At 50.1% G+C, this 116,140-nt stretch overlaps 5 protein-coding genes across 13 annotated transcripts; 2 read left to right on the top strand and 3 right to left on the bottom strand.

The window, feature by feature from the left end:
• Positions 1-1,271: 1,271 nt before the first annotated feature.
• On the bottom strand, positions 1,272-18,920 carry CIAPIN1 (cytokine induced apoptosis inhibitor 1). Of its 2 annotated transcripts, none has more exons than XM_007993437.3 (9): positions 18,798-18,920; positions 12,280-12,491; positions 11,754-11,906; positions 9,221-9,297; positions 6,626-6,794; positions 5,076-5,149; positions 3,724-3,839; positions 2,831-2,912; positions 1,272-2,002 (listed from the first exon to the last, which is right to left on the bottom strand). In XM_007993437.3, the coding sequence occupies exons 2-9, from the start codon at positions 12,434-12,436 to the stop codon at positions 1,892-1,894; spliced, it is 939 nt and encodes a 312-aa protein (XP_007991628.1). In that variant the 5' UTR covers positions 12,437-12,491; positions 18,798-18,920; the 3' UTR covers positions 1,272-1,891. The 2 variants fall into 2 exon arrangements, with proteins under 2 accessions (XP_007991628.1, XP_037864380.1); XM_038008452.2 differs by having other exon boundaries at positions 12,280-12,467; positions 18,798-18,859.
• On the top strand, positions 18,904-33,452 carry COQ9 (coenzyme Q9). The gene is made up of 9 exons (XM_007993436.3): positions 18,904-19,033; positions 22,491-22,659; positions 24,620-24,755; positions 28,667-28,809; positions 29,094-29,178; positions 30,413-30,517; positions 31,737-31,892; positions 32,229-32,282; positions 32,767-33,452. Exons 1-9 carry the CDS (start codon positions 18,961-18,963, stop codon positions 32,800-32,802), a joined length of 957 nt encoding a protein of 318 aa, XP_007991627.1. The 5' UTR covers positions 18,904-18,960; the 3' UTR covers positions 32,803-33,452.
• Positions 33,453-34,786: 1,334 nt separating this feature from the next.
• Positions 34,787-44,401, top strand: POLR2C (RNA polymerase II subunit C). Its single transcript, XM_007993442.3, has 9 exons — positions 34,787-35,001; positions 35,211-35,260; positions 38,125-38,193; positions 38,340-38,392; positions 41,566-41,694; positions 42,119-42,170; positions 42,371-42,539; positions 42,690-42,764; positions 43,386-44,401. Exons 1-9 carry the CDS (start codon positions 34,916-34,918, stop codon positions 43,528-43,530), a joined length of 828 nt encoding a protein of 275 aa, XP_007991633.1. The 5' UTR covers positions 34,787-34,915; the 3' UTR covers positions 43,531-44,401.
• DOK4 (docking protein 4) lies at positions 43,944-58,483 on the bottom strand. 7 transcript variants are annotated; one of them, XM_073015406.1, is made up of 9 exons: positions 58,303-58,483; positions 51,764-52,007; positions 48,211-48,318; positions 47,902-48,016; positions 47,494-47,613; positions 47,184-47,373; positions 46,293-46,431; positions 46,002-46,125; positions 43,944-45,884 (listed from the first exon to the last, which is right to left on the bottom strand). In XM_073015406.1, exons 2-9 carry the CDS (start codon positions 51,827-51,829, stop codon positions 45,766-45,768), a joined length of 981 nt encoding a protein of 326 aa, XP_072871507.1. In that variant the 5' UTR covers positions 51,830-52,007; positions 58,303-58,483; the 3' UTR covers positions 43,944-45,765. The 7 variants fall into 7 exon arrangements, 6 of the variants coding, with proteins under 6 accessions (XP_072871507.1, XP_007991631.1, XP_072871506.1 ...); XM_007993440.3 differs by having other exon boundaries at positions 51,764-52,010; XM_073015405.1 differs by lacking the exon at positions 58,303-58,483 and adding an exon at positions 52,647-52,707 and having other exon boundaries at positions 51,764-52,010.
• A 29,233-nt stretch (positions 58,484-87,716) lies between these two features.
• On the bottom strand, positions 87,717-111,192 carry CCDC102A (coiled-coil domain containing 102A). Of its 2 annotated transcripts, none has more exons than XM_038008446.2 (9): positions 111,004-111,192; positions 102,538-103,269; positions 100,536-100,762; positions 96,390-96,498; positions 94,064-94,180; positions 93,506-93,715; positions 91,744-91,914; positions 90,799-90,902; positions 87,717-88,266 (listed from the first exon to the last, which is right to left on the bottom strand). In XM_038008446.2, exons 2-9 carry the CDS (start codon positions 103,120-103,122, stop codon positions 88,137-88,139), a joined length of 1,653 nt encoding a protein of 550 aa, XP_037864374.1. In that variant the 5' UTR covers positions 103,123-103,269; positions 111,004-111,192; the 3' UTR covers positions 87,717-88,136. The 2 variants fall into 2 exon arrangements, with proteins under 2 accessions (XP_037864374.1, XP_007991634.1); XM_007993443.3 differs by lacking the exon at positions 111,004-111,192 and adding an exon at positions 110,567-110,949.
• Positions 111,193-116,140: the final 4,948 nt, after the last annotated feature.

Consider the following 116,140-nt stretch of genomic DNA (forward strand, 5'->3'; position numbering starts at 1 on the left):
GGAACTTGGGGTCCTCTCCAAGCTAACGTGGTTGTTGGCAGAATGCAGTTCTTTGCAGCTGTGGACTAAGGTCCCCTTTTTCTCAACTGTCTGCCAACGTGTGAGGAGCCTGCACTCACAGTTCCGTGGCCCTCTCACTGCTTGATATGGTGAGGCTTCGTGTCCCCACCCAAATCTCATCTTGAATTGAAATCCCCATAATCCCATGTGTCAAGGGAGAGGGGTGGAGGTCACTGAATCATGAGGGCGGTTTCCCCCATGCTGTTTTCATGATAGTGAGTTCTCACAAGATCTGATGGTTTTATAAGGGACTCTTCCCCCTTTGCTCGGCATATCTCCTTCCTGCCGCCTTGTGAAGAAGGTGTCTTGCTTCCCCTTCGCCTTCCGCCATGATTGTAAGTTCCCTGAGGCCTCTCCAGACATGCAGAACTGTTGAGTCAATTAAACCTCTTCCCTTTATAAATTACCCAGTCAAGGACAGTTCTTTATAGTAGTATGAGAGTAGACTAATACAGCAACTTATTTCTTCATGGCTAGCAAAAGAAACTCTTCTCTAGTTCTTCTAAAGGATCAACTGATTGGGTCAGGCCCCCTCAGGATAATCTCCCTTTTAATTAACTTAAAGTCCATTAGGGACTTTAATTACATCTGCAAAATCCCTTCACTTTTGCCACAGAATGTAACCTAATCGCAGTACGGATTATCCCATCACATTCACAGGTCCTGCTGAAACTCAAGGGGAGGTTATTATACAAGGGCATGAGTCACTAGGGGTCATCTTAGACCTGCGTATAAAAGGGTCTTTGGAGCCAAACTTCAATTAGCCACACCAACAACTAAAATCCACCAGCAGGGACTAGCATAAGCAAAAGCAAACTTGGAGAATCCAATCAAGTTTCAAGGACAGATACCAATGAACACTTTTATTTACCGATAAAATATAAAAATCCAGGTCTCTTAAATCCACACAATCTCTCCAAATATTTGGCAAGATTGATCCCAAGTCCGTATGGGTGGGTAACAAGAACAAAGGGGTCTCTGCTCAGAGAGACTTATTGTTGTTCAGAGTTCTGCCCTGCTTCCCTCTAAATGCTCACCAACCTGGGCTCTTCTAGAGTGGGCAGACAGGCCTTATTCTAAGCATAGGACTAGCCCCATTTGTATGACACTAAGTTCCTCCAATGGTCCAAACTAAGCATGGATGACTATCCAACATCACACACAAATGCACATCCCTTCTCTTTACAAGACATGCAGAATCTCAAGATATCTCAAGATATGCAGCAAGTTTAATACCTGAAGGTTAACAGAAATGACAACAGGACACAGATGCAATGCTACAGTAAAATGTGGTTGGAGGTGGAAGGGGGCAGAGGGACACTGGATATCATCACAGCAACCAGTGAGTGAGTCCTCTGGTGCCCTGAGGAGGTTGTGAGACACTTAACTCATGTCACAAAGAATGGAGTAAACTAACAACTCTGAAAGACAAGCAGGTGGCAGCATTGCTGAGATGAGACTCGGGGCAGGGGTCTGGAGCTCTGTCACAGAGTGTTAATGCTCCAGGATGCCTGGGCTCAAGAGTGTTCTGGTCAGCATTTTAACATCAGAAGAAGGGCTTCTTCAGGATACACTCCCTTCTCTTAACATGAGGTGAAGAAACCCATCCCATTCTGAGTAACCGGGCCCCATAATACCTTGGTCTTTTGATACACAGCAGCACTACACACCACTGCGCCCCCCAGCCAGCTTCACTCTGTCTGCTAAGCACCCACTCTGCAAATGGATCTCAGAGTGAACAAATCCAGAGGAGGTGGGAGGAGCCACCGTGGTGGGATGTGAGGGACAGGAGTTGGCTGGAGGAGCAGATGGGTCCCATGTCAGGTCCCTCCTAGGCATCATGAAGATTGCTATCACTCAGAAGCACCTTTTCCCCAGGTTTGAAGGCTGGCATCCCAAGGTAGGGGCAGCTGGCACAGCGGAAGGCATCACCCAGGTAGCACTGGAGAGAGAAAATGGGGAAGCCAAGGGTCAGCTTATCCCAGGCATACCAGCCAGAAGAAAGAAATTCCTAATTTCATGTGGTCACAGTGGCCTGAAGGAAGTACACCCTGAGTATGTTTGCAGGTCCAATTGAGTCCCAAATATTAAGAGTTTTCAAGATTTCTGGTTTCGTGAAAAACTACAGTCAAGAAAAGTTCCCTAGGAGGCCATAGTTCTTTTGTTTTTTTGAGACAGAGTCTCACTCCATAGCCCAGGCTGGAGTGCAGTGGCGCGATCTTGGCTTACTGCAAGCTCCACTTCCTGGGTTTCTGCCATTCTCCTGCCTCAGCCTCCTGAGTAGCTGGGACTACAGTCACCTGCCACCATGCCCGGCTAATTTTTTTGGATTTTTAGTAGAGACGGGGTTTCACTGTGTTAGCCAGGATGGTCTCGATCTCCTGACCTTGTGATCCGTCCGCCTCGGCCTCCCAAAGTGCTGGGATTACAGGCGTGAGCCACCGCACCCAGCCATAGTTCTATATTCTATGCAGTTCAAAATACAACCAACTTCAGCTAAATGTCTAACCATTAGGTCCCACTCTGAAGTACAAAGAAATGGGTCAAAAATAAAAAAAAAACAACAAGACCCTCCCCGACCAGCACAAGCATGCTAACCCACTCTCACTCTCAGGAGAAAGCCTCTCTCCCCATTACTACCTATGTTCGTGTGCTCATGCATTCGTCTGTTACTAAAATATTTGAGGTGGAGCTTGTATGTGCTTGGTTTAGAAGGAGGCCTAATCCCCCTGGGGGTGTGTGAATGCCAAGGAATGATCCTGATATTTACATTTCCACAAGCCGACTTAGGTTGGGAGCTCATCTGTTCCCTCGACTTCTCTTTTTCCAGTTCTTCAGCAAGGCCACAGGTGCTGTGGGAAAATCAGTAATTAATGAACGAGAATTGTCACCACCCAGAAATCCCAAATCCTAACAGTGCCAAAATGTGCTTTAAGCCTTTTCTCTTCACACCAGTGTCATAACTCAGAAGCCTATGAGCCAGGCAGACAGCAGCAATGTGAGAGGCTGCTGAGGGAGACAGGAGTGGGAGGAGGATGAGGGAAGTAGAGTGTGTGTACTCTGTTTACAGAGGGCAGCCACTATTCAGCTTCAGCTGGTAATCATGCTGGGGAAAGTGGACCCAGTTTGCCATATTTTCCAAATTCAAGAACAGAAGGGGAAAAAAATCTGTTTTCACTTGTAATTTCCTGATTTGTAAATGCTGGCAGCTTTTACATTTAAAAAACACTGATGATTAAACAAACCTGAATACCACTGATTAACTTTCTACAATCCTTCCCATCCATTTATAAAAACAAATGTGAAGACACCAAGGTCTCACTCTGATGCCCAGGCTGGAGTGCAGTGGCACAATCGTGGCTCACTGGTAGAGTTTTGAGGGAGAGTGAAATTAGATGCATGGCACAATTACGGCTCACTGCAGCCTCGACATCCCAGGCTCAAGTGATCCTCCTGCCTTTGCCTCCCAAGTAGCTGGGACCACAGGCACATACCACCATGCCTGGCTAATTTTTTTTTTTTTTTTTAATTATTTGCAGAGATGGTCTCCCTGTATTGCCCAGGCTGGAAAATGTATGTTTTAAAAATAGTACAGCACTGTGATGACTTGAGCACAAAGCCACTGCATGCAGCATGGCAGGCTCCAGTCACCGCAGCACTCACCAGTTCTTACAGGCCTTCCTCTTTTTCCCTTCTCCACAAGAAGCAGCCCGCAGGGAAGCCGGATCTGGCTTCTTCAAGTCTTCTGGATCCAGCAGCTCATCTGAGTCAATGAGATCCTGGAGAGTGTTCAAAGCAATGAGTGACACAGTCGTGGTCTCTGCTAATGAAAAGCTAAGGTGACCACAGGCTTTAAGAGGAAACTTGGAGTCCAGGCTAAAGAAGGTGTCCACCCCATCCTACTTTTGGTTGATCATCATGTTCAACCTGACCACATGCTCAAGAGGCCAACGGTGAGTTAAACTACATCCACAGAAGATGCACTAGGATGCGAAGGAATTAGAAACAAATTTACATGAGAAAAAGCTGTAAGACTGGCCAGCATTATGTAGAGAATATACACATGTTGGGGGTTAGGGGCAGGAATGAGGAGAAGGGAGGGAACAGGCAGAACAGAGAGGGACAGAAGTGTTTATGAAGTGTCATGTGAAAAAGGGAGTAAAATATCTTCTACATAATCCCAGAGAAACATCAAATAGTTATATATACCTTTATGTAATTCTTTGTAAATATGTAGACACTTAGTCTGTAAACCCTATGGGAGCATGAACCTGACTTATTTTGCTCACTACTCTAACTCCAATAGTAGAGGTGTAGAAATGAAGAATTTTATTACAGGCAGGGCCAATCAAAGATGGAAAACAGGGCTTTTTAAAGCATGGAACGTTCAGCAACTTGCCCAAACAAAGGTGCCAATAAAACTATTTAAGCTGACAAAATCTTTTCAGGTTTACACATGCCCACAAGAGTTTTCAACATATCATATGAAGTGAGAACAAGAAATTATGTGGGGAAAAAGAAATGCTAAAAAATTTAAAATGCCACCAACACAGCTGAGTGCAGTGGCTCACGCCTGTAATCCCAACACTTTGGGAGGCCAAGGTGGGCAGATCGCTTGAGGTCAGGAGTTTTGAGACCAGTCTGGCCAACATGGTGAAACCCCGTCTCTACTAAAAATACAAAAATTAGCCAGGTATGGTGGCACGTGCCTGTAATCATAGCTACTTGGGAGGCTGAAGCACAAGAATCACTTGAACCCAGGAGTAGAGACTGCAGTAAGCCGAGATCGTGCCATTGCACTCCAGCCTGGGCAAGAGAGCGAGACTCTGCCTCCAAAAAAAAAGAGCCACCAACATGGAGTTTCCTTCTAAATCAAAGATATAAGTGACAGGCATAGTCATAAATCTGGGCTTTAAATACATTCACACCTACAAGTCCAGAAAGGTCACTATAGCTGTTCACACCCAAACCGGGGCCTAAAAGAAAGCCATCAAGTGACCGTGTTGCCAGCTCACCATGCTGTCGTCCTCCATATCGTTGGCTGAGAGGGTCCACAGCTTGGCAGCAGCAGGGTCCACAGCAGGCTTCACTGAGTCCAAGCAATAAAAGAAAAAAACTCCATAAAAACAGTCAGAAACTATTAATTACAAACATACCTAAATGCTTTCTGCTGTGTAGAAAAGAACACACTGGCCTGGGAAGCAGAAGATGTGGGTTCAAAGTCCAGCCCTACTCCTCTAAGAGGTCTGACCTTGGGCCGACCACTTTCTGGTAGTTACAGCAGTCACCATTTGCTAAGCACTTGCTTTGTACCAGGCACCATATTAAGCACTTTATATACATTATCTAACTTAATTCTGCTGACAACCTTATGAGGTAACTGTCATCCTAGTTTTACTGCTAAGGAAACAGGTTTAGACACTTAGGCTGGTTCCACAGGCTGCAAAGTCTGTCTGATGCTTTTAACCTCCATTCCATATTGCTTCCTCCTTGATACCTTAGTTTCCATCCTATAACATGAAGCTAAATCGTACTACCTATGTTACTGCAGGTGTTTTGAGGATTAAACGAGAAATGTGTCAAAACCTTTAAAAATAGCAGAGCTTTATAGCCTCATGTAAACCTGCTACATACAAGAAAATAGGCTCTAGAGCTGCTGGTGGCAAGGTAACACCATCAGTGGCAGACAAACCTCACACCTCCCAGTTCTCTGTCTAGTCAGGAGAATGCAAGGAACAGCCCAAGAGCTGAGGCTCAGATGCAGTGTGCGCAAATCCTCACAGGCCCTTGGGGTAAGAGTATCCTCCAGTGATCGTTGTCACAACTGGATGCTCACACCTACCACAGGGCCAACTGTTCTTCTAAGCTATTCCTACTCATTCTGGAACCATGAGTCGAAAGGTTAGATTCCAAAGGATTTGTCGAAGATTTAGGTTAGATGGTCAAAACCGTACAAGTGGGGATGTACCAGTAAATATCTGTAAATGTGTGCATACCTCACAGCTGGGTCAATTCAGGCATTTAAAAATAGTGATAGGAAGGATGAGCATGGGGCAGTGTGTGTGTGCACGTGTGTGCGCGTGTGTGCTTGTACACAATTTTCTAGGCAGAAGAAATACAGTTTTGTAAGTGTCTTAGCATCCTCAAAGTAAGAACAGCTGGTTTTTCTGGCATAGGGGAAAAAAGCACATGAGAACAGGAACAGGGCACTCTCATCTGCCATTACCACTACACTGTGAGGTCTTCTGAGGATAAACGTTAATTCTGGGACCTGGAAGGACTTCATTAATTAAACTGTGTGACTCAGTCCTGTAGAATTAGGAGGCCTCAGTATCTTCTGGTGCAGAAGAAGGAGCTGAACTAGATAATACCTATGCATTATTTCAGCTTGGGATCCTAATATGCCCATGATAATAGTACATTAAGTATTCTTCTATAGTGGAAATGGCAGAAATCAAAGGACTAATCCTCTAAAAATATCACCATTTCATTTATTGCTGGCTCAATTTCTAACATGTCCCTCTAAGCCCATTCAAACAGAAGAATGTCCCTAGGCCAGCCTTACCTGAAGGAGAAGACTTCTTGGTGATGGAAAGCTTAAGCTGACTAGAAGAACCCACTTCAAAGTTTGGTTTTTTGCCTGTGATCTGAACAAACAGCAGATGATCACTTTCATGACCAAGGTATTCTCGAACAGACTGTACTTCCTCAGGGGTTAGGGGCTCCCGCTGCAGCTAGAATTCAAGACATCAAAAGGATTAGTCCACCTTCCTCTATAAAATGGTTTACTATGTCTACCTACACAGGAGTTAAAGACTCATTTCTGTGCATTAAATATATAACAGGAGATGGTAACAGGTATCGCTTTATGCCTCACATTCAGTTTCTCACTGATAGGAACCCTAGAGTATAACCCTTGTCTGCATGTTTACTTGGAGCCTACCCCTTGGAAAACGTAAAAGTAGTTATAAAATATTAGGTATGAGGCATATGCTAATTATTGTAGGGGATGTAATATAATTATGAAAATGAAGCAGATGTGGTCTTACTAACAGGAAAGAATGCCCACAATGAACACAGCAGAAATTTATATCGCAAAACACAAAGGGGGAGCAAAATCCTTTCTATGTTCCTTGGGATAAACTAGCAGAGAGTAAAGGTAGAAAAAAAGGGTTAGGGTGCCACCTCTATGTCCAATAATTATAGACTGGTTACATAAATCATAGTCCATCTATTGCATGGAATACTATTACATCATTAATATGAATGAAGGGAAATACACTGAAGTGGGTAAGTGTCTATGATATCTAAGGGTGAGAAAAAAGCTGGTGATTGAACAATGTATGCATATGATCTTATTTAAATTTAAAAAAAAGTATGTGCATGTAGATGCTTGTAAATAATACAGGAAAGGTCTGAATGGACATACAAAAAGGCATTGGTGGCTTCCTCTGGGAAAAGAAGTGTGAGCAAGGAGTAGGATGTCACTTTATATTCTGTATGCTTCAGTATAAAGTGAATTTTTATGAGGAGTCTGATATAGTTTGGATATGTGTCCCCTCTAAATCTCATGTTGAATTGTAATCCCCAGTGTTGGAGGTGGGGCCTGGTGAGAGGTGACTGGATCATGGGGGCAGACTGCTCATGCATGGTTTAGCACCATCCGAATTCTCATGAGACGTGGTTGTTGTAAAGTGTGGCACCTTCCCCACCCCAACTCTTCCTCTCTTTCTTGATCCTGCCTTTGCCATGTGATGTGCCTGCTCCTGCTTCACCTTCTGCCATGAGTAAAAGTTCCTTGAGGCCTCCCTAGAAACCCAGCAGTTGCACGCCCATGCTTCCTGTACAGTCTGCAGAACAGTGAGCCAATTAAACCTCTTGTCTTTACAAATTATTCAGTCTTAGGTACTCCTTTATAGGAACAGAAGAATGGTCTAATACACATTCCTCATTTTAAAATCAAGCACAGAAAACCTTAAGCTAAAAGGAAAAATAAGAAAGCGTTAGCATAAAGAAACTAAGGCCTGGCAGGATGCAGTGGCTCACTCCTGCAATACCAGCAACTTGGAAGGCCAAGGCGGGTAGATCAACTGAGGTCAGGAGTTCGAGAACAGCCTGGCCAACATAGCGAACCCCCATCTGTACTAAAAATACAAAAAATTAGCTGGGTATGGCGGTGCATGCCTGTAATCCCAGCTACTTGGGAGGCTGAGGCAGGAGAATTGCTTGAACCCAGGAGGCAAATGTTGCAGTGAGCAGAGATTGTGCCACTGCACTCCAGCCTGGGCAACAGAGCAAGACTGTCTCCAAAAAGAAGCAAAAAAATTTAAAAAAAAAATAAAGAATTTAAGGCCCTACGTTATGTAAGACATAACAGGCACAAGAGCTATCATGCTATAACATTTACCTCTCCCACATCCAAGAAAATTTTAACATCAGAGTGTAGAAATATAAACACTTCTGCTTAATTTAAATATTTCCACTGAATTGTCAGAAAAGGAACTTTGCCCCCTAACCTATTCCAGCCTCCCACCAAAAATGTGAGGCTGAACTAGGTGACAGTGTTCACCCAGGCCTAGAATTCGGGTCTACTGAGAGGTGGGTATTGGAAGCAACAGAGCTGCTGCTCATGCCCCTCAGCTGTCACTACCACTAAACTAGTACCAAGGAGACAAGAACAAGCCCCAGCCCACATGGGCCAAGTTGAGTCTCTTCGAAGTTGATTATTCTCACAAGTTTTTTTTTTTTTTTGAGACAGAGTCTCACTCTGTGGCCCAGGCTGGAGTGCAGTGGCGTGATCTCGGCTTACTGCAAGCTCCACCTCTTAGGTTCACACCATTCTCCTGCCTCAGCCTCCCAAGTAGCTGGGACTACAGGCGCCTGCCACCAGGCCCAGCTAATTTTTTTTGTATTTTTAGTAGAGATGGGGTTTCACCGTGTTAGCCAGAATGGTCTCAATCTCCTGACCTTGTGATCCACCTGCCTCGGCCTCCTAAAGTGCTGAGATTACAGACGTGAGCCACAGCACCCGGCCTATTCTCACATTTTGTCCTTTGAAGCATCATGTATCTTACATGCAAAGCATTTCTTGTTTCCTAGTTCTAAGCAATACTGATTACCTCACCTGCAGGGCATCAAAGAAAGTTGTCTACAAACATACCTCTTTCACTTCCACAAGACCAGAAAGAGTCAGGGCTGAACACAGCTTAGATGCTGTCTTCACTTTGCTATTGTTATCTGCCAAAAGGAAAATCTCAATTAATAGCTTTATAGGTCAAAGTAGGAAAAATAATAAAGGCTCAATCCTATGTGGGTTAGCAAGCATTCAAACAATAATAACCAGGCGGGCGTGGTGGCTCATGTCTGTAATACCAGCACTTTGGGAGACTGAGGTGGACAGATCACTTGAGGCCAGGAGTTCAAGACCAATCTGCCCAACACAGCAAAATCCCGTCTCTACTAAAAATACACACAAAAAAAATAGGCAGGCGTGGTGGCACATGCCTGTAATCCCACCTACTTGGGAAGCTGAGGCATGAGAATCACTTGAACCCAGGAGGTGGGGGTTGCAGTGAGCCGAGACTGCACCACTGCACTCTGGCCTGCACAACAGAGTGAGACTTGATCTCAAAGAAAAAACAAAAAACAAAACAAAATAAAATAACCTATTCTGTTTAATGTACAGATGGTCCCTGACTTAATGATGGTTCTACTTATAATTTTTCAACTTTTATGATGGTGTAAAAGTGATACCCATTCAAGTAGAAACTGTATACTTCAGTTTTCACTAAACTACATGAGATACTCAGCACTTTATTATAAACAGGCTTTGTGTTAGATGATTCTGCCCAACTGTAGGCTAATGCAAGTGTCCTAAGCGTGTTTAAGGTAGGCTAGGCTAAGCTAAGCAATTATGTTTAGTAGGTTAGATGAATTACATGCATTTTCGTCTTAATAGCATTTATCAGGACGTAACTCCATTGTAAGATGAGGACAACTGTATATACATTTTAGTGATACTATTTTATTATTCTTATTATTATTATTTTTGAGACAGGGTCTCACTTTGTCATGAAGTGCAGTGGCATGATCTCGGCTCATTGCAGCCTCGACCTCCCAGGTTCAAGCAATCCTCCTGCCTCAGCCCCTACCAAGTAGCTGGGACTATAGGTGGGCACCACCATGCCTGGCTAATTTTTGTATTTTTTGTAGAGATGGGGTTTCGCCATGTTGCCCAGGCTAGTCTCGAACTCCTGGACTCAAGCAATGCACCTGCCCTGGCCTCTCAAACTGCTGGGATTACGGGTATGAGCCATTGTGCCTGGTCATAGTGATACTATTTTAACTTGACAAACACTTTTTTTTTGTTCAAAGTGTTTTTACCTAAGCTCTTAAATGTTATAATTCCATTATTATTGTTTTTTTTTTTATCACTCTCTGCTTCTTGAAACCCCTTCCAGAGGTTGTGAGATAATGACTATGAAAAGAGGCTTATGAACTGCAAAGTGCACAGAAATACAAGTATTCTTTCTGTATAGTTCTTCTTCTCTCTCTGTATAGTTCTGACTGAGACACTGCATTTAGTCATGTAAGGTTTAAACTCCCAGCAAAGAATGCTGATGTATACTACACATAACACAAAGTTCTATTTCCCCATAAACAATGAACACCTTTATACATTTCAAAATACTTTCATTTCTATTATTCTATTTGATGAAATTGTTACATTTTGACTGAAGTCTAGTGAAAAATTTTGAAATCCAGAATTGAATCACTGACAGCTACACTGATCAAAAAATTTTTTACTTCATGAACATTGTCATTAGTTTCACATGAATCAATAATTACCACATCACTCCCAGAGTTCCAGTCATTATTTTTAAACTTTTTATTTTGAAATAACTATAGATTCACAGGAAGTTGGAAAAAACAAAAAAGTTCTGTATATTAAGGAGGTCTTCACTTCGTCTCTCCCCACAGTAACATCTTACCCAATTATAGCCTGATATGAAGACCAGGAAATTGATACTGATGGTCCACATAGCTTTTTCAGATTTCATTACTTTCATATGTACTCGTTTGGCAGAGGGGGCTTTATAGTTCCAAGTAATTTTATTACATGCGTAGATATGTGTAACCACCACCAATTCAGAACACAGAATTGTTGTATCTATAAAGGAGAACCATTATACTTCCCCTTTATAGCTCCACACACCCCTTTCTTCCCACTTCTAACCTCTGGCAAACTCTAATCTGATCTCCACCACTATAATTTTGTTATTTCAAGAATATGAATGGAATTGTACAGCACAGAGCCTTTTGAGATTGGCTTTTTTCACTCAGCTACTTCCCTTGATATCCATCCAAGCTGATGTACATATAGTTAGCGTGTTCCTTTTTATTGCTGCATCACTTTCCATATTATGAACATATCAAAGTTTAACTATTCACCTGCAAAAGGACCCACTTTTAGATGGCAGTTTCCTTCTATTTTGTTACATAATGAGTCAGCCAAAGATTACAATTTCTCCAGATATGTTGCTTCAGATTTTAACAATAACTTATCCCCAAGGAAAAGGTTTTGCTATAGGAATACTGATCTCCCAATGATATCTCCTGCTCAGGGAGATGCAGCACACATGCTCAAAGACTCAACTCTGTCAAATGTGTTTTTCAAGAGAAGATCTCCTTACCTACAGCTGTCTCTACCGGCTCTTTCAGAAAAAGACATCCACCAGGCCGAAGGATCCGGGCAATTTCCGCCAAAATCTCAGCACTGTGCAGAGTGGTGCTTCCCGGGACTAAACCCGACAAAATAATGTCAAAGCTGGATTCTTTGTGGGCAGCTGAAAAGAAGAGGACTCTAATTAGCAATCAATCTGGCCTGGGACAATCTTCTGTCCCTTTCAACCCCCAACAAAGGCTACAGACCTCACCCTGAGAGAATGGACACCACTCGGTATCCATCCAAGAAGCTGGATGAATAGTAAGTGTTTTAAAAAAACATGGAATAGCTACTCAGAAAGAACATCATACTTATGGAAATCATCAACTACACTCCTAAGCTCAGTGTATCTCAACTGAAAAACAACAGGGTGACGAGCCACCACTATCATATGCCACCCTAAACGAAAACTCAGATATCAAGGAACCAGAGAAAGGCAACACTCCCACAGAAACCCCTCCAGCTTCATACAGACAACATGGGTGGGTACTTACACTGCAACAGCTGGTTGATGTTTTCCACAGACACGTGGCCTTCATTGCCAGTTAACACTTGAAGCTTATCCACCAGACCTTTCAGAGCCTCCACTGGAGATGACTTATCCCAGACCACTGCCACAAACTGGCCAGCAGAGATCCCAAAATCTGCCATTCTTGCAGTGCAGTACTGATGGACCTAAAAACTGCTGGCCAAAAGAGAATCAAGACTGGGCAGAGACAAAGTGCAATTTAATCCATGAGGTATCATAAAATATGATTAGAATCCCAACCTAACTTGTAACTGCCCACTAGGGAATGCTGACAACATTAGAAACCCTACTGTATATGCTAAAGAGTCTGAATACATGAACCCCATTATCTCAAGTCTTCATAATCCCAACATTCCCAAAGAAGGCCGATAGCTTCCTTGGTGAGAATCCTGACTTGGAAGAGTCAACAAAGGGGATTAGAGGCAAGTAAGAAGGTTGGAGGCAGAGAGATGATTTCCTCTTTAAGATAATTCAGCATGAACGGAATGCAAAACACATAGGACATCAATTAGGCAAAGTGTGACTCAGCAAGAAAGGCAAATACATTGACAGAAATAATCCAACCACAGGTTTAATGTTTTTAAAATGAAACAACACATTTAAAATTTGCAAACTGAATACTGGTATTTTCCCTTTCATCAAAATATGAAAATTTAATTTCACTGACTCTGCAGTGATCAAGAATACTTACTACGTCTATACCATTTAATATTAGCCAGACTGTTCAAAGCATCTTCTAAACATTATCTCAACTGAATCTCAGAACAGCCTTAAACTAGATATTATTACCATTTTACAGTCTGGAAACTCAGGCAATTTACTTTGTCCAAGTGACACAACTAGTGGGTGTTAACATGGATAAAGTGAGAGCTAGGATTTGAATCCAAATTCATCTGACCGTAAAGCCCATGCTTTTAACCTTTGGAAATTTCCCTCCATAGATCAACTTTCTCTTCTACTTGATACTCAGGTGAGCATATAATATGCCCACAAAGAAAGTAGTTCAAGAGATAGTACTCTATTCGGTTCCTTTCTTTCTTAAACATTAATGACACCAGTTTCCAATTTAACATAGCTCAAATAAATGAAACAAACAATCTCTGGTAGAGGGGTCAAACTTGGATTAGTTTATGTTGAACATTTCAGACTTCTGCAGAGGTGGCCAACTCAGTGGCAATCATGCCACCACAGATACAGACTGAATTTAAGCCAAGTCACTACACTCTCATTTCTTTTAAAATGTTGACTTCAGCTGGGCGCAGTGGCTCACACCTGTAATTTCAGCACTTTGGGAAGCCAAGCCAGGCGAATTGCCTGAGCCCAGGAGTTTGAGACCAGCCTGGCCAACAGAGTGAAACCCCATCTCTACTAAAAATACAAAAATGAGCTGGGCATGGTGGTGCACGCCTGTAATCCCAGCTACTCAGGAGGCTGAGGCAGGAGAATCACTTGAACCTGGGAGGTGGAGGTTGTAGTGAGTCAAGATCGTGCTGCTGCACTCCAGCCTGTTGACAGAGTGAGACTGTCTCAAAAAGTAAAAATAAAAATAAAAAAATAAAAAATTATAGCTCATGCCTATTATCCCAGCACTTTGGGAAACAGAGGCAGGTGGATCCCTTGAGTCCAGGAGTTCAAGACCAACCTGGGCGACATGGTGAAACCCCATCTCTACTAAAAATACAAAAATTAGCTGGGTGTGGTGGCAGAATCTGTGGTACTCTTATGTGGTAATCTTATGTAGTCCCAGCTACTGGGGTGGAGGAGAGGGCCTGAGGTGGCAGGACTGCTTGAGCCCAGGAGCTTGAGGCTGCGGTAAGCCAAGATTCCAGCCTGGGTGACAGAGCAAGACCCTGTCTCAAAAAAACCAAAGTTTACTTCAAGTAACTCTCCTCTTTGCCTACAAAACATACCCAGGATGTCAAATATTTAACACTCAAGCATTAAATACTATAGCACTTTGATCTGTCACTCTTTTTCTAAAGGAGTTACTAAACGTTTTATTTGCTAGAGTGAAGTCAATTAGCCTTCTGGATCCACGGCCTCCATAATCTGGCTCTACCTGTATCTCCCACCACTCCAAAGTGATCCCACCTTATTCTATGAAAACCCTTTGCATTTTCCCTTAATCGTGCCTTTTATCTAGCTCCTTCCGTATGATCCAACTGCTAGCGCCCCTAAAAGGATGCTAAGTGTTATCAGACAAGTAGGATTCTTTAGTCATTTAACTCTGTTTTTTTAATGGCAGAGGGCAAGTAAAAATGGAAAAAGAAAAGAAAAAAAATAATACAAAAGAGAATAATTCTGGTTTTTTTTTTTGGTGGGGGGGTGGGAAGGATGGAGTTTCACTCTTGTTGTCCAGGCTGGAGTGCAATCGTGGCTCTCCGCAACCTCTGCCTCCCGGGTTCAAGCGATTCTCACACTTCAGCCTCCTGAGTAGCTAGGATTACAGACGTGCACCACCACACTCGGCTAATTTTGTATTTTTTTAGTAGAGGGGGTTTCTCCATGTTGGTCAGGCTGGTCTTGAACTCCCGGCCTCAGGTGATCCACCTGCCTCGGCCTCCCACAGTGATGGGATTACAGGCATGAGCCATGTGCTCAGTTAATTCTGCGGTTTTTTCGCTTGTTAGTTCTGTTTTTTGAGACAGAGTCTCACTCCATCATCCAGGCTGGAATGCAGTGACACAATCTCGACTCAGTGCAACCTCTGCCTTCAGAATTCAAGCAATTCTCATGCCTCAGCCTCTCAAGTAGCTGGAATTACAGGTGGACACCACCACACCTGGCTAATTTTTGTATTTTTAGTAGTGACAGGGTTGTTGGCCAGGCTATTCTCAAACTCCTGACCTCAAGTGATCTGCCTGCCTCAGCCTCCCAAAGTGCTGGGATTAAAGGCATGAGCCTCCGTGCCCGGCCAATTCTGGTTTTTAAATCCCTAAACAGCACACAATCAAGGACTGAAACTTTTAACTGGCACATGATGTCGAGGAAGAACCCCTGCAAACTTTAAGGTGTGCAATATGGGATCAATCTCACATTTAAGAACCAGCCAGGCAAGATGGGAGTATAGATTGCTGGACATTAAGTTATAAGAATAAAAATGACCTATTTCCAGAATGATGTTGGAATAGGTTCTTCCCTGGGATAACAGAAAAGGATGATAAAGACCCCACCTACTAGACTACTGCAACTTTGTACTGTATTTACACAAAAACCCTCATGAAGGAAACAAGGGGCAAAAGCTTACTTATCAACTAGAGAAAAACAAAAAGCCAAATGTCTAGACCTTTTCAGCAACAGTTATGGAGGCAGTTTTATAGGGCACAGGTTTTGAGTGCAGATGACCTAGGGTCCTATCTACCACTGGATCTTATGGGCAGATGACCATAGATAAGTTACTAGACTCTTTGAATTTGTTTTTTCATCAGTAAAGTAGGGATAATAACCTCATATTTTACGAGGCTGCTGTAAGAAGCAAATGAGAAGATAATAATATGTAAGGCACTCGGCAGGCTCTGGCACACAGAGCTCTGTAAAGTAATGTTCTAGAACTCTGGGCTTCCACTTTTCTGTGGCTAGTTTACCTGCCTTTGCTTCAAACAGTCCTATAAAATCCTGTTTCTCCTCAGCCATGCCTGATAGGAGGACACCCCAGGGAGTGATAGGAAGCTGCTTTTTCATTGTTAGAATTAGTGTAAGAGCTGTGCTTTATGATCTTTGGACAGTACTCCAGTGGGACTGTGTCAGTAAATTAGAAGAATGTAAAATGCTTTGCGTTCTGTATCTCCCAAAACTAATCTTATGGTAAGAGGAGCTTATGAACTACATTAATTAAACATCAACCCTCAAAAAACAGGCATAACCACGACTTTCAGTCAGCATTTTTCAAATAAAATAGGAGATAATGTTCTTTCAAATATCTAAAACCAAAGTGTGATACTTTTCATCATCAGAGTTTTATGTTGCTGTTGTGAATTTGTCTTTTAAAACAAAAAAACCCATAACGAAAAAGTGTCCCGTATCTAAGACAACATGCTCAGAAGCTGTGATTCAGGACCCAGCTTCATAATAAGAGTGGCATCATTGTCACGTCACTGAGCTCATTAGGTGCCTCTCCAACCCTGACTGAGGCATACACATGTCCATGGCCCTTCTAAAATGTTACTGGCAGGCAGTAAAAGCAGATGTCTGAGAACACCCGGTTTTTCAGGTGCCCAGTAAGCATCAAATCTTGAGGCATTTGGTCTCTCTTCTGGTGAAAGGGGACAAAAGAAAATAGTAAGACTGAAGTTTGGGCTTCAGATCAAAAAATCCTTTAACTTGGGTGCATAAAAGAATTCCAAGAATACTGACAGTTATCAGAAAGGAAAATCCTAATTAAAATTAACTAATTGGGCTGGGTGCGGTGACTCACGCCTGTAATCCCACACTTCAGGAGGCCTAGGCAGGTGGATCACCTGAGGTCAGGAGTTCAAGACCAGCCTGGCCAACATGGAGAAACCCTCTCTCTACTAAAAATACAAAGATTAGGTGAATATGGTGGCCTGCACCTGTAATCCCAGCTACTTGGGAGGCTGAGGTAGGGAGAATTGCTTGAACTCAGGAGGTGGAAGTTGTAGTGGGCCAAGATCTTGCCACTGCACTCCAGCCTGGGCAACAGAGTGAGATTCTATCTCAAAAGGAAAAAAAAAATTAAAAAAATAAAATTAACTGAAGCTCTTGTGTACCTACGTGTCACTGCCTGGCCTCTGGGTGACTAGTGCCAAGTGGGCCTAACCAGCCTGCTGTGCAATCTAAGTCAGCCATTGCCCCTCTCTGGGCCTCAGTTTCCCTGCCAGCTTTAGCAGAATGGTAGGAAGGCACAATTACAATCTGCAAATGAGACCTAAGAAACCTACTACGTGCCTGTCCCTACACAGGAGACAGACAAGAAGACACTTGTTCCCTGCCCTCAAGAGAATTCTCTGTCTAGACACTTAGACTAGGACCTTAGAGATTTTTTTTTTTTTTTTTGGCAGAGTCTTGCTCTGTTGCCCAGGCTGGAGTGCAGTGGCATGATCTTCGCTGACTACAACCTCCGACTCTGGGGTTCAAGCGATTCTCCTGCCTCAGTCTCCCAAGTAGCTGGGATTACAGGCACCCACGACCACGCCCAGTTAATTTTTGTATTTTTAGTACAGATGCAGTTTCGCCATGTTGCCCACGCTGGTCTCGAACTCCTGGGCTCAAGTGATCCACCCACTTCAGTCTCTCAAAGGGCTGGGATTACAGGCATGAGCCTGGCCCAGAATTTTTTATAAAAAAGTGAGATCAACAATGAAACAAGAATGTCTCCAGGCATTTGGCATGTGTCAGGAATTAGAGTTTCAGAAAGGATACCCAAATGTTAGTTTCCACAGGAAAGGCTCATTTAAAGCTGGGTGGACAGAACTCAGAAACAAATCCTCATGGAGAGGAGTGTTTTACCTAAAACAGAAATATAGATCTACAATTTTAACCTTTGGGGTAAGTTTTGGCTTAGGAGGTCTTCCCCACACCCGTGCAGGGGAAGCGGATATTCTGAAAAGACTACAGTTGAAAAGGGGTGTGCAAAGCACAACTTTCACAGATACAAAGATGGGGTCTGAGTGCAAACACAAAATCGACAGAATCACATGCTCTTGTCCTTAGTTACTCTTAGTCCAAAAACCATTTACTTCTTCCTATTAAGCCTTCTCTGATGACACCCCCGTGAAGGGCTCTGTTAGTGACTGGACCGTGACCTCCTTGAGCCATCCAGAGCTCGGCACTCAGTAATGTCAGAATGAAGCACACCAGCCTTTCCCGAACTTGCAGATCCTACAAATCACCCGAGGGAGTGGTTAAAATGAGATTCCTGGACGACACCCAGAACCACTCAATCAATCCTCCAGGACAAAGGCCTGGCTGGCTGTCCTAGTAACAAGCATCCTTCCGATCTGGATATTTAACTATACCAACTCAACACGCTGGGGATTCGGACAAGTCGCAGGTTCGAAATTATAACCGTGAGCTCAGGTACCCTGCCAAGCTATCGTGCTTTGCTGCCAAGCATCCCTAGGGACCGAAACTTCACGGGGACTGAGGCCCAAGGTCACAACGATTGGCTACTGGTAGGACCGGGTCTCAGAACCAGGTCTCCCGGACCCCAGAGCTTGGAGCCCTTTCTCCTCAGCGAGGTGTCCCCGGAGCCTCAGAGTAGGGCCGGCTGCGCAAGGGACGAGGCAGCCTGGGAACGGCAGAAATTCCCGGTCAGGACCCCGGGGCGGTTAGGGCCGGCCCTGGCCCCGCACACCAACTTCTCAGGAATAAACCCGCCGGGACTCTCAGCAGGGCGTCCGTGGCTGCGTTCGCATCGAGGGACAGGGGTAAGGAAGAGGAAATGAGAGGATATAGGGACGAGGGTGGGCCGGGAGGGGACAGTTGAAGGAGCTCTGGCGCTCAGCCGGCCCCCACCACTCTCACCTGCCGCCTGGGCTCCCTCCCGGCTTCTCCTCAGCCGTCGACACCACGCCTCGCGCCTCTCGCGAGAGGAGGAGGCTCCACGGCGGGACTACTTCCGCTCTCCTAGTGCAGTGGTCCCGATGCTGCCCGTCGCGTCGCCGTGGGCGACGTGCCCGCTTCCAAAATGGCGACGGCGGCCGTGTCTGGTGCGCTTGGCCGGGTGGGCTGGAAGCTCCTGCAGTTGCGGTGCCTGCCCGGTGAGGGGGCTTCCAAGCCGGGGAGAAGCGGGGAGCGCGGAGGGGGCGCGAGGCCGGCTTGAGCTGGGTTCGGCGGTGGGGGGAAGAGGCCATTGGGGCGGTCCGCGAGCAAGGTGAGGTGAAGGGCATCGGCGCGGGCTCAGGCGAGCTGCCTGGTTAGCTTCAGCCCTGCCCCGCTGCGGGGCAGGTGCAGGGGGGCAGGGCCTGTCACCCCCATTTCATGGAGTTAGCGGAGCCTCAGAGAGGGCTGGGGGTACGAAGGTCACGCAGCCTGAGCCTGTTGGTTACAGAACTGGCAGTCGCAGACCCATTCTCAACTCCATTGCCAAGTCCACTAGAAGGACAGGTGGACACGGCCACAGAGAGCCTAGTCCATTGTTTCCCGAAAGCTAGTCGTATCCTCACCACTTCATGAACTCTGTGATACTCTCTTACCACCTTTGCCACTATGTACTCAGTATTTTTATTTTTAAATAGGAGTTCTGAAAGAGGAAACTTCATATCACTGTCGTAAATGGAAAACTAATATCGCCTTCCTTAATTAGAATGTATGCATTAACACTTTAGCATACATACATAACTGATGAAACGTTCACCTGTATTTCACCTAAAATCTTCTCATGACCCTCAGTGGTACTACAGTCACACTTTGCATCCGCTCCTTTCTTTTCAAAGTTTTATGGATATTTGTGCCATATCTTTCAGTACGTGTATTAAAATATTGATATTTTTACACATACTATTCTGTTTCTTTTTTTTCTTTTTTCTTTTTTTTTTTTTTGAGACAGGGTCTGGCTCCTCATCCTCCCAAGGAGCTGGGACTACAGGTGCGTGCCACCCTACTTGGTTAATTTTGTTGTTAACAGGGAGTCTCACTCTGTCACCCAGGCTGGAGTGCAGTGGCACAGTCTCGGCTCACTGCAACTTCCGCCTCCCTAGTTCAAGTGGTTCTCCTGCCTCAGCCTCTCGAGTAGCTGGGGTTACAGGCTTGAGCCACCATGCCCCGCTAATTTTTTGTTTTTAGTAGACGGGATTTCACCATGTTGGCCAGGCGGGTCCCAAACTCCTGACCTCAAGTTATCTGCCTGCCTCAGCTTCCCAAAGTGTTGGGATTACAGGCATGAGCCACCGCCTAGCCCCCTTTTGTTGTATAAAATTCCAAACTAAAGATGTGTAGTTAAAGTAATGCCTATGACCCCGCAGATCTACCAAGAGAAGTGAAGGTATGTATCTACAAAAAAGTTAGTACAAGTATGTTCACAGCAACTGTATTCATAGTAGCCAAACACAGAAACAGTCCAGTTGTCTAGCAACAGAATAATATTTTTTATGGAACACTATTCTGCGATAAATACTAAAAATCAGTCAAAGAGAAAGCTGGACACTAAAGTGATAAGGACCGTTTTTAATCAGTAATAACTGTTGCAGTAGGGAAAAGGGTCTAGCATGAACTGAGCGCAACCTTGAGTTTAGTGCATGCATAAGTAACTGGGTGTTTCAAAAAAAAAAAGTGAGGGAGGAGGTAGGAAGGCAGGTGGGGACTCAGTAGAGTCAAGAAAGTGAATAATTATAAATGAGATTGGGCTGCTAGCTGGCAGTTAACAAAGTTAGGATTCTGTTTTCCCAAAGGGAGACGTAAGCCCTATCCTTCTTAAGTGTTATCCAGAACAAACAGTAAATTTTTTCTTGACAGCCTGAGTTTTCTCAGGCAGGCACTTTAAAGGTGGGTAGGGTTATCGTAAGGGATGTGGCCCTGAGTGATGGTTATGTTAGTGTGTGTTCAAGTCTTTATAGGCCAAGGTTGAGGCCTAGATAAGAAGAGGGCTCAGAGGAGCCTGGTTAGAGCCTGATGAAGGAGACAATCTTTGCCAGATCTACTGATATGCATAAAAATATGGATCAATCTCAAAAATGTACTAAGTGGGCCAGGTGTGGTGGGTCACACCTGTAATCCCAACACTTTGGGAGGCCAAGGTGGGAGGGTTGCTTGAGCCAAGGAGTTCAAGACCATCTTGGGCAACATAGCGAGACTCTGTCCCTATTTAAACTTAAAATAAATATATATATATATATACACACACACATATATAGTCCTAAGTGAAAGAAGCTTTATTGAAATATGTACATGTAGATGAAATCTTAGGACAGGCAAAACTAAGACAAGCAAAAACTAACCTAGAGGGAAAAATTCAGAACAGTGTGAATGGGGAATGACTGAAAAAGCATAAGAGAACTTTCTGGGGTGACAGTAATGTTCTCTGTTTAGATTGGGTTCAGGCTGTGCAAGTGTATACATCTGTCAAAACTCATAGAATGGTACACTTAAGATTTATGCATTTCATTGTGTGTAAATGGCATCTCAAAAAAACAGTGAACATAGAACTCTTCCATGCTAAAATGTTTAGAGATGAATAATACTGATATCTGCAACAAATGCACCAAAAATCAAGATGGATGAAGAAATGACAGATGTGTAGAACCTAGTGGCAGATAGGCAGGTGTTCATTCCATAATTCTTTCAATTTGCGTGTTTGAAAATTTTTATAATAGGCCGGGGACGATGGTTCACTCCAGTAATCCTAGCGCTCTGGGAGGCCAAGACAGGCGATCACTTGAGGTCAGGAGTTTGAGACCAGCCTGACTAACGTGGCGAAACCCTGTCTCTACTAAAAATACAAAAATGAGCCCGAGAGTAGTGGCGGGTGCCTGTAATCCCAGCTACTCAGGAGGCTGAGGCACGAGAATCACTTGAGCCTGGGAGGCAGAGGTTGCAGTGAGCCAAGATAGTGCCACTGCACTCCAGCTTGGGAGACAGAGTGAGACTCTGACTAAAAAAAAAAACAAACAATTTTTAGAATAAAAAATGTTGGGAAATAAAAAAGTAGTATGAATTTATGCTTAGGAAACATACTTCTCATCTTTCTTAAAATAAGTGGGGATGTTGCAGATATTGCAGATGAGAAAGCAGAGATTAGTGACTTGTCCAAAGATACCACATAGACACTGGGGGAGTAGGACTGAGACATTAAATTACTACTCCAGAGCTCTTGCCATAATATATATAAATATGTAACATTTACAAGCCACTTTTACATTTTGTTTGGGCCACACAGTGGTCCCATTGAGCAAGTAGAAATTATTACTCTAAATTTGCAGATTTAAAAATCTGCACATTGGGGTAAAATTGTTTGCCAGTTATCACACAAGTAACAAGTGGTAGAAACAGGTCGAGATGCTAGGTAGATCTTTTCTCCTGGCTTACCACTTTTCCTACCACTTCATGTCCCAAAGTTCCCAGTTTGCCCAATATTTTTGTGTGGGACCCAACACTTGGATAAGTGGTACTGGAGGAGTCTCTGGCCTGCTTTTCCTCCTCCTTGTCTGTGTTACCACTCTGGGTCTGAAAGTGTCTTCTCTGTTGAATGTCCCTGACTGACCAGCCCATTTTCTGTTTCAGTGACCCGTTGCCGACCAGCCCTGGTGCCACGTGCCTTCCATGCTTCAGCTGTGGGGCTAAGGTCTTCAGATGAGCAGAAGCAGCAGCCTCCCCCTTCATTTTCTCAGCAGCATTCTGAGACACAGGGGGCAGAAAAACCTGATCCAGAGTCTTCTCATCCACCCCCCAGGTAGGCACTAATCCCCCTATTTCTGGCCACTTCACATGCTTCAGTATGTCTGTTCCTCCTTCACTTCCTCTCTCCTCTCCATCCCCTTTTATACCTACCTTCATTTCTAAGGCCATCTTTGTTTTTTAGAATTTTTTATGTTTTGTAGTGATGACTTCTTGCTACATTGCCCAGACTGGTCTCAAACTCCTAGGTTTCAAACTGTCCTCCCCCTAGACCTCCCAAAGTGTTGGGATTACAGGTGTGAGCCACTGCACCCGACCCCAAGGCTGTCTTTGGAAATAACCTATTGTTTTTATAAAATTGGTGCCTGTTTGTTCTAAAACATCTAAACAGTATAGAGAAGTTCACAGAAATAAAGCAGTTTTATCCAAAATTACAGAGATAACCCTGCTAACATTTTTGTGAATATCCTTTTAGATGTTTCTCTAAGCTTATTTCATATATACATTTTTGTATACAATAGATACAATGTGTATAAACTCTACATGCTGTTCTAGAACCTGTTTTTTCACTCAACAGTACATTTGTAATGTCTTTTCATAGTTTAATAGTTGTATAACATTCCAGCAAATAGCTGTGCCGAAATTTGTTTGACACTTTTTTATTGATGGATATTTAGATTTTTTTATTGATGGATATTTAGATTTTTTTGATGGATATTTAGATTTCCTGTTTTTTATTGATGGATATTTAGATTTCCTTCACTAGTATAAGAAATAATGTGATAAAGTGTGTGAATCTCTCCTTAGAAGTGGGAGCACTGAGTCAAAGGATATGTATACTTAAAGATTTGTTACAGGCCAGGCGCGGTGGCTCATGCCTGTAATCACAGCACTCTGGGAGGCCGAGGTGGGTGGATCACGAGGTCAGGAGATCAAGACCATCCTGACTAACACGGTGAAACCTGTCTCTATTAAAAATACAAAAATTAGCCAGGTGCAATGGCAGGTGGCTGTAGTCCCAGCTACTCGGGAGGCTGAGGCAGGAGAATCGCTTGAACGCAAGTGGCAGAGGTTGCAGTGAACCGAGATTGTGCCACTGCACTCCAGCCTGGGTGACAGAGCGAGACTCTGTCTCAAAAAAAAAAAAAAAAGATTTGTTACATATATGGGACCAGTTGCCCTCCAGAAAGGTAATACTAATTTACATTTCCATTAGAGGTTTTTTTCCCCCTAATCCTGCCATTGAAAAGTTTCTCTAGATCTGAAATTAGAGTGTTCCTTTTCATTTTTCTGGTTTCCTAACTAAAGTACTTTTCATTTCAATTCAAGAAATATTTTTTGAAGCCCTACTATCATGCCAGGCCCTGTGAGTAACATAGCATTGCTCCTGCCCTCATGGAGGTAGTCTGGTGTGAGTTTAGATGAAGAAACCCTCTGAGCACAGTGTGCTAAGGGCTGAAGACGGGAACTCCAGGGTGCAGCATTGCCTTCATACCACATGACCTCATTTGCTGGATTCCTCTCGGTGCCTATGGGGAGGGGAAGGATGATCTAGTTTTTACTCTGTTGGCATTAAAACATTGATACTGGCTAGGCGCGGTGGCTCACACCTGTAATCCCAGAGCTTTGGGAGGCCGAGGCAGGCGGATCACTTGAGGTCAGGAGTTCGAGACCAGCCTGGCCAACATGGTGAAACCCTGTCTCTACTAAGAAATACAAAAATTAGCCGGGCATGGTGGCGCATGCCTGTAGTCCCATCTACTCGGGAGGCTGAGGCAGGAGAATCGCTTGAACCCAGGAGGTGGAGGTTGTAGTGAGCTCCATCGTGGGTGACAGAGGGAGACTATCTCAAAAACAAAAAACAAACACACACAAAAACCCCACATTGATACTGACACAAGAATAAATGTCTTCCCAGCATGTGCTTAGAGGAGATCCAGAGCCCCTAGTTTCTGGTCAGGCCCATTGTACATGCCAGGAGATGAAGTATGCTGGACTGTGTCCTCTTGTCTCAGGTATACAGACCAGGGCGGCGAGGAGGAGGAGGGCTATGAAAGTGAGGAGCAGCTGCAGGACCGCATCCTGACGGCAGCCCTGGAGTTCGTGCCCACCCACGGGTGGACAGCAGAGGCGATTGCAGAAGGAGCCCAGGTGTGTATAGGTGAGGGTGGAGCCACCTGACCAAGATGAGCCAGGATAGAGTCACACCAGGCAGAGCGGAAGGCCTCATGCTTTCTTCCAGTCCAGCTCAGAGCCCCTCACAGCTTCAAGATTGACTGGGTTTTTTCCCCCAATAGGGTGGAACTGGCTTTATTTTGTAGTTATAAAGAACGTACCATGGAGTTGGTTGTGGGGAGTTGTGTTCTAAAGGCAACCTATTAGGCAAGAATTGTCTGTGATCAAAACTACCATGTTTCATTGACTCTAAGATGCCATTGGTTGTAAGAAGCACCATTTTTAAATGCATCAGTAAAACAGAAAACATACTGCCTTTTGAACTATGACAGAGCACTTCTATGATTGACACTGATTTTTTTAAATGAAAAATCTATATGCATTTTTGAATTAATGACATACGGTGTTTGAAAACCCCCAAGAAGGCACCACTTTGGAGACCAACACATCTTATTTTCCCAGAAACTCTAACAGCATTTCCTGCATTAGTAGAGACTGCTGCTTTAGATTAGGCAGTAGGCTCATGTTCAGGCCATGTTGTAGAAGAGTCCTCCAGCATAGCAAGATACCATCATCCAAGAGACTGAGGGGATGACAGAGTTGCATCTCCCATCCCAGGCTTGCTGCAGGGCATCTACCCATGGACAATGGGCAAGGTTGCTGCCTTACTGAAATTTAACTGTTATTTCCTTGTCTTCTGTCACTCCCAAGTGCACATTTGGTAATAGAAGTCTCATTAGTGAAATGCAGATGCTCTGACTCCACTCTAGTCTCATTGTGAAAACTGAACAATACAAACAAATATAAAAAAGAATGTAGAAAACACCTATAATCACACCAAAGATCATACTACTAACATTTATGCCTAGTTCTTCCAAATTAAAACCCTTTAAATGATTCATTCTTTAAATGTTTGTTGAGCAAATAATGTGCCCTAGGCACTGTGCTAGTCCAAGGGTCATGACAGGGGTCAAGATGGACCTGCTTCCTGCCCTTGTTGAGCTTCCAGTCTAGCAACATTAATAAAATGTATACAAATATTTACTTAGACGATGTGGTAAGTGCTATCAAGGAAAGGTGCTGTTGGCTGTATCATGGAGGGACTTGATCATTAGATCAGGTCACAGCTGCAAGATTGTTTGTTTTTTCCCTCAATAGGGTGGAATGGCTTTATTTTGTAGATATAAAAGTAATGAACCATGGAATTGGTTGTTGGCAGTTGTGTTCTAAAGGCAACCCATTGGCAAGAATTGTCTGTGATCAAAACTACCATATTTCATTGACTCTAAGATGCCATTGGTTGTAAGAAGCACCATTTTTAAGTGCATCAGTAAAAAAAGAAAACATGTTGCCTATTAAACTATGGCAAATAGTTTAATTTGTCATACCAAGGGGATGGAGGGCTGGGCACAGTCGTGCATGCCTATAATCCCAGCACTTTGGGAGGCCAAGGCAGAAGGATTGCTTGAGCCCAGGAGTTTGGGACCAGCCTGGGCAACCTAGGGAGGGACCCCATCTCTACAAAAAAAAACAAAAATTAACCAGGCATGGTGGTGCTTGCCTGTGGTCCCAGCTAGTTGGGAGGCTGGGATGGGAGGATCTCTTGAGCCTGGTATGTCGAGGCTGCAGTGAGCCATAATGATGCCACTGCACTACAGCCGGGGCAGCAAAGTGAGACCTTGTCTCAAAAAAAAAAAAAAAAAATATATATATATATATATATATATGGGGTGGGTAACAGGGCAGTCAGGAAAGGCTTTTGAGCTGAGAATTGAGGAATGAATAGGCTTTACGTGACTTCGTGGGTAGGGGATGGACAGGTCCAAATGGAGAAACTGCAAAGGCAAGGTGGAAAGAAAAAGAAGGATGGTGCATTAGAGGACCCACAGAGAACCACCATGCAGAGAGTGCAGGAAGAGAGACTTGAGATGAGCAAGGCTGGAAAGGTCAGTCAAGGTCAAATCAGGCAACGCCCTAAAGGTCATGATAAGGAGTCAGGCTTTTCTTCTAAGAACAATTGAAGATACTGGATTAAATTTGGCATTTCAAAATGCTCATTTTGGCTGCTGGATGAAAAGTGGATTGGAGGCAGAGAGAGACTCATTGGGGGCTGCTGCCAGACATCCAGGAGAGATAAGGTGGTCTGGCTTAGAGTCATGGCAGTGGGTAAGTTTGGGAATAGCTTGGACATGGGAGGGAGTGACAGGATGGCACCAGAGTTGCCAGTTTGCATGTGTGGGTACACAGTGGTAGTGTTTTCTAAGGTTAAGGCCATTGGAAGAGGACCAGCTTTGGGGAAGGGTACAGCCTTGATCTTTATTGATTATGAGGAGTTTTTCAGTCAACCAGTGGAGGCATCAGGCATATAGTTCGGGAACTGGAGGAGATAGCTGGACTAGAGATACACATTTGGGCATTATTAGCGCGTATATATATACTATGTATGTATGTATATATATATATGTAGTAATTATGGAAGTCTGTGAGATTGTCCAGGGCAAGAATATAATGTCATATGAGAGGGGAGTCCAGACCGTCAAGGAACTTGGACATTTAAGGGGAGGGTAGAATAGGATGGGCTGTCAAAGTCTAAGTCAGAGCATCCTGATGTTGGAGGCACAGCAGGAGAGTATGGATTAAGCAGCTAGACATTGGTTACTGGAGCAACAACTGTTTGAGTGGAGAACTGGGTCAGAAATCAACTGGAGTGGATCGAGGTGTACATAGAAGGCGAGGAAGTGGCGAGGCGTTTGGCTGCGAGGGGTAGATGAGAACTAGGGTGCACCAAGCAGGGGAAACAGATGGAAGTTTGCACATGATTGAACACAGACGGGAAGAGTACAGAAACAAGAGTGGACCAGGCTCACATGTGTAATCCCAGCACTTGGGGAGGCTGAGGCGGGAAGATTGCTTGATACTAGGAGTTTGAGGCCAACCTGGGCAATATGGCGAGACCTCATCTCTACAAAGACATTTAAAAATTAGCCAGATGTGGCTGGGTGCGGTGGCTCAGGCCTGTAATCCCAGCACTTTGGGAGGCCGAGACGGGTGGATCACGAGGTCAGGAGATCGAGACCATCCTGGCTAACACAGTGAAACCCCATCTCTACTAAAAAATACAAAAAAAATAGCCGGGCGAGGTGGCGGGTGCCCGTAGTCCCAGCTATAGGGAGGCTGAGGCAGGAGAATGGCGTAAACCCGGGAGGCGGAGCTTGCAGTGAGCTGAGATCCGGCCACTGTATTCCAGCCTGGGCGATAGCGCGAGACTCCCTCTCAAAAAAAAAAAAAAAATTAGCCAGATGTGGTGGCACATGCCTATGGTCCCCGGCTGAGATGGGACGATTGCTTGAGCCCGAGAGGTCAAGGCTGCAGTCATACCACTGCTTGAGTGACAGAGCGAGACACTGTCTCAAAAAAAAAGAAAAGAAAAGAAAAAGGAAAGAAACAAGAGTGAGGGTGAATTTACAAGAGAAAATAGGCAAAATCAAGAGAGTGAAATTCCTTGAAGGCAAGAATTGTGGGATCTGGACAACAGATGGAAGGACTGGCCTTAGATGTGTTAGGTGCAGAGTTGGAGAAAGCAGCTGAAGGCTTAATTTCTAAAAAAGAAAGAAGACCTGTTGATGTGTTCATCCCTGAGCTAGTCTCTGTGAACTTGTTATTCAAGCCTGGATTCCACTCTTGCACACACACCAAGGGGCTTTGCGGGGTGGAGGGACCGGTGGTGGTCAGTTTCACCAAAATCACATGGACCCAGAGTGAAGAGTAGGGGTGTCCCACTGAAAATCAAGCTGCTGTCACTAGGAAGAGGCTCTAGTGATGAACAGGCAACAAATGTGCCCTACACTTGGGCACCGCTTTTCTGTTTTCTATCTCCCCTTTTATAGTCTCTAGGTCTCTCCAGTGCAGCAGCCAGCATGTTTGGGAAGGATGGCAGTGAACTAATACTGCATTTTGTGACCGAGTGCAATGCCCGGCTCACACGCGTGCTGGAAGAGGAGCAGAAGCTGGTACAGTTGGGCCAGGCAGAGTAAGTCCCATGGCATTATTACACAGGGTGGCAGCTAAGGATCGGGGAACTTGGGCCCTATTAGCTATCCCCAGGAGGCCAATCCAAGCAGAACCCAAAGAAAGTAGCATTGGGCAGCCCTGCTGCTGTGATGGGACTGACACCCGGCAGCCTGTCTCTGACAGCTTTAGTCAGGCCAGCATCAGGAGCTGGTGGGACCCTTTTCCCTAGGGCTGAGTAAACCGTGGAGCAGTAAGCCTCTGCCTTTCGCTCAGAGACACACTGTTTTCTTTTCCCTCTTCCAGGAAGAAGAAGACAGACCAGTTCCTGAGGGATGCAGTGGAAACCAGACTGAGAATGCTGATCCCATACATTGAGCACTGGCCCCGGGTACCGAGTCCATATCCAGGCCCCAGAGCAACAATAATCCTAATATTTATTATTTTCAGAACCTTTCACACAGATGACTTTGTACACTGTTGAACTTAGCTCATTAATCTCCATAAACCTGAGAATACTTAGTACACTTGGTAGAGCTGGTTTCAAACTTGGGCATACCAAAGAGAGTGACCCTGAGCCATCTGTGTCTCAGTTCTTGGAAATGTGAGTGGTCCGGGTACTGGATCCCATCCTGGGTGGGGTTCTCCTAGTGGCCTGAGTATGCCACCAGGTCTGCAGGGAGCAGGAATCCATGCGGGAAGTTAGAATGAGTCAGAAGATTTTATTGGCTGTCTTCACTTGAATAACAGCCCTGTGGATTTTAGATCTCGAGGACTGGGATTTGTCAAATTGTCAATGTGATGCTTGGGAATTGGCATATTCTTTGCAAGGGTTTTTTTCACCTTTTCTGAAGCTTCCTTTTTCCTCTGTTTTAAAGCATGTCACAGTATGGGCCATTCTCTGAGTGAAGAAAGTACAGAGTGAAAGTACACCCGAAGTGAGAGGGACTCAGACATCTTGTGTCCTTTGCTCAGCTGGAAGACTACTGAGCATGTAGTTTCAGTCATTCAGTTGATAGACATTTGAACACTTACAGTGGTGCCTAACCCCAGGCCAAGTGTGACTCATTCCACCTTGCAGTTAAATCAGTGGAAGTGCATGTATGAGGCTCTCAGCTGCCTTCCTGATTCAGCATAGTGTTTTCTTCCGGGCTACCTCACTAAGAGAAAACCTTACAGCCGATCCAGGACCTCTCTGACTACCTCTCCAGTGGATGTAGCATTGGTAAAGTGGCAGGACCTTGTTTTGTTTGACAGTAGGAGCTGATGTATGTGAACGGACTCCTATCTCTGCTGTTTCTTCTGTGTGACAGACTGGGGTATCTTCGCCCATCCTTGCTTAGACCAGTCTAGACCCTCTGTCCCTCTGCATTCCCAGTTCCAAATGCTAGGGATGGAGAATGTGCTTGGGCTTGCATAAGACAGGGCTATGCCCCTGGCTTTCCTCAGCTGTAGTCAGCATTGCTAGCTGCCCAGAACTCACACTGGTGGGTGAAGATGCTGGTCTCAGAGAACCAGAGCTGGGCAGGCCCCCTCATACTACCTCTCATTGGAGAGGTAGGTGCTAGTCAGCTATGCACCATTATCTGCGAGCAGAGCTTACTCCTCTGCCATTCTCTCCCCAGGCCCTCAGCGTCCTCATGCTCCCTCACAACATCCCGTCCAGCCTGAGCCTGCTCACCAGCATGGTGGATGACATGTGGCATTACGCTGGGGACCAGTCCACTGATGTGAGTGCTTTCTGCAAGCCCACAGGAGTCTGGGAAAGGCTTGTGTTAAGCATTGCCTCAAGAAGCTTGTGAAATTTCTTTGATCACAAGCCCCTGTAGGGGGGCTGCAGTGTCATTCCCATTTAAGGTATGAGGAAGGTCCCTCACAAGGCCAAAGTAGGATCTAGGTCATCTTCATTCAGGGACCAGCATTCTAGCCACAAACCGGTTATTATTTCTTCCAGCTTGTGGTGGTGACACCAGGCGTCAGAGAGCCTTTAGCATTGGCAAAGCTAATTGGGCTGCCATTTCATTATCATTTCCCTCTCTCCTAAGATGTAGATTCTGCAGCAAAATTCCTCTTTTGAAAAAAAGAAATGCCATGGAAACACCCATTGCTTTAAAAAGAAATTCCCTTCCCCAGCCCATCTTGACCTGCTTTGCTAAGAGATCAATAAGGCTCTTTAAACAGCACCAGGAAAGAATCTGACTTGTTAATGTTATCATATTTCTGGTAGGAAATTTTAAAAAATATACCTTCATAAAGGAAATTAAAATGTGATGATACTTTGTGGAATCCTGGATAAGGAGGCACAGAAATACTCCCACCATAGTTATAACGAAGTGTTTTAATAAACTTCTCCCATGTGGGAATATAATGCTGACAGAGATGGTAGGAAAATGAAATTAGAAAGCAAAGAAATTAAAGGAATAAAACACCAAGCAGCTGAGCTGGTCCTCTGAAGAGCAATTTGCCAGAACAATCAGAAGTTGCTGAGGGACTTGAACTCTCAGCTTTGCCCAGGTATTGTAATCTGTCCATGAGCCTGTCTCAGCCCTCACTTTGTTGATGAACATACCAAGGTTTGGTCATAACTGGCTGATTACAGCATCTTCTGGGACTCAGATGTCCTAAGATGTAGGCTTTCTACTAGCAGTTCCAAAATGGATTGGATGTAGCGAAATCATCTGGGATACTTATTAAGTATCCTGATTCCTGGCACTTAATTTAGATCCATTGACTCTGCTCTTAAGAGGTTGGGCCCAGGAGCTTCCATTTTTGATCAACCAGGTAATTCTGATGCTCAGTCAAGTTTGAGATGGTGGTGGTGTCCAGAGGGCCAGATGTATCTGTGAGAGAAAGAAGTAGTCAAGAGGGAACCAGGAGTTCCCATGGCCTTGGGTAGGAACTGCCTCAGACTTGCACTAGCCCACAGCAGTAGCATGGGTTTCTTTGCAGTTTAACTGGTACACCCGGCGAGCCATGCTGGCTGGCATCTACAACACGACAGAGCTGGTGATGATGCAGGACTCCTCTCCAGACTTTGAGGACACTTGGCGCTTCCTGGAAAACCGGATTAATGATGCAATGAACATGGGCCACACTGCCAAGCAGGTAGCTGGGGACTAGCCATTGGGGAACCCTCTTTAGAAGGCATACTTGTTCTCAGGCCACAGCTGGTCACTTGACTGTGCTCTTGCTCCCTTTTGGCCTCAGCTGACAGTCCTGAGGGCCTTCCCAGGGAGCCTGGCTGGTTATTCCTCAGGCCAGCCCTTCCCTAAGAGCCATACTTTGCCCATTTGTGATTGTGTTGTCCAAAGCTGTCCTTCCAGTAATGTGGCCTCCATGTCTCCACCTTTTGGGGCTTATAGGCCTCCTGATTTATCCTGCCTGTCTCAACTTTAAGTTTGTGTTGGTGGTCTAAGGGAACCTGACACTGACTCCTTCTAGGTAAAGTCCACAGGAGAGGCACTGGTGCAAGGACTCATGGGTGCAGCAGTGACGGTGAGTACTGCCCAGCACATCCCTGTCCCTCCTGTCTCCCACTCCAGCCCTGTGATATATGTGTTACTGACTTCACATCATTTTGTAGCCCTAACCTGGAAACCTAATAATCTAATAATAAGGCTGACAGTGGTTCAGCCCTAGTGTCTTGATTCCAAAAACCCCACTTCTTTATTTTTTCCTCTTATAAGGAGATATCACTGACTCCTGGGACCCTGGTATATCAAGTCTCTGTATCATAGCTGCACCTGCCACCTTGCAAACCTGGATCTTGGCCAGGTGTGGTGGCTCATGCATATCATCTCAGTACTTTGGGAAGATTGCTTGAGCCCAGGAGTTTGAGGCCAGTCTGGGCATCATGGCAAAACCCTGCCTCTATGCAAAAAAAAAAAAAAAAAAAAGAAAAAGAAAAGCTACATCTTTTCTATTATAGTTTATAGGCAGGGTAAGCCCTCACTGCTTTTTGTTTCCATTCCCGTGTCAGCTCAAGAACTTGACAGGTCTAAACCAGCGTCGGTGAGAGGAAAGGGTGTAAGCTACAATGCCTAGAAGAGAATGAGTGGACAGACTGAAAGAGCTTTGAAAAGTATGAGGTGCCATCTGTGTAACCTGGTGTTCATGAGAATACACTAAAGGACTCCTGAGACACTACCACAGCCACCTGGAAACCACAAGGCATTTGATGCTACCGTTCTGGTCAGGGATTGGGCTGCTTCTTCAGTTCCTAATACCAGACCAAGCCTCCTGATGCCTTTCTGCACTGCAATTGTGTGATTGAAAAATGAGATGTTCATCCAAGCAGTCAAGCCACAGAAACCCAGCATGTCCCTGTCACGATCTCATGGGCACCTTGATCATGTCTTAACCTTCCATTAACCTTGGGGCTCCCAAGCCAGAGTCAAGGTGATGCATGCCTCATGCCACCTCAAGGTGACAGCTCATCCCCAGCACAGCACAAGCGTGTGCACACAGAGGTGTTCCTTGCACCCCCCTCCCTCTCAGGTGTCCTGAGATGCTACTCCTGGGAAACCCCTCAGAAAACTGCCTCACCTGAGACAAGTGCCTGCTGGACAGAGGTGTGATCCCAGGCCTGGTGTCATATGACACCAGCATGCATCGCAGGATTATTAGTGTATTTTGAGTCTAAAAATAATAAATATGTTTGAAGTAGTTTCCTATTGTGTAGTTAGTTTGCTTATCAACCATGATAGGTATCCAAGACCCCAGAGGGAGACAGAGGTGTTACGGAAGAGGCTTGAGGCTGGCAGCCAGGAGACCTGTGTTCTGGCACTGCCACTGCCTAGTACGTAGTAGTAATTATGGTACCTCTGCGTTTCTGGGCTCAAGTCTTCCCATCAGTAAAATAGGGGTAACAGAAGCCTTCCCACAGACCATTAGCTCTCTTGGCTGCCCTTGTCTGACGATTTCAGTGGTACATTCTTTAGCCCCAGTAATTTTCTCAGCCTGTACACTGGCTGGGTTCCCTTTGCATGTCTGGTTAGCTCTGTTTTCTGTTTTGCTCTCTTCTGCCTAAGTCAGCTAAATATTATTGGGGGAAGTCAGCAACTCATTGAATTTCAGATCTCTTGTGGGTCTTCCACTGGATCTTTTTTGTACCTCTCTTCATTCCTTGTATCTTTTGACATCCTGTGAAGTTTTTGCAGTAGCTGTTCCAGTTTTCATTGCATTCTCCTTTTTCCTTCATAGCATCCATCTCACACTCAGCAGACAACCATAATTCTTAATTTACAGAGATGACACAGGCTATGGAGCAGGGTTCCATCAGTGCCCACCCTCTGTCTCAGGAAGAGGTGTCAGTCTTTGCAAAGGCAAACTCTATCTGGTTACTCTTCTCCCACCTCTTAAATGTAGCTCCTGTCAAGTTCTATTTTAGAGCTTTTCTCTGTTGGAGCAGCTGCCACTTCGTTTGAGGACCATTGAGAGTTTGAGACTCTCTCCAGTCTGTTTAGGGGACTTCAGTAGTTCTTGGTTGAGCATGCACCCCACATGGTGCCCACTGCCAGGCACTGGGGATGCAGAGACAAAGAGCTCCCACTCACCCACCAGCTACACAGACTGCAGAGGAAGCATTAGGTTAAAGAACATTGTATCTTTTCCTGAAGTTTTCAGAAGTGCATGGTCCATACTTGAGACTGCAAGGGAAAGGTTATTTACTTATAATTCAGGTATACTTTGCTAAAATATGCATTCATATTAAAATATACTTTTGTTTTTCTGTAGATGTACAAGTTCTTTTTAAGGGCTTCATGGTATTCTATGTGTGTATACTTCACCAGGTCTCTTATCAATGGACAGTACAAACAGTACCACCATGAATGTCCTTGCACTCGTATCTTTGTTTACAACTGCAAGTGTTTCTGCAGTATGAATTCTTAGAAATGTTACTGTTAAGGACGTACGCGTGTTTTGCCAAACTACCCTCCGAGATAGCTGAATCCGGTACATTTTAAAGCAGGAGGCGGTAGAAGACGCTCGGCGGTTCCGGCCTCCGAGCAGCAGGCGGCGCTGTGAGCCGTCTTTGCGGAGGCCACGCTGACTGACTTCCGGTGTCGGCGGTGGCGCAGGCGCAGTCACCGCGGAGCTGACGCGGAGGCTGGCGGCCACAGGGAGCGATGCCGTACGCCAACCAGCCCACCGTGCGGATCACTGAGCTCACTGACGAGAATGTGAAGTTCATCATCGAGAACACCGACCTGGCGTAAGGCTGCCGAGGGAAGAGGCTGGCGGCTCTGGGGCGCCGGGAGGCCCAAGCCGGGGTCCCGGGGGCAGGGAGCGGGGTTGGAGTGGGGGTGATGTCCTTCCAGAGCTGCCCCCCTGCGCCAGGGCTTTAGCTTTGGGAGCCTGCGGCGCGGGCCCAGCCTGTCGAGGCTGCAGCACCTTCATGCCTTTTGGCTTTTCGTCTTTCAGGGTGGCCAATTCGATTCGGAGGGTCTTCATCGCTGAGGTGCCCATAATAGGTAAGCGACCCCGCTTCCTCGTTCCCGGGCCCACGGGTTCCTGCCCCGCTGTCTACCCACACTCCCTGGGGCTGCTTCCAGTCCTTGGTTCGGGCTGAGGGTGGTAGTGCTGAGAAAAGTGCATTGCTGGAGACTTGACCATACCCTGTGCCCTTGGCCCAGTGGCCGCCTCCCTGGCACCCACGGACCACTTAGGTCCACCGTTGTCCTGCGCATGCATTGCTGAGAAGCATGGGTTTAACAGTGTGCAGACTTGGGTTCAAATACTGTTTTCACTACTATTGTGACAAAAGTTTTTTAAATGTTTTCAACTTTTATTTTGGATTCAGGGGGGTACATTGGTGCGGGGTTGTTGCCTGGGTATAGTGCGTGATACTGAGGTTTGGGATATGAATGATCCTTTCAGCCAGGTAGTGAGCATAGTACCCAATAGGTAGTTTTTTACTCCTAGCCCCACTGCCTCCCTCCCTGCTCTAGTAGTCACCAGTGTGTCTATATTGTCATCTTTATGTCCATGCGTGCCCAGTTTTAACACCCATGCGGTGTTTGGTTTTCTGTTCCTGTGTTAGTTCTCTTAGGATAATGGCTTCCAGGCCGGGCTCACGCCTGTAATCCCAGCACTTTGGGAGGCCAAGGCTGAGGAACACCTGAGGCCAGGAGTTCGAGACCAGCCTGGCCAACATGGGAAAAACCTCATGTCTACTAAAAATACAAAAATTAGCCGGGTGTGGTGGTGCACACCTGTAATCCCAGCTACTGGGGAGGCTGAGGCAGAATTGATTGAACCCGGAAGGTGGAGGTTGCATTGAGCTGAGATCATGCCTCTTACGCTCTAGCGTGGGCAACAGAGTTGAGACTCCTTCTCAAACAAAAGAAAATAAAAAAGAGGATAGTGGCTTCCAGCCGCGTCCATGTTGCTGCAGAGGACATGATTTCGTTCTTTTTTATGGCTGCATCAGTTACTATTTTTGAGAAGCTTGGGCAAGTTATTAAATTTCTGCGTGCTACAGTTTCCTCATCTGTAACATTCAGCCACTAATGATCTTTATCAGGGTAATGTTAAGGATTAAGTGAGGTAATCCATATAAGTGCTTTATGTTTAGTGAGTGCTCAGTGCTGGTAGATGCCTTTTTTATTAATCTATTTCTTCAACAGCATTTATGGAGCATGTAAGTGGCAGGCACGGTGGTAAGCTCTGGGAATGCAAAGCTGTAGAGAACATGGTTTTTGCCCTTGTGGAGTCCACAGTGAGGTTGCAGGGGGAGAGATGAATCCACAGACAACACTAAAGCAAGGTAGACTGATCAGTAGTTCAGGAGAAGCATAGCTATGGTACAGTTGGCTGTTAGAGGAGGGAAGATCAATTTCTGGTCTGGTTCCAGCCACTTTGCTCCAGGTGCTTAATGCATTGATTATACTTGTATGAAATACTTCAAGCATTTCCGAGAGTCAGGTCCAGAGAGTTTGGGTTAGGCAAAAGAAATATAAGTCATAGCTGTGGCATCAAATATTTAGACTTTTAAGGAAATAAGCAAGCCAAATGATTAGGCAAGAGAACATTGTAGTTTATCCACTACCACCCCCGGCCCCCCAGTCACTTCTTCAATTCAGCTTGGAGTGCTGGACCTCCCCCTGACTCATCACTTTATGCCTCTGGACCTCAGTTTCATCAAGAGTCAGGTGAGGGAGTTGTACTTCATGATGCAGCCCTGCCATTCTGAGTCTAAATGCCTCTTTCCCCACAAATTCAGTTCTACAAATAATGTTGAGCACCCAAGCTAGGAATACAAAGACATCCCAGCACCTGCCTGAAGGAATTTCTGAAGCTTGGGGTATAGACATAACATACACAAATATGACACAAGGCACACTATGACAAGTGTCTTCAGGGAAGTCTGAAGAGAGTTTTGTGAGAGAGGAGTTGAAAGAGAGGGAGTGCCACACCTGTAGCATAGAGGGCAGGCAAGGCTTAGTTTTTAGGAGGCACAGAGGATCTTAACCTGTACAGTGAGGAGGGGAAGGGTGTGCTGGAGGAAGGGGCCAGGGGATTAAAGAGGCAGAAAAGCTTGGGTCAGGGTTCTCTTAGTTGGCTTGGACTGGGAAAGCAATGGGAAGCATAGCAGGACAGAGTAGGTGGAGGCCTAGCATGTGGAGGTCCTCTTCCGACCTCTTCCTAGTGTCTGTGTCCCTCATTTGGCAGTTGGGCTCCAATGCCATTTGATTCCTGGATTTAGTTGGTTCCATGCAAATGTTTATGAATGAATAAATATGTGTTTAAGTCAAGCATGTGTGATAGATAATACCGTCTTTATCCTCCTACCTGCTCATTGCTGCTAGGGATTGGGTTCTATATTTAGTATGCTTTGCGCGTTAAAGGAATTCAGTAAACGTCTGTTGGTTGAATGTTTAAAAAGTGCTAAGTTGGGCAGTCCAGTCATTATATCCTAAAATGAGGTATGGCCCATAAGTCTGTGTTACTTCTGTGAGGTTTTCCCTGACTTTGAAGTGCTCAAATAGTTCATGTTCTTGGATTTGGTGGTGGCACAGGTAGCAGATTTAAGTGCTTCTCATGGAAATACTCAGCTCAAATAAACATGTTTCCACTCCCATGATATTCTCTGAGTCAGTGTTTTCTGTGAAGCAGGGAGCCCCCTGCGTTAAATTCACCTGAGCAGGGAGGTGAGGTGTGTGGTGTGTATGGGTCTTATTAAAATGCAAGTTCCTGGGCCCCACTCTAGTGCTGTGGAATCAGCCCAGCCTCTGCAGTTTAGTGTCAGGTGATTCCTAAATCTTGAGAACCACTGCATTAAGTCTCTAGGTACATTTGATGGCTAAACTCCATGTCTGCTTCTTTCATTTTGTAGCCATTGACTGGGTTCAGATTGATGCCAATTCCTCAGTCCTTCATGATGAGTTCATCGCTCACAGGCTTGGTGAGTACTCCTTTTATTAGAAGGGAGGGTACTGTGCCTAGTGTCAGGAGGGGGCTTCCTTCCAGCCTCACCCCCAGGAGGCTTCTGGGTTCTCATTTTGGCTTGGCTGTTTGGTTTTCTTTAAAGTGCTTTTCTGTTTTTTACAGGATTAATTCCCCTCATTAGTGATGACATTGTGGACAAGCTGCAGTACTCCCGGGTATGCTGTGTGATTGGGTGGAATGTGAGGTTTGGTGGGGAGGCCTTGGGTCTCAAAGGGATTTTTCCTGACATTTGGCATCCAGCTTGAGTAGTACTGTAGGTCTGGAACAACAATGTGGAGATGTTGTCTAGAGCCTGGGCAGGCCTTGATCCTTGGTTCTGATGGGGCTTCAGATTGATTAGCATGCAGAACATCAGGAAATGTTGTTAGCCAGCTCCACCAGATTGCTTGTTTACAGTGGAGGTTCTTCCTTCCAAAGCATCTCTTCCCAGTAGCAGGGGCCTTAGGATGCTACGGGAGTCAACAGAAGGTTGGGGTAGGCATGGAGCAGAGGGAATGGGAGCTGTCTCATAAGAGCAGCTTCTGGGGAACTAGTCCTGGTGTCTGCAGATTCATGCTGTCCCCTCACTTGCAAGTGATGCTGCTTAAACATGGCCACACTCTTACCCCCTTCCTCCTGGTCGTGTTTGCTCCCTGATGGCATGTTAACAGGCCTTCAGAGTTTGGAGAGAGTGAGATAGTAATAGGTTACCTTCATCCTTTCACTAGGCTGCATTACATAGCAGCTTAAGACTACTCCCTCTTGATGGCTTTGGGTGATCCAGAATCAGTCCATTTTCTAATATTCTCAAGGGCCATGTCATTTTTGTGATGGCTAATTTGATATATCTTATAAATATGTATTTTTTTAAAAGAAATATTCGGCTGCATGCGGTGGCTCACGCCTGTAATCCCAGCACTGTGGGAGGCCAAGGCGGGTGGATCACAAGGTCAGGAGATCGAGACCATCCGGGCTAACACAGTGAAACCCCATCTCTACTAAAAATACAAAAAATTAGCCGAGTGTGGTGGTGCATGCCTGTAGTCCCAGTTACTTGGGAAGCTGAGGCAGGAGAATGGCGTGAACCCAGGAGGCAGAGCTTTCAGTGAGCTGAGATCGCACCACTGCACTCCACCCTGGGTGACAGAGCAAGACTCCGTCTCAAGAAAAAAAAAAAAAATTCAAGCATAGAAAAGCATGGAGCTAGTGTAATAAATACCCATGCTTCCACCTAATACTAAGTTGTCACATTTTAACATTTTGCCCTATTTGTTTCAGATCTCCAGATTTTTGTTTTTTAAGAAATAAAACATAGATATGGTGGGGACAGTTGTACAACCAATTAAGAGCAATTTGGCAACATCTTACATAAAGGGATGCATGCTCTATCACCTAGCAGTTCCTTTCATTAAAATTTTTTCTACGATTTATTGAACAAAGATGGCATGGTCTCTCTCTCTCTGGCTTTTTCTGAAGATCTGTAGAAAAGTTGAAAAACTAGAATAATAAATACCCTTTTACTTTTCACCTATAGTTACCAATTATTAATATTTTACATTTGCTTTATTTTTCATATGCATGTTGCTATTTTTGCTGAACTGTGTGAAAGTTGCAGACATCCTAACACTTCTAAGTACTTCAGCATGCATTTCCTAATAAGAATAGTTTCCTACATAACCACACTTTTATTGTGCCTAAGAAGGTTAGCATTAATCTGTAATATCAATATTCAGATTTTCCTAGTTTTTCCCCAAATGTCCTTTATTGCTTTTCTGTTTGTGGGTCAGTCTTGATCCAGTCAAGATTCGTTTGGTCCTTATAGCACTTTAATCTCTTTTCATCTCAAACAGACTCCTCTCCTTTCAGTACATTTTTTTTTTTTGAGATGGAGTCTCACTCTGTCGCCCAGGCTGGAGTGCAGTGGCGCTATCTCAGCTCACTGCAAGCTCCGCCTCCTGGGTTCACGCCATTCTCCTGCCTCAGCCTCCCGAGTAGCTGGGACTACCGGCGCCTGCCACCACGCCCGGCTAATTTTTTTGTATTTTTAGTAGAGATGGGGTTTCACAGTGTTAGCCCGGATGGTCTCGATCTCCTGCTCTCGTGATTCACCCGCCTCAGCCTCCCAAAGTGCTGGGATTACAGGTGTGAGCCACCGCGCCTGGCCTCAGTACATTTTTTTAGGTTGAATATCTTTTCATATTTTTATCTTTCATTACATTTTGATTCTCCCATTTCATATTTCTTTTTCTGTTTTTTCAGACAGGTCTCACTCTCTCACCCAGGCTGTAGTGCAGTGGCATGATCTCGGCTCACTGTGACCTCAGCCTCTGGGCTCAAATTATTCTCCTGCTTCAGCCTCCCAAGTAGCTGGAACTACAGGTGCTATGCACCATCACACCCAAAAAATACAATTTTCTTGTATTTTTTGTAGAGACAGGGTCTTGCCATATTGTCCAGGCTAGTCTCGAACTCTTGGACTCAAGCGATCCTCCCACCTCAGCCTCCCAAAGTGCTGAGATTACAGGTGTGAGCCACTGTGCCCAGCCCCATTTCATATTTCTAAAAGTGATTCTGTCTCAAGGGTCTGGGTTACCTTCATACCTCACCTGTGTGTGACTGTAGAGGACCCAGGTGGGACCTCTAGCTGCTGCTTCTTCCTTATCATGCAAACATCAAAAGAATGTTGGGTTTTCCTCACTGGTGTGAGGGAGAGAACAGCTTGCTTGATTGCATCCTAGTAACTGTCTTCTTGCCTGAAGTGGAACTGCAATTAATAGTCCCTAACATGGGAATGAGTCAGTTGTTTTAAGAATGGCAAAATGTTAATAATTATGGAAGGTGGTTATGTATGAAATTTTCCATAATAGAAAGGATTTTTTAGAAAAGGTGAGTAATCTAGAACTTGAAAGGTACTTTTTTCTGTTCCTTGGTGGTTTTATTTTAAATGATGGTTACATTCCTAAGCTGGTCCTTTTAGTTCTTGGGAAGCTGAACTATAGAGTGTGAAAGCATCCTCCTCTGCCTCATCGCCTTGGTTATGAGGAAGAGTAGTTCAAGGGCCAGAGGGAGATGTTAGCAGTGTGTCTCCAGAGGTGGCCTTGCAGCTGGTGGGAGTGGCAAGGAAATGTGGGTGCCAATGTATGTATAAGTTGTCTCTAAACTTGGGCAGTCCATGAGAATGGTATACCAGATTGTAACAGCCCACAAGAACCTGGAGACTGATGAACCCCTTTTTACAGGTGAAGAAACTTAAGGAACTGGGCATTAGATGCAGGGAACCAAGACAAGGAGCCAAGGCAGGAGTTGCCATCTCCCTGTAAACTAATTCCTGCTTCTCTTCCTACCTTAGGACTGCACATGTGAGGAGTTCTGCCCTGAGTGCTCAGTGGAGTTCACCCTCGACGTGCGGTGCAATGAAGACCAGACGCGACATGTCACCTCTCGAGACCTCATCTCCAACAGCCCCCGGGTCATTCCGGTCAGTGCAGGAGAGCCGCCTCTTTTCCCTGGGATCTTTTCTCTTCTTTTGCTGACTCCAGGTGGGCTAGACTAGGGTTGATCCTTATCAAATGTCGGCATTCCCTGTTACCTTCTGCCTTAATCTGATCCCTAGAAGTGCTAATTCTGGATTCTTCTTGGGCATCGTTGCATGGTTAGCATCGTTGCTGCTGCACACCCTCTGTCACCCAGGGACCCTTTTAAAGGCCATGGAATTGTTCTGCCTAAGGCCATCACCACACCATGAAGTGGGGATTGGAGTCCGGGGGGCATCTGTGCCACCACCTCGTCAGGTGCTCCTTCCCTGATTGACAGATTGCAGTCTAGAGGTGCTGGGATATGGATGCCAGAGGAGGTGATTGGGGAGGTGAGCAGCTAATGAATGCCTGGTGGACTCCCTACAGGTGACATCCCGGAACCGAGATAATGACCCCAATGACTACGTGGAGCAGGATGGTGAGTCTTCCTGATCTGTCACTCTGTGGGCCAGCGGGAAGCAGAGACCAGACACAGCCTCTCGTGCTGCCTGGTCTCCTCGCAAATTGGCTTTAGACCCATTTTTCCAGATGTGTGTGGTCTTGCAGTGGCACTCCGAGTCAGAATTTGGAGAACCATGTCTCTCCTGGACCTTGACTGACTTGTGCCTCTCCCTGCAGACATCCTCATCGTCAAGTTGAGAAAGGGCCAGGAGCTGAGACTTCGAGCCTATGCCAAAAAGGGCTTTGGCAAGGAGCATGCCAAGTGGAACCCTACTGCAGGGGTGGCTTTTGAATACGATCCAGACAATGCCCTGAGGCACACAGTGTACCCTAAGCCTGAGGAATGGTACGTTCCCCTTAGGAGTGATGGCAGGCATTTGGGGTGGGTGTGTCATAGAAATGGCTGCTGTTGACTGAGAGGTGGCAGGCTCTCTAGGAACTTGGGTGCCTCAAAAGCAGCAGTGGCAACCTTGTGCTGACCTGTGTTTGACCTCAGGCCAAAGAGTGAGTACTCGGAGCTGGATGAGGATGAGTCGCAGGCTCCCTATGACCCCAACGGCAAGCCAGAAAGGTAAGAGCCTACCCGGATATGGGAAGGTAAAGTGTGTAAGAAGGGATGGTTTTGGTTCAGGCCATGAGTTAGGCGTCCCTCTTCCCGACCCCGTAGTTCTCACAAGCTGAGGAGGGCTGCTGACTGCTAAACCAGACCTGTGGTATGTGCACATCCCGGGGCAGGCCGTCAGCCCCCTTTTGGTCACTGTGACAAAGAGGAACCTCCAGTTATCCAGGTTGTTCCTGTTCTGATTTTCAGCCCCCAAAGAAGAGATCCTTAGGTCAATGCTAGGGGCAGAGATTGGGACCCAAGTTCCACAGGGGTGACTGTGAAAGAGCTGTCACTGGTCACTGCTCACTTGGTTTTCCACTCTCTCCTCAGTGGGGCATGCGTACATACAGAACTTTAGGATTTTCACAGGTACCTTATGAGGTAGTTGTAGCCTCCTTGCAGTCGTGCAAAGTGTGTTGAAACTACCCTATGTAAGAGGTTTTAGACGAAAGGAAGTCAGCCCTGGCCCAAGGTCAAGTTCCGTGTGGGAACAGAGCCAAGACCCGGAAGGAGGGAGGGTTGTCCATGGCCAGAGCTCGGGTCGGCCACCCTGCCTCACAGGGCACTCACTGGACTCTTGCCTCCTAGGTTTTACTACAACGTGGAGTCCTGTGGCTCTCTGCGTCCTGAAACCATTGTCCTGTCAGCCCTCTCTGGATTGAAGAAGAAATTGAGTGATTTACAAACTCAATTAAGCCACGAGATCCAGAGTGATGTGCTAACCATAAATTAACTGCAGCTTGCCTGCTTCAGCAAAAACGGAGATTCAGGCCAGCAGCTGGATATGGGGGTCTCTCTTCAGACTCTTCTAGTTTCTGAGAATCTAGTCTACTGTTGCTTGAGCGTCTTGGCAGGACATCAGTACCAATGAGAAGAGGGTCATAGATAGATTACCAGGGATGCAGTGGTGTTTAGGCAGGACCGGTCTTTACTGGCCCTGACTGCTGTTCATAATTGGCAGCAGTGCTCCCCAGATCCCAGAAGGTCCCTCTGGACTGTTTCCAACGCACCTGTAGGGAACCAACTGCACTTCTCTCCTGGTTAGTCCAGCTCTTTAAACCCTTTCTGTCCAAAATGAGTCATTTTCAGTTGTACCTTAGATTTCTAGTGTTAGGATCAAGTGCCATAGCCTTTTTTCAAGGGGCCTATAAACCTTTCCAGTCATTGCCCCAGGGCTGGCACTTCAAATTCCCAGGTGTCCCTAATTTGAGAAGTAACCTTTTGGAATAGCATTAGACACTGGCTGTCCCCTCCCCACCAGATAAACATGATATTTCATTCTCTGTCCAGCAGTTATGAACCACTTCACCGTCAATGGCCTGATCATTTAGTTTGGTGGTGGTGGGGGTGGGGGGGTGGAGGCAGCCGCAGGAGCAAGGGCCCCTCCCACATACACAGGAGGAATATTTCATTTCTCCTTAATGAAGGCTCTGGCCCTAACCCCTCAGCACTGTCTCCGGATAGGAACATGTACAAAGCAGTTAATTAGGCAGCCTGGAGAAAACCAGAGATCCAGTACAGAAAGGAAAGGATATTTATTGATTAACAGAAGTTGTCTTTTTAAAAGTGTTTATTTTTGGCAATAAAGAGCACAACATAATCTCCTTCATGCGTCATCGTGCCACTTAGCTGAGCCAGCCAGCTCTGCCTCCCTCCCCAAAGACCTTTGGACCCCAGTTCCCCTCTACAGGCTAGCTCGTCCCTCTGGGTGGTCATTCCCGGGTCACGTTGAGAGCGAGGCTGACTGCACCACCTCCCTAGCTCAAGGGCTCCTTTGGGAGGGGCTGCGTGCTTTATCATCCTCCTGCCACAACTCAGATAGTGGTTATTTACAAGGTCTGTTCCCACAAATCAGGACCCTAAAGTATTAAAAAACAAAACCCAAAAAACAACAACAAAAAACCCCACACAACCAAAGGTTTGACGTGAATAGAAAGATAGCCCTTCTGCATGGTAGTCAACAAATACCAGCACTAGAAAATCAATTGCTTTAATTGCATTACAGCAGGGAGCCTCAGCACCATGTGGGGAGGAGGAAACGGGAAGGGCTAGGTCTCAGAGTGCTTTTGGCTGGCCAGAGGGTGGCCAAACAGGGCCAAGGGGCTCCCTCTGCTTGGGCATCGTCCACCCCTGGTCAGTGAGGGGGGCAGCAGGGGTGCTCCCCACGGCAGTCCTGCTGCAGCCTTCCCTCCTGGCCTGGCCGTGGGGCAGGAACAAGCTCCAGCCTTCCTCCACATGGCTGAGGTAATCAGCATCCCTACCCCGAGGGCATCTTCCCAGCCTACAAAGCAGGAAGGAGCCTGTGCAGAAGTTACATTTTAAAACCAGATTTTCACCTGAGGCGTCAACCAGATGTCACCTCTGCTTAAAACTCCAATTGCAAGGCTGGCAAGCAGCACAGTGGAAGCGCAGATCCTTCCTGTGTCACTCCAGGCCCAGAGGAACTGAGAAGCCACCTGCTGTTCCGGCCCTTGGGCTGTTTGGGAAAAGCCAGCAGTCAGAGTGCCAGCCTCGAGCTCTGATTGTCCCCCTCCTCTGGCCCTGGTAGTTCAAGCAGGTTCTGGCAGCAGGAGGGTTGTGCCATGGAGGATGGACACAACTGCCCTTATACTCAAAAACAGCCTTGACCATGGCCTGGTCATAGGATTAAAAAGTGTGTATGTATTGGTGGGGAAGGATGGGGTGAGGGTGAGGGGATCTCATTGATACAGAGTATGTCATAAGCCATATATATTAAAATCATTAACAGTATATAGTCCCACGGTAGCTCCAGCCCCTCACACATGCTCAGGTGGTGTGGCCAGCCCTTTGCCTCAGTCCAGTCTCACCCTTGGGGGCAAGGAGAGGGCAGCTTGCTCCCTTTCTCCAGGCTCTTGGCCGACAGCCCCTTGAGGCTCTCTACGGTACACTGCAGCCAGCCCCGCAGCAGGCAGCCCCCAGCAGTCATTGGTGCTCGCCAGCACTGTGGTCACTGGGATGGGGTCTTGGCCTCGCTGCTGTCCCCCTGGCTGGGCTTTGGCTTTAGCAGGATGAATCTGTTGAGGAGGTCCGTTTCCGAGCTGGCCTGGGCTGCCCCATAGCCCTCACCTGTGGGCACAGAAGCAGGCTCAGAACTCAGAGCTAGGTCAAAAGACCCCTGCCCAACAGGCCTCATCCTCCACAGAGCCTCCTGGCAGGTGGGTGTGGGGCATGGAAGCGACTCACCAGCATAGCTGGAGGCTTCGGCGATGTTCTGGGAACCCGTGATGTGGTGCCAGTAGGCACTGCGGGGCAGCATGGTCGTGGGTGTGCAGGGATACGAGTAATGCTCCGTGCCCTTGTTCAGCAGCTGTGGGGCAAAGGAAGGGGTCACTCCCATTAGTGGCTCACAGTATCCCTGAGCAGCCCGCCCAAGGCCCTACCTGCCTCCACTGTGTACCCCAGGCACTTGGCCCTGCCTGCCCACCCGCCCCCCTCCCCCAACCCTGTAACCTGGACTGATGCCCGCTGCCTCACCCTCACGTTCTTCTCCATTTCCAGCAGGACCCGCTTGTGCTGCTCAGCGATGGCCAGGGTGGCACTGTGGACCCGCTGATAAATCTGCTCCCCTTCTTGTGTCTGGAAGGTGTAGAGTCCTTCCCCAGCATCACACATCCTGGGGACACAGATGGCACAGAGGGCAAGACGGTGGGGACCCACCACAGACATGCATGTAATTGGTTAGGCTGTCCTGCAACTGCAAGCCGTGGCTGCCTTCCAGGCCGGGAGGACAGGCAGGGCTGTGGTCTGGGGGTCCGACCACATGATGTAAGCATGCTGAGCATTTTCTCTACCAGCTGGTGCTCAAAATGCATTACAAGAATTAACCCATTCAGTTTTCTCTACCACCTCCCTCTGGTCTTTGTACCATAAATGGTTTCCTCATTGTTATGCATTTTCCCAAACCATTTTATAGATGAGGAAACTGAGGCATACAGAAGCTAAATAACCAAGGTTCTGCAGAGGATTATATGTAATTTCAGTCTAGGCAGGCTGACTCCAGAGTTCAAGTGAGGGGATACCCAGTCTTCACTATAATGCTAGGAGGTTAGGTACTTTATTATCCCCGAAACCCAGACTCAGGTCCACAGTCACAGAACTAGTAAGTGCCTGAACCCGCATTTGACTTAAGCCAAAGTAGTCTATGACTTTTGGTAAATAGCTTCAATTGATCTGCATGCTGTGGGCAAGTTACTCCTCTGAGCCTTCATTTCATTTCTTCGTCTGTAAAATGGGAACATTACATTCCCCCTTGGGATTGCTATGCCAATAAATAAACCAAGCTCCTAGTGCAGTGCCCAACACAGAGTGAATGGCAGCCCCCATCACACCATGGTAGGACAGGGCTGAGAGACGAGAGGGTCCTACCGGCCAGCCTCGAAGGTAAAGCGTGTGGCATCCCGGCCATAGCGGCGCAGTGAGCAGAGGGGCCATGAGACGAGCTTCACACGGGGGTTGTGGATGTCCCAGAGGTAGATGTTCTCGTGCGTGATCTGCAGCTTGCACTCACCATACACGTCCAGGTTGGGGCAGGGCAGCAGGAATACATTGAAGCGATCTGGTGTGGGGGAGGGTGGACAAGTGGGCCCAGAGATGCCCCAGATGGGGGCTTCCTCCCTCCCTTCCTCTCCTCTTCCTCCTCCCCCTCCCCACCGCCAGGGCCAGGGCCCAGCCTCACCTGTCTGCTCACACTGCACCCCTGGGGCCAGGAGGTCAGGCTCTCCCAGACTGATGTCGTTGAGGCGGGACCCCAGACACTCCACAGATAGTGTCTTGTACCACTCCTCTGCCTCCAGCTCTGAAGAAAATGCTACTTCATCATGCGGCTCCGGGAGCCCGGTAGCCCAACCCATCTGCCCAGCCTGACTTATGCCACCATGCACAGCAGGGAGGGCAAGGACAGTGGGTTCTGCCTACCTATCCTGCCTCAACCCTGAGGGCCTGCTCCCTGAAGGCACCCCCAACCCCACACACACCCCACCACCATCTCCACCCAGGGTTAGCCCTGCTCTGCCCGCTCCTAGCTGGACCTCTGACCATGACCACCCCAGGGGAGGCAGATGGAGGTCCACACTCAGCGCCTCACCTGAGTCGCAGGTGAAGGTACGTGCTGAGTCGTCAGTGAATATGATGGCCACCGCCTGCCGCTTGGTCTCCTTGGGGAGCCGCGTGACACACTTGACGTTGCTGATCTCAGTCACCTGGGATAGCATCCACGAGGGACTTAGCCAGGCCAGTGCATCTCTCTCTCTCTCTTTCTCTCTCTCTCTCTCTCTCTCTATCTCTCTCTGCATCCCCCACAGCCCTGCCACCCCCAGGAGGGTGCGTAGACCTCAGGCCTCAGCAGACTGTCTTTGCTTACAGGTTGGGGGAGCTAGGACCCAGGCCTCCTAACCTTGGGGCAGCCCCGGAGGCACACTGACTTCTCATCTGGATACTTCTCCAGCCGCTGGGGCCCCTTGCTGGAGGATTTCCGGAACACCAGCCAGCACCTCCGGTAGATCTGTGGGGCGAGATGACAGGGCTCAGACCTCCCTGGACCACTCCCACCCTGCCAGCATGGCCCTGCAGCCACCCCTGCCTGCCACAGGGGGCGGTGCCGCACAGCCTTCCCTGGAGCCCCAGCCTGGTGACACCAGGAGCGGGAGTCAACAGCAGTGTCACCTCCCTAGAAGAGAAGCCTCCTCCCCAAATTGAAAAGTCATTGACTTCTTGGCTGGCTCCAAAACGCTGTTCCACAAAGGGTGCTCTCCTGACCTGCCATTTACTGTGTGCCCCGCTTTTAGCAAGTAGCCAGCGTTCCTGAGTGCTTCCTGTTCACACCTGTTATTCGCACTGTGCACAGTCTCAGGGCCACTCCTGAGATAAGTCCTGTTATCCCCATTTTATAGATGGAGAAAGGGAGGCATCAAAACACTAAGGAATGGCAATGCTGGTATTTGCAGCAGGCTGTCTAGATCCAGGGCAGACCCTCACAGCCCACTGCAGGATCTGGCCAGGGCTCGGGCAGTGCCAGCCACAACAGAGGGGTCTCCTGGGGACAGGGATTAGACCCTTGCCCCTTGCCCACCTGTACATACCGTTGCCTCCTGCCCACCTGTACATCCCCGTGCCCCTAGTTCTCTGAGTCAGGTGAGGGTCTTTACGTAGGTAACCCCCACTCTTGTCTCCTGGGGCTTTCACTCACCCTCTCTTTTCATTCTCTTACCAACCCTGAAATGTAAGGGGCGCAGTTCCAGCTGGGAACTGAGGCTCCTCCCACAGCATGGTGCCTTCCCTCCTGGTCCTGGCCACTGCTGAGGCTCCTGTACCTTAAACCACCTACATTCTCTGTAGCTTCAGGGACTCCCCTGAGGAGGTAGGGAGGGGAGGGGAGTGACCACTCTAGGATTGAAGGGACAGACCGGCCTATCATTCACCCGGGGTAGGGGAGGGTTTGGCCCCAGCCACCAGCCAGAGCTGCCCTTGCACAGCCCCTCCCTCCCACCTAAGCTTTTTTCTGCCCAAAGTCTGTGGCTGGGGTTTACCTACTTCCAGCGGGCACTTCAAAAGCCCTGCAGAGCCTGTTCCCCAGGCATCTCTGGTGTTCCTCTTACTGGAAACAGTAGGGAGACTGAGTGGCGGCCGAGAGCACAGCAGAGGAGGTCAGGGGACCTCTGGGCCCCACCCTCTCCTCAGCTCTACTGTGCCATGGGTAGGTGGTCCTTGGCAGGCAGGGTCCCAGGGTGCAGTGGTCCTAGGCAGCCCCCATTTCAAGACACCACTCAGAGCCAGGCTACTTCTGGCTCCTATCTGGGACCCTAGGAGGCATGTCTGTTCCTGCACTCCTGACCCTGGCTCGGCCCCTGTTCTACCCACCTAAACCACAGCAGCCCTCAGTTCTCAGCTGCAGCGCTCCTTTAAGACAGACACTGAATTTTATCCTCAGAATCCTCACTCATATCCTGGTAGCCTCATTAACAGCCATGCTAAACAAGTGAATGACCACATGAAGGAACCGTGAATGAATGGATGGATGAATGGATGGATGCTGCCGACCCAGATACACCCTGCCAGGGTGGGTTCCATGCAGCCCGCAGCATCAGGGGCAGAAGGCCTGGGGACCTGAACACGCCGGTTGCCTGGTTACAGGATACACATTCACAGCCCCAGGGAGCCACGCGCTCAAGAGCCCTCCTTCCCACTTCGCACAGGGCTTTGATCACTGCTTCAGAAACACTCTGCCACAGCTCTGCCACGGGAGAAAGGCCCTGGCAGGTATGAGTGCCGACTCCTGATCTCTTTCAGCCCCTCCCCCTCACCTCTGTGGGCTGAGATGAGAATGGCTGCTGGGGAGGGACTGCAGCCTCTCATACCAGGGGAAGTGAGGCTCCTGGTTTCAGAGGGAAGAGAATTCCTTGCATGGATAGGGCCTGGCCACGCCCCACCTTCCCATCCAGGCTGTGCCCACCTGTCAGCCGCTCAGTCTCCCTTCCCTCTGGAACAGGTTTGATACTGAGCCCAAGTGGCTGCCCTTGTAGCCGGTGCCTTCCTGGCATGCTCTGCCCTGGGCAAGGCCTCAGCCCAGCTGGCCCTGGGGACCTGCTAAGTCTGGGGCCATAGGAATGAGGAGTGATGCTAGAAGCAAAGCCTCTGCTTCCTTGGCCTCCCTACCTCAGCCTCAGCTTCTCTCTTTGTTCTGTGCTCCAAGTCAGTGGGCTGATCCGCCTTTCAGAGGAACAGCAAAGCAGTCGATGGCTGCCAGGGCCCAGTCTCAACTAGGTTGAGCCCCAGGGCAGGGAGGAACAGGAGGGGAGGTGGGGCCAGAACCGCCCTCTCCAAGGCCAGCCCTGCTCTGTCTGGTATCCAGGTAGGGAAGCCGGGTGGCAGATCCCTCTCCCACTCCGCATGCCCCCCACCCCCCTCAGGCTGAGCCAGGAAGCCTTGAGCAGCCTGAGCCCACCTACCCCTTCAAGGCAATGGGAAAGAAAAGGGAGAGAGGGACAGGAGTCCTGGGTCAAACACGAGACTTGGGTGACCTCAGCCACCAGGGCTGTCCTTCCTACAGGAGAAGGGGCAGCTAGCTGCTAGACCTGTCTTTGGCAGGGGGGCCTGGCAGAGGAAAAGAGGCAGCTCTCAGACAGCCTCACCGAGATCATGAAGTTGATCCCCTCTGCTCCTGTCTTCTGGGGGGTCTTCACCAGTTGGGGGTCTACAGGGGGTAGGACAGGATGCACGCCCAGTGAGACCTCTTCTCTGTAGCCCCTCCAAGCCCCCAGTTCAGGGCCAAGCACCAAGCCAACAACTTGGAGGGAAGCAGCCTGTCCCAGAGCACTGGACCATTCTGCCCAAAGTTCTCATTTAGAAACCACATAAATATCAGCTTCAGCGCCTCACACCACCCCATCTCCCCCAGCCAACCACTCCCCTTTTCAAACACTTCTTTAACATTGAAAATGACAATCTGAAATATACTAAATATCTGTACACGGAAAGCAGTCGGAAGCAAGGGGAGAGGACCTAAAAGAAAAGAGGCCAGGAGAGGTGAGGGGAGGCCGGGGGTGGGGGGCAAACGGAAGGGAGAGGAGGCCAGGGGAAGTGAGACGCTGCTTCTCAGCTCAGACACAGCCCGGCCTTGCCAGCCGCTCCTGCTGCTGCTGTGGTGACAACTTCAACAATAGCAGGGGAGCCGCCTGCCCATTGGTGGCCACCGTTGCTGCCACCACCACCACCACTGGCCCAGCTGTTGGGATGCCAGCCAACCCTCTGGGGCGGGGGCTGCAGCAGACAGAACCCAGCCCAGGCACATGCCAGGCAGCACGCTGGCGAGGAGCCCCGAGACCACAGATGCACGATGCCCGGCAGCCGGCGGGCAGCCGCATGCCCCACACACCATGCCTCCGTGCCTGGGACCCAGTCCTCGGGCCCCCTCCCTTGGCAGGGCACCTCCGCAGGTCAGGGTCACTCACCCCGAGCTTCCTGCTCTTCATCTTCACATAGCCTTGCTTGACGATGTCGCTGAAATTGGTCGCCATGCTTTTCCCACCTTTTGGGGGCGCGGGGCCTGGCAGAGGCGAGGGGAAGAACGTCCAGGTGCCTGGGTCTCCGGCTCCTCCAATCACCTGTTCCAGACACTCTGTCGGGGCTGCCTCGAGGGGCTGCTCCTCACCTCCCCCGCCTCAGCATTGTTCTAGCAGCTCCTTCGCCCCGCGCCTGCTGGAAATAAAAATGACAGGGAGATTAGAGGCAGTGACATCTTTCTCTTCCTCTCGCTGTCTCGCTCTCTTTTTTCCTTCCTCTTCCCACACTCCTCCCTCCCTCTTCCCTCCCTCCTTCCTCCCGCCCTTCTTCCTTCCCTTCCCTCCCCACCCCAGGACGACAGAACCATTCAGGAAAACCGAGGTGGAGGCAGCAGTGAGGAAAATGGTCCAGCCCAGTCCCCTCCCTCACGGCTGGGGCTGGCAGTTAACCCCTTCCTGGGAGGACTGGCTCTGGCTCCTGCTGTGGAGGTGGGGACCTAGGAAGGGAAGTGGCAGGGAGTGCTGTTCCTCAGCATTTCAGGCTCGGGGCCCCATCAACTGTGATAACTCTGGGGCAAATTTAGGGCAACTTGCCAAGAGCAAAAGCCCCTTCCTGGGTACAAGCGCTCCCAGGGTTAGGGGCAAGCGCTTCCCAGAGATGGGGGAGGGGGGTCCCAGGAGATGACCCCTGGGTGTCTGAGTGAATCCCATGCTCTGCAATGTTAAAGACAATTTGCCTGGTCAGCTCAGCAGCCCCCACAAACCCCTCTGTCCTCCTGCCCGACCCAGTCCTCTACCTGTTTCTCTCCAGCCCCAGGCTAAGAATCACTACCTTGAGCTCACGCAGGGTCTGCTCCCAGGCCCTGAAACTCTTCCGTACACAGCTCTGGGTGCTGCTTCCTGGGTGGGAGGGCAGAGTCCAGTGGGGCGGGCCCCCAGATAAGCCTGAGGAATGTGCTGGGCCGGCTAGAGGTGGCCACTGTGGGAGCAGACGCCTTGCTCTGGCCCTGGGGTTGGGAATGCTGGCCAGTCCGTAAGGGTGGGGCCCAGGTCCCAACAGGCCACTGGATCTGGCCAAGCCAAGTCAGGCCTCCATGTCCTGAGCATGGGCAGGAGTTAATTATAGGAGAACCAGCCAGGGCCTGGGGCAACAATACATGCAGGAGACAGTGTGGGACACCAGAGAGAGGTAAATATGAAGCAGGAAATGGGGGTACCAGCAGAGCCACCCCAAATCAGGCGGATCTATAGATAACAAAGACTCAAACTCAAAGGGAGACCTCAGTGATGACCCAGTCTAACCCCTGTATTTTATAGATGGGGAAAGAAAGTTGCCCAGAGAGGGTAAGTTACGTGACTAAGGTCACACAGCAGGCCTGGGGCAGAGCCAGGGATGAAGGAGAAGGTCCAGGGTGGTGATGGAGGCCAGTCTGAGGGGGAACATCCTACTGCCATCTCTGGCTGCCTGCCACCACCTAAGCCTTCCCTGCCATCCAGCCTCAGGGGCAGGATTATGCCAGCAATGTGGCCCCTGTGTCTTCAGGATCACCGGGTGGGAACAGGGCAGCATTTCTGGGGTCAGCTGGGTATCTGTGCTGCCAGAACGGGGCCCTGGGGCAGGCATGCTGCTGGTTGTGCCAGCAGCTTGGCATTAATTAATGTCCTGGAGGCCTGTCTGCTGAGTGCCTAACAAGGAACAGATGGGACTACCCCAGTGGGCACACACAAACAAGGGACAGGCAGAGAGGGTAATGCTCCCCTATCCCACTTGCACCCTGATACCCCCCAATTCCACTCCTGCCCATTCACTGCCTCTATCCCAGCTCCCTGGGGTCCAAGACCCTCCCACAGTTAGGTGGTCTACTTTCCTCCTATAAGGTCTGGTCTGGGGTCCCCCACTGGCAACTGATCCCCAACAGCTCTGCCACACCTGGGCTCTGGCAGCCAGAGATGGGTCAATTTTCTTATCTCTGTCTTCACCGCCTGCCTCTGGGGCTGCCTTCTCTCCAGAGCAAGGACCAGCTCAGGAGTTCCCCTCCAAGAGGATTAGCAGGCTGGCCAGTGGCTGTGGGTCCACAGTGTGGAAGCGCCCTATCAGAACACGTCTACAGGAAGCCACTGGGCCTCTCGGGTTCATCCAGCGCAGCCCAGACATAGCACGGCCTGGAGTGTGAATCTAGCTGGCTGTGTGGTCCTGGGCAAGCCGCTTAAGACGCTGTGCCTCAATTTCCCCATTGGAAAAAAAAGTGAATAAATCTACCTACTTTAAATGAGGAAATGAATCCATGAGGCACCTGCCTGCCCACCTGGGACAACAGCTTCTACCCTTTTTTTTTTTCTTCTTCTTCTTTTTTTTTTTCAGACGGAGTCTCGCTCTGTTGTCCAGGCTGGCTCGGTTCACTGCAAGCTCTGCCTCCTGGGTTCATGCCATTCTCCTGCCTCAGCCTCCCGAGTAGCTGGGACTACAGGCTCCCACCACCACGCCGGGCTAATTTTCTGTATTTTCAGTAGAGATGGGGTTTCACCCTGTTAGCCAGGATGGTCTCGATCTCCTGACCTCATGATCTGCCCGCCTTGGCCTCCCAGAGTGCTGGGATTACAGGCATGAGCCACCGTGCCTGGCCCTCTTTTTCTGCTTTTGAGACAGGGTCCTTCTCTGTCACCCAGGCTGGAATGCAGGGGTGCGATCACGGCTTACTGCAGCTTCAACTACCCAGGCTCAAGTGATCCACCCACCTCAGCCTCCTGAATAGCTGGGACCACAGGTACATACTGCCATGCCCAGCTAATTTTTAAAAACTTGTTTGTAGAGATGGGTTTTCACCATGTTGCCCAGGCTGGTCTTGAACTCCTGGGGTCAAGTGATCCACAAGGCTTGGCCTCCCAAAGTGCTGAGATTACAGGTGTGAGCAACCGCACCTGGCTAGAGCTTCTACCTTGAAAACTCCAAGAGCTATATATATATATACATTGTTTTCTTCAAGGGATATAGTTTTCAAGAGTTGCTGCTCAGACAGGGCGATGAAACCACCAGAAGTCAGCCTGCTCCTTCCCAGTGTCGCCCCACCAGGGACTGTGGCACCAAGCTCTCAGGAGTGCTCCTGCTGCGTCTGTCCATAGGCCTCACCCTGTCCCATACCCCAGGTCCCCAGCAGGAAGAGTAACCTTCACTGGGAAGGCTGGGTGGCAAAGTCCTGCCAGCTTACTCTGGCCCTGAGTCACAGGGACCCCTGGCCACACTTAGTCCCTAATGAGGTTTGCAAGAGCAAGACCTAACCTAGGACCCAAAATGGTGTGGCAAAGGGGGGTTGGGAATGGAGAGGAGGGAAAGGTCAGGGCCAATAGGTGGCGCCACAAATTTGACAGGCAGTGGTGTCAAGTGGTGGGGGGAGCCCAGAACCAACCCACCATCCTCCAGAAGGAATGCACCGTGTTAAGCAAGCGAGGCAGCCCCCAAGCTGAGCCTGTGAAGGCCCAATAGGACAGCAAGAAGTGGAGGGCAGGCCGGGCACAGTGGCTCACAACTGTAATCTCAACACTTTGGGAGACCAAAGTGGGCAGATCACCTGGGGCCAGGAGTTCAAGACCAGCCCCAGCACCATAGAGAGACCTCGTCTCTATAAAAAATGAAAAACTTAGCTGGGCATGTGGCACGTGCCTGTAGTCACAGCTACTGGGGAGGCTGACATGGGAGGATCACTCGAACTCAGGAATTCCAGATAGCAGTGAGCTATGATGAAGCCACTTTACTCCAGCCTGGGTGATAGAGTGAGACTCTGTCTCTAAAAAATTTCAAAAAAAATCAATGAAAAAAATACAAAAAGTGGAGGGCAGCTCAGGCTGGGCAGGCCAGGAATCGGGCTGAAGTAGCCCCTGCCCTGTTTGTCCCTGGGGCCACTGTCCCCATCCACTCCTGAGCTACCGCCAGCCTCACAGGCCTGCAGCAGGAAGAATGCTTGCTACTTTGAGAGGACCTGAGGTCTTGGGTCCTTCCCCAGCACTATGAGCTCCGAGCTCCCAGCTAAGCAGGGTGTCCAGCAGCCCCTCTCAGGGTTCCAGTGCAGGAGGAGAGGAGCAAGGGCCCCCCGTATCCCACCTCCCAGCCTGGTACCAACACTGCTGCTTACCCAGGGACAGTACCTGCCTGGTGCCAGGCCACCACAGGCTCCCACGCAGGGAGAGCCAGCTCCAAAACGCTCCTCTCCCCAGGAAGGGTGGGTGTCCTGGGGGGCAGGGGGCTGGGAGACTCCCAGGGCCCTCCCTGCCCACCTGCCCCATGGGGCAGCCACGCTGAGCACTCCCTCTCGCACCTGGATTCTGCCTGGAGGCTTTGGCTCCAGAACAAACGCTACTCGCTGAGACTGCAACCAATGACTGAGCGGGCGGCTGCCTGCCTAGCTGGGCCTCCCCATCCCTGACAGATCGTATCTTATCGGGCTGCAGGAACAGCCCTACCTGGACACCATCTCGGTGTCATCTGGCTGTCTCTACCCCACGGCGAAGATCGGATCTGTGGGATTCTCTCCAGCACCAGGGCCATTTCCCATCACCTGCTGCTCTCCCCCCACCCCACCCCCAGATTGTTATCAGGGGCGGGCTGGGAGTGCTCCCAACAGATCCCCATGGGGCGACCACATGAAACATGGTGAGTCCTATCAAGGTGGATAGCAAAGACAGACCAAATACCCACCTAGGCAGAGAGGGACGGCAGAAGGAGGGGACATCTGAACAGCCACGGTCCCCCAGACCCTTAAGCCAAGAGAGTAATGCTGTGGCTGCATACCACTCTGCTCTCCTGGGTCCCCTGCCCACCCCTCAACATGCCAAACCCCCCCCCTCGAGGGACCACTGCACTAGCTGTTTCCCACCTACAACATCATTCCCTCACACGCTCTTGGTTCATTCCACTGCTTCATCCACCTCCCCCAGGAGGCCTTCCCTGACTACCCTCACCAAAGGATCCCCGCTAGTCAGCCTCTCTCACAACATCAGGTGTGGCTGCCTTCATCGCACACCACCATGGGATTTTCTTGTTCCTACATCTGTCCATTTGTTTCTGACCACAGAGAGACATCTGGAATGTCAGCTCCCTGGTGGCTCAGCCTCGTCTGTCTAGTTAACAGCTCTATCCCAGCTCCTTGAATGGTGCCCGGTGGGGAGGAGACGCTCAATATTTGGGGTCTGAACGCATCATTCTCTCCAGGACTTGTCCTCCCCCCCCATCCTTTCTTCCACCACCACCAGCCTCCATCTGGCTGGACCTGGCTCAGCTTCCAGAGGTGAGTGAGCCACAGCAGGCTCCCAGCTCCTGGGTCTCGGCGCTGACTGGCATGGCCAGCAGGCTGTTGTTACTGGAGAACCAGCTGCGCTCAAGACCCGCAGTTTGGTTCGGAGCTGCCTCAGGGAAGAGTGTGCTGCTGACACCGAGGCCAGGCCTGGTTGGGCAGCCCCACCTTGGCCAGGGTTGTGGGGTGAGGTCATGCCCAGCCCTGCTGCCTTGCCCAGGAGGGAAATGCTGGGAGTAACCAGTACCAGCACAGCAATGCAAGCAACTGGGGAGAGGAGACACAGCTCCTGGGACCAGAGTTGGGGGCGGGGGCAGGGGCAGGAAGAGCCTGTACCTGTGCCACATCTCTTTGAAAGGGTCTAGGAAAGAACCTGCCCTAAGCAAGCCCACCCCACACTGTAGTCTCCTAGAGCTGCTGCCAGGTCCCTCGATGCCCTCACCATCAGACCCCTCCAACCCACACCCTCCATCCAAGCAGAAGCGCCCCAGCAACTGACGTGTCCCCATGGCTTGGGGCAGGCGGGCTGCACAGAGCCCCTGCTCTGCCACATCACCCAGGTGCCCAGCCTCAGCTAATGCCCCTTTTCAGTAACAGAAAGCATGTAACTGGATTCAGGGCCTTGCGGGCCACTGGGGAAAAGGTAGACAGACCTTGGGGGCCAGTGGAGAAAGGTTCAAGGACAGGAGGCAGCTGGTCATGAGTTTGGGCTGTAGGGAGAAACCCCATAGTCAGGAGGGGGTCGGCAGTGGGGGTCAGCTGGGGTACAAAAAATCATCTCTTGGAATTTGGAGGAGTTGAGAGAACAGGAGGCCCCGGGGAGGAGTAGGAAGGCTGGTAGAAGGTTGGGAGCTGCCAGGGGCTCGGTTATGCCCCTTCCGGCTGGCAGGCCCGGGAGCGCAGGGCCTGGGTTGTTCGGATGGGGTTTGTGTGGGTGCGGGTGAGGTCATCTTGCGACCTGGGCTACCCTGGAGACGAGAGCTGAGAGGGTGGAGAGAGCGCAGGGAGTTTCAGGGCCCAGGCACTGGCTTGTAGGGGGCGGGTCTCTGAGCCCCTCCACCCCAGAGTAGGAAGGTCCCATGGGACGGAGCGTCCCTCAGGTTCGGGAAGTGACTGAGGGTAATCAGGGGTGGGTATCGCCGGGGCTCTAGCGGGTTCTGCGCGGCCTATGTTCCCCTCCCTGCCTCGCGCCCCCCAATTTACCTGGGCGCCGAGGCCCGGGCCAGGAGCGCCTGCTCAGCGGGGCCCCGGAGCAGGCTCATGCCCGCGTCACGGCGCGGCCGGCGGGGGCGGCAGGGCGGCGGTGGCGCCGGGCTCCAGGCGGGGACGGCGAGGGAGGTGCGGCCGCCCGGCTAGGGATCGGGCTCAGGCTGGGACTCGGCTCCGCTCCCTCCACCGCCCAGTCCCACCGCTACGCCCCGCCCCCTGCCCCGCCCTGGCGGCCAGCCCCCGCCGTATACCTCCGAGCCGCGGGACACTCGATTCTGCCCTGGCACCCCCGCACCCCTTTCAAGTCGCCCCTGGTACCCCCAGCTCATTCCCACCACCCCTCCCTGGGCCCAAAAGCCCACATCGTCTCTCAGCCCCTGAAAGCTGAACTCCACATCAGCTCCCAGCCCCCACATCTCAACCCCTTCACTTCTTCAGGAGTCACATACACACCCAGACTCCACATCAGCTCCCAGTCCCCACATCTCAATCCCTTCACTTCTTCAGGAATCACATAAACACCCATTGCTCCCCTAACCGCATCATGACTCTTTGGGCCCTCACAGCCCAGCTCCCCCAGCCCCACAGTGACCTCCTCTGCTACCCCTCCTCAAGTAGCCGCACCAGCGCCTCTGTCTCCCTGATCTCCTCTCCACCTTCAAAACATCCAGTTCTCCTATTCTAGGTCCCCCTGAGACTTTGCCCTCAAGCCCAAACTTCATTCCCCTCCATTGCTCCCCCCACCCAGCCCCCAACCCCCTCACCTCTGCTCTTCGGCCTGAGTCAATGATCTGTTGGAATCCCCAATCACAGGCCTCAGCTGTGCAAGGCAGGGACAAGAGAAGTTGCCCAGGGCCTCCTCTGGGGAGGAACTGCCCCCCTCTGGTTTTCACATCTTTTTACACCAGAGCTTCTCAAGATTTTTCACCTTTTTACACCAGAGCTTTTCAAAGTGTGGTCCTTGGACCAGAAGCTTCCCATCACCTTGAAACTTGTTAGAAATGCAAATTCCCTGTCCTACCTCAGACCTATGAAATCAGAATTTCTGAGAGTTTCCAGCAGAAATGTGTATTTTAACAGGTTAGGTGATTCTGATGCACACTAATGTGTGAGAACCACTGCTTTAGACCATATATACAAAACAAAACAATAGGCAACCTGAACAGCCAGAATCCTGAGAAATGAAAATATCTCCACGTCCAGCTACTGTTCGGGTATCTCAGAGGAATAGGCCTAAAACAGTGAGGGACCAAGGATCCCAACACCCACCCGTGGAATGCATGCCCCTGCCCTGGAAACACCTGGGCCTCAGCCTTGCCCAGGGAGGTTAAAGGGAGGCTGCCTCCGGATGTCTGAAAATGTCCCTGATGGTCATTATGGTGTCTGTGATCAGCCTGAGTTAATCAGCCCCAGGCCCATGGCCAAGCTAGCGTGGGCCTCGACCTCCTGACCTCTCTATGTGTCTTTCAAACTTGACCTCACCTGCTTTGCTTCAAACCACAGCCCATAAAACTCCCAGCACTTGATTCATCATAGCAAACTGTTTTTCAATACCAGAAACCTCTAGGGGAGCTTTGGCCAACAACAACACCACAAATGAATTTTCACAATAAAAAGCCATCATTTTTGGCACTGAGGCCGGAGTGCAGTGGCATGATCTCAGCTCACTGCAACCTCTGCCTTGTGGCTTAGGTGATCCTCCCCGCTCAGCCTCCTGAGTAGCTGGGTCTACAGGCATGCACCATCATGCCTAGCTAATTTTTTTGGATTTTTTTTTTTTTTTGTAGAGACAGGGTTTCACCATGCTGCCCAGGCTGGTCTCAAAGTCCTGAGCTCAAGCAATCCGCCTGCCTCGGTCTCTCAAAGTACTGGGATTACAGGCATGAGCCACTGTACCCCGTATGATGATTTGCTTTTTTACTGTTGAATTTCGAGAGTTGTATATTCTACCTGCTAGTCCTTTGTTGAATATGTGGTTTGCAAATATTTTCTCCCAGTCTGTAGCTTGTCTTTTCATCCACTTAACAGGGTCTTTCACAAAACAAAAGTTTTAAAATTTGATAAAGCCTGAACTATCCATTGTTCCTTTTATGGATTGTGCTTTTGTTGCCCAATCTAAAAACTCTTTGAATTTTCTCCTATGTTTTATTCTGAAAGTTCCATAATTTTATTTTATATTTAAGTCTGTGATCCATTTTAAGTTGAATTTTATAGGAGGTATGAAATTTGATAGAGGTTTTGATGACTTTTTTTGGTTTAGGTTTGATTTCTTTTTTTTTTTTTTTGCCTGTGGATGTCTGATTGTTCTAGCTCTATTTGCTGAGAAGACTCTCATTGAATTGCTTTTACAACTTTGTAAAAAATCAGTTGGACATATTTCTGGATTCTCTGTTCTATTTCATTGATCTGCATGTCTACCTCTCTGTTAATAACAGTCTTGATTACTATACCTATATAGTAAGTTTTAAGGCTGGGAGCAGTGGCTCATGCCTATAATCCCAGCACTTTGAGAGGCTGAGGCGTGGATTACTGGAGGTCAGGAGTTCCAGACCAGCCTGGCCAACATGATGAAACCCCCCTGTCTCTACTAAAAATACAAAATTAGCTGGATGTGGTGGCATGTGCCTGTAACCCAGCTACTCAGGAGGCTGAAGCAGGAGAATCGCTTGAACCCAGCAGGCAGAGGTTGCAGTGAGCCAAGATCGCGCCATTGCACTCCAGCCTGGGCAAAAAGAGCAAAACTCTGTCTCAAAAAAAAAAAGTCTTAAAATCAGGTAGACCAGTGGTCCCCAACTTTTTGGCACCATGGACAGTTTCAAGGAAGACAATTTTTCCACGGATGTTATGGGGGTGTTTCCAGGATGATTCAAGCATAATATCTTTGTTGTCCACTTTATTTCTATTATGATTACATTGTAATATATAATGAAATAATTATACAACTCACCATAATGTAGAATCAGCGGGAGCCCTGAGCTTGTTTTCCTGCAACTAGACAGTCCCATCTGGGCGTGATAGGAGACAGTAACAGATCATCAGGCATTAGATTCTCATAAAGAGCACACAACCTAGAACTCTCGCATGCACAGTTCACAATACGGTTTGCACTCCTATGAGAATCTAATGCTGCTGCTGGTCTGACAGGAGGCAGAGTTCAGGTGGTAATGTGAGCAATGGGGAGCAGCTGTAAATACAGATGAAGCTTCATTCATAGCTGCTCACCTCCTGCTGGGCAGCCGGGTTCCTAACAGACCACAAACCAGTGGTCCAGGGGTTGGGCACCTCTGAGGCAGACTGTTATTAATTCCTCCCAAGTTACTGGTTTGCTTGTTTGTTTGCGACAAGGTTTCACTCTGTCCCCCAAGCTGGTGTGCGGTGACACGATCATAGCTCACTGCAGCCTTGAGCACCTGGGCTCAAGGAATCTTCCACCCTCAACCTCCTGAGTAGCTGAGACCAACCATGCCTAACTAACTTTTTAAAATAATTGTGTAGAGACAGAGTACTTGCTATGTTGCCCAGGCTGGTCTCAATCTTCTGGCCTTAAGTGATCCTACCAGCTTGGCCTCCCAAGTGCTAGGATGACAGGCATGAGCCACTGCGCCCAGCCCCAACTTATTCTTCTTCAAAATTGTTTCAGCTGTCCTAGTAATATTCTTTATCTTTCTATGTAAGTTTTAGAATAATGTTATCTATATCTACAGAATATCTTGCTGGGATTCTGATAGAAATTACATTAAACCTGTATATCAATTGGGGAGCATTGACATTTTTACTATGCTGAGTCTTCCAATTCAAGAACACAGTATGTCTCTCCATTTATTTGTTTATTTTTAACGTCTTTCATCAGCATTACGGAGTTTTCAGCATACAGGTTCTATACACATTTTGTTAGCTTTCCACCTAATTATTTTATTCACTTATTTTTGGTGATTTTAAAAGGTATTGCGTTTTTAATTTTGCTGTCTATGAATGAGTTCACTGCTAGTATATGGAAATAATTTTTGTATAATTATATTTTGCAACCTTGCCGAACATATTAGTTCTAGGAGATTTTTTTCTTTTTCTTGGTAGATTCTTTGACATTTTCTATATAGACAATCATGTCATCTGCATACAGAAAAGGTTTTTTCCTCTTTTTCTACCTATTTGTTAGTGGTTTATCGCATTGGCTAAAATGTTCAACACTATGTTGTAGTATGAGCTGACATCCTTGCCCTATTGCTGGTCTTCAGGGAGAGCATTCAATTTTTCATCATGAAGGACCAACGTTAGCCGTAGGTTTTTTGTAGATTCTCTTTATCAAATTATGGAAGTTCTCCTCTCTTATTTTTTGACAGCTTTTACCATTAATGAATGTTTAATTTAGTCAAATGCTTTTCTATACTGACTGATGTAATATAATATATGATATTTCATCTTTAGCCTGTTTTTTTGTTTGTTTGTTTTTTTGTTTTCCTTGAGACAGAGTCTTGCTCTCTTGCCCAGGCTGGAGTGCAATGGCACCATCTTGGCTCACTGCAACCTCTGCCTCCCAAGTTCAAGTGATTATTCTGCCTCAGCCTCCCAAGTAGCTGGGATTGCAGGTGCCTGCTACCACACCCGGCTAATTTTTGTATTTTTAGTAGAGACGGGGTTTCACCATGTTGGCCAAGCTGGTCTTGAACTCCTGACCTCAGGTGATAAGCCTGCCTCGGCCTTCCAAAATGCTGGGATTACAGGTGTGAGCCACTGCGCTGCACCCGGCCAGTTTTCTTTTCTTTTTTTATGTACTACCTTTATCTGGTTTTAGTATCAGGGTACTGACTTTATAGAATGAACTGAAGAGAATTCACTCCTATTTTCTGAAAACAATTTTGTAGAATTAGTATTAATTTTTAAAATGTTTGGTACAATTCTTCAGCAAAAACATCTGAGTCTGGAGTTTTAAAATAATACTAATAATAATTTTTTAAAATAAAATGAGATGGGGAGTCTCACTATGTTGCCCAGGCTGGTCTCGAACTCCTGGGATCAAGTGATCCTCCCGCCTTGGCTTCCCAAAGAGATTTCTTTTTGGGAGTTTTAAAATTGAAAATCTAATTTCCTTAATTGTTACAGGACTACTCAAATGAATTATTTCATGTTAAATGAATTGTAACAGTTTGTGTCTTTGGGGAAGTAGTTATTTCATCTAAGTTATCAACTTTATAATAATAATAAACATTACCTTATTATTATTATTACTGATGTCTTCAGGGTTTATAGCAATATTCCTTATTTCACTTCTCTGACTTTTTTTAGGTATAGATATTTGTGTCTTCTCTGACTTTTTTTACTCTGTCAGTCTTGCTAGAGGTTTGCCAATTTTATTGATCTGTTCAAAAAACCAAATCTTTGTTCCACTAATTCTCTCTCTATATATCCCTCCTCTCTCTCTCTCTCTCGTTTTAGATTTCATTGATTTCTGCTCTTATCTTTATTATTCCCTTACTTCTGCTGGTTTTGAATTTATTTCACTGTTTTTTTCTGGGTCTTTAAGGTGTCAATCTATCAAGTTTAGATGATATAGAGTTTAGATGACAGATTTAAGACTTTTCCTCTTTTCTAAAGTGAAATACATTTCCATATTAGTGCTGCTTTAGGTGTATTTCACAAATTTTGATATGTTTTACTTTCACGGTAATTCAGTTCAATGTATGTTTTAAAAAATTCCCTTGAAACTTTCTCTTTATCCATGGATCATTCAGAAGTGTACGGTTTAATTTCTAAGCATTTAGAGAATTTCCTGTTCTCTTTGTGTTACTGATTTCTAGTTTGATTCTATTGTAGCCAGAAAAAATACTCTGTAAGATTTCAATTATTTTAAACTTGTTAAAGTTTGTTTTATGGCCAGGATGTGGTCTATCTTGGTATATGTTCATGGGCACTTGAAAACAAGGTGTGGGCCTGGTGTGGTGGCTCACACCTGTAATCCTAGCACTTTGGGAGGCTGAGGCGGGCGGATCACTTGAGGCCAGGAGTTTAAGACCAGCCTGGACAATATGGTGAAACCCCGTCTCTATGAAAAATATAAAAATTAGCCAGATGTGCTTGCTGGAACCCAGGAGGCGGAGGTGGCAGTGAGCCAAGATTGTGCCACTGCACTCCAGCACGGGTGACAGAGCAAGACTCTGTCTCAAAAAAGAAAAAAAAGAAAACACGGTATATTCTGCTGTTCTGAGGCAGAGTGTTCTAAAAATATCAGTTAGCTCCTGTTGGTTGATGCTGTGGTTAAGTTCTGCATCTTTTCTGATTTTATATCTAGTTGTACTATCAATAGCTGGAGAGAGGTGTTGCTATCTCCAGCTTTAAGTGTGGATTTGTCCATTTCTCCTTTCAGTTCTATCAGTTTTTGTTTTGCATATTTTGTAGTTCTCTTGCTTGGTGCATGTGTATTAAGAATTTCTTGGCCGGGCGCGGTGGCTCACGCCTGTAATCCCAGCACTTTGGGAGGCCGAGGCGGGTGGATCACGAGGTCGGGAGATTGAGACCATCCTGGCTAACACGGTGAAACCCCGTCTCTACTAAAAATACAAAAAATTAGCCGGGCGAGGTGGCGGGCGCCTGTAGTCCCAGCTACTCGGAGGCTGAGGCAGGAGAATGGCGTGAACCCGGGAGGCGGAGCTTGCAGTGAGCCGAGATCGCGCCACTGCACTCCAGCCTGGGCGACAAAGCGAGACTCTGTCTCAAAAAAAAAAAAAAAAAAAAAAAATTCTTTTCTTCTTCTTCTTCTTTTTTTTTTTTTTTGATATGGAATCTCGCTCTGTCACCCAGACTGGAGTGCAGTGGCGTGATCTCGGCTCACTGCAATCTCCGCCTCCCAGGTTCAAGCGATTCTTCTGCCTCAACCTCCCGAGTAGCTGGGACTACAGGGGCGCACTACCACACCTGGCTAATTTTTGTATTTTTCGTACAGATGGGGTTTCACCATAATGGACAGGCCAATCTCAAAATCCTGACCTTGTGGTCTGCCTGCCTCGGCCCCCCAAAGTGCTGGGATTACAGGCATGAGCCACCATACCCCGCCCTGTATTAAGGATTTCTATATGTTCTGGATAGATTGACACTTTTACTATTATATACTGTCACTCTCTGTCTCTGGTAGTTTTCTTTGCTCTAGAGTCTACTGTGATGATTAATTTTGTGTTAAGGGATACCAGGATAGGCAGAAAAGCATTATTTCTTTTTTTCTTTTATTTTCTTTCTTTCTTCTTTTTATTTTTATTTTTTGTTAATTTATTTTTTTTGAGACAAGAGTCTTGCTCTATCTCCCAGGCTGGAGTGCAATGGCGTGGTCTTGTCTTCTTATTTTATTTTATTTTTTTGACTGTTTCTTCTCTTTTTTATTTCTGTGTTTTCTTTTTCCTGCTTTCCTATGTGTTACTTGAACAGTTTCTTTTTTTTTTTTTTTTTTTTTTTTGAGACAAAGTCTAGCTCTATCGCCCAGGCTGGAGTGCAGTGGCCTGATCTCAGCTCACTGCAAACTCCACCTCCCAGGTTCAAGCGATTGTCCTGCCTCAGCCTTCCGAGTAGCTAGGATTACAGGTGTGTGCCACCATGCCTGGTAAATTTTTGTATTTTTCGTAGAGACAGGGTTTCACCATGTTGGCCAGGTTGGTCTTGAACTCCTGACCTCAGGTGATCCATCTCCCTCAGCCTCCCAGAGTTCTGGGATTACAGGCGTGAGCCACCGTGCCTAGCCTGAACATTTTTTACAATCTCATTTTAATTTACTTATTATGTTTTTGAGTATATCTTTTTGTTTAGCTCTTTAGCGGTGTTGCTTTAGGTATTACATCATCTCTATTTAATTTCTCTCAGTCTACTGAGATTGTTCTACTAGTTTGAGTAAAGTATAGAAATATTACCTGTTTATGGCCAGGCGCAGTGGCTCACGCCTGTAATCCGAGCACTTTGGGAGGCCGAGGCGGGCGGATCACCTGAGGTCGAGAGTTCACTACCAATATGGAGAAACCCCATCTCTACTAAAAATACAAAAATAGCTGGGCGTCGTGGCGCATGCCTGTAATCCCAGTTACTCGGGAGGCTGAGGCAGAAGAATCGCTTGAACCCAGAGGCGGAGGTTGTGGTGAGCCAAGAACGCGCCATTGCACTCCAGCCTGGGCAACAAGAGTGAAACTCCGTCTCAACAACAACAAAAAGAAATATTACCTCTTTACGTCCCTTTATCCTCCCCAATCTATAATTGTGTTAAAATTTTCCTCTATATACATTTAGAACGGTATCAGAAGCAAAATAATTTTACTTCAACCATGAATAATAATTTAGAAAATTCTAGAAGAAAAGCCTATCGCATGTATGTGTGTGTGTATATGTGTGTGCGTGTGTGTGTGTGTATGTATATATATATATATATATTTTTTTTTGAGATAGAGTCTCACTCTGTGGCCCAAGCTGGTGTGATCTCGGTTCAGTGGAACCTCTGCCTCCTGGGTTCAAGCGATTCTCCTGCCTCAGCCTCCCAAGTAGCTGGAATTATAAGCAGGTACCACCACACCCGGCTAATTTTGTATTTTTAGTAGAGATGGCGTTTCTCCAGGTTGGTCAGGCTGGTCTCAAACTCCCGACCTCAGGTGATCCACCCTCCTCAGCCTCCCAAAGTTCTGGGATTACAGGCATGAGCCACCACGCCTGGCTAAGCCTATTGTATTTACCCATACGTTTGCTTAATATGTTATTTCATCCCTCCTGATTATTCAAAATTTCTTTTTTTATTGTTTCTATTTCGAGAATTTTATTTAGCTATTTTTTAGTCTAGGAGTAAATTCTCTTAGTTTTGTTTTATTTTAAAATGTCCAAATTTTCCCTTCATTCCTGAAGAACATTTTCACTGGGTATAGGATTCTGGGTTGACAGTTCTTTTCATTCAGCCCTTAAAAAATCTTGTTCTGGTCAGGCACCGTGGCTCACGCCTGTAATCCCAGCACTTTGGGAGGCCAAGGCGGGCAGATCATGAGGTCAGGAGATCGAGACCATCCTAGCTAACACAGTGAAAACCTGTCTCTACTAAAAATACAAAAAATTAGCCAGGCATGATGGCAGACACCTGTAGTCCCAGTTACTCAGGAGGCTGAGGTAGGAGAATGGCACGAACTCCAGAGGTGGAGCTTGCAGTGAGCTGAGATTGTGCCACTGCATTCTAGCCTGGGCAACAGAGTGAGACTCTGTCTCAAAAAAAAAAAAAAAAATTTCTTGTTCTACCTCCTTCTGACCACAATGGATGGATGCCTTCTCCCTTCCCTCCCCTCCCCCCCGCCCTTCCCCTCCCCTTCCCTTCGCAGAGTTTTGCTCTCGTTGCCCAGGCTGGAGTGCAATGGCATGATCTTGGCTCACTGCAACCTCTGCCTCCCGGGTTCCAGTGATTCTTCTGCCTCAGCTTCCCAAGTAGCTGGAATTACAGGCGCCCGCCACTACGCCCAGCTAATTTTTTGTATTTTTAGTAGAGACGGGGTTTTGCCGTATTGGGCAGGCTGGTCTCGAACTCTTGACCTCAGGTGATCCGCCCACCTCGGCCTCCCAAAGTGCTGGGATTACAGGCGTGAACCACTGTGCCCGACCGACAACTGTGGTTTCTGATGAAAAATTTGCTGTCATTGGAATCGTGTTTTTCTGCGAGGTATTGTTTTCTCTAGGTGCTTTCAAGACATTTTTATCTTTAGTTCTCAGAAGTTTAATTATGAGATATTTTGGAGTGGATTTCTTTGGGTTGCCTCTTTGAGGTTCACTCACATTCTTGAATCTATGGGCTTATGTCCTTTACCAAATTTGGACAGATTTCAGCCATTATTTCTTTTCTTTTCTTTTTTCTTTTTCTTTTCTTTTCTTTTCTTTTTTTTTTTTTTTTTTTTTTTTTGAGACAGAGTCTCACTCTGTCGCCCAGGCTGGAGTGCAGTGGCGTGATCTTGGCTCACTGCAAGCTCCGCCTCCCGGGTTCACGCCATTCTCCTGCCTCAGCCTCCCAAGTAGCTGGGACTACAGGCGCCTGCCACCAAGTCCAGCTAATTTTTTTTTTTTTTTTTTAATTTTTAGTAGAGACAGGGTTTCATCGTGTTAGCCAGGATGGTCTCAATCTCCTGACCTAGTGATCCACCTGCCTCGGCGTCCCAAAGGGCTGGGATTACAGGCATGAGCCACCGCGCCTGGCCTCTTTTCTTTTCTTTTTAAATGGAGTCTCGCTCTGTTGCCCGGGCTGGAGTGCAGTGATTTCGGCTCATTGCAACCTCCACCTCTGGGTTCGAGCAATTCTCCCACCTCAGCCTCTGGGTAGCTGAAATTACAGGCATGTGCCACCACGCCAGGCTAATTTTATAATTTTAGTCGAGACAGAGTTTCACCATGTTGGCCAGGCTGGTCTAGAATCCTGGCCTCAGGTGATCTGCCCGCCTCGGTCTCCCAAAGTGCTGGGATTATAGGCATGAGCCACTGTGCCTGGCCTCAGCCATTATTTCCTTGAGTACCTTTTTTTTTTTAAAAAGCCCTGTCTTCCTTCTTCTCTCTTTCAGGGACTCTGATGGCACAAATATTAAATCTTTTGTTATAGTCCTACAGGTCCTGTATTTTTCAGTGTATTTTCTCTCTGTTGTTCAGATTGGGCAATTTCTATTGCTCTCTCTTCCAGTTCACTGATTCTTTCCTGTTCCCCTGATTCTGTCATTCAGCCCACCCACTGAGGTTTTTATTTCAGTTATTGTGTTGTTTGAAAATTCCCACTGGATCTCTTTATACCTTCTGTTTCTTTGCTGAGACTTTCTATGTTTTTTATTTTCACTTGTTTCAAGCATATTTGCAGTTGCTCCTTGAAACATTTTATAATGGCCACTTTAAAAATCTTTGTCAGATAATTCTAACATCTCTGTCATCTCAGTTGTTGAAATCTATTGATAGCCTTTTATTTTTCATTCAGTATGAGATTTTTCTGATTCTGGGGATGAGTGCTTTTGGAAACCTGGATATTTTCATATGATGTTATGAGACTTTGGAGTTTGTTTAAGCCTCCTGTTTTAGCTGGCTTTCTCTGATTACTGCTCTAGCAGGGGAAGGGGAGCACCACCTAGTTACAGTTAGGTGGAGATAGAAGTCCTGGTTCTCCACTTGGTCTCTGTTTATATCTTGCAGGAGGCTGCCCACTCATTACTATTGGGCAGGGATGGCAGTTCCAGCATCCTCATGTTCTCCACTGATACCACTGTGGAGGTGGCTTCATTACTACTGGGCAGTAGTGAAAGACTTGACTTTTCACCTCTGACACCACCCCAGAAGGGAGGGAGAGGGACACCTCATTACTACCAGGTCAGGTGGAGGTCCAGGCTTCCCATATGGTCTACACTGACACGGCAGCAGGAGAGTCTCGATTTTGGCTGGTGGGAAAGTTAAGGTGCCTTGTTACAGACTGACAAGGGCAGAAATCTAAAGTCCTGGACTGGGCGCAGTGGCTCACGCCTGTAATCCCAACACTTCAGGAGGCTGAGGTGGGTAGATTGCTTGAGCCCAGGAGTTTGAGACCAACCTGGCCAACACGGCAAAACCCATCTCTACAAAAAAAAAAAAAAAAAAAAAAATTAGCCAGGTGTGGTGGTGTAAGCCTGTATTCCAAGCTATTTGGGAGGCTGAGGTGGGAGGATCACCTGAGCCCAGGAAGGTTGAGGCCACAGTGAGCTGAGATCATGCCATTGCAACTCCAGCCTGGGTGAGTGACAGAGCAAGACCCTGTATCAAAAGAAATCTAGAGTCTCCACTAAGCCTTTGCTGTTATGGGTGGAGGTGGGACCAATTTTGTTTGTTTGTTTTGGTTTTTGGCTGGAGCTGAGTGCTTATTGTCTAAACATTTGATGTCTAGCTAGGATGCCCCTTTCTCGGTCCTTTGGCTGGAGAGAGCAGGCTTTTCTCATTTGGTGGTGTTTCTTGCTCTGTGCCCACTGACATTTCTGGGTTGCTAGCCTTTTCAGCTCCAAGTGTGCCATGTATGAGGCAAAAGAAAAACCCAGGAAAATCACCAGTGTGTTGTTAAGCTTGAGTCCCACATTCCCTAGCCCGTCCGCCTTCTTCTCTCCATCTTTCAGAGTCTTCTTGTGTTTGTTTTGGATATAACTTCCAAGGTTTTTAGTTGTACTTACTGGGAGGAATAGGAAAAAGTAGGCCTACTCCATCTTCCTAGAAGCAGAAGAACAAACTCACTTAAAAAAATAAATAAGCACCAGCTCTGCTCTGCCCTTGAACTAGGCAATAAGCAATAATATCCATTAAGTCACAGGTCCAGTGGTGCTAGTTTTGTGTGTGTGTGTGTGTGTGTGTGTGTATGCATATGTATAAATAGTTTTGTTGAAGTATACAACATACAGTAAACTTCATGTATTTAAAATGTACAGTCTGATGAATTTTGACATAGTTATATACCCAGGAAACTAACAACACAATTAAGTTAGTGAATATACCTATCATTTTATAGTTTTCTTCTTCCTTACATTCCTTCTTCATCATTTCCCTGCCCCTGTCAGTCCCCAGGCATCCATTGATTTACCTTCAATCACTATCTATTAGCTTACATGTTTGTTTGTTTATTTATTTATTCGATATAGGATCTCATTCTGTCACCCAGGCTGGAATGCAGTGGCGTGATCATAGTTCACTGCAGCCTCATCTTCCTGGGCTCAAGCAGTCCTCCTGCCTCAGCCTCCCAAGTAGCTAGGATTATTGGTACGTGCCACCACACCTGGCTAATTAAAAAAAAATTTTTGTAGAGACAGTGTCTCACTATGTTGCCCAGGCTGGTCTCGCACTCCTGGGCTCAAACCACACTCCTGCCTCAGCCTCCCAAGGTGCTGGATTTACAGGTGTGAGCCATTGTGCCTGGCCAGCTTGCATTTTAAAATAATTTAATAGACATATATATACATTAGAATACGGCTCAGCAATAAGAGGAACGAAATACTGCAACAACATAGATGAATCTCAAAATAATTACACGGAGTAAGAGTGAAGGAAGCTAGACAAGTACATTCCGTATGATTCCATACATACACATGCGTGTACACACACACACACAGACACACACACATATGCCTACACACAATGCATGTGATATGTATCACAATACGGCATATACAATATATACATCCATCACATACCAAAATCTGAAACTGTTTCATTCATGTGTTACCTGGAATCGAGTATTTGCAATCTATTACTATGAAAAATCTTCCCAAGGTCCAGTTTCCAAATCTGACCTTAGAAGTTGCACCCTGTAGGTGTTCATGCCACCCTTGGGTGTGGGCAGGACCGGGGGTTGTGGGCACTGTGGATTGGATGACCAAGAATTGATTGAGTGGAGACTGAAGGGTGTGTCTCAGCTGCAGCCTGATGTTCCTCTGGTTGTGAGGCCATTGGCAAGTGCTTCTCCTTCCTGGAACCTCAGGGCCCCCAATCATGAGTGGGGCTGGGTGTGGTGGCTCATACCTGTAATCCCAGTACTTTGGGAGGCTGAGGGTGGAGGATCACTTGAGGCCAGGAGTTTGAGAACAGACTGGGCAACATAACGAGGTCCTCATCTCTAAAAATAAATTTTTATATTAGCCAGGTGTGGTGGTGCATGCCTATAGTCCTAGCTACTCAGGAGGCTGAGGCAGGAGGATGGCTGGAGCCCAGGAGCTGGGGGCTGCAGTGAGCTATGACAGTGACACTGCACTCCATCTGGGTGACAGAGCAAGACCCTGTCTCAAAAAATAAATTAATTAAATAAAATCCTGGGAGAGACGCAGGGCTGCACTGAAATTTATAGATGACAGTCTCTGCTCCATCCCCCAGCACTGCCTAGGAGAGGTTAAATGAGGCTGGTGTGACTGGGTACACCCCTCCAGCTCACGGCCAGGGGCCTCAGTCTGTTTCAGTCCAGCATTGATGCTGGGCCTGAGGCCAGGAGGGGCTGGGGGCAGCACGCTGGTCCCAGCTGTGTTTGCTTTATTAGATCCTTTGTGCCCGAGCCTGCAGAGCCAAAAGGCCACCGCCACTGTCGTGGGAGGCTCACAGTCCATTCAGCCCCAAATGGCCCTCACCAGGGCCCCTCAGCCCCACCCTGCGGATGGATTTTATCGTCTTACATTTTCATTCCTCGGCCAACACTCTTTCCAGATGGGAAGACTGGCTTTACTCCTCACCTGAGCATTATTGGGGCTTTTGGTGGCTCTGGGTGCTAGCTTTTGCCCCAATTTGTCTGGGAGGAAATGGGCTTGAGCAGCCATGAAGGAAAGAGATGGGGAGATGGCAGGACCAAGCTGGATGCTCTCCTGGGCGGTATCTGGTGAAGCCTGGGGTTGTGATGGCAGCCCCAGGCTGGCGCTCAGACCTGGGGCTTCCCTCGACTCCTCAGCCAGGAAGGAACACCAAGGCCCTGGTAATCATGACCTCCAGTCAGAATGTGATGCCTAGGGAAACTGAGGCAATTGAGTAAGGGACAGTGAATGAAGTAGACTCATCTCTGCACCTCTGTTTCCTCCTGGAGATGGAGGCGGGTGAGCCTCACATGGCCTGCCCAAAAGGCTGTGCTGTAAAGTACGAGAAGATTCCAGGCAGAGAAGGGTGGTGCTAAAGTACGTAGGTTCTAGAGCCAAACCACGGTGTCCGAGCCCTGTTTCCACACGTGGGCAACTCACCTCGCCTCTCTGTGCCTCAACTTTGCCGTCTGTAAGGTGGGGTTGATGAGGGTGATGATAAGAGTGTCTCTCCTTCTAGAATCATGAGGAAATAGATATAAAGCTGTTAGAACAGGCTCCAGCATGTGAGAATGTGATTGTACCTCCTCTACCCACCCACCTTGGGCTGTTTTGGGGGTGGTGTGGGGATGGTGTTCCGTGAGGGGTTACATACCGGGCTCCGATTACCTCCTGGGCGCAGATGGCAGCCCACACCTCAGGACCTAACCCAGGCATCCACTGGGAGAGGGTGTGAAGGAGGCGGTGTCCCTGGCACTTGGAAATCTACACTGAGAATGGAGGCAGGGAAGGATCTGGGGCCAATCCCAGCTCCATCTTGGGTCCTTTCACCATTGAGAACTTCATTTTCCTCCTCTGGAAATGAGAACATTAAGAGTTTAGTGAAATAAGACCTGTGGAAACATCCACCTGGTTCATGGAATGGAGGGAGGCTTGTCACAAGTATTGAGAGTTTGTGTTTTTGCTTTTTTTGTTTGTTTGTTTTTGTTTTGTTTTGTTTTGTTTTGAGATGGAATCTCGCTCTGTCGCCAGGCTGGAGTGCAGTGGTGCGATCTTGGCTCACTGCGACCTCTGCCTCCCAGGTTCAAGTGATTCTCCTGCCTCAGCCTCCCGAGTAGCTGGAAATACAGGCACGCACCACCATGACCAGCTAATTTCTGTATGCTTTTGTTTTTAGAGATAGGGTCTCACTGTGTTGCCCAGGCTTAACTACAGTGGTGCAATCATGGCTCACTGCAACCTCGAACTCCTGGGCTCATGTGATCCTCCTGCCTCAGCCTTCTGAGTAGCTGGGACTACAGATGTCCACCACCATGCCTGCTTGGCTAATTTTCTTTTCTTTTTTTTTTTTTTTTTTGAGACAGAGTCTCGCTCTGTGGCCCAGGCTGGAGTGCAGTGGCCGGATCTCAGCTCACTACAAGCTCCGCCTCCCGCGTTCACGCCATTCTCCTGCCTCAGCCTCCCGAGTAACTGGGACTACAGGCGCCCGCAACCTCGCCCGGCTAGTTTTTTGTATTTTTTAGTGGAGACGGGGTTTCACCGTGTTAGCCAGGATGGTCTCGATCTCCTGACCTCGTGATCCACCCGTTTCGGCCTCCCAAAGTGCTGGGATTACAGGCTTGAGCCACCGCGCCCGGCCTATTTTCATATTTTTTTGTAGAAACAGGGCTCTATGTTGCCCAGGCTGGCCTCAAGCAGTCCCCCAGCGTTGGCCTCCCAAAGTGCTGGGATTACAGGTGTGAACCACTATGCCCAGCCAACCACTGTTTTAACCATCTTCTCTGGGCCTTAGCCCCACAAGCCTGAAGTTTTCACCCAGGAAAGGCAAAACCCTTTTGTGACATGACTTTTCCACGCCTTCGGCCTCAAACTGTGTTTATACCGCACACGAACGTTTTCAGGCAATTTTTGCCCACACTATAAAAGCATTTCCCAAGCCTGGCCATTCTAGCTACTCTGTGATTTTTGTCAGATTCAAGCATCTCCTCTACTATTATTTGCTCAAGACCTTTCCTTAAATCACCTCACATTTTTCTATTTACCTCAAGAACAAACTGTATAAATAAAATACCTTGAAAATAAGACAAGCACATTCGACTGGGGCTGGCAAACAATGCCTGCCTGGAAAGCTCTGAGGCTTTTGTTAAAAGGAGTTCAGCACATGTCGGAGAGAGGCCAACCCATGCTACCACCTGTCTGAGGCTTTCCCCTTGACAACAGTCAGAGAAGGAAAAGAAAAACGAATAGAGAATCGCTTTCTCATAGTTCAGCCCAGTGTTGATTAAGGCCATTTTGTGGAGTGTGGCTCACATCACTGTATCTGTCACCATGGTGTGCTCCACACCTGGGGAGACACCTTACTAGCCTATTGAACCTCACGGCAGCAATTCCCATTTCACAGGTAGAGAAACTGAGGCCCAGGAAGTAGAAGAATCTGTCCAAGATGATGCAGTCATGCCAGGACTTGAACGGGTGACCCTGGAGACTCTGTTGCTTGGGGCCTTGGCATAACCTAGAAGGATGGGGGTCCCTGTTCATGTCAGCCTTCTATGGGGCCTCTAGCAAGGTCCTTGCTTCCCCCACACCCCTCAGGTCTACTCTTGGGGAAAAGGGTAAGCTCCACAGAGCCAGGTGCCAGGCCCAGGGAAGAGGACGACACCTGGAGTCCCCTGAATCCTGGGCAATGTCACCACAGCCATCAGACGGGTGAATTCTTTTTTTTTTTTTTTTCAAGACAGAGTCTCACCCTGTTGCCCAGGCTAGAGTGCAGTGGCGCGATCTCAGCTCACTGTAACCTCTGCCTCTTGGGTTCAAATGATTCACCTGCCTCAGCCTCCAGAGTATCTGGGACTACAGGCGCCCACCACTATGCCTGACTAGTTTTTGTATTTTTAGTAGAGATGGGGTTTCACTATGTTGGGCAAGCTGGTCTCAAACTTCTGACCTCATGTGATCCGCCCGCATTGGCCTCCTAAAGTGTTGAGATTGCGGGTGTGAGCCACCACGCCTGGCCGTGAATTCTTTCCAAATGACATTGGTGAGAGGCTGGTGTCTTCGAGAGCTACACAGGAGCACTGAGAGCTGGCCCTGTTGGCCAGTTAAGATTAGGCCTTGGCCCAGTGCGGTGTAATCTCAGCACTTTGGGAGATTGAGGTGGGAGGATTGCTTGAGCCCAAGAGTTCAAGACCAACCTGGACACCAAGGCGAAACCCTGTCTCTACAAAAAGTAATAATAATAAAAATTAGCCGGGCGCAGTGGTGCGTGCCTGTGGTACCAGCTACTCAGGAGGCTGTGGTGGGAGGATCACTTGAGCCCAGGAGGTCGAGGCTGCAGTGAGCCATGACTGTGTCACTGTACTTCAGCCTGGGTGACAGAGCGAGACCTTATCTCAAAAAAAAAAAAAAAAAAAAAAGAGATGAGGCCTCTTCCTGTCTCCCTCCCCAACTCGACAGTGACACAAACCAGCCTCCCCAGGAACCTTCACATCAAAGTGGACTGACCAGGAGGGGCGTGGAGAGGAAGGAGACGGGGGCCCCCTAGCTCCTTTAGCTTCCTCCTGGGGAGGCCGGGCGAGAGGTGATTTCTGATGGGCTCAGAGAGCAGCTCACAGGAAGGAGGCCCGGGACAACATTCCTGCCCCACCTCCCCACACAGAGTTCTCCCTGGACTGCCTTCCTGAGCACACGTGTGAGATGCTAATAGCAGGTCCGACAAGCTGCTCCCTGGACAGGCAGCAGTGAAGGGAGGCCAAGTGCTTGGGCCAGCCTCCTCTCCCTTCCTGATTCATTGATTCACTCAGCAAACATCTGAGCACCTACTCTGTGCCAGGCGCTGGGCACTGGGGACACAGTGTTCCACGGGAAGAGCCCATGGCCTTGCGGAGTTCATGGTCTAGTGCAAGTGACCGGCAAGTGCAACTGTGAGAAGGGCAGAAGGAGTGGAAGCGGCTACAGGGGGCTAGAAGAGATATGGGGGCCAGGCATAGTGGCTCATGCCAACACTTTGGGAGGCCAAGGTGGGAAGATCTCTTGAGGCCGTGAGTTTGAGACCAGCCTGGGCAACATAGTGAGACCCTGTCTGTACAAGGAAATATAAAAAAACTAACCCGGCTTGGTGGCATGTGCCTGTAGCCCCAGCTACTCAGTAGGCTGAAGCAGGAAAATCACTTGAGCCCAGGAAGTCAAGGCTGCAGTGAGTCAAGATCATGCTACTGCACTCCATCCTGGGCAACACAGGGAGACCCAATCTCTAAAAACAAAAAAACAAAGACGGAGATACAGGGAGACCTGATTTGTCTGGGAAGGTTTCCTAAGGAAGTAGCCCTTAAGGTGAAAGCGAAAGGATTAGGTAACCTGGTGAAGAAGGGAGGGAGAGTGCTCTGGGTAGAGGGAACTGCACGTGTAAAGGCCCCTTGGCAGAAGAGATCCTGGCCTGCAGAAGGGCATGGGAGGAGACCAGGGCGGCTGAGTACAGTGAAGAGGGGAAGCACAGTGCTTGGAGAGGCTGGATGTAGGGTCTTGAAGGCCAGTCCCAGAATTCCATCTCTATCTTAAGAGTAACAGGGAGCCAGCCAGTCAAGGGTTTTACAAGAAGCAGGAGAGAAGATCCAGTTGACTTTTTTTTTTTTTTCAATAGAGTATCACTCTGTTGCCCAAGGTGGAGTGCCGTGGCACGACCTTGGGTCACTGAAACCTCTGCCTCCCAGGTTCAAGCAATTCTGCCTTAGCCTCCTGAGTAGCTGGGATTATAGGCACACGCCACCATGCCTGGCTAATTTTTGTATTTTTTTTAGTAGAGATGGGGTTTCACCATGTTGGCCAGGCTGGTCTTGAGCTCCTGGCCTCAAGTGATCCACCCGACTCAGCCTCCCAAAGTGCTGGGATTGCAGGCATGAGCCACCGCGCCAGGCCCCAATTTATACTTTGAGAAAGAATCCCTCTGGTTGTCCTTAGAGAATATATGGAGGGGGCCAAGTGGAAGTGGGGGAGCAAGACAGGAAACAAGAGCAAGTCTCGAAGGAGAGAGGTGGTGAGTAGTGAGAGGGTTGGTGGCTCTGAACAGGTCTGAGAGATCTTTAGAATGACAAGTGTCCCTGACTCCTTGGTGACTGGCTACTGGAAGCCAGGACACTCAAGGATAAGAAGGAAGATAAACAATGACCCTGGGACGAACATTATCGTCTCAACGCCTCCACAGATACAGACAGAAAACCAACCCCGTGTTGGACGCTTTTTTCCAAAACTGATTTTTCACTCACTCCCTCTTCTTTCACAGGACAAGGTGAATTTTACCAACAGTCTGACATGCCCCTAGAGAAACGCACTGTCATTTATTTAACCAGCCCCTGACCACGGCCATTTAGCTGTCTCTATTTTTGCTTTTGTAAACAGTGCCACAATGAGCACTCGTGTGGCTAAATATTTGCACCTGCACTTATAGATGATGTGTGCTTACAGATTTCCTTAGGAGAGATTTCTCAAAGTGAACTGTTTCTGCTGCATTTTGCCAGCCTGTCCTGTTCCCATCTGAGGGTGGGCATCAATGGAGGAAACCTTTCTGATGCTCATAAGGTCAAAGCTGTCTTACCTTTAATATTCAGTACCTGGAAAAAAAAACCCTCGGGAAACCAATATGTTGACCAAAGGCTATTAGAATTCCCCAGATGATTTAATTCGTTCCTCCTCTGCTATGTGGACTCCGAACTTCCACTTGACAAAAGTCATACCTGTTTGGGTGAAACATTATTTCCTCACTCCACAGATGAGACTTGGTGAACATATGGGTTTGGGGATGCCCCTTGCCATACCCTTAAGTCCCCTCCCTGGGGTCTGAGACTTAGCAATGCTTGGAGAAATCATTCCCCACAAATTTGCACATCCTCTGAAGGGCCTCTGCAGTGAGCAGCTGGGAGGACCCGGGCAAGGTGAGGAGGGAAGGTGTGGGGATTAGGTCAACCCTCTGCAGGGACAGTCCATGGCCTAAAGGTATGGGCATTGCCCTGGGGATGCACCCTGTGGCCATTTCCTGAAGCAGCACTGTCCCTTGGCAGCAAGACCGGCCACATCATTTTCGGGGCCCAGCACAAAAGAATATGTGCCCCACCAACAAATTATTAATACATTGCCGAGGGGTGACAATAGAGTATTAAACCAAGCCCTGGGCCCTCAGAAGTGTAGGGCGCTGAGTAACAGCACAGGTTGCCCGCACAACCCTGAAGCTGGCCTTCTTGGCAAGTCTCTTCCTCCTGGAAAAGAGGTCTTGCAGGCGTGGAGCAGCAGAGAGGAGGTAAGCGTGGGACGCCAGCTCAGGGAGCAGCCCAGCCTAGCCCTGGCTCACTGCCAGGTAGACGGAGAGCCTCTGGGGCCTCCTTCAGGCTGCCTGTCAGGCTGATGGAGTGGATAGATGCGGTAGAAGCAGATGGGGCCAGTGACCTGGAGACAGGTGTTCGCATAACACCTCTGCAGCCACAAAACTGTGCAAGCCCAGCATGCGGGAGGGAGTGGCGTGGCAAGAATTTGAGGGCGGCCTTCAGAGCAGGAGAAGGAAGCTGAGATTAATAACAGCGAGAGCAACATAAGCTCTTCCTGAACTCTTACGGGAGTCAGGTGCTGTGCTTGGCCTGAAGAGCCATCCCTTGAGACTGGAGCCACTGTTACCCCCACTGAATACAGGAGGAAAGAGGCCCAGAGGGGAGAAGTGGAGGGTCTAGAAATCCTGAGTCCCCTTCTCTGTTCTTCCTTGTCCACCTCCAGCCCTGTCCTGCAAGGGACCAATGCCTGGAGTGGATGGGGAACTGGCCACCAGTGGCAAGGAAGAAACCCAGGAGTCCCACCTCCCAGAATGGGGCTTTGCCTCGATGTTGGGGGGCCTGTTGCCCCAGTCCCTTGTTGAGCCTCCAACTTCTCCTCCCTTTACGAAGCCTGTCCTTTGGGACTGAGGACAGAGATGTGTGTGTGTTTGTGTGTGTGTGTGTGTCCTGGATGCACAGGGGCTTCCCCTCCTTCCTCAAGGGAGTCAGCCACCCCCTGCCAGGACCCACAGTCAAGGCCAGCTCCATGGCCGAACCCCAGATGTTCCTCCCTGGCGCCTCTGTTACTGTTTTTGAATCAGTCGTGCGGTAGCCCCTCCACCCTATCCGGGTTTGATCGTCCATAAAAAAATTAATGGTCCCTGCAAATAAAGAAGCACAACAACAGAGGAAGGCTTTTTAGACAATCAATTAAAAGCCTAGGAGAGGGATTATCTCATTGAAATATCAATTTTTAATAGCACTGCATCTTTGAGTTTCCTCTCAAAAAACTTTGCACAGTGCATTTGCCCGACTTGGTTTCTCCCTCCTGCTCTTGCTGCCTTCGAGTGCCCAGAGCAGGGGCCTGAGAGAGAGCATGGGAGGCCATCTATCCATCCATCCATCCAATGCTTAGTGAGCTCCCGCTATGTGGCTGGCATAGGTGGTGGGGGCACCAAGGTGAGCAAAAAGGAGGAACTTGCCGGCTGGTAAGGGCACGGGAGGGCTGCACCAGTCAAGTGAAAACATTGGCAATGAGGAAAGTGAAGCCATCTGGAAAAATCAATGTCAAGGGACTGAAATGCAGGTTAATAGGGGCACAGGAGAGGGTGTATCCTTTTAGCTAGAGGAGTCAGGGAAGCCCTTACCACTTCCTTGCCCTTGGGAAATTACCTTTAACTTTTTGTTTTGTTTTGTTTTTTGAGACGGGGTCTCACTCTACACGCAGGCTGGAATGCAGTGGCGTGATCTCCGCTCACTGCAACCTCCACCTCCCAGATCAAGTGATTCTCCTGCCTCAGCCTCCTGAGTAGCTGGGTTTACAGGCATGCACCACCATGCTCGGCTAATTTTTGTATTTTTAGTAGAGATGGGGTTTTGCGATTCTCCTGCCTCAGCCTCCTGAGTAGCTGGGTTTACAGGCATGCACCACCATGCCCGGCTAATTTTTGTATTTTCAGTAGAGATGGGGTTTTGCCATGTTGGCTAGGCTGGTCTTGAACTCCTGACCTGAAGTGATCCACCCACCTCGGCCTCCCAAAGTGCTGGGATTACAGGTGTGAGCCACTACACCTGGCCTGGAAGTGACCTTTCAAATGAGACTGGAAGGATGTGAAGGAGGGAAAAGTGGTTCTAGGCAGAAGGAACAGCATGGCTGGAGGCCCTGAGGCTGGAGTGGGATTGGGGTGTTGAGGAGTGGAAAGGAAGCCAGTGGACTGGAATATAGTCAGGGAGAGGGTGCTGTGGGGAGATGAAGCTGTGAAAAGAGACACCATCCAGACCTCAGGGCCCCAGGAGGCCAGGGAAGAGGTGTGTGTTATATGTAGGGTGTGCCATGGGCAGCAGATGCAGTGGGGTTACCAGCCCTGGTTCTAGCCCTGCCTCTTAGTTGCTCTGAGACTCCAGGAAGCTGCTGAAGATCTCAACCTCAGTTTTCTCACCTGTAAGATAATTAATTATTATCCCTTTATAGGGGATAATTGTGATCACCTCACTGGGCTGTCAGGAGCATCAAAAGAAATAACAAAGTCAGCCTGTTTAGCCTGGTACCTCTTTTTTCTCTCTGCCCCACCCCCTCTTAGTTTGGCAGCTTCCTCAGTTTACCCTTCAGGGATTGGGGGACTAGAAAAGCTTCATCTGATAAAGGATTTCTACCAGACTGATTCCTACAGGATTTTGTTATACACCTGAGTCCAGTTTATCAGCCATCAGGGCAGGGGACAGGGTGGTGGTCCAGGGACAGACAAAGGTGTCACTGCTCTCCAAGCATTGCCACTTCCCAATCCCATCCTATCCTGGAATTGAGATAGCTCAGCATTAAGATACCTGAGTGGGCCAGTAGCAGTGGCTCACACCTGTAATGCCAGCACTTTGGGAGGCTGAAGCGGGTGGATCATGAGGTCAGGAGTTCAAGACCAGCCTGGTCAACATGGTGAAACCCCGTCTCTACTAAAAAATACAAAAATTAGCCGGGCGTGGTAGCACACGTCTGTAATCCCAGCTACCTGGGAGGCTGAGGCAGAAGAATTGCTTGAACCTGGGAGGCGGAGGTTGCAGCGAGCTGAGATTGCGCCATTGCACTCCAGCCTGGATGACAGAGCAAGACACTGTGTCAAAAAAAAAAAAAAAAAAAAAGATACCTGGGCGAGTGATCGGGTGGAGGTTTCTGAGAAGGGACTGAAGGCAGGGGGAGCCACGTGTGGCTGGGTGGGCAGGCCATGCAGGCAGAGACAGATCCTGGATAAGGATCCTGCCCCAGGGTACACGAGTGTGCTTTTTTTGCCTGAACAACTGGTCTCCCACACAGACCTGACAGGTGCCCTGGGACAAAGGTGGACACACAACAATACTGCTGGTGCTGGACCCTGTGTGAGGGGCTTGACAAGGGTCCTTTCTAAGCCCCACAACACATCCCGTGTTACAGAGGTGGAAACTGAGTCTCTGAGAGGTTGTGCGGCTTGCATGGTTAGGAGTGGAGGCAAATCCACATCTCTCTGAATTTATGATAATGAAGGGGTCAATATTTCCCTAACCATGAAAAAAAAATGGGTGGGGGATAAAGGAGTGATGGATTACTGCCTAATTAAGAGGATCTGGGGATTCTCAGGACACAGATGCTGGGTACCCTGGGACAAGCCACTTTGCTCTCGGGACCTCAGTTTACTCACCTAGGTAATGAGATTCCCAGCTGCAACCCATCCAAGTTAGGGGATCAGGTGAGGCTCTGGGTGAGAAAGGGCTTTGCAGAATGATCTGAGGGGAGAGGGCTTGGTGACAGCTGTCAGGTCATCACTGGCTCGGTGCTGTAGCTGAAAATGCCCAGCCTTTGGAGCTACCTTGGTTCATTCAAATCCTGATCCTGCCACTTTCTGGCTGGGTCCTTCCCTCCCTGGGCCTCAGTTTTCTCATTTGCCATTTTTCATCTCCCAGGGGGTTGTGAAGGTAAAAATTAAACAGCAAAATAGAGAAGGAGCATGAGCCCCGAATGACGCTCTCCTTCCTTTCCTGGGGACACACTCAGACTCCTGCAGGCAGGATTCCTGCCCTCTGAGCTCGGAGCTCGGGGTGGGCTGATGAAGCATGGTCCTGAATCCCTGTGTTCTCTGGCATGCAGTCAGACCAGGTCATTGGTGCTCAGGTCACAAGGCAGGTGCAGTGGCATTGCTGGGGAAGGCAGTTGGGGAGGAGGAGAGGCTGTAGCAAGAGGCCCATCTGGATTTTTTCTGAGAGCAACAGGGAGCTGAGCCCACTTGGAGAATGTGCTCAAGGGCGAGAGTCTGGGGCACCCCAGGGGCCAGGATGTGGCCAGCCCTGCTAGGCCTTCAGCAGGGGAGGGGAAGGCCAGGCTGCTCCTCTCTGACGTAGGGGAAGCCTGGGAAATGGGAAAGCCTCGGAGGAAGGCTTCACGCTTCCACCTTTTCAGGCCCCCTCCCTGGGATTGGGAAGGAGTCTGAGCACTCTGGAGACCACCCCCAGTGCAGCTGGGTCTGTGAGGCTTGAGGAAGACTAGGAGGCTTTCCAGGGGGGCCCTGCCTCATTGGGAGGCGCCTGTCTGGGGCCTGGGAGGCAGATGGCATCTTGCAACCCTGCAATTAGTAAAGTAGGCAGGGGAGCCAGTGGTGGCGGGGGAGGTGGGAGGCGGCCGGCTGAGAGCTGCAGCTGGCTTCTGGATGCTGCCACTGCCTCCAGCCCCCCTCCACTGGCCCAGAAGGGCTGCCTGGAGTGGCTGGAGGGCCCCAGGAAGACAAAGCAGTGGGGGCTTGGGAGGAAATACAGGGCAGCAGGGAGAGTCAGAGAAGGAATAGAACGGCACAGTCATGTCAGTGAAGGTGGATTTGGACAGCCCATTTGTTCCTGTCCCCATTTGACAGATAGGGAAACCAAAGCTGGGAGAGAGGCAGGAGCTCACCGGAAGACATACAGCCAATCAGAGAGAGGCTGGGGCCAGAAGCCAGGTTTGTCTGGAGGGCTGGAGTGCAGAGGGCTCACTGCTGGGCATGGATTTCTAGGCAGAAATCCCTAGGGGCTGCCTGGTAGAGTCAGGCTGGATAAAATGGCCTTGGCTGGAGAGGAAGGACGGGCTCAGGGCCCCCAGCCCTCCCACTACGGGAGAGGAGGGACCGGGTGGCGGGGTAGTGTCTGGCTCAGCTAGTTCTCCAGCCCGTCTGGGCACTCCAGGCCTATGAGGAGAGGCCCTGGCTCTGCTGCCCCTGGATTGCTGTGGCTTTTGGTACCTGGGCTTGGGGGACTTCCACGCCCCCCTCCAGGAGGAAGACTTAGCTGGGCAGCAGAAAGACCCTCCTAGGACTGGCCTGGCGGTTATTGCAGTGGAGCCGGGGGTGGGGTGGGGTTCTGGTTTCAGCTTCTACCATCCCACCCATCTGTCCTTCCTCCATCCATCCTTCCATGCATCCATCACGCTTTCCCTCCTGCCTCCCCTCTAACACTTAAAGAAATGCCCACTAGGTCCAAGGCACTGTGCTGGTTGCTAGAGGATTCTCTGCCCTCCAGGAGCAGCCAGGGAGGCAGAAGCAGCAGACACATAAACAGCTGCCCTAACATGCTAAGAATGAACCCAGTAGACCGAGCTCTGAAGGGCTGGTGGGACTTTGATGGGTGCAGGGCAGTACTCGGGGCAGTAAGGAGGTTGGCATGGCTGGAGCTGCAGTGTCTGCAGAGTAGAGTGTGGTGGCAGAGGGCAGGGGCCACACAGGGCCTTGCCTTGGAGGATGGGGTGGCAGCCCATGATCAGGAGTGTGGGCCAGGCGTGGTGGCTCATGTCCGTAACCCCAGCACTTTGAGAGGCCAAGGCAGGTGGATCACTTGAGGTCAGGAGTTTGAGACCAGCCTGGCCAACATGGTGAAATCCCATCTCTACTAAAAACAAACAAACAAACAACAATAACAACAAACAGCTGGGCATGGTGGTACATGCTTGTAATCCCAGCTACATGGAAGGCTGAGGCATGAGACTCTCCTGAACCTGGGAGACAGAGGCTGCAGTGAGCCGAGATTGTGCCACTGCATGCCAGCCTGAGCGACACAGAGAAATGCTGTATCAAAAAAAAAAAAAAAATTATAATAATAATAAAAATAAAGGAGTGTGGGCTCTGGCCTGGGATCCCAGTTTCATGTCTAATCAGCTGTGTCGCCTTGGAACAATCACTCCGTCTTTCTGAGCCCCTGGATCCTCAGCATAAAATAGGATGATGATGGTGACACCTACCACGTGTGGCTGTTGGGAGCGACCAGTGAGAGGATGCCTGTGAGGCACCGGGGGGTGGGACGGGGGCTCAACACATTCTGGCTGTTCTCGGCAGTCACCCCTGGAGTGACCAGGAACCTGCGGGGAGTGACGTGCCCTTGGTCTGACTACACTTCATGCTGGCAGGCTCAGCGCCTCCCCTCTCTCTGTTTCCTTACTTGTTCAAAGAGAAACTGGACGAAGCCTGAGGAAGAATCTTCAAATGTCTCCAGGAGTGGGGCAGTAATTTAAATGAGTGAGGGCGGTGCAGGGGAAGGCTGCAGGGAGTGGCGGGGACTGCAGTGCCTAGGGTGCCTGTGTCCCACCCCAGGGAGCAGCCTCCTCTCAGCCCAGCAGCTGTAGCCATGTGGGAGTGAGTCCAGGCTGGTCAAAGATGCTAACTTCTCAAGAGAGGGAAACCCATGCCTTTGTGGGAAAACCTCCATTACTAATGTTAGCAACGCATTAAATATTTTTTTAAAGTATCACGTGTGGCAAAGCTAATGCTTCTGTTGGCAGCAGCCGCCATGACCACTAGGTGACTTTCTCTGCAGGTAAGGTGGGGAGCCACGGAAGGGCTGGGAGCAGAAGCAGCATGCGTTCCAAGCTGGGACCATCTCCAAGCCCTATCTACAACAGTCCCTCCCCTCCCGAGGCCTGTTTTCCTGTGTACCATGGAGGTGGGAAGCCAGACCCTCTCCTTGCTGACATTCTTAGGAGCAGTCTGCTTGGAAGATAGGGGCTGTAACGAGGCCCTGGCTCAGTGCTATCTCACAAGAGGTGCCAGGGAGTCTGGGGGAGCCTGGCTGCGCCAGACAGGGTCTGCTCTGTGTCTGGGAATGGCAGGTCGAGCAGGTCCAGCCGGAGGTGGCTCTTAGAGCTAGTATCAGTGAGGGCCTGGCTCCTGCCTCCTAGCTCTTCAGGGTCAAAGGGCAGCACTTTCAGCCTTTTCTGGGACCAACTTCCTATTTGGGAGAGAAAGCAGACAGATCCCTGGCAGGAAATGACCTTCTTCCCAAAGCCCTGTTTTCCACTGGCGCTGACTTTCCACTGGCCACAAACGGGGAGTCCCCATGGTTGTCTCACGCAGCCCCTCCATCCCCCTCAGAGCCCAGGGGCCTCTTTGCCGTGGCAGCAAACCCACCTCGCTAACATAATTCATTTAGTCTTGGCAACGGACAATTTTTCAGTGCCTGTATTTATTAGCGTCCAGCTGGGCTCCTGGGTCTGCCTCTCCCCTCTTCGCAGTCCCCAGGTCTCCTGGTGACCCTGAGACCCAGCACCAGGTGTCCCTGGTGCTCTGAGCACTGTGGCCTCAGGGCTCCCTCTTAACTAGGCCACGCCAAGAGAGAAAATCATTTAGTGCAGCTCTCACCCCCCCGAGCAGGTGGCCCCTTTATCATCTGAATTTAACTCCTCTTTGGTGCCAGGCTGGAGCCCTAGCCTCTCCTTGCACACCCCTAAACACAGGGAGCTCACCACCTTCTTTATGCTAGAATAATTCTGGCAATGCTTCCTTCTGCAGAAAGTAGGCCCGGGTATTGAGAATTTAACTACAGGGTCCTATCAAAAGAGCAGATGCCCTGAAAGCTACCTAGACTGTGAAAGATCAAAAGTGTATACTACTGTGTTTCTTTTTGAGACGGAGTCTTGCTCTGTTGCTCAGGCTGGAGTGCAGTGGTGCGATCTCAGCTCACTGCAAACTCTGCCTCCTGAGTTCAAGTGATTCTCCTGCCTCAGCCTCCCAAGTAGCTGGGATTATAGGTGCCTGCCACCATGCCTAATTTTTGTATTTTTAGTATCGACGGGGTTTCACCATGTTGGCCAGGCTGGTCTTGAACTCCTGACCTCAGGTGATCCACCTGCCTCAGCCTCCCAAAGTGCCAGGATTACAGGCGTGAACCACCATGCCTGACCTGCTACCATGTTTGTAATCACTGTTTCCATCAGATTTAACATAAATCTGCTGGTTATGGAAGGTGTAGAAATTAAGTACCAAAAATAAAACCGCCTGTAATTTTGCTACCTAGGGCAGGGCTGGGGAAAAAAAGAAAAGGGTTTGTTATTTACTGTGTCCACACCTACCTCTAGGTAAACTTCCATCAATCACCTGAACTTCATCCCCTGCGCCCATCTGGCAAATTCCTCCTCTCCAGGGAAAACCTTTAGGTATTTAATATAGCCAACCTTTACTGAGCTCTGGGTTAACCTATCTAATTCTTGTGACAGCTGAGGCATCTTACAAATGAAAAAACTGACGCTCAGAGAGGGCAAGTAACTTCCCAGAGGTTGCACAGCTAATAAGGGGCAGAGACATGAATCCATCGGGTGGCAGAACTGAAGTCTCTAGAGTAGACACGCACTATACTTTCTTCCTCCTCACCACAGGAGTGGATACCAGACTGCTCAGCAGCTCAGATGTTCGTTTATTCATTCTTTGTGGGGTTTTTTTTGAGACCGAGTCTTGCTCTGTTGCCTAGGCTGGAGTGCAATGGTGTGATCTTGGCTCACTGCAACCTCCACCTCCTGGCTTTAAGCGATTCTCCTGCCTCAGCCTCCTGAGTAGCTGAGATTACAGGCGACCGCCACCACACCTGGCTCATTTGTGTGTGTGTGTGTGTGTGTTTTTTTTTTCATTTTTGTGTTTTTAGTAAAGACATGGTTTGGCCAAGTTGCCCAGGCTGGTCTCGAACTCCGGGGCTCAAGTGATTTACCTGCCTTGGACTCCAAAGTGCTGGGATTACAGGTGTGAGCCACCGTGCCTGGCCTCATTCATTCTTTCTTTCTTCTTCACATTGACTCATTTATTAAGTTACTTGACATTCCTGAGCTCTGGTTCAGTGTCAGGTGTAGGCGGATGCCGTCCCCCACATCTCCCGCCCACATCCGCCACACTTTCAGATGCCCCAAGAACTTGAACTTCATTTATTACAAAGAACTGGGTTCACTGCATTGTATGATGAACAGCGAAGCCTAGAGAGGCAGCCCAGGCTGGGGCTCCAACAACCTCCCCCAACATGCCCAGCCCTGCATGAAGTCCTGGGTGGGTGAGGTCACCTGGACTGGGCCTTGGAGCTGTCCTGTATTTATAAAACCAAATGGGTCCAAAGACTCCTGGAGATACATATATATATATATATATGACATAGGCTTCCTTTCCACAGGGCGTTTATAGGTGGGACTGTTGACACCATCCCCAGGAGAGAAGAAAGTCGGCTGTGGCAGGGACTGGTCCCAGAGTGAGCCTAGGCGCTGCATCAGTTTGAGTGGCTGGTTAGCCTGGACCCTGGGCAGGTGTGGGACAGCCCATCCTGCCAGCCACAGGAAGCTCTAGGCCACCTGGATTTGCAGGTCCTCGTCCTCGTCCAGGTCGCTGGCTCCATCCCCGGCCTCCTCGGTGCCAAAGCGAGCACTGCGGATCTTCCCGAAGAGGGGAGCGTTCTGCTGCTGCCTGCGGAGCCTGCGGGGTTGGGGTGTCAGGAGGTTAGAGCAGCCTGGCCGGCAGTCCTCCAATAAGGTGGCTGCAGCTGGTGCAGCAGCAGTTAAGCCTTCCCTGGCGCTTTCCCTGCTGTCTCATCTCCTGTAATCTCCTTATATGATAGAGGTGCCATTATCACCCCCATTTTATAAGCAAGGAAACCGAGGCACAGAAAGGTGAAGTCATTCGCTCAAAGTCACACAGATGGTGGGGAGTGGGGCAGAGCTCTGAACTGAAGTGGGTGGTGCCAGAGCAGCTGGGCGGTTAGAGAAGTGAAGGAGTTGGCTCAAGGTCATGCCGCGGGATTTGAACCCAAGCCTGGCTCTCAGAGCACAGGCAGCAGAGTTGGGTGGTGGCGACGGTGGCGGTGGGCTGAGCCCTCTACATTCCCAGTGTCAGTGAGAAAGGGCTCAGCCCCAGTTCTTCCTCACATTAAAATTCCTAAAGTCAAAATTTACGAGCAAAACTTTGACTCTACGAAGAGCTGGTGAAGGAAATGCCGATCCCTCCCCCCACCCCCCAGCAAAGTGGCCACCCCGGCTGCATCTTACTGGAAGGCATGAATTATTAACACGCAAGGGAGGGGCACAGGCGGGGGCTGCCATTACTGCACAGTGATTTAGTGAGCTGTCCCCGGAACATTAAAGCACAGAAAGTTGGAAAATAAAACGACACAGCGGTCCTGGGTGGCCCCACCCTCCCGGATGGAAGCACTTGAGAGGCCCAGCAGAGCCTGCCTGCCCACTTCTGGAGTTTATGGCTCCTGAACAATGTGACCCAGACTGCGGGAAAGCCCCAAGGCTAAGTGGGCTTTTGAAGGGTGTGTCCTGTGGGGTCAGAGTGGGCAAAGCCAGCCAGGCATGGCTCCTGACTTGGACCCATGCCTGGGCCCCTGCGCAACACTTTATGGGCATCATCCCAGGCGGGTGGGGAAATCGAGGCTCAGTTTAGCATGGGACAATGGCTGTCAGGTCTCTGCAGCACATACTCTAAGCCACAAGATCTCAGCAAACAGCAGCATATAGTAAATGCTCAGTAAATAAGGGCTTGGATGGTTGATGGCCAGGGGTGATTCTGCCTGGCCACCCACGAACTGTGTGGCCATGGAAAGACTTACCCTCTTGGGCCTTAGTTTCCTCCTGCCAGCCCCCTAGGAAAAAACATCTTTCCTTTCTCTCAGAAGCAGCGTGATGCTAAGCACAATATGTAACCCAAATATAAGCCCCTCCCCAGCAGTAGTAGTAATAGTAGTAATAGCAGCAGCTGCTGACAATTACTCAGCATTTATTATGTGCTAGGTGTTTTCCTTTCTTTCTTTCTCTCTCTCTCTCTTTCTTTCTGACAGGATCTCACTCTGTCTCCCGGGTTGGAGTGCAGTGGTGTCATCACAGCTCACTACAGCTATGAACTACTGAGTTCAAGTGATCCTCCTGCCTCGGTCTCCCAAGTAGGTGGAGCCACACACCACCATGCCTGGCTATGTTTTGTATTTTCTTGTAGACATGTCTTGCTATGTTGCCCACGGGTCTCGAACTCCTCGTCTCAAGCAATCCTCTTGCCCTGGCCTCCCAAACTATTGGGATTACAGGTGTGAGCTACCACGCCTCACCTCCAGGTACTTTCATAAGAATGGATCAGCTCATTTAATGCTCACAACAATCAAGAGGTAAGAACTATCACCATCCCCATTTTACAGATGAAGAAACTGACACAGAGAGGTTAAATAAGTGTCCCAAGGCCACACAGCTGCTAATGCTGAGCCAGGCTTCACACCATTCAGGCAGTCTGGCTGCAGAACCGGGCAACCTCTATTCCACGAAAGAAGAGAATGCAAGTAAATGCATTCTCAGGGCCCGGCACAGGTCAATTCTGTGAGCCGGCACAGGTCAATGCTGTGGCTTCAATGCTCCTTGGGCCTCCCAGCTGTGAAGTGGGAGGGACCTGGACTGAAGTTTTCTGATATCGCCTGGCTCTGTGATTCACGGAGTGCTGGGAAGGAGACAGGGCTGGGGGAGGGAGGCAGGGCGTGCTGGGTGGGGCCTGTTGGCAGTGGAGGGGATCCAGGCCGGGGGCCCCTGCACGATTTCCTGCTTGCCAGTCTCTCAGATCCCTGATGTCCTGGTGTCACCTGGGCCCAGTAACCCTGAGGACTGCTTATTCTTCTTGTCCCTAACTCTGGAGCCCTGCTGGCCCCACCCACTGCCCCCCCACCCCCTACCCCCGCCAGGGGCCTGACCTCTCCAGCCCGCCCTTCCGGCCCTCACTCCGCCCACCAGCCCTCCCACTAGAGAAGACAATTCCAGGGCCTGCAGCTGGCCTGACTTCCTGCACCCCCTGCCCTGGTTTCCTGGCTCTGGCCCTTCCTGCCCAGAGGGGAAAGGATTCTGGCTCCAGGCACCTGGATCTCTTCCTTCTCCGTCTCCCCCTCCAGCCTTGGTTTGGGCTCCATCCCTGACTGGAGGGTTGCCTGGCTGGAAGTCTCTGCCCTGTTTTTGTTCCCTGCCCGGGGCCCACCTGGACTGCAGGTGCTCCAGTTGCACTTGCAGGTTCTCGCTCTGCTCCGTCTGCTCGTCCAGCGACCGCTGCAGCTTACGTGCCTGGTTGTGGGCCTCGTCCAGCTGCGAGGGGGGTGAGCAGAGCCGAGAGCATGAGGGTCACCCAGGGCTGGGCAAGGCCGGCCACCCGCCCAGGGACAACCACTCCCACCGCTGTTCCCTGAGAAGGTGTTCCTCCCACAGCGTTTGCTCCTTCAGGCCTAGGCTAAGGTTTACCTCTTCCAGAAAAGCATCCCTTCGGTTCCTCTCCATCCCCTTTGCCTCCTCTTGCACATCTACCCATCCTCCCAAGCCCTGCACTACTGATGCAGCCATCCACCTCCTATCAGTCTGTCCATCTGACCATTCGTCCAGGGAGATATTCATCTGCCCACGGAGACAGTCACCCATCACTCCCCATCCATTCATCTAATCCGCTGCCCATCCAGCGTGCCTAGCCATGCCTTCCTGCTCTCCCAGACACACCTATCTTCCCGTCAACCTGGCCTTTCTCCCTCTCCATTCGTTCTTCCACTCACTGACCCAGTCAGCTGTCCATCCGTTTGTCCACTGTCTACCCATCCAGCCATCATCTGTTCATACATCCATTGGAACCACCCATCCATCCGCCCGCCCTGCCTCTCTCTCCCATTCCTCCATCCACTCATTCCTTCATCTATCGGTTGGTTCATCCATGCACACATCCATCTTGTCTTCTGTTCATTTTTCTTCCCATCTTCCCACCCACATGTCTATCCTGCCATCCATTCATCACACACCTACCCACTCTACCCTGGGCACCTCCTGAGAGCCAGGCTTGTGCCGGGCACCAGGGGCTGAGAATGGAGAGGTCAGGAGTGCCCTGCGGCCCCCACTCCTCCCCGGCTGAGGTGTGTGGCTGCCCCTGCCCCTCCGTGGTCCTCACCTCGTCCTCAGCCTGGGCCAGCTCCTTCTTGAGCTCCTCCACCCGCAGCCGCAGCTTCTTCACCTCGGCCTCGTGCTGCTCCACCCGCCGGTTGGCATGTGCCAGCTCTGCCACCTTCTCCTGGAACTGCTTCTTCAGCTTGCCATGCACATGCTTCAAGTCTGCCAGCTCCTGCAGGGCACAGGGATGGGGTGGGAGGGAGGGGGGATCAGTATCAGCCTGGGCGCCATGCCAGGGAGTCCCATGAGGTCAGGCAGTTCTAGGGATGCTGGGTGTCTCTCCTTCCCAGAATCTCTCCATCTGCTGTCTGAAATATCAGCATTAGAGGTTTGGCTGAGAAGCCAGAGGCTGGAGGTGCCTTCTAGGGAGTGAGAAGGCTGGGTGGGTGGAATCTGTGGCTCCAGTTTGGATGTATAACTTTCAGATGCTACTGGATCTGCCCTGGAGCTGTTGAAGCAGAATCGGGGTTTCTGGGGAAGGCTGAGGTCTGGAGTCTTCAGGGGCATATACATGGCATTGAAAGACCTGGGTTGCGAATGAGCTAGGCTGGGGAGTAGGTGGGTGTCTCAGAGCCCAGAGTGGTTGGGGAGAGGAAGGGCAGCCAGCAAAAGAGGTGCCCACTCTGGAGCTCTGTGAGTTCTCCAAGCCTCAGTTTCCATATCTGTAAAATGGGAATAGGCATTGCCTGAAAGTCTCGAGTCCATCCTTTTTGTTCATCTCTACCGACTGCAACCTGGTCCAGGTCTCCTCCCTCTCTTGCTGTCCAGAGAAGGTCAACAGCTTCCCCCCAGTCTGTATTCCCATCCTCTGTCCACACAGCCTGCTCACACTTTCCTCCTGCTTTAAACTCTCTTGAGGAGGCCCACCACTCCTGCCTCACCTACCACATCCCCCTGCTCACTCCCCTCCAGCACACTGGCCTTGTTCCTCCAAAGCTCTGTGTCTCTTTCACCATGGACGTTTGTTCATGTTAGTCCTAACTTCTCTCCATCCCCTCCCCTAAATCCACATACTACCAGTCAACAGCTGCTTTTCCTAGAGAACTCAGTTTATTTATTTATTATTCTTTTTTTGAGACAGAGTTTCTCTCTGTCACCCAGGCTGGGGTGCAGTGGTGCAATCTCAGCTCAGTGCAACCTCCGCCTCCTGGTTTCAAGCGATTCTCCTGCCTCAGCCACCCAAGTAGCTGGGATTACAGGCGCCCATCACAATGCTTGGTTAATTTTTGTATTTTTAGTAGAGATGGGGTTTCGCCATGTTAGCCAGACTGGTCCCAAACTGCTGACCTCAGGCCCGCCCCAGCCTCCCAAAGTGCTGAGATTACAGGTGTGTGCCACTGCGCCCAGCTGAGAACTCAGTTTAAAATTCACTGCCTCCAGGAGACATTTCCAGGACCGTGGGCCTAAGCCAGGTCTCCTGGTATCCCCTCTTCTTGCTGGTGACCATGAAGCTGTGTGATTGGCATGAATCTGTGTGACAGAGACAGCCACGTGCACATCCCCCAAGTGAGCCTTCAGCTCCATGAGGGGAAGAGGGGAGGCCACATCTGTCTGCTCAGTGCTGTGTCCCTGGCACCTAGAGTGGAGCCTGGCACACAGTAAGTGCTCAATGAATGTGGCTACTATAAGTACTAACTGGTCTAGCACACAAGGTGCTCAATACACGCAGCTACCATAATTATCACCAGGCCTGACACACAGTAGGGAGGCTATGCTCTGGGAGGTGGCGGCCCCAGCACTGGCCACTCCACTCCTTGCCCCACCTTGTTCTTCTCGAAGAGTGCGGCCTGGCTGGCCCTCAGGTCACAGTCCAGTGCACTGGCTGTCTGCCGCCGCCGCCGGGCCAGCGCCTCCTCCAGGTCCCCGACCTGTGCCCGCAGCTTCTTGTTCTCCCGTTCAAGGCCCAGTTTCTCTGTCTCTAGCCGCTCCCGGCGGCCCCACTCCGCGGCATTTTCGGCCTGCAGCCGCTCCATCTGCAGCAGGGCAGGGCAGAGTGAGGACTCCCAGGGGAGGGGGCATGCAGGGCCTGAGCTGGATGCCCCCACCACCTCCTGGAGCCATTTTTGGCTCCAGGAAGCAGATCCAGCTGCACTGGCTATAATTAAGCTGGGCTCATTTCATGGTATACAGGATGTGAGAGCGCTTCTGGCCTCTGTATGGGAGAGAGGCCTGCCTCCTGCAGATCAGGACACCCTTGGATGTGGCTGGCCCCCCTCAGAGCATAGGCCTGGCCCCTGCCCTTTTCCCAGTGACCCGCTGATGGAGGCAGGGCCCCAGGACCCCTAAACCCAAGTCCTCCTGGGTCCCATCCATGGCCTCACCTCGCCCCTCAGCTCGGCCATCTTCCGGTCCATGCTGGAGCGTGCACCGAGCTCATCCTCCAGGTCCTCAGACATGCGGCCCAGCTCATCCTGGTGTGCCTCCTTCAGGATGCTGAGCTGCAAGCATAAGGCCCCACCTGCTCATGAGAACCACTAGGATACAGCCTGGAACCAGCTCCAGGGGTAGGCACCAGTGCAGGAGTGCTCAGCGCAGAGCCTGAGGCAGCACCCAAATGGGGCAGGCACCAGGTATTCCAAACAGACCTCGAATCTGACCACTTCCGCTCCTCCCTCATTACTGTCTAGCCTCCCAGTGTCTACTCCTGGCCCTTCTCCGTCAACCCATTTTCCACAACAGCAGCCCAGAGGGAGCTTTTAACAAAGATGAATGCAATCATACCACCCTCCTCCCACGAAGCCTCTGATGGCTCCCAGGTATCTTAGGGTAAAGTCCAGCTCCTCTCTACACTCACAAAGCCCTGCACGATTGGGTGCCTACCCACCACTCTCCCCTTAGTTCACTGTACTCCAGGCACCATGGACTCCTTTCTACTCCTCAGACACACCAAGTTCCTGCCCACCACAGGGCCTTTGCACATGCGTGGAACATTCTTTCTGAGACACTTCATAGGATTGATTTTTCTTACTCTCAGACCTTGACCTAAAGGTCCCCTCCTTAGGGATGCCTCCTCTGTCCACCTGGCTTGGAGGAGGGGCCTCCTCATCCCACTCCCCACTGGAAAGCTAGCCTGGGAGGATGGGGAGCTTCTGTGTCTGTCCACTTTTGTGTCGTTGTATGGCCTGGGCACAGGGCTGCCCTCAGTGTATAGTGACTGATTCCAACACTGCTCTGCACACAGATGCATCAAAATTGCTTGGCATGCATTTAAGACAATAACATTTCTTGTGGTATACAGCAAACCCCAACAAACTGCTGCTCCCTGCAACACATGGATGAGTTTTCAACACACAGTGTTGAGGGAGAAACGCCACATACAAAAGAGAACCTTCATAATTTTCTACTAAACTGTACATTTGTGTTTCATTTGCTTTTCTTCAAATGATTATACTTCATAATTTGAAAAGAATAAAAAATAGGGTCCTGGACCCAACCCTGAAAGGTGCTGATTCAGGAGGGTGGAGGTGAGATCTGGGAATCTGTATTTTAGGAGATTTCCTAAGAGATTCTCATGTAAGACTAGTCTCGGTCACCTCCAGGACAGTTTCAGACTCTAAAGGTCTGTGATCCTCCCAGCTGCTAGAAACTGACTGATCCAGTGCGGCGTTCCGTGGGTGGCTGCGCCCTCTGGTGGCCACTGAGGCCTGCACAGGAGGCAGTAGTGGCAACTCAGCCTACTCTGAGCCCCCACACCTGCACTGTAGCCTCAGTTTCCCCATCTGTAAGGTAGGGATATGAGGACTCAGCTCCCTGGACTGCCATGAGGCTTCAGTGACACCTAGTACAGATAGGAACCCAATGAACGCCACATCCAGACTCCTCCTCTTCATCTTGGTCTACAAGGCCCCCTCCTGCGGCCTCGCCTCTCACTTCCTGCTCTCCAGACACTTGGCCCTCCCTGTTTCCTGCACGTGCTGGGCTTGTTCCTGCCTCAGGACTTTGGCATCGCTGTGCCTTCTGCCAGGAACACTCTCCCCTGTATCTTCTCAAGGACAGCTTCCTCTAGCCCCTTTAGGTCTTGCCTCAAATGCCACCTTCTTAGGCTTTTCCTGACTTACCAGCCCATCTCTCTCATTCTGTTTTGACTCTCTCATAACTCATGAATCTGCCTGGTGACTGTCGGTCTCCCCTGCCCTCAGCCCCCACAAAGTGAGCTCCTGAAGGCAGGGACCGTGCCTGCCCAACACTCAGAACAACTCAGAATTAAATAAATAAATAAATACATAAGGCCAGGCACGGTGGCTCACACCTGTAATCCCAGCACTTTGGAGGCTGAGGCAGAAGGATCACTTGGGTTTAGAAGTTCGAGACCAGCCTGGCCAACATGGTGAAACCCTGTCTCTACTAAAAATACAAAAATTAGCCGGGCGTGGTTGTGGGCGCCTGTAATCCCAGCTATTCGGGAAGCTGAGGCATGAGAATCACTTGAACCTGGGAGGTGGAGGTTGCAGTGAGCTGAGATCACACCACTGCACTCTAGCCTAGGCGACAGAGTAAGACTCCGTCTCAAAAAAAAAAAAAAAAAAAAAACGACTGTCAGATGGTCAGATGAATTAATGAATGAATTATCTCTTCTATTTCCACTACTGAAATTCAACAGTGTGATCCTGCCACCTCCAGGAAGCCCCTCTGGTCTCCAAGACTCACCTGCTTGAGCATCTCCTGCTTGGTCTTGCTTAGCTCCTCATACTTGATCTTCCACTGGCTGAGCTCCCCCTCTAGCTTCTCAATGTTCCTGCTCAATGCCAGTTTATCCCTAGGGAAGGGACAGACACAGGGGTGAGCCCACCGAGGCCCTCTGCTTGGAGTCCTCACCAAGGGTGGCCCTGCCATGTACCCTCTGCACTTGTTGAGCCCAAGTCCAAAATCCTTGCCTTGGTATTCAGGCCCAGGCACCCTATGTGGCTACAAGCACCCTGGCTTTGCAGTTCTCCTGGAACTGCATTCCCTATCCAAGTGCAAGTGCCCTGCTCACATTGCGGGGAGGTGGTTGGGGTTCCAGAGCACTGAGCATCCCCGGGCAAGAACCTCTCTCCTGCTGTACTCCAGGCTCATCTGAAAATGGCTCCAGGAGGTGGCAGCCCCAGCACTGACCACTCCACTCCTTGCCCCACCTTGTTCTTCTCGAAGAACTGTCAAAGACCACCCTGCTCCTGTCTGTTTTGTAGACTATGTTCCCTGCAAGGCTTGGTCTGAACACATGGTTCTGCAAATAGAAACACTGGAAAACACGGTCCAGTGACCCGGAGAGAGGGTCATCTCTTGCCATCGTCACTGTGTGGGATCCCTACATCCTCCCATAACCGCCACCCTGCCTTGATCTTGAATGAGGCACTGTAGGTAACAAGCATGATGCCTGGCCCTGGCAGAGTAGGCGCTCACCAATGGCTGAGCTCAGCATCACCTTCCAGCACGCTGCCCTTCATAACCCCACACCACACTGGCCTCTCTGAGAGTGGAAAACTCCATGCCTCCAATATGGGGTTCCCAGAGGGGACGTCACCCTGTAGGAGGCATGTTGAAAACCCATGGGGACATTGTTGGCTATCCCCGTGATTAGGGGTCATTTAGTGGGCGGGGGCCAGGGTGCCTGACTCCCTGCAATGCCCTGGGCGTTCTGCCCATCAGGATGCATTCTGCATCCTACCGAATGCACGCACAGCCCACTGGACATTGCTCAGGGTGGAGATGAGCTGAGCCTAGAGCCTCACTCTGATTTACATCGAAACAGAAAGTAATGTTTATACTAACATACACTGAATTTTCTAGGAATGGAATCACTGTATGAACTGAGGGAAGACTGCACTTTTCTTTGTTTTTAGAGACAGGATCTGGCTCTGCATTCCAGAGACTGGAGCGCCGATCACAGCTCACTCCCTGGAACCGCACTCCCTACCCAAGGGCAAGTGCCCAGCTCATACTGTGGGGAGGGGGTCAAGGCTCCAGAGCACTGGGCATGTCTGGGCAAGTACCTCCCTCCCGCTCTACCCCAGGTTTGTCTGTCAAAGACCACCCTGTTCCTGTCTGTTCACAGCTCACTGCAACCCTGAACTCCTGGGCTCAAGCGATTGTGCCACCTCGAGCTCCCAAAGTACTGGGATAACAGGCGTGAGCCACTGTGCCTGGCTGCACTTTTCTTTGTTCAGAACTTTACCAAAGGTTGTTCGTCTCTCAAGAAACCTCATCCTCACAGTGACACTACTTGTGTCTTTGAGTTGCTAACTCTGCATATCTGCATGAGCCGCCTTTGTAGCTGTCCTGCAAGGTGACTTAAATGTGCAGATACATGTAAGCCTTCAACACAGCACCTGACTCAGAGCATGTGCTACGTGTTTGCTGTTGTAACTATCGTCACTATCATCCCATGTAAAGACACCCACTCTGACCACTTCATCATTTCTTCTGGAGGAGCTAGCCCAAGCCCTTCCATATCACAACATGTGTATTTTAAGTTACTTTCAGGCTGGGTGCAGTGACTCATACTGTAATCCTAGCACTTTGGGAGGCCAAGGCAGGTGGACTGCCTGAGCTCAGGAGTTCAAGAGCAGCCTGGGCAACAAGGTGAAACCCTGCCTCTACTAAAAATACAAAAAATTAGCTGGGCGTGGTGGTGTGTGCCTGTAGTCCTAGCTACTCAGGAGGCTGACGCATGAGAATGGCTTGAACCAGGGAGACAGAGATTGTAGTGAGCCGAGATAGCGCCACCGTACTCCAGCCTGGGCAACAGAGTGAGACTCTGTCTCCAAAAAAAAAAAAAAAAGTTACTTTCACTTCTACTTTATATTTCAGTTAGTGCACTAGGTTGATTTTTTTGCTTGTTTGGCTTAAACAGTCAAAATTTATTCTCTCATATTTCTAGAGGCTAGAAGTCCAAGATCTAGTTGTTGGCAGGGCTGGTTCTCTGAGGGCTGCGAGAAAGAATCTGTTCCATGCATCTCCCCCAGCTTCTGGCAGTTTGCTGGCCATCTTTGGTATTCCTTGACCAAAGATGCAACGATGTCCACAGAAGCATCATCCTGATCTCTGCCTACATCTTCACAGAGGCATGATACTGATTTTTTTTTTTTTGAGACAGTGTCTCTCTCTGTCACCTAAGCTGGAGGGTACTGGTGCAATCATACAATCATAGCTCCCTCAGCCTCGATCTCCTGGGCTCGAGCCACCCTCCCGCCTCAGCCTTCCAAGTAGCTGGGACTACAGTGGCACAGCACTATTCCCAGCTATTTTTTTTTTTTTTGTAGGCTGGGCACAATGGCTCATGCCTGTATTCCCAGCACTATGGGAAGCTGAGGTGGGTGGATTACCTGAGGTCAGGAGTTCGAGACCAGCCTGGCCAACATGGTAAAACTCTGTCTCTACTAAAAATACAAAAATTAGCCAGGTCTGGTGGCACATGCCTGTAATCCCAGTTACTCAGGAGGCTGAGGCAAGAGAATCACTTGAACATGGGAGGCAGAGGTTACAGTGAGCCGAGACTGTGCTACTATACTCCAGCCTGGGCGACAGAGTAACGCTCTGTCTTTTTTTGTAGAGACAGGGTCTTGCTGTGTGGCCCAGGCTGGTCTCAAGCAATTCTCCTGCCTTGGAATCCCAAAGTGCTAAGATTACAGGCATAAGTCACTGCACCTGGCCATTATATTGATTTTTTAAAAAAGGGGTATGTAGATAGGTTATGCTATTGATGTATTTAATTTCTGGACAGAAAAACTGCAGAATATTCATTATCATCAAGCTCGTGCCCTCTAAACTGCCCTGATCAAGGTCACTGGTTACCTCCACATTCTAAATCCAATGGTCAGGGCTCAGCCCTGTTCTTACTGATCACTGTGTCCTCCAGGAAACCATTTCTTGTGGTTCCCCTTCCCCAGCCCGGCTTCCTTCTCTTGTCTCCTCTGCTGTTTCCCTTTCCTCTAACAGACCTCTAAACTTGGCACTTCAGGGCTGGATCCTCTGACCTCTTCCCTATCCACACTCACTCCTTGGCCCTTGGCCAGGCTCATGGTTTTTTTTTTTTTTTTAATATACAGAATCTTGCTCTGTTGCCCAGGCTGGAGTGCAGTGGCACAATTCTGGCTCACTGCAACCTCCACCTCCCGGCTTCAAGCAATTCTTTTGCCTCAGCCTCCTGGGTAGCTGGTATTACAGGTGCCTGCCACCATGCCTGGCTAACTTTTGCATTTTTAGTAGAGATGGGGTTTCACCATGTTGGTCAGGTGGGTCTCGAACTCCTGACCTCAAGTGATCTGCCCACCTCAGCCTCCCAAAGTGCTGGGATTACAGGTGAGCCACCGCACCCGGCCCAGCTCATGGCTTTCAATATCATCTCTTCACTGGTGACTCTTGCATTTTTACCTCCAGCACAGGACCGTCTCATGAACTCCAGACTCATTCACTTCCCCAGCTGCCTCCCTGCCATCTCAAACTCACAGGTACAAAACCAAGGTCCCAGCAGCAACCTACCAACTTCCCTGTCTCTATTCCCTGCTTTTACCCTGCCCACAGCCCTCTCCCCCAGCTAGAAAGTAAGTTTCAGGAAGGCAAGGGCTTCTGTCTTATTTATGGCTGTATCCTCAGGGCTGAGCACAGTGCCTGGTCCAGAACAGGTGCCCAGTAACGTATTATTTGAATGAAGAAATAAAAACTTGCATTGAGTTCTCGGGTGGAACACCACTGCTCTACAGTTCCAAGACACAGCCTAAACACTACCTGTCATCTTCGCGAGTCTAAAGTTCTGTCATTCTGAGGGTGCTCACCTGGCCCTGCCCCTGCCCCCTCCTGCCTCCCACGACTCACTCTCGCTCCTTGAGCAGCACCTTCTGGGACTCATCCAGTCGTAGCCGCAGGGCAGTCAACTTGGAGGCCTCCTCCTCTGTGGCAGCTGTGTCCTCCCAGGGCAGCCGGCTCCGCTCCTGGCGGCCTGAGCTGCCCCGCGGGCCCCCGGCCCCAACGCTGCGTGCCTCCCAGCAGTCCTCAGACTCCTCCGGCATGCTCTTCAGCAGGCTCTCCACCAGCTCCAGTTCCTGCGGGGACCAAGGTGGAGGCTGGAGCAGTGGCCGCCAAGCCAGGCCCTGGGTCTGAGATCAGCTTGATGGGTAATCTTGGGCAAGTCACACAGTGTCTTTGGGCCTCAGTTTCCTCTTCTGCTGCCTGCCTCTCCAGCTCTGGAGAAGGAAGACACGCCCTGCTCTGGGCCTCCCCCTTCACCTCCTGGAGCTGCAGTGTCAGCCGCCATGCTTCCCTGTATCCTAGAAGATTCCCCAGGAGAGGTGGTGAGCTCCCTGTCACCGGAAGTATGCAAACCTATAGTGGGGCACTGATGGGAACAAATGTTGAAGCAGGAATTCCTGTAATGGTGTAAGCCTAGATTCCTTCCAAAGGAATTCCAGCTCTAAGATCCTGTTTTTTTAGGGGCAAACAGTAAGGCATGGGGCGACCGGTGACATGGGCAAGCAGTGCCTGTGAGGACAGCCAGCTCTCAGACAGGAAGCAGTGAGAAATTATGAACCCAGGACCGAGACCCCTTCCCCCTTGCCATCCTCCCCTTCTTCTCTGCCCCTGCCATCCCCAAGGCCTGTCTCTGACACAAACCCACAAGGACCACAGCCCCTGTTCCAGCTTCTCCCACAGCCTTTCCAGATGAATCCGGGCCAACCTCTTCCTGGCCCAGCCCTCGGTTTCTCTAGCTGGACTGCAGTGGTGGCCCTGAGGACTCCCTGAGGAGTGAGAGCTACTCTTCTGTATCTCAGATTATCCAGGTGGGGGTGGCAACTGGTTCAAAGCCCCGTTTTACGAATGGAGAACAGGGAGAGATAGGACTTGTTCTGGGCCACAGCATGAAGAGGCTGGGCTGGAGGACAAACTCAGACTGCAAGCCTAGGGCTCCTGCGACTGCCCACAACCCTCTGGCCTGTGACGGACAACTGGAACAAGGATAGGACAGGAACGCATTGTGCACAGTGAACACCACCTCCAAACACCAGGTCGCCCCAGGGAAGAGGGGACTTCAGCCACAGGAGGCAGCAGTGCCCCAGCTAGCCTATGGGGTGGAGGGGGCTGGGCAGGAGAGAGGAGGGGGCAGTCTTATCTGGAAGAGTTGGCCTGTCCAGGGACTGAGCTGGGGACTGAGCTGGGGAGCTGAGCTTGGACCCTGCCCCTAGGTGGTTTCCTGGTAACAGGCCTGCTGGCTCAGGAGAGGGTGCCCTCTGCAGCAGTATAATCATATTTCACTGCAACCTCGACCTCCTGGGCTCAAGGGATCCTCCTGCCACAGTCACAGCCTCCCAAGCAGCTGGTACTCCAGGTACGAGTCACGTCGTCCTGCCCTCCTGGCACTTTTCACAGCTAATTCCTACTTACCATTCTAGTCTCAGCTTGAATGTGCCCTCTTCCAGGAAAGCTTCTGTGAAGCCTGCGTCAGGGACCTCCTCTGTGATCCCAGTGCCCTGATTTCCCCCACCGCTCAGCTCTGATTGAATCAATGGATTCAGCTCTGCTACGAATCAGCTAACTTCCATGCAAGCTGCTGGATCCCTCTCCTGCTCAAAGGGGATGATTCCTTGGTTCTGTTGACTTATCAGGTGTGGGAGTGGAGATATCACAGAACTTGGGATTCTCCACCCTGAGGTCTCCAGAAGGAAGATGATGTGAGGCCCCACAAGGGTAGAACCCGACCTGGAGAAGTGAAACCTCCAGGAGGCCAGGCCTTTACTAGCTTGTTTCTGAGCCCAGCAGCTCAGGCCAATCGGCCCCGCCCACTTCGAGACTGGGGCGCGAACGCCCCGCCCGCGCCGCGCACCTGGCTGCTGGGCGGCCTCTCGGATCCGACGTCACGCACTGGCTCGCGCTCCGCCTCCGGCTCGGGGCCGTCGCGCATCTGGTCGGCGACGCCTCTGGCGCCCCTCAGCCGCGCCAGCTCGCGGCCCCGTGCCTCGCACTCTCCCTGTGCCTCCTGGCGCTCGCGCCGTGCGCCCGCCAGCTCTTTGGTGAGCGCGTCCAGGCGCTGGCGCAGCTGGCGCACCTCTTCGCGCGCGCGGTTGCGCTCAGCGCGCACCTTGCTCCACTTCTCGCGCCAATTGGCAGTGCAGTCCGACCACCAGCGCATGGTCTTCTCCATCTGCGCCGCCCGCGCCCGCGCCTCCTCCAACTCCCGCAGCCGCAGCTCCTCGCGGCTCTCCCAGTCGCCGTCGGCCAGCAGCGCGGGCGCGGGGGGCAGGGGCAGCGCGGGGGGCGGCCCGGGCGAGGGCGTGCCGCTGGGCGGCGTGGGCGGCAGGGAGTCGGCAGGCCCCATGCGCTCCGGCGATGGGCTGCCCAGGATGGTCAGGAGGCTACCCTTGGACAGCTGCGGGGATTCGGCCAGCCGGGGGCTGGGCCCGTGGCTCATGGTGCGGCCGGGCGGGCCCTGGGCTCGAACTCGCGGCCGGGCTCAGGGGCGGCTCCGGGGATCCGCGGCGGACGCGATACCACTGTGCATGATGGCGCCGCGACCCGCTTCTCTCCGGGCCACAGGGTGGAGGACGCCTCCTCGGATCTGCGGAAGAACGCAACCGTTATTGGACTGACCACCGTCCTTCTGGAAGATCAGCCGCGCTAAGGGCCAGGCGGAGAGAACAGAACGGCCAAGGTGGGAGGAGTGAGTTCTGTTCCAGGAGAGTCCCAGTGAGGCAGGATTGGTGGAGCAAGGGCCCGCAAAGGCCTCATCGATGGCCTCCAGACTCCCGTTCCAATCCCTTCACCTAGCGGCGCTGATCTGAAACCTTGATCTGTTCTTTATCATACAGGTCCCATCTCGAACACTGATGGCTTATACTATACTACTATCCCACTTCCGCACGGGACTCACGCAGGGGCACTGGGCTGGTGCCAGGAGCCTGCCTCTTCCTGCACTGGGCTAACTCTTCTTTAAAATTCTTCTGAGATATCACCTCCTCCTGGAAGCCCTCCTGGAGCATCTCAGGTCAGGTCCATCAGCCCTTTATGTGTCTCCATCACTGCACTAACTTACCCTGTCATTTATGTGTCTGCTCTGTACCCTTAACCCAAGGCTGTGAGAGTTGGCTGTGGTCTAGGACTGGGTCGTGGCCACTGTTTTAGTCCCAACACATGATGACAATGATATTTGTGGAGGGCAGGCCACAAGCCAGGCATTGTGCCCAGGGCTTTAGGTGAACGATCTCATTTATTCCTTAAAGAGTGGAGGTGAAGAAAATGATTATCTCTATTTATGGTATCTATGAGTCCAAATGCAAACTCTAGTAAGGATTTGCTGAATGAATGCACGCGCTGGGGATGATGATGGAAATAAACCAGTCCTCAGATGGCACGGGCTTCTGAGAGTACAGCAGGATGTACTCTCCTTCTCTGCCAGAACCACCCCTCCCTGACTCCCTGACACCCTGACTCACTGCAAACATCTCTGTTGTTCTCTGTGTCTCACTTCAGCCTCCCCATCGCCCAGCAATGGGCTCTGCCATTTATGGGCCATGCCTCTGCCTTAAAATAAATGAGAGGCATGTCCTTCTCTGTCCCCAGTCTGACCCAGTCTCCCTCCATTGTGGCCTCTGCTGACTGCCACCCACCAATAGCCCCTTGGGACACCTTTCCATCCCCATTAGGCAGAGAGCCCTGGTCCACAGATCTTCACACCTGCCCCGAAGACCCACCCTTTCTGAGTGATCAGTGCACTGTCGGTAGGACTCTCAGCACTGGCTGTCCCCAAGGCTGCCTGGCAGCCTTCTGTGTCCCCTCTCCACCCTCTTCCAATCTCTAACCCACCTCATTCTTGGCAGATGATCTAACGTCAGGGTTTGCAGTGAAAAAGGAAGCTGTCAAGCCCCACGGCCCCCTCCTCTCTGCCCCTGAGAGGACAGAGGGGTTCTCCTTGAGCCGAAGGCCACCTCCTGCCTGTCCCACACTAGCCAGTGACGTCCTCTCCAGGGGCCTTACCCCTGCTGAAGTGTCTCCTGACACCTTCTTCTCCCCTCCCCTGGCTCCTCCCTTTTAAGGCCCTTCCAAAGTGGTCCACACTTACTGTCTCCACTCCATCTACCTCCTTGGCGCTCTGTCACCCAGCCACCTATGGCAGGCTGGTTTCCAGTCCCCTGTGACGGTGTGCCCTGTGGACCTACCATGGCACCTGCTTCCCTGCCTCACTTGTTCCACGTCTTCCTCTCCAGGTTTCCCCTCCTCTCCAGCTGCTCGTCAGCCTCCCAGGTGGACCCCCTGGGCTTAACCCTCGACTGCTGCTGTCATCCAGCCCTGGGCCCCCTTCTCCTCTCACGCTATCCCTGCCGGAGCCATCTCGCTATGTCCTCAACCGCGAGTCTCTCTCCAGCCCAGGTTGCCCTCAGAGCCTGCCATACTTCCATCCAGATGCGGGATAGACGACTCAGGCTCGTCTTGGTCAAAATGGAATTTGCTGCCTCCATTCCCCCCATGACCAGCTCCTTCTGGGTGCTCCTCAGGGAGAAGGCACTTCCTCACTCCTTCCAGCTGTGGGGGCCCCTGAAATCTGCCTTCTCTCCTCCCCCACCCACCGCCAAACCTTGTCAGTCTGTCTGCCTTGCATCTACCTTCCATCCACCTTCTTTGTCCACAGTCACTAACCTGTCAGGGTCCACACCACCTTCACTCACCTGGGCAACAGTACCCATACCCACCTCCCTGCCCATCATGCACTTTTGCCTCCTTCAAATCTGTTCTCAAAAGCAACAGCCAGAGTTGCTTATAAGAACTTGACCACTCTGGTGGCCACCCCTTGTGTCATTACCAATACCGATTCCTCCCTAGCCTCAATTCTAAGGTTACTCCTTCTAGGATTCAACTCCAAATACTCTCCAATCCCAGCAAGGAGCCACAAGCCACTGATCCTACCACTGCACTGCCCACCCCCATGTCCCTCTCCTTCCCAGCTCACCTTCTGTGCTCCTCATCTCTCCCTTGCCAGCCCCCTCCGTGCCCTAGGCCCCTCCTGTTGTGGACTGTCCTGGCAAACACCAACCCTGTTCCCTCCACTGCTTTGCCTGCGCTTACCTTCAACTGTGGAGCCGGGCATTGGAGGTTTACACCACCACGTGGAGCAGTATTTTTAAAAATTCATGACCTTTTGTCAAGGTTCCTCCGTGCTGCTCAGCGACTCCACTGCATTTCTCTAGGCCATTTGCTGTTCGTTTATTGTCTGTCTGCCTTTACCATGCATGAGGTCTAGGCCCAGCTCTGACACCAACCTTATGTAAGCCACTGTCCCTTTCTGGGCTTCAGTTTCCCCATGTGTAGAAGGGAGGACGTGTGAGAGAGACCACTGCTTCTTCATCAGGGTATCCTTCAGATTCACCCGGACACTTGGCCCCATACCCGAGAGAGTCATGTTTGGTAGGTGTGGAGCTGAGAATTTGCATTTTAATCGTTTGGGGTATTTGAGTATTTGGCGTTGCTTTCTTACTACCCACAGTTCCATAAACACAACGTGTACATCCTGACCCTGATAACATCTGTGTCACACACCCAGATACAGCCATACAGATCCAGGCACTGATACCCCGGGAGATCCCTAGCAGCCTGTGCCTCTGTGACTCAGTCTCTCCACCTGTGCAGTGAGCTCGCTGGCCTTGATGCCCGTGTGTGTTCACAAACATCTGTGCACACACAGACATGCAATCCCATGCACAGATGCGAAGACCCAGGGGCAGATACACATATGCTCAGATGGACCGACAGGCACACATAACTACACGGGTGCATGGAGAGACATTCGCCTGTAGACACAGACACACCTGAAGACACACACATGCCAGCACACTGACACACAGGTACAAGGACATGCAAGGAGACACGCTCATCCCCAGGAGAAGTAGATACACACACACGCACACACACACGCACACGCAGACACGCACACTCCTCATTTTCCTGGCCTAGCTGCACATAGAGAAGCTCTTGGAAAAGAAAAACAATGTGAGAGCCTGCGGGGGAAGGGGGGAGGAGGAGGAGGAGGAGGAGGAGGAGGAGGAGGCAGGAAACCCGAGTGCCAGCCAGCAGCTGTGCTGGGTATGGGGGCCTGGGCCCTGTTGCCTGGGCCCTTCCCGCAGCCCCTGAACTAGGAGCCTGGCAGGGAGGGGGTCATTGCCACATCCTCCCTGCCTCTGGGAGCTGCCAGGCCTGGCACAGGGCTTGGCCCGGAGAGGGCCACCGGCTCCTTCCAGGAATCCAAGCCTGTTGCGCAGGGCCAGGGCAGGCACCACCCAGGCCCCTAATGGCTTCCAGGCACCCATGCTAAAGGCAGAGATGGGGGATCCAGACTCAGCTCGTTCTCCTTCCCAGCGTCCTGGCCAGGCCCCTCCTAGGAGGAAGGAGGAGAAAGGGGCACAGCAGGGCAGGGAGGTTTTGCAACAGCACTCCCACCTTTGTACTTCAGGCCCAGGGTCCCCTGGAGCGGGTGTGTGGGAAGGGGTGGGGTCAGGGTCCTCAGGAGTTTTCTGGAGAAGCCCACCCCGCCCCCAGCACACCAGGAATCCTGCACTCCCACATAGACCCAAGGGCAGCCAGACCCTGCCTAGCAACACCTCCCCCCATCCCTCCCTACTCATACAGCACAGCCCTGGGGACACACACACACAGCCCCAGTAACGCACACACACACACACAGCCCTGGGGACCCGCATTCACACACAGCCCCAGTAATGCACACACTCACACACACAGCCCCAGTAACCTGCACGCTCACACACACATAGCCCCGGTAATGCACACACTCACACACACAGCCCTGGGGACCCGCACTCACACACAGCCCCAGTAACCTGCACCCTCACACACACACACACACAGCCCTGGGGACCCGCATTCACACACAGCCCCAGTAACCTGCACACTCACACACACATAGGCCCGGTAATGCACACACTCACATGCAGCCCCAGTAACACGTGCACACTCACACTCACACACAGCCCCAGTAATGCACGCACACACTGAGGGGCAGCAGCAGCGCAGAGCGTGGCCCACAGTCATGGAGATGCCCCAGCTGCCCCGCCCACCCCTTCCAGCAGGCTCAGTGCCCTCTTTCCATGAGGTGTGTATGTGTGTGGGGTGGGGCCTCCTGTTCCCTTGGCATCACTGCCTCACCAAGGGGCAGGTCACGGTGGGACCAGCCACCACAGGCCCCAGGGAGCCTTTCCTATCCCACTCTCTCTTGTCCTGCCTCCCAACAGCCAGACGGGGCTGTTACTGCTTTAAGTCTCTGGGTTTATATTCCAAATGCCCCTGTCCCAGACTCCAGAACCCCCACCCATCTGCAAGTTCAGCTGCCACCAACTCCAGGAAATGCCTTGATCTCCCCAACCACCCCCCCAACCTGGGGAGCACAGCCCTACAACCTCCCACAGCCGGGCCTGGCAAGCTGCCGTCTCCTGGCAGTACAGGCTTCCCCCATCCAGATGGGACACTCGTGCCACTTAGAGCTTCTAGGACAGGCCCCACAGATACTAACTGATTAATGCTAGCTGGTGGGCTGGAGAGCAGAAGACTGAATTATGACCTTACATCCCCTTAGCTGGGCAGCAAAGCTGAGTAGGAACCAGGGCTCCTGAACCCCAGCCTCACAGCTGTGCTCACTGGTAGCTCACTCCAGGACAGAAACAGGAATATTTTGGTCTGACACTTGCTCCAGGCTAGGCCCTCATCAGCCCTGCCCACAGAAAGTGACCAGTGGTTCCTGTTGCTTGTGGACTTGTCTGGAATATCTCTCCTTCCTTCATCAGGAAACTCCTACACATCCTTCAAAACCCACCTCCAGTGTCCCCTCCCCTGGGAAGCCTTTAACCTCTGCACAGAGTATGCTCCCAAAGCACCAGGCACCTCCCTGTTCTACAGCAAAGCCTTCACTTTGAAGTCCACAAGTGAGGGCATCAGCACTGGGCCCAGCATACAGCAGATGCATGAGGGATGGAAGGTACCCCTAAGAAGGTAGTACCACTCTTAGGGGTACCCTTGTGACCATGCAGAGTTTGGGAAGGCTGAGTCATCCTAAGGATCAGGAGTCAGTCTGTGGCCAGGCTCTGAGACAGGTAGGTATCTGAGCCTGTCTGTGGCCATGGTCGGAGTAAGAGGTCGTCTCACGGCCAGGTCAGCTGTCCCACCTTTTACCTGGGGAAGCCTAATTGACCCAGAGGGAAACAATGTTGTGTTTTGTCCTCAGAATGTTTGGATGGGTCTCTCCATATCCAGTGAGAAGAATGAGTAATGCCAAGGCCTGGACAGGGGCCAGCTGAAGGGATGGGGAGCCCAGTGGCCCAACCCCTTCCCCCAGGTCTGAAACCCTGTAGATCCTCCCAGAGCCTTTCAGGTAGGGCCCTGGGACAAGCCCATGGCCACAGGCCTGGCTGCGGACAGAAAGCAGAGCCCAGTGGGAAACCACAGAGGACAGCCTGATTGAATAAGTGCAGGGCCCAAGGCTGGTCAGCCCACAGACTGCGGGCACCTGTCCCTGTGACCTGCTGCCCAGGCTCCAGCTGTAGGACCTCTTGGGGGAGCTGGCTGGCGGGGAGGGAAGGGATGGAGGCTAGGCCTCCAGGCTGGACCTGAGCCCGGGGGTAGGCACCCCTGGTCTGTTCCCAGGTACCCCTATCTTAGACTGAGGAGCCACAGAGACAGCCTGGATCACTGATTTGAACTCCTTTCTTTACAGATGAACCAACTGAGGCCCAGAGGTACAGCTACGTGTCTGTGTCCACACCGTAGACCAGCAGAAAGGCCAGGGTAGGGAGCTGGAGATGGGATGCTTCCTCTCCTGGGTCTTGACCACCTGAGGGGCACAATGCCCACCTACACGATGTGGGTACTACACGATGAGGGGCACAGTGCCCACCTACACAGAGCACCTACACGATGGGGTCAGCAGGCACCAGGCGAAGTGGATACGCACAGCTGGGATGGCGGCGTGAACCTTCATGGGAGCCGACCCCGACCCCAGCCCCACCCCTCTCGGCAACACCGTGAACTTGTCACTCTTGCACAGCAGACATCCCACTAGTCCCAGCTCCGTCACTGATATGCTGTGTGATATCTGCAAGTCTCTGCCCTCTCTGGGCCTCAGTTTCCCTACCTACAGGATGGGGAGAGGCACTAAAAAGATTCCTGAACGCTCTAACAGGTGGGCAGACCTCGCCAACCCAAATCAATCCAACCCCCACAAAAGCCCTGGCAGAGCGGGGGTGGGGAGGTAGACACTACCCCCATCTAAGGTAGAGAAACTGAAGCCCCAGCGCTGCGTCGTCTTAGTCCTCACTTAGTCGCCCCCTCCTAGGCTGCCGGCCCTGCTAGCCGCCCGGCTCCCCCTAGCGGCGGGCGGAGGGTGGAGGGGGTTCCCGGCCCGTGCGGCGCGGTCCCGCCCACCCCACCGCAAGGCCCCCATTGGCAGCCGCCGCGGCTCTGGGCAGAGCGCCGTGTTCTGATTGGCCAGCGCCGCCCGTCCATCCCGCATTCGCCATGGCTACCACGTTGGGTCCCCCGGGAGAGTTCCAAATTCCGTCCCCGCCCGCCGCCCCCTCCCGTCCGGCCCGGGCCGCGGCATTCCGGAGGCGCCTCCCCTCCCCCATCTCCCCGCGGCCCCTCCCCACTGGAGACCTGGGGTTCCAGGGGGTGAGGGAGTCCGGGGAGGGGTCTAGAAAGTTCTGCTCTGAGTTCGGGGGTTGCCGCGGGCGCCCCGACTGTGTCTGCTCCTCCAGCACGCCCCACAACTTAACCCCTTCTTTCCCGCGGAAGGCGCGCGGCCTGGAGCAAGTTCCCGGGCAGCTGTGGCCTGCCGCCCCCCGCCTGCCGCCCCCACTCACCTCGGGCCGAGACCCGCGGGCTCCGGCCGTCCGAGCCGCCGCGGCGGGGTGGAGCGGGCACAGTGCAGCGGCGACCGCCGCTGGAGGGGCCGAGGGAGGGCCGCGGAGTCTCCTCCTCCCTCCTGGGGGGAGGGGAAGCAGGGGGAGCGGCGGGGCCCCCGAGGCGGTCGCAGGCTGCGGCCCCGCTGTGACCCCGGCCCGCCAAGCTGCTGGGGTGAGGGCTCTAGCCTAACTTCGGGGCGAGGGGTGCGGGCCGGGGCGGTGGGCTCTGCTGCAGAGCTGGCCGGACCCCGATGGAGGCCCCACCCCCATGAGGGGCCGAGAGTGGGGGGGCTCGGCTTTCTTGGTTCAGGTTTCCTCAGCGCCAACTAGGTACGAGGCGCCCCCCACAGAAACGGGCACCGCGGGTCCCAGCTCGGCACGTGGAGCGAGCTTACCAAGTCTTCACTGTTGTTAGTTGCATTCTTCCCTGGGCCAGCTCTGCCACCAAGTGGACGTGGGCCAACAAGTCTGTACCCATCGGGCCTCAGTTTCTCCTTCTGTACAACAAAAGGGTTGACGAAAGCAGCCTCGCGCTTAAGAAGTGGGGGGCGCGGGGAGCACTCGGCCCGGCGGGCAGAGGCTTTTCTCCGCATCGCGATGGTGGTTAGCAGGCCCTGGGGAATTACGGTAATGCACCTTCGGGGGCACCCGTATGTTTTGGGGGTAGGGTGTTTGTGATCTTGGCTGGAAAGCGGGGACAGGCGTCTGGAGGACTCCCCACCACATCCTGTACCCTGGAAGGCCCCCGAGGTGAATCTATTTAAAAGAAGACCAAAAATTCACCAAGACAGTGGAAAAAGCCAGCCTGATTGGGATTTTACCTAGAAAAAGAAGCTAAATATTACAAAGATAAGTTAGTTTTACCCCATGATTAACAGAGTTTAGATTATGATTGCAACCACGCACGCCTTAGAATGAACCAAGAATGAATCAAATGTTAACACTGGAAGTCTTATTTTTTCTTGTAGTAGTTGAGTATGTAGCATCCTTCCCTTCTGATTTGGTTTTTGCAGTAAGAGTCATTTTTGCAAAAATATTTGAAAGCTTCCTCAAACTCTAGGATCACTCTGAATCCTTTGATAGTCCAGTGATTTTTTTCGGGTCTGGGTCACTTCCCTTGCAGACGTTCCCTTTCTCTGTGGGCAGCGGCTGTTCCATTTCTCCTGCATTGCTTCCACCAACTTCATGAAATCCCACACTTTGCAAGACTGGTAGTTTCACTTGTCGATTCATTTGCTTTGTATTTGTTCTGCATGGCTGAATGCTGACAGCGTCTGTTCACCAGCCAGAGACAGATAGGGGATGTATGCGGTTTGAGTACTCAGAGGACAAGGGCATCCACATTTTACAGCTGGGGAAGTGAAGGCTCAGAGAGGCTCTTGGCTCAGACTTGCACAGGGTCCTACAGTCAGTAACAGCCTTGGGTCAAGAGCCCAGAGGTCTTGCCCAGAGTTTTTGGAGGTGGAAATGGGGCTGGGGAAGGTGGTGGAGACTGAGTTGATGGTGCACCTGAACTCTAGCTATAACCTCATCACTATCAGGCCTTCTCTCCTTAGAGAGAAGCAATAAATATTGTCCTGAGGGTGTCTTTTGCAGGGGCTAGGGTTGGGTGACGTGCCCCACCTGATCATAGAACCAAGGTAGGTGCTGGTCACAGGTTTTAGCAGCTCCCATGATGTTATCTTAGTTACCTTGGGGCTGGGTGTTATTACCACCGTGTCATAATGAGAAAAGTGAAGATCAGAAGTGACTGGGCTGGGCACGGTGACTCACACTTGTAATCCCAGTGCTTTGGGAAGCTGAAGCAGGAGGATCGCCTGAGGCCTGGAGTTCAAGACCAGTGTGGGCAACATAGGGACACCCTGTCTCTACAAAAAGATGAAAAGTTTAGACAGGTGTGGTGGTATGCACCTGTAGTCCCAGCTAACTTGGGAGGCAGAGGCCAGAAGATCATCTCAAGTAACTGGCCCAAGGTTACCCTATGAGATGTTGGATCCCAGATCTGACTGTTTCAATTTTACTGTAGTTCTCTTTCTAGAACAACACCTCCAGGTGCCTCTCTGAATGCAAGGTTGATCTGGCATCAGCCTCCCCAGTGGTCTCGGTAGGGTTTCTCTCTGGCAGTCTGTCCCACTCCTCTCAACTCAGGACAGTCAGGTTTTTGAGGCGTGTATCGATATTTTTCACACTTCAGCAGTTCTCTTTCTGTATCACTGCCACCACTTTTTGCCACTAACACATGACGCTTGTGCCCTTATTTACTTAGCATTTTTCTTTAAATCATTCCACTGTGGAGGATCTACGTGTATCTTAAAGGCTATTTCATATAGCCAGGTAAATAGAAAATTTGTATAATTTGCCAGAAGTAGAAGAAAATCACAACAATAAATAGCATGCAAATAAAACAACATTAGTAAAGTCTAGCTAGAAACATTCTCTTTGTTAAGAAGGGGCATCATTTCTACACCCATGTTCATTGCAGCATTAATCACAATAGCTGAAAGGTGGAAGTAACTCAAGTGTCCATCAACAGATGAATGAACAAAGTGTAATATGTATTATACACATAGTGGAATGTGATTCGACCTTTAAAAGGAATGAGAGTCTGACACACTACAACACGGAGGAACCTTGAAGACATCATGCTAAGTGAAATGAGCCAGTCACGCAAGGGCAAAGACTGTGTGATTCTACTAAGATGAGGTACTTAGATTGGTCAAATTCAAGAGACAGAAAATAGAACCGTGGCTGCAAGGGCTTGGGGGAGTAGAAAACAGGAAGTTCTGTTTCATGGGTATGGAGTTTCAGTTTGAGAATATGAAAAATGTTTTGGACATGGGATGTGGTGATGTTTGCATGACAGTGCGAAGGTCCATAATACCATTGCACTGTACACTTTTGTTTTTTGAGACAGGGTATTTGTTTGAGACAGAGTCTCACTCTGTCGCCAGGCTAGAGTGCAGTGGTTCGAACACAACTCTCTGCAGCCTCGACTTCCTGGGCTCAAGCGATGCTCCCACCTTAGCCTCCTGAGTAGGTGGATCTACAGGGGCATGTTACCATGACCAACTAATTTTTTTTTCTTTTTCTTTTTTTGTAGAGTCAGGGTCTGCTATGTTTCCCAGGCTGGTCTTGTACTCCTGGGCTCAAGTAGTCCTACCACTAGGGTTTGGCCAAAGTGTTGGGATTATAGGCGTGAGCCACCCCACCTGGCCTGAATCTACACTTAAAAATGCTTAAAATGGTAACTTTTGTTACATATATGTGTGTGTGTGTGTATATATATATATTTCTTACCACAATAAAGCATTTAGAAGTCAGACATCCTGTTTTGATGTCTAATAAAAGATTGAAAAATGGGGAAAAATAAGGGACCTAGTCCTTGTGAGAGAGGGTTAAAACAGTTTAGCCCTTGGCTAAGCGCCGTGGCTCACGCCTATAATCCCAGCACTTTGGGAGACAAAGGTGAGCAGATCATTTGACTTGTCAAGAGATCGAGACCATCCTGGCCAACATGGTGAAACCCCGTCTCTACTAAAAATACAAAAATTAGCTGGGTGTGGTGGTGTGCATCTGCAGTCCCAGCTACTTGGGAGGCTGAGGCAGGAGAATTGCTTGAACCCGGGAGCAGAGGTTGCAGAGAGCCGAGATTGAACCACTGCACTCCAGCCTGTTGATAGAGTGAGACTCTGTCTCAAACAAACACACACACAAAGAAACAAAAAACAAAAGAAACAGTTTAGCCCTAAGCTGAGGCTTCTGCTGGACACAACCAAGATTGAGAAAGACGTGTAAATGACATTTTTTGCAGTGTAACTCAGTTTATCTAAAGTCCTGTTGGGGTCCCACCTACAGTCTTCTTGCAGCTCACCAGGATTAGTAGCCCCCATATGAGGAGACACTTTACTGGGATGGTATGTGGCCTCCTCCCTGCCTGGGGGCCTGAGAGAAGACTGGCAGGCTTCCTACCACTCAAGCATCCAGAGTGTTTTGCAGAGGAGCGGGAGGCAGAGAAGCCTTCCTGGAGGAGGCAGGATCCAGTGGAGCCCTGATGAGTGGAGAGGAGCTGGAGGGCTTCCCAGGTACATGTGTGGGACCACAGCTGGGACTGAGCAGGGAGATGGGTATTAATATGGCAAACACACTCAGACTGGGTGGCGGTGGAAGTTGGATGGGCTTAGACTGTGAAGGAAGCCACCACTGGTTTGTTTGTTTGTTTGTTTTGTTTTTGAGACGGAGTCTCGCTCTGTTGCCCAAGCTGGAATGCAGTGGTGTGATCTCGGCTCACTGCAACCTCCACCTCCTGGGTTTAAGCGATTCTTGTGCCTCAGTCTCCCGAGTACCTAGGATTACAAGTGTGTGCCACCACGCCCGGCTAATTTTTGTATTTTTAGTAGAGACGGGGTTTCGCCATGTTGCCCAGGCTGGTCTCAAACTCCTAGCCTTAAGTGATCCACCTGCCTCTGCCTCCCAAAGTGCTGGGATTACAGGCCTGAGTCTCCGCACCTGTAATCCCACTGGCTTTTGAGCAGGAGAGTATCTTGGTAGTGAGTTTCAGGATCAGGAGTGCAGGGCTGAGTAACAGGCACTAACTTAGTCCCCAACTGAAGCGCGGCACAGTGAGGCTGGTACAGACCCAGGCTGGAAAATAGAGGGGCTGTGGGGTAGGCAGGACCTCCTCCTGAGCCCTGAGAACAGCCAATTGGGCTCACATTCAGCATGAGGAAGGAGGAGGTTGGCATGGCAATCCTAGCGGTAGCTGGGTGACCTCAGAAAGGAAGGGCCTGGAGGTCAAGGTCTGGATCATGATCAAAGAAAACAGAAGTGCCAAGAAGGGCCAAGGCTTGCCCAAGTCACCCAGAGGGAGTGTAGCCCAAGAGTCAGGACACAGGTGCACTGGTGTCCCTGCAAAGCCTTCACCGTGCGGCTGGGGTGGGGACCTGCCTGGCCTCCAAGGAGCAGCTCCCTCCTGCTTCTGCAGAGGCCACTTGTACTACCTGTGAGGTGTGCTTGGGCTGATGCGGGAAGGGTCCCAGTGAGGCAGAGAGGAGGGAGACCATGTTAGGACCTGTCTGGTTTCTGCCTTTTGCTGCCTCTCCATCTTTCCCCCAGGGCTGGAAGAGCAGATTCCTGAATCACAGTTTTCCCGGGAGTCTGGATGGGGCCCAGGCAAGAGAGCACCATCTCCCCATTACCAACACACACACTCACTCTCTCTACCCCCACACACCTCTTGGCTTTCCCTTAGAGCTCTTCAGAGGGTATGGCTGATGCAGTTCGGGCCTATCCAGACCCCTGGCTCAGGGAGAAGCTGGCCAGCTTTCCAGCCCCACGTTTTCAGGGCTCTGTGGCCAGGGAGGCCCCTCTCCACCAGGCTCTGCCACTTGGCAACTTTGGGCCAGGCCCTGGTCCTTTCTGGGCTTCAGATCCTTCATCTGTGAAATATGATGGCTTCATAGAGTGCTTCCAGTGACTTTGCCAGCCTTACCTTTTGTAAGCCCCACACTACCCTGCAAGGTGCTACTGTCATTA

The sequence above is a fragment of the Chlorocebus sabaeus genome, chromosome 5 (assembly GCF_047675955.1).
Source record: "Chlorocebus sabaeus isolate Y175 chromosome 5, mChlSab1.0.hap1, whole genome shotgun sequence".
Classification (NCBI taxonomy): Eukaryota; Metazoa; Chordata; class Mammalia; order Primates; family Cercopithecidae; genus Chlorocebus; species Chlorocebus sabaeus.

Excerpts from the sequence above, each read along its gene's own strand:
- DOK4 (XM_038008450.2), bottom strand. The coding sequence starts at position 51,829 with ATGGCGACCAATTTCAGCGACATCGTCAAGCAAGGCTATGTGAAGATG. Across the intron at positions 47,614-47,901 it reads TACCTTCACCTGCGACTCAG|AGCTGGAGGCAGAGGAGTGG; the intron begins GTGAGGCGCTGA and ends CATTTTCTTCAG. Across the intron at positions 46,126-46,292 it reads AAATGGAGAAGAACGTGAGG|CTGCTGAACAAGGGCACGGA; the intron begins GTGAGGCAGCGG and ends TTTGCCCCACAG.
- COQ9 (XM_007993436.3), top strand. The coding sequence starts at position 18,961 with ATGGCGACGGCGGCCGTGTCTGGTGCGCTTGGCCGGGTGGGCTGGAAG. Across the intron at positions 31,893-32,228 it reads TGGGCCACACTGCCAAGCAG|GTAAAGTCCACAGGAGAGGC; the intron begins GTAGCTGGGGAC and ends GACTCCTTCTAG. Across the intron at positions 32,283-32,766 it reads TCATGGGTGCAGCAGTGACG|CTCAAGAACTTGACAGGTCT; the intron begins GTGAGTACTGCC and ends TTCCCGTGTCAG.
- CIAPIN1 (XM_007993437.3), bottom strand. The coding sequence starts at position 12,436 with ATGGCAGATTTTGGGATCTCTGCTGGCCAGTTTGTGGCAGTGGTCTGG. Across the intron at positions 3,840-5,075 it reads ATATGGAGGACGACAGCATG|GATCTCATTGACTCAGATGA; the intron begins GTGAGCTGGCAA and ends AACACTCTCCAG. Across the intron at positions 2,003-2,830 it reads CTAAGTCGGCTTGTGGAAAT|TGCTACCTGGGTGATGCCTT; the intron begins GTAAATATCAGG and ends TTCTCTCTCCAG.
- POLR2C (XM_007993442.3), top strand. The coding sequence starts at position 34,916 with ATGCCGTACGCCAACCAGCCCACCGTGCGGATCACTGAGCTCACTGAC. Across the intron at positions 38,194-38,339 it reads GTTCATCGCTCACAGGCTTG|GATTAATTCCCCTCATTAGT; the intron begins GTGAGTACTCCT and ends TGTTTTTTACAG. Across the intron at positions 38,393-41,565 it reads ACAAGCTGCAGTACTCCCGG|GACTGCACATGTGAGGAGTT; the intron begins GTATGCTGTGTG and ends TTCCTACCTTAG.
- CCDC102A (XM_038008446.2), bottom strand. The coding sequence starts at position 103,122 with ATGAGCCACGGGCCCAGCCCCCGGCTGGCCGAATCCCCGCAGCTGTCC. Across the intron at positions 94,181-96,389 it reads AGCAGGAGATGCTCAAGCAG|CTCAGCATCCTGAAGGAGGC; the intron begins GTGAGTCTTGGA and ends TTATGCTTGCAG. Across the intron at positions 93,716-94,063 it reads TGGCCGAGCTGAGGGGCGAG|ATGGAGCGGCTGCAGGCCGA; the intron begins GTGAGGCCATGG and ends GCCCTGCTGCAG.